At 42.1% G+C, this 129,244-nt stretch overlaps 7 protein-coding genes across 12 annotated transcripts; 4 read left to right on the forward strand and 3 right to left on the reverse strand.

The window, feature by feature from the left end:
- Window positions 1-8,636: 8,636 nt before the first annotated feature.
- rnf128a (ring finger protein 128a) lies at window positions 8,637-14,544 on the reverse strand. Of its 4 annotated transcripts, none has more exons than XM_069525833.1 (3): window positions 14,012-14,544; window positions 13,092-13,218; window positions 8,637-11,109 (listed from the first exon to the last, which is right to left on the reverse strand). In XM_069525833.1, the coding sequence occupies exons 2-3, from the start codon at window positions 13,128-13,130 to the stop codon at window positions 10,012-10,014; spliced, it is 1,137 nt and encodes a 378-aa protein (XP_069381934.1). In that variant the 5' UTR covers window positions 13,131-13,218; window positions 14,012-14,544; the 3' UTR covers window positions 8,637-10,011. The 4 variants fall into 4 exon arrangements, with proteins under 4 accessions (XP_069381934.1, XP_069381933.1, XP_069381935.1 ...); XM_069525832.1 differs by having other exon boundaries at window positions 8,637-11,112; XM_069525834.1 differs by lacking the exons at window positions 13,092-13,218; window positions 14,012-14,544 and adding an exon at window positions 11,303-11,608.
- Window positions 14,545-15,826: 1,282 nt separating this feature from the next.
- On the forward strand, window positions 15,827-21,376 carry slc24a5 (solute carrier family 24 member 5). Its single transcript, XM_069525835.1, has 9 exons — window positions 15,827-16,124; window positions 16,574-16,753; window positions 17,006-17,089; window positions 17,231-17,334; window positions 17,479-17,579; window positions 18,610-18,893; window positions 19,032-19,241; window positions 20,384-20,485; window positions 20,645-21,376. The coding sequence occupies exons 1-9, from the start codon at window positions 15,968-15,970 to the stop codon at window positions 20,965-20,967; spliced, it is 1,545 nt and encodes a 514-aa protein (XP_069381936.1). The 5' UTR covers window positions 15,827-15,967; the 3' UTR covers window positions 20,968-21,376.
- Window positions 21,377-21,922: 546 nt separating this feature from the next.
- myef2 (myelin expression factor 2) lies at window positions 21,923-31,329 on the reverse strand. Its single transcript, XM_020099548.2, has 17 exons — window positions 31,127-31,329; window positions 29,462-29,667; window positions 28,658-28,710; window positions 27,747-27,754; window positions 27,565-27,658; window positions 26,867-27,055; window positions 26,624-26,777; window positions 26,472-26,521; window positions 26,329-26,389; window positions 25,382-25,483; window positions 24,987-25,031; window positions 24,785-24,880; window positions 24,556-24,651; window positions 24,275-24,334; window positions 22,737-22,924; window positions 22,480-22,531; window positions 21,923-22,304 (listed from the first exon to the last, which is right to left on the reverse strand). Exons 1-17 carry the CDS (start codon window positions 31,261-31,263, stop codon window positions 22,141-22,143), a joined length of 1,755 nt encoding a protein of 584 aa, XP_019955107.1. The 5' UTR covers window positions 31,264-31,329; the 3' UTR covers window positions 21,923-22,140.
- Window positions 31,330-34,898: 3,569 nt separating this feature from the next.
- ctxn2 (cortexin 2) lies at window positions 34,899-36,472 on the forward strand. 2 transcript variants are annotated; one of them, XM_020099459.2, is made up of 2 exons: window positions 34,899-35,036; window positions 36,008-36,472. In XM_020099459.2, exon 2 carries the CDS (start codon window positions 36,077-36,079, stop codon window positions 36,320-36,322), a length of 246 nt encoding a protein of 81 aa, XP_019955018.1. In that variant the 5' UTR covers window positions 34,899-35,036; window positions 36,008-36,076; the 3' UTR covers window positions 36,323-36,472. The 2 variants fall into 2 exon arrangements, with proteins under 2 accessions (XP_019955018.1, XP_069381937.1); XM_069525836.1 differs by lacking the exon at window positions 34,899-35,036 and adding an exon at window positions 35,321-35,450.
- Window positions 36,473-41,013: 4,541 nt separating this feature from the next.
- Window positions 41,014-53,612, forward strand: slc12a1 (solute carrier family 12 member 1). The gene is made up of 26 exons (XM_020099529.2): window positions 41,014-41,552; window positions 42,866-43,006; window positions 43,269-43,344; window positions 44,368-44,463; window positions 44,807-44,946; window positions 45,034-45,144; window positions 45,251-45,362; window positions 45,477-45,604; window positions 46,075-46,159; window positions 46,352-46,509; window positions 46,594-46,701; window positions 46,833-46,956; window positions 47,054-47,155; window positions 47,440-47,595; window positions 47,687-47,786; window positions 47,876-47,987; window positions 48,283-48,423; window positions 49,018-49,124; window positions 49,215-49,297; window positions 50,015-50,140; window positions 50,753-50,881; window positions 51,471-51,582; window positions 51,865-51,951; window positions 52,095-52,230; window positions 52,310-52,377; window positions 52,473-53,612. The coding sequence occupies exons 1-26, from the start codon at window positions 41,295-41,297 to the stop codon at window positions 52,606-52,608; spliced, it is 3,132 nt and encodes a 1,043-aa protein (XP_019955088.1). The 5' UTR covers window positions 41,014-41,294; the 3' UTR covers window positions 52,609-53,612.
- Window positions 53,613-54,802: 1,190 nt separating this feature from the next.
- Window positions 54,803-57,225, forward strand: dut (deoxyuridine triphosphatase). Of its 2 annotated transcripts, none has more exons than XM_020099479.2 (7): window positions 54,803-55,039; window positions 55,632-55,788; window positions 56,157-56,248; window positions 56,374-56,418; window positions 56,508-56,582; window positions 56,890-56,960; window positions 57,099-57,225. In XM_020099479.2, exons 1-7 carry the CDS (start codon window positions 54,934-54,936, stop codon window positions 57,153-57,155), a joined length of 603 nt encoding a protein of 200 aa, XP_019955038.1. In that variant the 5' UTR covers window positions 54,803-54,933; the 3' UTR covers window positions 57,156-57,225. The 2 variants fall into 2 exon arrangements, with proteins under 2 accessions (XP_019955038.1, XP_019955040.1); XM_020099481.2 differs by having other exon boundaries at window positions 54,869-55,171.
- A 237-nt stretch (window positions 57,226-57,462) lies between these two features.
- Window positions 57,463-117,886, reverse strand: fbn1 (fibrillin 1). Its single transcript, XM_020099478.2, has 66 exons — window positions 117,548-117,886; window positions 117,020-117,320; window positions 115,367-115,449; window positions 113,905-114,003; window positions 112,554-112,649; window positions 111,710-111,805; window positions 105,777-105,974; window positions 104,508-104,633; window positions 103,293-103,418; window positions 101,694-101,846; window positions 101,327-101,599; window positions 100,527-100,679; window positions 100,338-100,457; window positions 100,125-100,250; window positions 98,958-99,080; window positions 97,542-97,664; window positions 96,061-96,213; window positions 95,518-95,571; window positions 95,261-95,386; window positions 95,042-95,167; window positions 94,804-94,923; window positions 94,405-94,542; window positions 94,267-94,317; window positions 94,030-94,155; window positions 93,707-93,934; window positions 93,499-93,624; window positions 92,338-92,466; window positions 90,979-91,104; window positions 88,830-88,955; window positions 88,607-88,729; window positions 87,081-87,206; window positions 86,379-86,504; window positions 81,771-81,893; window positions 81,225-81,347; window positions 81,002-81,127; window positions 79,705-79,827; window positions 79,372-79,494; window positions 79,099-79,266; window positions 78,002-78,070; window positions 77,756-77,881; window positions 76,666-76,788; window positions 76,416-76,574; window positions 76,262-76,333; window positions 76,047-76,172; window positions 75,784-75,906; window positions 72,855-72,980; window positions 72,621-72,737; window positions 72,398-72,523; window positions 72,186-72,305; window positions 71,353-71,478; window positions 68,566-68,718; window positions 68,379-68,441; window positions 68,167-68,286; window positions 67,903-68,022; window positions 67,691-67,813; window positions 67,119-67,250; window positions 66,413-66,538; window positions 65,271-65,477; window positions 64,324-64,449; window positions 63,962-64,084; window positions 63,313-63,429; window positions 61,638-61,766; window positions 61,430-61,549; window positions 60,037-60,265; window positions 59,770-59,953; window positions 57,463-59,161 (listed from the first exon to the last, which is right to left on the reverse strand). Exons 2-66 carry the CDS (start codon window positions 117,217-117,219, stop codon window positions 58,778-58,780), a joined length of 8,754 nt encoding a protein of 2,917 aa, XP_019955037.1. The 5' UTR covers window positions 117,220-117,320; window positions 117,548-117,886; the 3' UTR covers window positions 57,463-58,777.
- Between the last annotated feature and the right edge of the window lie 11,358 nt (window positions 117,887-129,244).

Here is a 129,244-nt window from a genome sequence, read left to right on the forward strand (position 1 = left end):
CTGAGGGGACGGCCTTCAAAGATGGCCCAGGACATATTTGTATTCACACAGGAAAAATAATATGGTTTGAGTGATCAGATCTCGGCACTGAGGACACATTATCAGACCTGTAATCAGCACTGAAAACTCAGGATGGACATAAATATCAGGTCTGAACAAGGTCATAGGGTCAGATTTCAGTTGTTGGTTCTTTCAAAAAATATGTTTTCAAAGAGTCATTATGGAGTATCGCTTGTAGAATGATTTTCAAAGAAATGGCACATAAAATAAAAAAATTAAGGACTGTGAATACTCTCTGAAGTCACTCTATATAATTTGTGTTAGAAAAGCGTGGCACTACTTCTGACACCAAGTGAAAGTTTAATTCCCTGGCGGTGTCCTAAAATTACCTCGACTGCAGATCCCAGCTCAGTCTAGACCACACAGGAAAACTCACAAAGAGCTGCGGTTGCAGTTTGGAGAAGGTGAACACAAACAAACTTTGTCAAGTGATTCCCTCTTTTTCTCTTATCTGCAGAACAATCCTCTTTCAGCCTGAGGCCAAGATTCTCTGTGTTTACACCCCAGCACATGGTGTTCTACACGACCCTACCTGAAGCCAGGGTTTCATATCTTTTTCTGAGCTCCGGCAACACATCCTTCCCCCTCCCGCCCGGGCCTCGGTTCAGCCACAGACCAGCTATGCCATTGCTTGGACAAAGGAAGCTTCACTGGGATGTAACTCATGCCTGCACATATAGAAAGTAAGGACAAAGCCTGCTATTCTCCTCCAGCGACAACACCTTTTGTGTTCTCTTACAATAGAAAATACACTGCATTCACCAGAGAGAAATAAAAGAGGCAAAAACAGCCTCAACATTTAGTTAAATTAGACACAAAGCATAAGAAATAAAACCCACAGGATGACAACCAGTAACTGAGTTGATTAGTTATTTAATTTGTGAGGCTGAGGGGGGAGCTGGAGATACTTGAACAAGCCAAGTCCCCCCCTCCCTCCTCTCAGCGCTCATGATATTGTAATATTTGTGTAAAAACAGTCCCTAGAACTGATACTGGCACTTTTGTGTTGTAATAGTTAGTGTTAAAATACACAACCTCACCAGATTCAACTTGCAATACTTAGAAATACTAAGAAAGTAAGAACTTAGTTTGTGCTATACATCAGGCAGATTCTGGTTTAACACACAAGTTTGTAACAGAAGAAAAGAAAAGAAGTCACTTTTACAATTTTACAATCAGGATCTTCAATTATTAACTTTCTTCCTTTTAAGTTTATCTGACTGTTATATGTTTGCTGGTCTGTGTAAAATGTTATTGCCCTGAATAAATGTTCATAAAAGGTCATCAGGAAACAGAAAGATGATTATGTTGGTGAGGAAAAACAATGAACGACATTGTGATTCTACCCGATTCACACATTTCAGCCAAGGCTACATCGGGTGTGTTTTCTGAAAATCAAACAGGACGTTTTGCAGATTTTCACTGACAGAAGACCTAAATAGGAAAATGGTCAAATGTGTAACAGTTAATTTAATTTTAATGCACAGCAGCTGATCCACTGTAATTTAACATATCTGGTTCTGTAGAAAGAAACAAAGGTTTTGGCTGGAGAATCTTTAAAAAACTTTGTATGAATACATGTCTGCCATGATATGGAGAAATACCAAATTTCACGTTCAACCCTGGATCTTTTCAGGACCGTTCAGGATTGTCCTATGCCTGAGGTTAACCCATATATCCTCTGCAGGGAGTTTGTGTTAGGCTCATCTGTTTTCTTAACATCTACATCTCTGTGCGGATTTGTTCTCTGGATTTAACCAGTTTGCATTCTCCCTCCAATTACTCCCCCATTACTGTACCCTGTAACCCCCCCCCCCCCCCCTCTGCCTTTTCCCATCCACTTTCTATTTTTTCACAATGTAAGAGCATCTGCTCTATATGCCAACTTAAGCCAGGGGGATATAATCCATCCATCCATTATCTCTACCTTATCCTTATATGCTTATCCTTTCCGGGTCGGGGGGTGGGGACTGGAGCCAATCCCAGCTGACATTGGGCGAGAGGTGAGGTACACCCTGGACAGGTCACTAGTTCCCCACAGGGCCGACATTCAAACACAATGATTAACTCAATGTTCAACATCACCAACGCACCTCTACTCTCAAATTAGCCCATTTACCCAGGTGACACTTTTCCATCACTTCCATTCAGAGCAGATTTAAACCTGTCTACTGCAGATCCATTTGACCCGGGAGCCAATTGGATCATTTCCCTTTGGATGCCAGATATTACGATTTGATAAAATTCACAATATTAGATGGATGAAAATACTGACAGGTCTTAATGTTCAAACTAAAAGATGAGTAACACTCTGAATTAAATATGTTCCAGTTTCTTTCATAATTAAACATGAAGTTGAGCCATGTCCTAGCGATGACCCCTGGTGTAGAAAATGAGGACAAACCTTGCAGTGACTTTTATTAGTAAACCAAATGGCAGCCACAGCTTGTGGACACACTGCGTAGGGAAGCCCAGGCAGGCCTGTGACAGATGGTCGGAGTGAACTGGTAACTGTTGACAATGTGTGCCCCGTTCAGGAAAGCACACTCAGCACAGTGACACAGAAAACAGACACAGAAGAACCTAAAGCTTCTGTTGTGTCAGTTTAGACACACACACACAGAGACATGCACAACAGGACAAATATATACAACTGCAGCAGGAAGGCGAGCAGGGACACGGCAGCCTGTACCCTATTTGCTGAAAACACCCTGGGACATCTGCAAAGAAATGTTTTCCTTTTTTTTCTCCACTCTGTCTTACCTGCTCTCTCCCTCACGTCTAAACCCTAACACAAACATCACCCCCCCCCCAAAACTCCAACGCAACTCCTCTGTTGCTTTTCTCTTTGTCCTATACTAGCGCTGTGCAATTAAGCAAATGGGTCATTAATTAATCGCCGCAGGCAACAGGTCACATGAGGAGCTAATCAGACAGGATGGATGGACTGCTGGGAAAGAGCCTGACACACAAACAAGGCAACACAATCACACACACAAACACATGGCCACTTTCACAAACGATTGACATTTGTGAAGCGCGAGCCTCCAGCAAGATGTGCATGAATAAAATTACAGAAAATGGCAGGAGTTGATGAAAAGCAGCTTGATCATTGATTCCCGTTGTCAGACTGTGCTGAGTGGCAGTTTCTTCTACGAGGAAACTTTGGTGCAACATCGCCTCAGGCCCATCAACATTCAGAGTGAGACAAGAGGATATTTTTCCTGCGTGTGACAGTACACAGCTCGGCCGCTGAGTCCAAACGCTGCTGACATGTTTTTTTTTGTGAGATATATACATATAAGACGATTGATGGTCAAACCACACAGGATTTGTGAAGTCTGGTTTCAGCCAAATGACGACCACAGGTCTGATGTCACTCAGGTGCTGAGACATCACTTTGACAGAGGAGGATTGTAAATGTGAAGATGTTGCTTTCTCAGACCTTTTGTATTTTACAGATTAATTTCTCTTGAGGTAAACAAAGCATCTCCTTCTCTCATTTGTTCTACAGAACATAAAGCTGGAGTAAAAACCCCTTTCACATTCTGAGTAGATTCTAAATATCACCAATAATTTAATAATAATGTTCAAACCATCCAAGGGAGACTTGATCCTGCGTTTAAAGAAAAATGTGCTTTATATTTGATGTCAAGAAGTGATGGACTACCCACAATCCTCAGGTGTAATAGCCAAAGCAGAGACTGGTGGAGCTCGTTGTTACCATGGAAATGTTTACCACAACCGTGAAAATCATGTTGGCTACGATTAGATTGTTCAACGTTACATTGACTTTACCACAGAGCGACCATGAAAAGAGTTTTGAGGGCAGAAAATCACAACAATAAGGATTAATTCAGAAAGAGGCCCTGGGAAGGGATCATTCGCAATGATTTATGGGATATGTAGTTCCTTCACTCTTAAATTAATGTATAGTACAATCATTTTTTTGCTCTGAATCAAATGTTTTATGACCTGGATTCATCTTGTCGGTGGTCGTCCTGGTTAAAGGGTTTAAAAACTCTTAGATAAAGGATTTTCTGACATTTCAAAATAAAATGAAGGGAGATTTGCCTCTAGATCCAGAGCCGTTCTTCACACTATTACACTCTATATAAATGTTGTGCTATAGTACTGAGCTGCACAAATGTTGGGAATGTTTGGAATCTGCAGCAGCAAATCAGAAAACCATGTGTGGCCCACACCAGACAGCAGAAAGAGGAAAATAAAACAGGAAAAAAGTATTATGTATTCATTACGATTAGAACGAAGCTGGGCTGCAACTTCTCATTTTGTTGATTAATCAGCTTGAAATATGGGTGAGAGTTGTCTGACAATAGTGAAAAACACTTTCACAATTTCACACAGTTCAAAGCTGCCAAGACAAAGAAGCAGCAAATCTAGAACCTGCAAAGTTCAGCATTTTTGGCTTAAATAAATTATCCATATGGTTAATCAATTTTTAAAATATTTAACAAATTGATTAACCAACCAGCTCATTTAAAAAATGTGTCTATAAATCATGGTGTGTTTAATTTCTATCAACCAGCTAATGCACCTTCTAAAAGTGTCCCAGAAATAAAAAATAAAGCACATCATTAATAAATAACTACCCTCCATTATATCACTTATCCTTTAAGATTATTTTAAATTATACTTGATATTTTAATTGGCAGTAACATGATGATTGACAAATTAAATATTAATCCATCAAATTAAAAGAGGTTTACAAAAGCCTCCCTTTGGGGAAAATAAGAAGCTCTCTGATTGGTTGGAGAGCCACACCCGCCATCTCTTCCAACACAAAAGAAAACCCTTTTTGCCAACATCAGTGTCTGACCCATCCAATGGTTGATTTGCATTATTGTTGTACCTCATTTTACCAGCACGTGTCCCAAAGTGTCGATAAAAGGCTGAAAGAAGAAGCTGAGTGACAAAACAAAACAAATCAAAAGCAAATATGAGAAGGAAAAGCAGCGTGGAAATGGAAATGCTAATTAGAAAGGAAATTGCCTCTTTAAATGCCTGATTAAAATCTGTATTCTTCATTCAATTTGTAAATCCAGATTTTTCATTCTCATTCAAATACCATTATTTATTTATGAATATTTTAACATATTTTTTATTGATATTCATATTGACTGTTGTTTTTGTAAATCTCTCTTTGAATTATCTATTGATGGATTAAATTCCATTCGTAAATTATTTTTAGAATTCCTCTTTTCAATATCAAACTAATTTGTAATTAAGTCTATTCATGTATGGATTAATAATGCTTTGTCAAAAATAAATAAATAAAAGGATTTCAGTCAATTTTTATTGTAACACATGTGCTCCTCCAATCTCTACCATCATGCAAATGTGGTGCAAAGGCACAGACACAGAAATCAAGACCTCACACAATTTCTCAAGATCATGAAATAGTTTCCCTTGATTTCTCAGATCCTCAACACAATGCTGTGTTCATATTTCTCCAGTAGATGGCAGAGTTTTAATCAGAGCAGCCCATTTAGCAGCTGAACAAAACCAGAATCAACACTTACAATGGAGGATACACAAAAACTAACAGAAGAAAGGAGTCGTGTTTAAGCGGTCTCCGACGGAACCATTGTGTGGGACGCTGATAACAATGACATCACTTCCTTCCCCTGCCTTTGAGCTTGAGGGGAAGAGCCTTTTCATCCTCGGACGTCTGCTCTTTCCTTTAACCTCACATGTCGGCCTGCATGGCCTTTAGCTGTCCGTCAGCAGGACGGAGAGAGCAATGGAGGGTGAGCCAGCGAGTGTGTCAAAGGACAGGGCAGTAACGACAATGACACAGGATGAGAGTTGTTTTGTCCATGTTGACTCAGCACTATCTGATCTGCCAGAAGGACAACGAGAGGAAGGAAGGGCTGACAACACCACACAGGGGCTGCAAGACTCTCACCTGGTCAAACCTGAAACACGGCTGCTGCTGTAACATGAAAGTAAATATATGCAGAACACGTGGAGCAGACTTTTCCTGATTAGATAATCATCGCAGCAAACATCCCTGTAGCACCGAAACTAAGCAGCCAGATATGAAGCAAAACGTCAACTAATCTTTAGAGAAGGACTTCAACGTGTTTGCCATAAACTCTGAAGGGAGAAAAGAAAGTGTATTCTCACTATTTGCACCTCATCAATGAGCTGATGAAATGTGGGCCGATGGGTTGCATATCTTTTTGTTTCATGCATACTAGGGCTGGTGATCTAATAGTGTGAGCAAGCATTCAGAGGACAAAATAAATGTACTTACAACATTGTCTGATGGATTCATTTGTGTCTCACTGCACTTTTATAATCAAATTCCCTCCCTTCATTAGGATAATTACTCAGAGTCTGGAGAACGAGAGTCTGGGAGACTGTAATTTAATTAGAGAGACAGAGGGAGAGGACGGATGCATGGACAGACGTTTGCCTGTGCATCTTGTTGTTTCTAAGGATGAGGCCTAACGCATCTCACCACAGTCCTCTGAGGTTCCTCAAAGAAAGAACTCTGGGCCACTAAAGTGCACGGCCAGTAAAGTACTGGGATTTATTACTCTGTATTTTCCAACTGACCAAGAAATCACCCTTGTTCGTGAAGATTAAAAATGTAAGAATGGAGCACACACTTCACATACATTGTAATAAGCAGGTTTCTCCACCAGGTGGCGTTGCAGGACTATCAGAAACATTAACTCATTTAAATGTCGCCTTGCTTGCTTTGCTATTTCTTTCTCATTCAGTCACAAGCCTCACGTCTGCAGGTTCATGCGCTGGAATAGTAAACACAAGATATTTGCTGTGATTAGACTGTGGAAGTGCAGATAAGCTCTCTGGCCACAGCAGCAGTTCATTCCACTGTTTGATTCCCATCTGAAACTGAAGGTCAAGTGTGGTATTAGAGAACAGCCACCAACTAGTACCCATTAAATGAAAACCTTCTGACTCAATTTTCTCTTTAACAACTGCAATAAATCAGAGGAGCACCACCGCTGAGCAGACTAGGCCTCAAACCCAGGGCTGGCCAGCTGTTCCCATCCCGGCCAGTTAGATCTCTATCGATTCTCTGTCTTGCTGTGAAACCACTATAACCATCTCACCCATATGAATGCTGAGGTCACAGCACCGGCCTGGGATCCAGTCTGGGTTCTGCCTCTGAGGCAAGATTTGTCTCACTAACTCTGGGCTCAGGAGCATGATGCTGCTGCTAAAAACGTCTTTTTACTTCCTGCTTCAGCCCCTGTAGCTTCACCTCTCCCCCTCCCCCCCTCGCCAAGACACATCACTAAAATCGACCACACCCCACCCCACCCCACCACACACACACACCCCACCACACACACCCACACACAAGATTTTGCATGACTGTAAAGAGCAGGATACTCTGGTGAAAATAGGGTTGGATGATACAACCAAAAATTATATCAAGATAAAAAACTTCATGTCAGTTGTTCAATAATTATAACAATAGATGTCACATTATTTATTTAACACTGATTTTTGCACCTGAGTGACGTTTGTAGTTTTAAATTCTTTATGGGCAGAGACAAACACTTGATAAAAAGCAAAAACATTTTACAGATCTGAGGTAGGACATTATGTGCTTTTGCTCCTCGCTGTGCACAGAGAAATATATCAATATATATTGAACCTTTGTTTTATTGATATAGATACAAATAATATGAAATATTCAATATGAGAAATTTCGTATCTAGTAGAGCAGTCAGACGCTGCATAGCTTCACCAAAACCCAACAGTCCTCTTATGAAACCACGTTTAAATTCAGGAGAAATGATTTTATTTGGATCTGTACCTAACTGACAGACAAAATGCAGATGAAAACATAACTTATTTGGCAGATATCAGATATATAGAGATAGATGAGATACGTGAGACAATCAGAGGAGAACACAGACGGTATTTCTGCTCTCTCATTATATGTCCACATCAAAGCCATAATCTCTCCCTTAGAGGACAAGCTCATTTAACACTTTATCAGCTGGCTATAATCACACAAGACCAAAGTCCTGACTGACGCTGGACACCTGACACCTGAGAAACATTTTTTCAAAAAATCCTGCAACTTCATTCCAGACTTTACTGTGGACGACTTCGGAAGCAAAGCAAAATGATAAAACAATGATTAATATTCACATTCCACTTCCACACAGCTGCACATCTCTGCTTGCTCAGTCAGGCCCTTCTACTTATGTGATATGATGAGTATCCAGCTCAGGCTCAGGGTGTGTGCGGATCTTCTCCCACCTGTGCAGAGGTAATTACAGTTTACAGGAACAAAACCATAACTCTGAGAGAGAGAGAGAGAGACACTGGTACCACACATAGACCTGCCGGATGTAGAGTAACACACCTGCGCACTGACGCACACTCATACTGTACCCCCCCTTCACACAAACACACACACACACACACACACACACACACACACACACACACACACACACACACACACACACACACACACACACACACACACACACACACACACACACACACACACACACACACACACACACATCCAGAAACATGAGTCTAACAAGCACAGATGCTCATAAAGTTGGCCTCATTTTGAGGGATTTATTGCATTCTAATAAGCATCAATGTGATTTAATACAACAAGTCATGTCAATTTTAAACAGAACAATTTAAGACTCCTGGAATCTGTTTAACACTCATGAAAATTATTCAGTATAGAAAAATATATTGAGTCATATGTTAAGTACCATAATCAATTTATCCCCATCAGCAAACAAAGAAATTAAATAACTCTCGTCATTAACAAAGTTACACAATCCATCTTAGAATCGCTAGAATCTTGTTTCAATTATATATGTATATATATATATATATATATATATATATATATTTGTGAGCTCAGAGGTAGACCACAGGGATTGAATAAAAATTTCCTTAAATTCCAAAAGGTACAACCTGGAAAACCTGTTCAAAAATAACCCTTGGAACTTTAAATGCAAATCATCTGTTTAGACGTGAAAACTGATAACAGATTTCTTATGTTTCCCTTTAAATTAACAGGTTGAACTTCATGATTGACGAATCAATCTCAATATACAGCAAGGTCCAAAACGTACAACCACTCCACCGAATATTATTTAAATAAGCAGAACACGTCACATTCACGCATTCTGAGGCAAATCATCTACAGTTCCCATGACATTTATTGCACTGCCACATTTCTGTTTCTCAAATGTAGCTATAAACCAGCCAGCAATCTGGAAGGGCTTGAAAAATGTTATTTCATATGTGGTAAACATGTTTTTGTAGATTTTGTTTTCCAAAGAAGGTCAGGCTCTCAGGCGATGTCTCTAACTCATCATAGTGCAATGTGTGTCATGCTGTTTTTCCAGTCAAGGGTGTGTTAAACAGGGTGTGTTTTGTGAATCACATTTGGTAAACTGACAGTAAAAAAAACTTATGGAAAACGAAGATCAAGAGGAAATTAAACTGTTCAATCAACTGAGATAAATGAATTATTCTGTCAACTGAAAAGACAATGGTTAGTTGTAAGAGGCTGAGAGAAGCTGACAGGGAAGAAAGTTTGGCCTTGATTTCAAACAGATATTGAAATACCTCCCTAACCGGTGTGCTTACTATGCAAAACAGTCATTTGACACCGGCATCAGTTTCCAGAATCTATTCTAACCATCTCTAGGTATCTTTATGAACAAACCCTATAATTACCAATAATCACAGACTTGTGCCGACGCAAAGAAAATGCAGTGGCATGCAAAGCTAATTAGACAATGTCCATGAACATTCAAAATCCTTGGAATGTTTTCTTTATCTTTTTTTAAACATGCATTAGGCTACAAGATGAACAGAGTTTCTCCTGTTGGAAGATTATAGTTCAATAATTCTGCTGGTTCAGCGTATCCATGGTTGCTGTTTTGTTTCTGTTGTTCATCCTCTCACAGCGACTGTTTCTTCCTCATAGGCCCTGTTGTCATAGCGATGCTGATGTCTCTCTGGTTCGGAGTTTGCTGGGTCAGTCAGTGGGACCTCGTAGAGGGTTTCTCCTCCTGTAACCGTGATCACAGTGACCTCTTCTGGGGAGTCATCAGAAATGCTCTCCTTCCCTTCCTCCTCAATCCCCAGTGCCTTCAGGATGTCACACTTGCACATGGGGCAGGTCCTCCTCTCCAGCAGCCAGGGCTCGATGCAGGCTTTATGGAAGATGTGGTCACATGTGAGCACTGTCACCACTTCGCCGGCCCGGTAGGATTCGATGCACACGGCACACATGTGGACATCAGACATAGTTTCCTCATCATCCCTCTTGAGTGTGCGCACTTGGAGGCGGCCAATCGCCTTCTTGGCCTCCGACTTCAGCCTCCTGTCATAGTGCTTCTGCTGTCTCATGTTGTAGAGACGACTTGCAGAGATAAACACAAAGTAGGCGATTGAGGCTGCTGTTACGATGAAGAAGGCGATGGACAGGAAGTAAAGCCAGTAGGTGTCCATCCAGGGTCCATGAGGGCTGCCCACTTTAATAGTCATTTGAACAACTGTCCCATTCTCCACCAACTTGACTACCTCCATGCCCTGAGAGTTGCCAATCATGATAGCCACGGTCTCACCTGTATCCGAGTGAGCCATATGAGTGGTGCTGTCGCCGCTGCCGTCCACATTATACACCACCACAGCAACTGCTCCGAGACGTCCAGCAGCATTGATCTTCTCGGTGAAGGTACAGTTGCCCCGTTTGACCAGGGCTATCCAGGCCGGTGAGCTGGTATTACGGTTGTAGACAAGATCTGGCCCACAGCCTATGGGGTCTCCCATGGGAAGCGTAACAATGCCTGCGACTGTCTTCAGGGGAGAGTTACGACCATACACCCCACACTCGCAGCTTTTGTTCACGGTCCTGTTGTCGATATTAGCATAGCTTATTTCCACCTCGGCTGTCCAAAACATTAAGGCGGCTGAACGGTGAACAAGCCCTGTCAGACACAGAAGAAGCAGCAGAGAGTGTTGTGTCGTCTCACCCATGGTAACGCTCTTCTGAAAAAAACAGGAAGCCCTGTGTTAGCTTCTTTAGCTTCTTTTTAAAATAGCCTTTGTTGCTCCCAGTTCCTGTTTTGTTCAATCCCCAGCGATCTGACAACAGCTATAGTTTCACCCAACCTGCCGTCCACAGTAATCTGATATGAGCCTCTGGTAACATAACACAAGCTCTGCGTCAGCCACTCACCTCTCGTTATCTTCCTGAACCTTGAACAGTGACCACTCCTCGCCGAGGGCAGGGTGCTGGTATTCAACAAGTTGAAGCGCACAAAAAAAACAGACCTGCAATGTTTCCAGAGCCAAGGAACAACGTACGAGGAGGCAAGACACGATAAGCCAGTGATATGGATGTGTGGGCATAGGCCAGCAACACTAAGCGAGACAGTAAAACTAAGAAAAGCTGCAGACTTCTCCTTGTGTAATGATGAATAGAGGAACTTGACTTGTTTTTCTGGTCTGACTGGTTTCCCTCCCCTTTTTGTCTGTGACTGACCTCACTGTCAAAAGCAAGTGACAAGTGTGAGTCCTCCACATGCTGCTGTTACACTCTAAAATACAAAATATAGGTTTTCACCTCGTACCTAGAGGCATATTCCACACAGCCAACATACCAGTGACAACTGAGCTGGGACAGACTGGTGTCAAGTTTCCATTGTATCTTCTTACTCTCAAGTGAAAGCACACACACACACACACAGACACACACAGACAAACACAGACACACACAGACACACACAAACAGAGAGACATAGAGAAGCTTCCACTGACAAATGAGATGGAAAAGTTTCTTGCCACACACCAAACCTCTATTGAATAATGTATTTTACTGGCACAAAAATCTGTAAATAAAAGAGAGCCTGGTATTTATTCTTAGTTCAGCTCACACACTGATAACAGGAACAATAGCGCTGCAATGACCCTTAAGTCCCTGAAACTTTAGTAATTACACACAGCAGAAAGTAAAGCTCCATGTGAGACCTACACCTGTACCAAATTATCTATAGATGGAAAATGTTGCGTTTTCCACCATAAAAATATTCCACCACGAGGACAGAAATTCATGGATCACATTTACAAGAGCTCAGACTTTGTGCTGCAATAAAAGTGTCTGCTGGTCAGCAGCAAGAATGAGTTAGTTACAAGAGACACTCAAAAATCAAGGCCTGAACTGTGAACACTGAATAATAATAGCAATGTTTTAAATATTTATACTATGAATAAAGTTCTTTTTGAATAAAACATTGACTATTTGTAAATTCAATAGTACTAAATCAAATTAAAAATACAACAAAATAAATACACAAGTAGCATGGAAACTCAGTATCAACTAAACAAAGAACTAAAACTAAATACAGATCACTATGTTATAGCCACAAAATTGTGAAATATTCAGATTTGTTTTTATTCACCTAAAAAGTAATGTGCTCAACTTTAAGTAACGAAAAGTGAAAATTATGAGGAGAAGTCGTCAATGGAGGGGGGGTGTTATTGCTTTTCCTGAGCAGAGTTTTAAAAATGTTACATTGCATTTTCTTGTATGACTGTGTCCATGTTATTATCTATTTCATTAAATCGTGTTTAGGTGGGAAGTTGTAGATAAAGCGCCGTGTGGTGGTCTGTTTTTGGTTTATTTAATATGGCTCACACTCACTACAAGATTATTATTAGTGAAAGAAAGACAAACTACAACAATATAATTAAACCACACGGGGGCGCCATGCACTAGCTGCTGTGTAATATTGTGTATTGCACAGTGAAAACTACAGTTTAACTTAGTGTATAGAAGCATGTGCAGCCTCATGTGTTGATGATGTACTGGACCAAAACATTTAAAACAACAAGATTCACTATCATCATCATACAAATCATGTTGGGTGTGTTTCATTCATGTTACCTTCTACTTTAATCTGCACATGCACTCTGCACTGTCCTGTAATGAAGGGTCATTGAATTAAAAAGTAAAATAAGGGACTCACCGTTTTGTCAGTGGACGTGTGACTGTCCCTCAGCTTCATGTGTCCTCAAGAAGAAGGTGACCTGAAGTGAGCACATGTCTGCTGCTCTGTGGGTTTGGGGGGCATGTTGGGGCATGTCCAAACTAGCCTGGTACCCCCCCCACACACACACACACACAGAGAGAGAGAGAGAAAGAGAGAGAGAGAGAGAGAGAGAGAGAGAGAGGGAGAGAGAGGAGAAGAAATTAAATGATTAACTTAAATTGATTACACTTTAAAATTTAACCTTAATCTAAACCTAAAACAATTCTTCCCCTCTAAATGTAATGATTTACATCCACACACACACACACACACACACACAAAAAGAGATAGAGAAAAGATTACATTAATTCTCCGGAGACACTAAACTCAACCATTGTTACTACTGACTACCCTAATCCTAACCTTAACCTAAAACTAAACCTGAACCAAACCTTAAAAACGTGTCTTCCCCTCAAAAGGTAGTGACTTACGTCCACACACACAGAGGACATTACGTTGACTTACATCAATTCCCTGGAGACTTATTCTACACTTAACCATTGTTATCACTAACCTAAACCTTAACCTAACCTTATATCCTAATTCTTTATGTTACAGGGACTTGCTTTGTGGCCCCACAAGGAAGACAAGTCTCCATAATGTGATTGTGTAACAGATTCAATGTCCCCACCACATAAATAATACTTGGACCACACATACAGGTTTGGACAGTTTTCCTTTCTATGACTTTTCCATTTCTTGTGAACAGCCCAACCACAATTTCACCCCCCGACTTAACCACGACCACAATTCACAGCTTGACCCTAAACTGAACTCGGACCCCGGAGGTGAGGTTTACTGGTCCAGACCAGGACAGTGGTGCTTATGCTGGAAAAAAAAGGCCTTATGACACTAACCTCTAATGAGATGACTCTCTTTGGCGAGGCGTCTGACGTCAGATGGCAGTGATGATGATGATGACGATGATGAGGATGATAGCTGGTTTAATGTAGGTAGTGCCATGCCTGACTTGTGAAATGGTTCCTCTCTGAAATCAAAGTCTGCAGTAACCCCCTGAACAAAGATGGCGTGGGAGGGTGTTTGTAATGTTTGTTCCATCACAGACCAGAGAGAATAACTACTTCAGTATCTTGTGTCATGTCAATAATCCTGTCTGTGGTTGTTCTCTGAGACAAACGGACCCTTTGTAAAACCTCCTCCTCCAACATCTTTCTCCTTGTGACTTCTTCAGGTGTGTTTCTCCAGGTTTCTCTTTGCTTCACGACAAACTCAACACTCAACACAAACTTTCAGCTCAGCGACAGTTTGTCTCGTTTCTTCAGGAAACATTTGGAAAACGCGACATCCGGCAGGTTGTTCCCGCCACAGTCGCCATGATGCGCGTCACAGATGACACGTCACAGCGCCGTGCGCTTCTGAACTGACAGGGTCACAGCCGGAAGTCAACGAACCCGAGGGTCTCCTCACTCCTCTGTTTTATCCGTCAGTCATCCCCCCGTCCATCCCTCCATCCATCCATCCGTCCATTCCTCCGTCCATCCATCCATCCATCCATCCGTCCATCCCCCCGACCATCCGTCCCTCCATCCCGCCATCCATCCATCCGACCATCCATCCATCCGTCCGTCCATCCCTCCGTCCATCCATCCATTCCTTCAGACCGCCACATCAACTGTTTTTAAAATAAATGAATAGATATAAATCACTTCATTAATTAATAAATACATTATTAGGATAGATAGATAGATAGATAGATAGATAGATAGATAGATAGATAGATAGATAGATAGATAGATAGATAGATGGGTCATTTTCTTTAAAACGTATTGTACAATCCATTCCCTAGTATATTTATATATATAGTTTATTATTATTATTATTATTATTAATTTATTTAGTTTGCTTTTTTTTAATATGTATTCTTTCATAAACGCACCACAGCAAATTACTTTTATGTGTTACTTGGCAATAAACACGGATTCCGATTCTAATGCTGGCATAGATAGATAGATAGATAGATAGATAGATAGATAGATAGATAGATAGATAGATAGATAGATAGATAGATAGATAGATAGAATGCATAAATTTAGTTGCACATCGCCCTTTGTTTGTTTTTGTGTTGTTTACGAATCCCATTAATTTATTTACCGTAGTCATTGTTGTTGCTAATATGATTCTTTTACTGTCCACAATTATCATGCCAATAAAGTTTATTGAATTGGATGTGGAGAGCGAGAGACCGAGAAAGAGAGACACACACACGCATAGAGAGAGAGAGAGAGAGAGAGAGAGAGACTCCCTTTTAACGAACTAAACTCATGAACACTATACACATGTGAGTTATTGATTTGATGAAGAATTATATTTAATGATAGATGTGAAACTTCCTGAGCTACAGAGCTTCAGGCTACTTGTGACTATTTACTGTCAAGTGTATTTGCGCATGTTCCACGTGAAGCTGAGGTACAGCTGTCGCGATGGGTGTGTGTGTGTGTGTGTGTGTGTGTGTGTGTGTGTGTGTGTGTGTGTGTGTGTGTGTGTGTGTGCCCTCAGGCTGCAGTGTGTGTGTGTGTGTGTGTGCCCTCAGGCTGCAGTGTGTGTGTGTGTGTGTGTGTGTGTGCAGGTCGACTGGAATGACTCACAACTCGTGATCCCCGACTCTGTGCAGCGCTCAGACCTTAAAAGATGCTTTCTCCCCAATAATCCCTCCTGTGTGCAGCTTGTAGTCGTAGTGTAGAGTTAGATGCTTCCAGCTTCCAGCCCACATCCACAGCAGAACACACACACACACACACACACACACATGACTCCTGGGAATAATCACTGACTTCCATTCTTTAACACCCAGAATGAATAAGGTGGCACCTCTGCAGAAAAAGAAGAGACAGGATTTTATACCTTACTTTCTGGGATTTGTGATATTTTTGTATTGCACCGTTCATCTTGTGTCATTCACAGCAAACACAGCTCAGGAAACTCACTCCTCCAGGGTGCGCCGGGCTCTAGGTAAGAAAAGTACAAACTCTTATTCCTGTCATTTTGTATGTCTTTATTATTCTAATGTGTGTATAGTGTCATTATAAATGTTAACGGATATAGATAGAGAGAGAGAGAGAGAGAGAGAGAGAGAGATAGATAGAGAGATAGACAGATAGATAGATAGATAGATAGAAGATATAGAGCATTAATTTAGTTTGTTTAGTCTCTAAATATGTTATAACTCTGATTTTATTCTAATGTGTGTAATTTTAAATGTTCTATTCTAATGTAATTTTTGTTATCAAAAAAGAAAAAGGAGAAATCAATTGTGGTTCAGTAACTGTGACTGTGTTTGCTCTTGAAGACACACACATCTTATTGGCATGAAATACCATGTAAGTGCCATGACGAGACGAACCTCGAGCCACAGGCTGTGCTGAGTGATGACCCCTGGGTGTGTGTGTGTGTGTTTTCAGAGAATGAGACAGAATGCATTTCACCACAGTCCTCAGAGTTTCCTCAAGGCTTCTTCACGGTGCAGGAGAGGAAGGACGGAGGCCTCGTCATTTACTTTATGCTCATCTTCTACATGCTGCTGGCTGTGGCTATTGTCTGCGACGATTACTTCCTGCCATCTTTAGAAGTGATCAGTGAGCGTGAGTGACATGAAACCTCTTGTGTACAATGTGTGTGCTCACTGTGATGAGATGTGGGGGCTACATCATTTCACCAACTTTACAATGGGAACCATGAGGATTTATATCCCCGGATTCTCTCTCATTTCAATATATTCTGTTAGCCCCTTTATACATGGGCTACAGTTTTATAGCAATTTACAGTTTTCTTGTTATTTTGTGTGCACCATGTAAACGATCTTGTAATGTCGGGGTCTCCTGCGTCTCTCTCAGGTTTGGGACTGTCTCAGGATGTCGCAGGAGCCACGTTCATGGCAGCTGGGAGTTCTGCACCAGAGCTGGTCACGGCCTTTCTGGGTAACCTGGCACTAGAACAATTATTACAGTCAGCGATGTTGATGACGATGTCAGGACTGTGATTAGGACATTATTCTGCTCAGTGTTACCTTTTTCAGCAGAGCTTCCACGTTGAACATTAGCTTCTTCCTGCATTTTTAGGTGTGTTTGTGACAAAGGGAGACATCGGGGTCAGCACCATCGTGGGGTCAGCAGTCTACAACCTGCTGGGGATCTGTGGCGCATGTGGACTCTTGGCCTCCATGGTACATCATCACAAAATTCAGACAATGATCACTCACCTATTTGTGCATAAGAGCGGAACATTTGCTGGGTCAAAGCCACAGAGTCATTGTGTACATTGTGATGTCCGAGTCATAAACCATTTATTTTTTCGTTTCTGTTATCAGGCAGGACGTCTCAGCTGTTGGCCACTGTTCAGGGACTGCCTGGCATATGGCATCAGTGTGGCTGCTGTTATTGCTATCATCTCTGATAACAAGGTCTACTGGTGAGTGTGTGTGTGTCTGAGTGTGAGTGTGTGTGTGTGTGTGTGTGTGTGTGTGTGTGTGTGTGTGTGTGTGTGTGTGTGTGTGTGTGTGTGTGTGTGTGTGTGTGTGTGTGTGTTTGTGTGTGTGCACTGGCTTGACATCGAGATACCACGAGATCATCACCTACATGTGCAGGGCGGCTGTAAAAGACAGAGTTACAGCTGTTTATTGCAGCTTGTGACACTGAGAACAACAATTGATCACAAAACAACTGTGCAGTGCATCAATGTGACTCACTGTCAGTACACAGCAGACCCTTAAATCAGATATCACATCATAAACACAGAAATTGCAGCAACAGTCCGTGTATATATAAGATCTTGCTGGAATTGTTGTTGTGTAAAAGCAGAAGTACACTTGATGTAAAATAAAAAAGAATCCAAATTAAACTAGAATAAATAAGAACCAAACATGACTAAATAGAAATACTGAATACCCTCAGCAGATTTTTTCCATATATCTCCAAAATTCTATAAGCAATATGCATCTGATTAGTTGCTGCCAGACCTTTTTACTACATTTCACAGCCTTTGGCCGCTTATGGAGTTTGCTCAGATGTTATCATGTGGCAGAGGTCGTGTACTAAGGTCACAGACTGACACCTGACACCTACTCCACTTACTGAACTAGGCCAAGGGACTTTATTCAAGAAGTTAGCAAGATTATGCAAAAACAACCAGACAGGTTATAAAACTTGGTGGAGGGATGCAGTATGGGTCATGGAAAAATTCATTACGGATTCCGATCAGGGGCAGATGTTTTTCTTCCTTTAACATTGTAAGATAGGATTTGTTTTCAACATTTTCATTTATAATTTAATCATGAGTTGAGCTGCAGATCCCAATAAAAATCAGCACCTATTGAATTTAACTGTGGATTTGTGAGGGGACTGTTGGGCCCTGCTGCTGAGTGTCATTCTAGCTCCCTGTTATATCCGTCCCCAAGGTCAGTAATGAATGGTGATGCTCAAACTGTGCGTTTGGTTCACAGGTACGACGCAGCCTCTCTGCTGCTGGTCTATGGCGTCTACATCGTGGTGCTGTGCTTCGACCTCCGTATCAGCGAGTTTGTCCTGAGGAAGCTGAGCCCCTGCTGCACCTGCCTGGGTAAAGGATCCAGGGAGAAGACAGAGACGCAGCCTCTGATGGGCTGGAGCGACAACACCAGCCTGCGCGTCCACGGTCGCTCCAGGACGGACAGCGGCATCTTCCAGGACGACTCAGGATACTCTCATCTGTCCCTCAGCCTGCACGGCCTCAACGAGATCCCTGAAGGTAAAACACACTTTTTTTTTTGTTTCATAAAGTTGTCCAGTGTTTTGAACATGATGTGACCATGACCCCTTGACCCCACCATGACCACTTGATGACATAAGAGCCTACACAATCACTCATAACCTGTTTTTATCCTAGTGGAGCATAAAGGTGTGTTTGCCGTGCCAGAGAGCGACCTGAAGCGCATCCTCTGGGTTCTGTCCCTGCCCATCATCGCTCTACTTTTCCTCACCGTGCCCGACTGCAGGAGGAGGTTCTGGAAGCGATGGTACATTGTAACCTTCATCATGTCGGCGGTGTGGATCTCAGGTTTCACGTACATACTGGTGTGGATGGTCACTGTGGTCGGTGAGAAACTCTACATTTCAGTCTTTGCAGTTAGTGTAAACCAGCACATCACTCACGGGCCTTTGTGGATCACAAGGAACTTGTGAGAAAAATTTTGGATTTGCAGAGTAGAATCACATGTTGGTCTGCTGGCTAATTCCTGAGATGCCATTGTCTTGGAAAGTTAAGAAGGGGGGGTAGTTATTGTAGCTCCAGTGGGCCATGTGCTTACCCAGGCAGCAGATTACAGCCTGCTTCACCCTTAAGGAAACAGTCATGTGAGCAGTGGGGTGTATGTGCAGAACTCCCCACAGGCACAGGTCCTGGGACAGCTTCCCCCTCCATCCACAACAGAGACGTAAACTCTACGACTGACCTCAAACCAGGCCCAAAGCACAACTTCATCATGTGACTGTGGTAGTTCTACTGAAGAATAATGAGGTTATTATCCTGTAGTCGTCAGATAGGCTCACATGGACGCAACGTTTAGTCTTATGAAAGAAAGAGCAGGCATGAGACCCACCAGGTACAACTCCAACATACAGTCTGTGTCTGTGGCTCTGAGCTGTACAGCACCAACTCTCCATCCCCACTCTGTGTGAATAAGAGACCACTCATTCAAAACACAGTGGAGCTTCACTGTGGCCTGACATTTCTAACTATGTGGAATGTTTTAGTGCAATGCAGTGGTGGAGGAAATACTCGTGCATCTACGTCAAAGGACAAATACATAAATAAAAATGTACCACTTTTCCACAGTACTTCATTCTTTGTAAGATCCCTCCACTGGTGCCATTACACCTGCTGGGTCAAGTTGACCTCATATTGATTTATGGATTATATTATATGTTAATACTTTTAGGCTAAATTTGAGAACATTTAGTTTAAGTCTCACACATGACAACAGCACAAGATGTGGGAGAAATATTTACTTTACATGTAATTGAACTGCAATGGTGAATAAAATACAACACTGATGAAGATTGTGTTAGGTGGGAAGTGTTCTGCTGGATAATTTTTTTATTTTTAAATCCTGGAAAGAGAATTCAGGAATAATGAATGAACCCTATCGTCACAGTAACAATAAGCAGCTTTTTTTATGCCTGGCTTGATGCTTCTGGATTCGGGGGAAACTGATTTGTATTTGTTTGGTTTTATCTCAGGTGAGACCCTCGGCATCCCTGACACAGTTATGGGACTCACTCTGCTCGCTGCTGGAACCAGTATCCCCGACACTGTGGCCAGTGTGATGGTGGCCAGAGAAGGTAAATGTCAATGAATAAAATTGAAGTGGTGAAGTGATTTTTTATATTTCATTGATTTAGAATTTATCCATCAGACATTTAAAATTAAAAAACAATCTTAAATAGTTCTGTGAATAAACACTTGTATCCAATGCTGTAAATATGTTTTCTTTTAAACAGGTAAAGCTGACATGGCCATGTCCAACATAGTGGGCTCTAATGTTTTCGACATGCTCTGTCTGGGGCTGCCTTGGTTCATCAAAACAGTCTTTGTGGACACCAACAACCCTGTAGAAGTCAACAGCACCGGACTCGTCTTTATTTCCTCCACACTCCTCCTTTCAATTGTATTCCTGTTTGTAGCTGTCCATGTGAATGGATGGAAACTGGACTGGAAGTTGGGAGTGGTTTCTCTCTTCTGCTACATCCTCTTTGCCACTCTGGCCATCCTGTATGAGCTGGGGATTATTGGGAATAATCCCATAAGACTGTGCAGTGACTGAGGTCTGACCTTCCCAGGACTCGAGCCATATTTACTGAGGCTCCATTCATCCAAAAAACACAACAAAAATGTTAAGCCTCTAAATCTTCAGATGTCAAAAGAAGGAGGCGTGGCTCCACTCACATAGTTACAGATACTGAGCCGTGGCAGACATGTGCTGGTCACATCTCAGGCAGAGGATGATCTCTGTAAGCAGTTTGTTTCACAAATGTACCAAAGATCATTTTCTTGTGTGTGCTTGCTCCAATCCAGAGCAGAATGTTATCATACGATGAAAACTTGTTATGAAGTTCTGAGATGTCTTCCGTCTGACTCAAGGCCCATAAATGAGAGATGTGCTATTTCAAGAAGTGACTGCCAGATTCAAAACTGTGAAGTCATTGTTAGCAAATAAAAAGGTGTCAACAGGACTCATTCGACCTTGTCCTACTTTTTAAGTGGGTGAGTGAATTACAGCAAAAGAGGCATCATCTACAATGTTCTGATAAGCTTTTATGAGCCTTGTCGCCTGCAAGGAAGAGTGGAGGAACGAGCAATAAATGGTAAAAAAACAAACAAAAAAACTTTCCGCTTGTCTTCGTTTACCTAAAGCAGAAACACTAACTTTTTATCAGTTGTTTATAATTAACTCTGTGAAGCTTACATGAACTTCAGACACTGACAATGATGCCAACGATAAAAGGTAACAATCCGTTCTGCCAGAAACAGAACTACTGCTAACCTTCAAGCTCTGGGAATTAAAATATCTGAGGAATTTTAACTTAGTGATGGATCTGATAATCAGTACACTCTGTTCCCACTGTATTCCAAGAAATGCTTTTGTAATGAATGTAGAATTTCCCAACTTTCTTAGGGGCCACTGTGTGGCAGTGTTGAGCAATAAGAGAGTTAACACCCTGGGCCTGTTTGACACTGTGAAGAACTTTGATCTCAGGAGATATAACAACGAACAGACATAAAAATTAAAAAGTTTATTCGTTCAAACAAACTGCCTGACAAATTAAAAAGGGTTTACAAAACAAAACTGCTATAGTGTATATATAAACAAAAAAAAAAACATTTGAAACAGTGGACAGCTGGAGATATGAAGTAATTGTGTTTTTAAAACAAAACAAAAGCTCATTGGCGAAAGGGCTGAATGTGGAAGTGTGTTAGAATGACTTCTACAAAAGCTCTAGGCGTTGCGATCGATACGCACATCAACCTCTCGGCCATTGATCTTGGTTCCATTCATCATTCTGCAGGCCTTGTCGGCGCTCTCTGCCGAGTCGAATCTCACCGTTCCACAGCCCTTTGACTTCCCGTTCTCCATCTTGATCTCAGCGAACATCACCTGGCCTGCACAACACAACAAAGAGCAATGAATTCATCTCGAAGACACAATATCTCACAAAGTGTAGATTAAAGGCCGACATCAATGTCAAAGGAAAATCTTCTGTTCGAGTGCTATAAGTAATATTTAAGTTTTTGCATCAGTAGTGAAAATGTGATTATTAGTGAGGAAAAGACTTACCACAGTGACTGAACTTCTCTTTCAGCTTTTGCCATGTAAGATCATAGGACAGCTGCAACAGAATTATATTTTTTGAATTCTGTAATTTACTTATTTTAATACAGGCAAAACATAAATTGTGTCAATGCACTAAAAAAATAAAATGTATCAATGACGTGGTCATTAAGCAGCAGAAGGGTTGTGGTTATTAACCACCTCTAGGACTCTCCACATTGTTTACTCCCTGTACTAACTAAGGTCTCACATGTCTAACTTACATTTCGCACAAAGATCTGACAGCCTGCTTTGGACCCAGAGCCTCTGTCAGACATGCCCCCTCCGCCCATGTGGCTCGGCCCCCCGCCTCCATAGCCACCAAAGCCACGGTTCATGTCCATTCCTGACATGCCCATACGGTCAAAGCCAGAGCCCATACGGTCCATTGACATGTTGCCCATTCCACCACCTGCAATCAGCACACGCACACACAATGAGAAACTAATGTTCAGCACATTCTAACAGAGCAGCATAAACAGGTTGCCGCACGGTTCTCGTGTAAAAGCTTATCTCACATTTATACATTTTTAAGACAAAACCTACAACAAACTGGCCCAGTTAAATATTATGATACCTTCAACCATTACATAGCTTTTCATTAATTATGTCCAATAACGTGACATTGAAGTGATGTTGCAAAACTGTGCTGACATTCCATTCCTTCAAAGCATTGGCTGTTACAGTGAGTACAATGACACCGTGACATTGTTTATACACGAGGTGCAAGACTTTGGACCAGTTTGTTCTATTAGTCACCAAACAAACTTCACATGAATGAAAGCGATTATACAAATTATCTTGATAACACAAAATGCAGTTTCACTTACATGTATTCCATTTTGTGTCAAACTGTGTAAATAATAAGGAATGATAATAAAATATGCAGAGAAGAAATTCAATAAAATAAAATGGGTGTTTTTTTTAGTTTCTGTACAATGATATATACTTTTTGTTCTTATGAATTTACTTAGTAAAGCCTTGTTATTGCTCTGCTGTATGTATGTGTGGGGGGACCCAAGATTAGTTTCACCAATTGAGTGTCCAACCAAATGTGAAATATCACCGTGACCTTGACAAATGAAAGTAAATCAATAGAGGTAAAACGTGCTCACTGTATATAATCAATACAAGATGCAAATGACTTTAGGGGTTTCCGGATTAATTAATCTTGGCCCAAACAACATGCACATTAAATGTATTTGCTCTGGTTGGGTGCCCAAGCTAATCAATATTATATAAAAGTGAAATGTTACATAACTTGTAAGTGGATACACTGGTGGTAATGGTTCAAAATTTTTCTGTTCTTCATAATTCAACAGCTGTTGATTTCATAAAATACGTCCTTGGTAAATAGTCCTTCAGTTGGCCACGATGTCAAACATAACCCAGAGCTCTCAATGTAGATCACTATTCAACAAGTCACACTGTGTGCTCACAGGCCTCATGTTTGGAAACACTTGAGCAAGGCCAGTACTTGTTCTGGGGTCATCTTATTGAAAGACAGTCTTTCTAAACACTACACTTCTTATTATGCATTGCCCATTCACAGCGCTGATGAAGTTTAACCACCTCATAGTAAACTAATGTTCATTCCTCCTTTAACATGATTTGTGGTGTAGCTGTCAAAGGACTATAAATGATACAGGCTAATAACTTTCAAATGTCAACAGTAGTAAAGAGGTCTGTGGCTCTGCTAGAGAACCTGTATATATGATATAAAACAGATTTAGAAAAACTATGGAGGGAGTATCTCATTTACCTAATCCAGTTCCCATGTGTCCCATGCCACCACTGCCCATGCCTCCTCCAAAACCTCCACCTTAAAGTGAGAACGCAAGTTGGTGCAGATAATATTTTAACGATAACACAACAATGTCACAAAATAAGAAGTCAACTGTAAAATAGAACGGCAAACAAAAACAAATCCTAACCCTAAAACACATCATTACTCAAACCAAACTGCACAGTGGAACTTGCATAACTTCCTTTGTTTAAGTTTGAAAGGAATTGAGGTGACTCTGTATTAAAAGCTTTACTTACCCATTCCTCCAAAAGAATCCCCAAACCCTCGATTCACTGGCATGTCACTGTGGCTGAAGTCTCGATCCATTCCACCCATCCCAGATCGGTACATATCTACAAAGAATCAAACAACAAAAAAATCAGCATTAGACAGAAAGTTACCACACCATAGTGCATCTCTGTGTCAACAGTGTAACCTCGGACTAAACCACGTCTGTGCCCAGCAGAAGCAAACACGTGGAGTTACCTCCCATCCTGCCAACTGGAGCCATGTCTCTCGCTCCAAAGCCGCCCATGTTGCCCATATTATCCATGCCCCCAAAGCCCCCGCCACCACTCATTCCTGAGAGAAGAAGCACCACGTTTCAACTTCACCCTCTCCGTCAATCCACAAAAACAAACACAGACCAGTCGTGCCAAGGAAAACTCATAATGGGCAATAGACTCACCTCCTCCGATTCTGTTCATCCCCCCATAACCTGAAGTGTCCATACCTATGACAGAAAAAGTCAGTCAGGACATACCAACATACGTTTATCCATTAACATCCTTTAGTTGTGTATGGAAATGTGCTGTGTGTAGTCTGATAATCAAACACTGTGCAGAGGTGCTTTTAGGCACAATGACAGTATCAGTCCTGGCTTTCAGCTCTGCTCATATCTCATTAACACAGATTGTCAATGCTGCAGGGTCAGAGGAAGGGCCACATAAATGTCAGTAAAGGGATGATGGTTCGTTTCAGATTGATGTTGTTGCGATATTCGGCAATGTGTGTGTAGACTTAATTTGCAGCCTGTAGTGTACATTTACCTAAACATAACTAAAAATACTTGAGGTCACTCACCTCCAGGCCCCATGGAGCCCATGCCTTCTCTGCCACTCATGCGGGTGGCATTTATTGGCTGCCCACCTGGCCCCAGTCCCATGCCAATACCACCTAGACCCCCTACACACAAAATACACAGTGAAAGGTTTGAGCTGTGTAATGTATGAGTGGATAGTAGAGTGGATTACATACTAGAGACATCTTTTGTGATATGCTGTTGAAAAATTCTGGGCACTTAAGACAAAACATGATTATTATCAGCAAGGCACTCACGAATGGAGGAAGTAAAGCTTACAGCATATTTTAAGCCGTCGGGTAGAACAGGTGTTATTTATTCACTCGTGTGGCATGCTATTAAATTTATGGGATATTTCCACATCTTATTTTGGTGTGCCGAGTTCATTTCAGTGCAGACATCAGACCTCCGGCCATTAACAAAGCTACAACTCAATCTGACTGGCAGGTCTATTATGAGCTTCCACGAGAAAACAACTATTACTACAGTTATTCATATTTTCTGATATCATTTTCTGTCTTTGTTGATTAAATAATGTCCGTAAAAACTGCTCAATCACTGTATGAAGCAACATTTTATACAATTATAAATAGCCCTATGAATATATAGTGTGGAGACTTGTCCCTCAAATAAGTTTGTTTAATATTTAACTGCAATTGCAACCATTTACTTTTATTATGTCTTTATGTGTCAAGCAGTAAGCAGATAACAGAGGGCAACAACAGGACAATAAGTGTAACCGACTTTGTTTTTAATTTTACTAGATTTCCGCTTCGAGACCAAACCTGTGTTTTTCGGATATGACTGAAACATCTATAAAATGTTATCAACATGTGTCATTTGTTTCCAGATTATGCCTCTTACACTGACAACATCAACGTTCAATTCACTGAGATTATTTCTAGGGATCTGATTCTGTAATCTGACAGTTTGACAGCAGATTACTCACTTGGTAATTGAGGTGATTTTTCGACTTGACAGAAATCATCAGGGGGGAGAGATTTTTCATCCTGTAGTAATCAAAGCAAATGTTTAGATTCTTTATATTTTCTGTACAAGTTATGAAAAGTTAAATAACAAAAAGTAACATACCATTTTGACATGCATCTGTCTATCAAAAAGCATCTGTCCATTGAACATGGCTGAGTTCAGAGTCAAGGAGAAGGTCACAGTGAAATTCTTAAGTATTTGTTTTGTGTGCTCTTTCTAGATTTAATCTCTTGGTGTTTGTTTTGAAAGGATACATATGGCCTGCACTGCCTCCAGTGATTGCTCAAAAGTCACTGTTCCCATCCCGCGGCTCTTTCCATCTTTATCCTCCTTTACATCTGCTCGTTTCACTACACCTGCCATGCAAAACACCTCCTTCAACTTCTTCCAGCCCACCTTGAAATCCAGCTGTGAAAAAAAAAAACAAAGACCATAAATTTCATTTAAGATGAAAAATCATGAGGTTATAGTTAAAAGTTGTCGATTAGCATCCTCACGTTGGCCACAAACACTGTGGTGCCCAGCCGCCCGGCCTGCAGCCCATGGATGACCTCAGGTGGGATGTTGGGGTTGTTGGCGATGGACGGTGGGACATTCATCCCACCGGGCCCCATGTCCTGTCCACGACTTCCCTGTTGACCTCCCATGCGTTGCAGCACACGCCGGGCATGTTCCCCATCAGGGTCCTATTAAGATAGAAAACAATAAAAGAAAAATGCAGCAATTTACATCTGATTTGAGATAATATGGCAAATGCCTGTGGTACATTCTGTGTAAGTACATTACTTTCAATTTAGTACTTTTGTACTATTGGGTTTGCACTACTCTGATCCCATCCACAATGTGCCTTTAGACTGCATACTATGTTTTAATATGTGTGTACTTATTTGTTCTGAATTATTGTGTTTTTTTCAGAAAGGAAAGGTATTTCAATCCTGTTTATGTCCTGTACACATGGCAGAAATGGCAATAAAGTTGACTTTGTAAAGGTTGTATAACTTATAATACACAATTGTATAATTATTTGGTGCTTCTACTGTCTCCAGTACTTTGTTACAAACTTAAATGAGGATCATCATCTGTCAGGAAGTATTTCAGTGTATAATAAGAGGAAAAAAAACAATGTGTTACAAAAATAATATATTGATCTCACTTTGAATTTTGCTATAATCATTCAACTTTGCTTTGCTCCCACCTCCTTGATGTTGAGTGGCCTTCCATTCAGGTCATGCTTATTCATAGTTAATATCGCCTTCTTCACAAACTCCTCATCTTTGAACTCCACCACACTGTTGAATCAGGAAAAAAATTAGTCCATGCAAAAACAAGATAAAATATTTATATATGTTTGTATGAGAAATACGGCCAGTTTCTTACCCACAACCCTAACCAGACAGCATCATAGGAGTCCAGGTAGCAAACCCATCCAAAGTTGAAGGAGTGAACAAATTACAGTTAAAATCAAGACAAAGCACCAGAACATCATATTTAATATATACAGCATGTGTATTTTCCTTTAGTGCATGTTGGCTAATTTCTCCCACTGACTTGAGCCAGCAGTTTTTGGTTGTGTTTGATTTACAAGCTAGAAACAGTAATGTTAACAATTGATATGGTCTTAATAATAAAGAAATGATAATAATTTCAATTTTATTAGTTTTGATAACAAATATCTGGCACTTACAGATATCTATGAACTGCAATTTACCTGAAATATTTTTTGAACTGGACACAAAAACAAGGAAGACAATTTAAAAAGCATTAACATAGTTAGGATTAACTAGTTTTACTACAGGAATAAAAAATTGTGTGGCCCAACTTTACATATATTATATATGTACAATTTTGGCATTTAATAAAAAAAAACACTACAGCATCACGACTGTTATGTTCCTCTGAAGCGAGAGCTGTGCCATAGAACAGAATTGTAAAAGTAAGATTTTGAGACATGAGGGTCAATCAATAAGACAAATCAAACAACCCACATTTCCCTTTGGAAAATGGCCAAACAGACAAACTTTTAAACCAATTGAAATGACAACAACAAAAGCAAAAGTGTACTCTTAAGGTGAGTTCATTAGGCTACTTTTCCAAAATCAACAGGACATCTCCCTTTCAAAGGAATATCAATCATTAGCCATCTATCAGGTTCTAAACACAACCTACAGTATCACCAGTTCAGTAACATAGTGAGACCCAAAGGATCAGAACCTAAAAGAACACTTGATTAATGAGAGCCTGCTGAGGGCATTTAAAACCTCGTGCAGCAAGTTGGCCACATCACTTACCCTTGACTTTCCTTCTGCATCCTTAAAGAGCTCCACGTATGTAACCTCACCAACTACATGAGACATACAAAGGAAAAATACCAAAAGAACAAAGGAATTTAAGTCACCAAGTCTTCAAGTCGCCGTTGGCCTTGGCAATGCCGCTACAGATGGAGATGTCCCATTAATGATCAACAGTCAGCCCAGACCAACATTCCACCAGACAACACCATGCCATTCTGGGCAGTGACTGAGACACCCAAAGGGCCAAGGCCAGAGAGAAACACAGCTACGTTAAACCTGGGAAATTCAAAAGACTTCAACATGATCAGTTTGTCAAAAGATTCCATTCATGGCAGTTGAAAGTTTTACAGCTGCCCTTTGACCTTTCAAGAGGCTTCTTGAAACCCTCATGATTCAGAAAGTAAAACATTGCAGTATATTCATTCATAGAAGATTCACCTTTCAAAAGTTACAACAAAAACATTCAACAATCAATTCTACGACTGGTTTGAGGTTACATTTTGGAGCTGACAATGCCATTTAACAAGTGACAATAGAACTATGTTCATCTCACAGACATATCAGCCCAGGCTAATTTAGAGTCCATCCAAAAGAATTAATTAAAACTCCAATGACCTAATATCACACTATGTTGGTTCCCTTCTTTCTGCACTTAATACATCCAGAGAAAAGCTACAAACTAATTGACTACAGCTACAAACAGAATGCTCTATCTGAAAACAAGCGAAAAGGGTGAAGAACTTCTACTCAGTTGAAGAGATAGAGAGAAGTGGAGACACATCCCATCACCATGGACTTTACCTTTCTCACGCATTAGATCTTTAATTGCCTGCCACTTCATATCATAGGGAATATTGCTGATGAACACCCGGTTCCTATGAGTACCCTTCTTTTCTCCACCACTATGTTTTTCTTTGTAGGGATGATAGCGGTTTCCTCTTCTGCTCCCAGAAGACTTCTCTTTACCATCCTGGTTTTCTTTGGGGGCCTTAGTTTCTTCCCCATCCCTGTTAACGACACAAAGCGGCACGTGAGTGAGCAGCCCATCTCAAAACCATATTTGAAAACCATGAACCATAGTATTTATTAGGCCAACTTATCGCAACACCAGTATTAACGATGGCAACGATACAAGAGAGGTGAAGCAGCAGGCAGCGACAGGAAGTAACGTATTAACTCCACTGTGGAAATCACATGAAATTCTTTACAACACACAGACAACAGCGTCTGCTCTTATCACCACAAACTCTCAAGACATATTCATCAATGTCATCAGCGTATATAGAACCGCTTTTCGCCGGCAGATTTTTTTCAGCTGGGGGAACCCCTGTGTTCTCACATCGGATTCTCCTTATATTCTACGACCTTTAAACTAGGAGGCCAGGCGGAGAAGGTCTGCAGATAATCCAGAGCCTCTCACTCTGACGTTTGGGTTCACACATGCACCTCCTTGGAGATAATACAGGGACTCTGCGGAATTCAGGGCATGTCTGAAAGCAACTCATGGTTCCTTCTGGCATTTGGTTTGAATACAGAATCTTGCTCAACGGCTGCTCTTCAAACTTTGACACCACATCCAATGTTATGTCCATCAACTCTATTCTTGTCATTCACTCGTGTGCTGTGACCCTGTTCCACTGCTGCACAGAGCAAATGCTGAGAGTTAAAAGTTGCAGCTTCTTCATAAGTATTATATTTGATGATATTGTTGTATTTGTTTAACATCCTTCCATACAAAATAAATGGATGTTATTAAGCAGCATAATAAAATCTAAACAGGACTACATTTGTAATCTGAACTTTGTTAGACACACACTGAGACACCTTCACATGAACTACAGACGGACATTACCTTATTCAGACATTGAATAAATCATCTATTGAGACTTTCTAACGTTTACCTAAGCTTTGTACTTTTAAAACATTGTAAAGTTAATTGCATTAAATCAGGACAACTGTCTGCTGTAAACAGAAGAGAAAGGTTTGTGTTCGCTAGCATAGCTTGTTAGGCATTTTCAACGAGCAGTGCGGGGTCAGCAGCTAAATTCACGTCAATGTCATCATAACACAAAGACACGAACAGCTGTGATGAAAACAAAAAGCAGTGCTAACGCTAGCTGTTGTGTGAAATCAAGTGCCACCGAGTTAAGATGTCTAACCAGCTAGTTAAAATCAGTCCAATCCGATGGTTTGAACAGACGCTAGCTAACCTTAGCTAAAGCAAAACACCACCGAGGTTAGCTCAGGAGAATCCTCCAGTGCTTCGTGTTTGTCGAGCAAGAAAGAACCCGCGACAGAAAACACACGGAGCTTTGAAATCACGCTCCTGGTGTCATGTTAGCTGCGAACCTGACGTCCACCACACTGTGGAGGCTTTCTGTCTGACAATAGCTAGCATGCCCCGGACTCCATTTTAGCTAACCCTGCTAACGGCTGCACACACGGGACTCCGCCGGGCTCACTCACGTCTTCACCCCGTTGGGAGTCTCTTCCTGGGACGTCTCGTCGGTTTCGGACGGGACGGACGCGGTGGACTCGTCTTGCTTCGGCTCCTCGTCAAGGGCTGGAACGTCTGCCATGTTGAGGGTTTGCTGGTCGCACATCGACGCAAGATGCCCCCGACGCTACGCAGTTCAAAATGTGCAGAGGAGATCTGCGCCGCTGTCGCGAGACTTGGGAGCTGTCGCTAGGCAGCCCGCGGGAACAGAGCGGAACGGGAACAACTCGACTTCCGGGCGGGATTCACGCGCCAATATAAAAACCGATATCAGGGAGTGAAACCATTCCAATACCGACACGTTGGCCGAGATATATTCAAAGATAATTCTCAATGGTTCCCAAGATGTTGTCAGAAAACCCTTAAAGACTTGTGATTAAGGCTTTTACAGTTACCGTTAATTCAGGATCTGCTCACCACGGTGTCGATGGAGGGGTGGGGGAAGTGTTTGAGTCCACGAAACACTTGTGGAGTTTCAGGGCTAAACAGCGTTGCAGCCAAATCCAATACAGTTGAAGTAACTGGTCACTAAAAAATAACAGGCCTCCATACTGCAGTGGTAACCAGGAGGAGGATATCAGAGGACAGGTTACAAACATGGTGTAAATCATTCCTGTTGTTTCTTTAAGTTTGAAGAAGCTTAATTTCAAAACCATCTCTTCGATTCCACGTAGGACCTGAAATCTAAAGGATGTGCATATGTGTATTTATATGACAAAGCAATACGAGGTGACTCACCCTCTTGTATATTATCAGAGATTATGTCGAGTCATTTACTTCAAAACAGTGTAAATAAATATATTTTAAAAAGTCATAGCTATGAATAAAAATAAAACACAAATACCCTAAATACAAAAAATCTAAACTATTGTTGCCCATAATGTTGCTGCACTGTTCAGTCAGATAAAAGTTTTCATATCTGCACCTTTCGGCAAATATAGACACTGATAGCGATGTGTCTGCAAGACTCACATTAACCGATATTATCGACCAACCGTGATATGAGTCAGGCTTTAGTTTAGTGAACAGTATGGTAATATTTGAAAAGATTGTGCACATAGCTTAGCAGTTGATTTCAGGGGTCAGTTAAGTGAATAAGAGAAGTGACTGTTACTGATTAATGCTTCTGATCGTTGAAAGCCACATCAACATCTCTCCAACGCAGGAAAACAGTTTGATCCATGAGCTCGACCGAACCTGAAGATTTCTACCAGCACCAGTGAGTCCCTGCATACTCTACAATGTTTTTAACCTAATGATTTACTGCAACAGCTATTGTAAAGTGTGTATTAGCTTTATCATTTTACAGTCTCGTTCAAGCAATACCAGTAATACATATAACCTACAATATTGTAGGCAGCAGACCCACAGTGTCAGACCGTAAAAGTCCTGCCTTATTGATTGTAATACAAAGCCAAGCCAGTTCATCATTCCTGAAAATATTGATTGATGCACTTTTACTCCACTGGAGGAATCATTTCATTTTCTTTACACAATACGCTTCAACATTTGTAGAGAACCTGCTCGTCTGTGCAGATGCTTCAACAAAAAGAAGATTACATTGACAAAATTTGAGGTATACAATAAATTGTAATTACATCATCATATGTAAAAAATGTGATTGTGTGCCACTTTGATATTGAGTTTCCACAATAAATTACACCTGAAATATGAATCTCAAGTTAACTTTGCAGCAGTCACAGTGAGGCAGTAAATTCTAAGCAGCAGACCACATTTGTAGCTTTTTATCTTTTTGTAGCTGCCAGACTCGGCCTTTGGATCTGATTACTCACCATCTGTGCCCAGAAGATGTCTTTGCTGTGACTTCCTTGGAAACACTCCAGACTCAAATATCATCTACTTGAGATATAAAATTGTGTTCACAACAAACCAAGCAACAACACTGGACAAAAAGTAACTGTGTCTTTTTTTCAAGCAACAACTAAGTCAAATTGCAAAACCCACAAGCGATGACGATAATAATTCAGTGTTTATTTATAGTGTGAATACAACAAAATAGCACAATTTAAACCTGGTAGTAAATTTGCGTGTGTGATATGGCTATTGCTATAGCTGTCTGAAGACCTTGAGTTTATCTCTGACCACATTAGGAAATGCATAATATGACACTGTGGTGTGATATGGAGTTCATTAACATTACAGGGTGTATTGTGATAGCAGTTCATGGAATTTTTTACAGTTTTACATATCAGTTTTACTTATTATCTGTTGTCTGACAGATAAAAGTCTAATAATCTTTATCCTTATGTACTAAGGACAATGTCAATCCTAATATTCTCTATGCAATACCTTCAGATTGTCTCAGGAGTCAAAGCAGTCCAAAGCATACGAGCACACCCTCACGCATAAGTAAAAACACATTTGCATGTGCCAACTATTGAAACGTGTTATAAAGTTGATTCAGCAAATGTTAATTTTCACATCTGACAGTCAATTCACTGTAATGGATTCAAAACATAATGAAATGCAATTCACACTGTCTGTAACTCGACCTCATCACTAATGGCCACACGCTTCTGTGCTATGACACGATAGTTTTCCATTTCGACCTTGTCTTTTAAATTGACGTGAGGGCAATGCCAGAAAGTGAAAACAATATCGTTTTCTATAGTATGTGCCATCTCCTCATCTAATTTAAGAACTGCCCTTGAACTACAAGTGAAATAAAACTGTATTTTTGAGTAGCTGGCACAGTTGTGCCAAATGACCTTAGGTATTTTACAATTCAGCAAGACACATGACACAGGAAAAAGGGACATTTAAAAAAATACGACATCACCTTGGAGTGAAAATAAATAAGAGGGAGATGATTCACCTTTGTGGAAAGTTTATCAGGAATGTCTCAGCTGTTAACAAGTGAAAAAGAGCCTTGAATTATTGCACATCCCACACCAGTGATGACCATCGCCCTCATGGCATGTTTTTCTATCCTGATCCGACTCACTGCACCACTCTGACAAAAAAAACATCGCTGAAGTAATTTGCACTCCAGAATATATGCCCAGAATCTTCACTGCTGCATTCTGTCACGGCCTGCAATCAGATGACTCTGATTGTTTTCCTGCACAATATTGCTTCTAATTCACTTCAGTCTAATCTATTTAAATATCTGTGTCTTCTCCTCCAGCCTGTGCAGGGCGCTTGCATCTGTAAGCCTGTAAACAGATGAGCTAATTCAATTTGACCACAGCAAACTGCACCAATTAAAAACACTACACCACCAAAAGCAGGAGGACAGTGCTGCGCTGGACCAAAAATACCTTTGCAGCAGCATTTACTGGCCGGGAGCAGTGAGAGGCAGCATTTCTCCTGCTGGCCAAGCCATGATATTCCTGTCACATTTGTGTGGAGTCATTTTGAGAAGAGCCAAATAAAGCCAGGGAGGGGGAGAATGAAGAGGGGAGGAAAAAGAAGAAGAGGGCGAATCGCTTATTTTTGCTGCTGCATCTGTCGTGGTGCTGCTGAGGGGGAATGTTATGAATGAGTGAGGCAGCAGAGCAGCTGAGTGAGACTAACAAGTGGTTGCCATGCAGCAGGAGCAAGCGTGCGTGCTTCTGGAGGGAGAGACAGAGAAACAGAATGATAATGAGTAGGAGGCAGCAAGTGAAGGGAGCATGAGGAGAGGAGATGTATCTCAGAGAAGGGAGACATATCATAGCTGGATCCAGCCTCTCCCTCGCTTCCCCAGTTCTCTCTCTTTATCTCGAGCTTCTTGTTTAGATAAGGGGTTAGCTGGACACGTCCGGTATGCAATGGCAATCGGTGAAATAATGGATATATGTCTGGGGGCTCCAAGACGGGGGAGTTGCTCGCAAGGAACAGCAGCAACAGGTCTGTAAGGATGGAACGATAATGACGGTGAGACGCTTGCATTTTCTGTCTCACACATCCATGCCAGGGAATCTGTCATTGCAGTCTCTCCTGTTTCTTTCACCCTATGTTACCCCCTCTCTCCCCTGTCTCTCTCTTCCTCTATCTCACCATGCACACTTTGTGCAGTGTCCTCCTCATCCTTCCACTTCCTTCTTCCTCATCTGACATCTCTCTGTTCAATCCCCAGTCTGTATGTGCCCCCCCCCCCCCTCCCTTCCTCTCACTTGAGCCACCTGCTGCTTGTGTTCATGTGAAGGATCTTGGGTGGATAAAGAATGACAGGGGCAGATCTCCACTTGTGTGACCGCACCAATTTTTTGATTATGTTTTGTCAATCTCCGTGGCTTTCTTGTGTAATGGAATTACACTGTCTGGCAGGCATCTGCTCACACGCAACAGGTAGAGATCCCTCTCCTCTAAAGCAAACATGCATCACATGTGTGTGAGGTGTGACGTTTTTCATTGATACCTGCTACTGCTTTGCCTTTGTTTAACAGCTGGCTATGCACTGCGACACAATGTAATTCCAAGCAGACTTAAAGGAATGCAGTCATGGCATCAGCTCGTATTCCTGAACCTGTTTTCCTGCAGTCTCTCTCACTCCTCTGCTCATGTTTTCTTTTTGTACATTTTTTTTTGCATCATTTTTCAGAGGGGGGGAGTGAGAGCGAGAGAGAGATAGATAGAGAGAGAGAGAGAGAGAGAGAGAGAGAGAGAGAGAGAGATCGAAGTCTCTGGACATCTGTTTGATACCACACTCAAAAGAGGCTATTTATAGATACCTGTAACCCTGCTTATTTAACTGTGTGTATTTCCTTTCACACATCCGCACCTTTATTTCTCTCAGCGTGTGCATGAAGTGTGATAATATTTACATGGGATGATTAGACGGATCCTCTCTGCACAAGAGACTAGATACAGCACTAATCTGAAGCCGTCATGTAATCTCTGCCCAGGTAACATGCAGGCTCCTAAACGCCTGACCCTAACGGAGGAAAGATGAGGCGTCTAGATGTTGGTTTACCATGTTTAGCGTCCACTACAACCACTCCCTTGCTGCCATGAGCGGAAACGACATGATGGCGCACTCCCTGACTCTGGAGCAGAAGACAGCGTTTGCCTTCGTGGGGATGCTCCTGGTGTTCCTGGGGCTGCTGATAGTCAGATGTTTCAGGATCCTGCTGGACCCCTACAGCAGCATGCCCTCCTCCAACTGGGCCGACGGCATCGAGGGGCTGGAGAAAGGGACGTTTGAGTACGCCCTCACTTAACACAGGGACACACATCCACAGATGTCCATCACGAACAGAAATGCCTATAGACACACATATGCATACGCGTGGACACAAATAGCGCTTGCTTGCACACATGCAAACACACATAAGCCGCAGCCCCACAAAACCTTCACTCCTGACACCGACGCACCATTAAGACATCTCTCTGTGACAGACTGAAGCTGTGTGTGTTGTTCAATGTGTGTGCGTTTGTTAGTTCAGAGCCTGTGTGTGAGTCTCTCGACTGTGTGTGGCTACATGTCTGTTGTGTGTGTGTCTGACCAAGTGTGCGACAGATGCTGTGACATATTCTCTGCCTTTCTGCCAGGGTGGTGTGCATTTCAGATCATGGATTTACACAGAAATGGCTGGAGGCCCCTTTAACCCATGCCCACAAGATGAATGTCTGTAGATCAGAGGTGGATGTGGAGGTGGATGTGGAGGTGGATGCTTGTGGGTGGGGATGGAGTGTCATGGGTGCAGTGGGATTATTCAGACACAGTGTGAAGACTCAGGGACATGTGAACTCATCATGGGAAGCAGAGCGGTTCCACCTCTGCACAGCAAAGCTCTTCTGCACAAGATTGTATACTGTACGGTTGGATACAGGGTATTATGTTCAATTTCCTGCTTTGTGGACTAATCAAATCCAATCTGTTGGTGATCCAAAGGGATGCTGATGCTGCTGTGTGTCTACAGATTGGTCCTTTCCGTGGTGTCTTGTTTTTTGAAGTAATGCAGCGAAAAGGCAACGGAACAAACTGTGATTTACGTTACGGCGTTACAGCGTCTAAATGATGCAAAAGCAACTCTGTTAGAGTTTGTACTGCTGCTGGTTTTGAATGATAAACTGTATGTTGCCAAAATTACATGTTTGAGTGAAAGAAAAAAATTGTTTACTCTTGACAGAACGTCCGCAAAGTTACATGATTACGATGCCGATTAACGGACTGTTGACATTTCCATCCATCAAGCGTTCTGTCTGAAGGTTGGCTGTTGGATGCGGTCAAGCCAAAGAACTTTCGAGGGAAATGAAGACCAGAGACTAGGAGGAACTCTCCCTCTCTTCCAGTGCTGCTAGTTTTCTAATGACAAGGAGAAACTCTCACTTCCTGTCCGCAGAGGAAAAAGGTCACACGGGAAACGGGTGGGATGTATGTCAGCGCCACACGTGGACACCTTCTTCCTCCTACTCTCAGCCATCCTCGCCCATTCACACCTGCTCTCTCCCCCCCACACACGAGGACAGGACTTAACAGAGATTCTGTGATGCAGCAGACTGGTCAAAGTCTTGAGTGTTCCTTTGCTAATTTTCTACAGTCTACGGTTTCTCCTTAGTGCTGTGACTCTGCCTTACTGTGACCTTCAATGGGTTTATGTGCCTTCATCTAGAAACATTAGAGCACCTGTTTATGTGAGTGTGAGTGTGTGTGTGTGTGTGTGCGCGAGCGTGGATGCGTGTGGCATATCATGATGACCGACAGTGCATCTTGTGACCTGTTGCTTGCTCAGCTGGTGGTAGAGATTCCTTGTTGATATAGATTTGATTCAATGATGTGAAATAAATAGAATTTCTTCACTTTAAAACATCGTTAGTTGAATTGTTGCCATTTGGGTCTTGTTGCAATGTGCGGAATATGTGAAGTAAAAAAAATAACATCCAACAAACGGAGAGGAAACCGGAGGGAGAAAAAGAGGTGAACAGACTTTTTAACAATATAGGGGTAGATTCTTATACAGTCTATGTTAATATGCAAGGAGAGAATTGGGCTAATGTTGCAGTAGTGAGAGATACACATCTACTGACAGTCTTGTGTGACAAAGCAGGTCTTGATCTGTAAAGCCTTCCACTCTCAGAGGCCAGGCCAGTGTGCACACCTCCCCACAACGCACATCACTCGTCAGGAATGCAATCATTATTGCACCATTATCTCTGTCACCTGGGTGACATCCTTATCTGAAATCTATTTTAGTGGGGGAAAAATGCTGCCCTTTTCCTCCTCTGCCTAAAGGCCCACTGACTAAAGAGGAAACAAACAACTCTGGGTTATAAATCTATCAAATTTTCACAAATCTTTCTGCTTTGCATTGTAATTTCATATGTCGCTGCAAAGTCATGTTGTTTGCTTTTTTAAAAAGTTTATTGAAAACACATAAAACACCAAGAGACAACGATTTTTGTCTTCGCAAACAAGAGAAAACATTTTTAAGGAAGATTTTCAAAAAGAGCCCATGCACATTTACAGTCACACTGATTATGTCCTTACAGTCTTCTGCATGTAACAGAAAAAATAATGTCCTTGAAAGAAAACAGGACCTGAGTGCTTAATGGATCATTAGAATAGGACTAATGAGTCAGCTAGTGAACCTTAGCTTTGATAATCAATCATTAGTTTATTACTTGTGGTCTTCGGACTTCACAGGCTATGTTCGTGATAAGATGAGAGATATAATAGCCTGTAACCAACACTGTCCTACTAACTCTAAAAGTGTTGTAATCTACAATTAATGCTACTTTCAGCAGAGTCTTTTAAACAAAAAAATTCTCGTGAGGCGATCGGGTCAGTGAAGTTTGGTCATTCTGCATGTTTTAATCATTTTTCTATTTGAGAGGATCTATTTTATGCTTTAGCCTTTATGTAACTTAATTTCTTTTTCATATCATCCACACACAGTTTACAGTGCTGGTGACAAAAGTCAGACCCCTCATGAAAAATCTGAAGCCCGAGCCGAGGCTGCGTTTGAATTTACAGTCGGACTTTACCGTGCTAAGAGGTCGAATTTACTGTGACAGATTTTAATGATTATAAATCTATTATGTTTAATCATTTACCCCTAATAGACTCAAACTTCACTTCACCATGATCTAATTTGCTCATTTCTCATTTCCTTTTTTTCTGTTGCTTAAATGCCGGTTAATATTTTTCAATATAAATTAATTAATTATTGTTATTATTATTATTATTATCATGATATTGATGAATTTTCAGGTCTGTAACAGTTCAGGCCACAGTTTATTTCTGCTTTACAATTAATGCAACTAGCAGGTCGACACTAACTGAACTGGACCAACAGCTGAGATGAGCTGTAGAATAACCCACCGTTTTATGTATTGCACCTTATAATATTTGCAATACTTTTTTTAGGTGTTATACTTTAGGTTTATTGTTATTTTTATATATTTTATTTCATTTTTTATTTTCTATTTATAATTGTATTTTTTCCTTGTGTGATTTCTAAGCATGGCTAAGGGGGAGCCTGGTACTCAAGCATTTAATTGCCAGCAAGTGCCAAATGTAATTGTTGTGCATATGACAATAAACCCTTGAATCTTGAATCTTGCACCTCTTAAAGATAAAGTGTCAGGGACCCTGCCGGCTGGTATCTGTTCTTTTGTACTTAATCGCCTTTTTTGTCTCACATTGAGGTGAGCAGAGCAAAGTTTGATAAACGCTGCAGAGGGATTTTTTTTCTACCTCCTTTGAGCCCTGTGGACATTAACTAGAGTGCCTTTGCTCTTGTTCTCTGATTGGAACATACACACACAGATCTCCGAGGAGCACCGCGTTCTCTGGTTTTACTCGAGCAGAGCAGACAAAAGTCGAGAAGCCCCAATAATAAGAAGGGATCACCTCAATGTCAAGTGTGAGGCAGTCAGGGTTTCTAATGCAATAAGAAAACTGCAACACAAGAGAAGACCTTCTAAATGTGACACCGAGCTAAGGCTTAGTATCACTGATACCAATTAAAATGACAGCGGAAGAGGAGCACTGCAGTGCAAGAGTCATTATATTCCACGAGGAAAATGTTCTCTCCTCACTATGACTCAGTCAGTTTCATTCCTACAGAAAACAATATGTTTCAACTACTGTTCGCTGAGTGTTGCGTCCTTTCAGTTGCACATAAAAACATGTGCTGGAGTATTTTCCTCAGCCTGCAACGCCGCCAAGGTCAGATTTCAAGTCATTAGTGACTTTCGCTGTGCGCATAAATCACTGTGGTGTATCAGTAATAAGGAAGTTTACCTGTTAAGAGGTCTTTTAGAGGCAATTTAAAAGTCATGTGGCTTTAGAGAAGTGCCTCCAGCGTGTTCCTGTAATTCATGGTCTCATATTAACTCCGATTTTCCTCATGAATATGATCGTTTCTTCTCCAGCCAGCTCCCCCACTTAACACTTTGTAGAGAAGAAACTGATGAGTGATAACATTTATTGAATCAGTTATATTACAGTTACTGGCCCAATATCTTGGTTGCTGTAAGATTTATTTCCATCTTGTTATCACACCACTTCTATTAATTATATCCTATTGCTCATATCTGTGATGGAATTATTAGCTTAGCCTCTTTTTGCGCCACACGTCTTTAAGGGTCTTTATGACATGGAACTTTTCCTGCTCAGTTATATGATCTTTTTGAGTGGGAACTTCCACATGGAAGTTTTCCAGTGATTCACCCAAAGGGACGATGGCTTCTGAGGGAATCCTTCCCACAACCCCCATAAACCATGCAACCTCAGAACAACATGTGCTGTTGCTCTGCACTTCAGACAATAATATTAGTAATCAATTCCTCAGAACTCCGGCAGTAAGCGCCTTTATCTCTCGTTCGGCGTTTATGACTTGGTTAATCGTTAAGCAATGCCTTTGTGTCCCCTAGGATAGAGCAAGGACATATCTAACACCCCTCGTCCACTTTTCTGAGGGTTGATCCAGGGAATTAGCCAATAGCTGACAGCCAGTGTATGATCCCTGGCATGCAAGGTATAAAGGTAAGGCATTCTGAGACACTGAGAATTTACTCAACAGGAGCTCAGAAGAGAAAAGGTCTAGCCTAGTTTATACAGAGATAAAGAAGGATAACCTCAGCCATTGATGCAGTGTTCTGCTCTTTTAAAACACTGCTGGTTGACTGAAAACTAAAGATCTACATTGCTGTTCTATCCTTAAATCTGTGAAACTCTGATCTCTGATGGAGAGGTTCAAGTCTAACGGAGGGGAGCATGTGAACCCCGCGTATGATTCCAACCTGGATGAGCCACCTGTCTATCAGGACCCCAACTTCTCCAACGGGGAACAACGGACGGTGCGGCCCTCGGTGGTCAGTGCCTTTGGTCACGACACTTTGGACCGAGTGCCCAACATTGACTTCTATCGCAATGCAGGCAGTGTCAGCGGTCACCGTGCCGTGCGGCCATCCCTGCAGGAGCTCCATGATGTGTTTCAGAAGGTGAGTGCATGTGTGTCTTTGAGTGAAGCTGGTAAACATGAAGGATACAGATTCTCCTCACCCATTGTCTCGTCTCAACCATTTGTCCCCTCTTCCAAATCGCGTGCAACCATTTTCTATTTCAGATATTAGTCCTTCGCCTCCACTGAACATATCTTACACCGGTTTCTCTCCCCGAGTGAACTCAACTCTGAAACTTTGTAACTTCTATTCTACTCTTGAGTTTCAGTCCATCACTCAGGTTCAAGGTTAAAAAAAACCACAAAGAAATTTTACAGTTGTTTAATCATTCAAGCATCATAACCTTCATTGTGTCCACAGTTCAGTCGTTACGTCTTTGCCTAGAATAACTGTTAAAGATCACCCAAAGAAAACTTGACACACTTAAGAGTCTTTAGTGCTTTTTATTAGGCTGCCGTTATACTGCCTTGTGTTGCAAAAGACGTGGGGTTATAGGTCATTTGGGTTTTATTGGATGAACTAGATTAGCATTTAAAACCTTTGTTTTTTAAAAGACAGATCTGTTAAGCAGTCGTCCATAGCGGGACACCATTCCAGTTCATGCCAGACTGCAAGATTAAGTATAAGATGTGAACATATATACCTAAAACTTTAAAATGCTACACAATGGACGAGAGCAAGAATCCCTAAAAAATACATTTATACATTTTCGTTTATTACTTTGCTTGATTCAAACGACAGTAATCGACTGTGGTACATTATAGAAATATTTGGGTACCAGCACTTTAAATTAATGAATTACACCTGACATGTTTTGAGCAGCTTTAGATTTGATCATTTTCTGAAATCACAAACTCCACCGCTGCTGAAAGGCTGACAGTTTGTTGCCAAGATCTCTTTCTGTCAGTGAAGGGACGCATCAGAGATGTCTCGATAAATCAGACGCGAGGGTGTAAGCGTCAGGAGATTCATTTAATATTTCACCTCCTTAGAAAGTTAAAAGGAGGTTTATCTTTTTCTCCCCTGTTTTTATTTCCTGAGTTTTCAAGGACAGAGACGCGGCAGCAGCACAATGTCTCTTCATCAATCTTCATCCAAATCAAATCACCAGAGTTTCCTCCCCCTTTCTAAATTCTCTCCTCTGTGTTACATAGACGAAGAAACACACACTCGAGGGTTCAGTCTGAGAACGCAACTTAATAGTAATGACGCTCATTTTTATGCAAATGAAAAATCCATCAACGCCAAAATGACTCAAAGCACAATCACGCTGAATAAATCTCCGACACATCTCTAAAGACCAATTGACATGTTTCCTTCCCCATATATTTCCCTTTGTATTTTCCCAACAGAATGGAGGGATCTCTGTTCCAGACACCGTGGAGGACGATGGCGAGGGAAGTGACGGGACACCCTCTGATGACCTGGAGTCTGCCGAACCCCCCAATGAAAACAAAGGAGGAGTAAAGTTTGGCTGGATAAGAGGCGTCCTGGTGAGTTATGTCGGGTCACGTCGGGCTCCTTCTTTAAAAAGAAGAAAGACGAGCCTCATTGTGTCTCAATAACGCAGCAAGGCCAAGTGTGGCTTTCAACAGTTTGTGTTTGCTCAAGAGCTGCTGGTTGATCCATTTGTGCTGCTGACATGATGATAACAAACTCTATAGTTGCAACATGTGTATGTTCCCATGTGCGTCTCACTTTACATGATAATAAATCACGACTCACACAGAATTCTATGGTTCTTCTCTTCCACAGGTGAGATGCATGCTGAACATCTGGGGTGTCATGTTGTTCATCCGTCTGTCCTGGGTTTTCGGTCAGGCAGGCTGGGGTGAGTGAGACAAGGAGACACGTCATTGGTCAGATATGAAACATGTGTTCACTTTACATGAGAAACAAAGACATAATTACAGAGTTGTAACTGAGAGTCATGAGAGAAATGTATTTCCTGCCACGTTTTGTGCAAGGTGTTTCCAATAAGATTTGAAGTTGAGTGATCGAAGCGGGATTAAAAGTGCAGGGCAGGTTAGTAACTGTTGCTAATGTAAGGCACATCACATCTTACATCATATCACTCCACCAATGTTAAATGTCACTCATATAACATGCATCTAAGGTGGGCCACATGATATAGTTCCTTTCATTATTTACATCACTTTTCTTTGAGGGTCGCAGGGGGGGCTGGAGCCAATCCCAGACAGAGTCAACTTAACCTCAATTCACATGTATTTGGAATTTTAGACGAAGCGGGAGTAGACAGACAACCTCCCTCCCCCAGACACCAAAAACCTTAATCATCAGTGATCCCAAAGATGTTTCACCCAGTGGACAGGACAACAACAACATCTGGAAGCTTCTACATGTGTTTGCTGTCTCTAATCATTACTGGGTCGATAGAGCAGTTAAAGAGCAGGAGGTGACTGAACTGGGGCAGATTCAACTTTAGCTGGTGTTTCTGGGCTTCCATAAAAATCTATTCCTACTGAAGTTCTTTTCTGAGAGGCAAACCTCAACCTTAAGAAAGAGAGAAAGGGGAAACCGTGCGAACGGCCAATGAGTGTGTCCATTGTTTAAGAAGCTCATCGATTGCCGAGCTGCTTTTGTGCAGGAGGCGTAACTAAATGGTTTTGAGAAGCCGAGAGAGCCACAGGCGGTTTGCAGAGCAGGTGGAGCAGATGGCTGTAACTTACAGCCTCTGGGGAGTTTGACTGTCACTGTGTTTAAAGGTGACTGTGGGGGGGGGGCTTCGTTTCACAGCCGTAATGTTTTATGACCGACCACCCAAATGTAACGGCTGAGCAATCTGCAGTTAAAAATAACCATTTTAAGCTGTTACATTATGTTTGCATTTCAGGCCTGGGAATCGTGGTCATCGCTCTCAGCTGCGTGGTCACCGTCATCACTGGCCTCTCCATGTCGGCCATTTGTACTAATGGTGTAGTCAGAGGAGGTGAGTCAATGCACCGTTAACACACATAGGACAGCTTCATATTCAGGAAAGCAGAATAACTAAATAAATTCAATAAGATTATTAATAATTTTTACAACCGGAGATAACACACACTCATCCTGACATAAAATCTTTTACAAAGAGAATGACCAGGAAGTTGTGTGTGTGTGTGTATAGATAAAGACACAAGGCTCAGAACTCAGAACTGCACCTGAATGTCACCTCTTGAAACCCATTCTCCGTTTTACAGCCTCCTAACTTGTCCAGACATTAAATCAATGAATCAGTGATGTGGCGATTAATCATCCACGACATGTTTGTGTGCCTCATTTTGTCATTTCAGGAGGCGCCTACTACTTGATATCTCGCAGTCTTGGGCCTGAGTTCGGCGGATCCATCGGCCTCATCTTCGCCTTCGCCAATGCTGTGGCCGTGGCCATGTACGTGGTGGGGTTTGCTGAGACCGTGGTCGACTTGCTGGAGGTGCGTGACGTTGTAATGATCAGGTGATGATGTCTCAGATCCTGACACTTGATCATTCAACTTATCTCTGCCCTCTGTCGCATTCAGGAGAACTCTGCCATCATGGTCGATGAAATAAACGACATCAGGATCGTCGGCTGTATCACGGTGGTGCTGCTGTTGGCCATATCGGTTGCTGGGATGGAATGGGAGGCCAAGGTGAGAGATGAACGTCACATTGGTCCCCGCCAATGTCTGCGGTCTTTATGGTAAAATTTCACAACTGTAACTTTAATCAATGAAATGATCCCCCCCCCCCACACAGGCGCAGATCGTGCTCCTCGTCATCCTGCTGGTTGCCATAGTGAACGTGTTTGTAGGAACTTTCATCCCTGCCACCGCTGAGAAGAAATCCAAAGGCTTCTTCAATTATGAAAGTACGACCCCGTCTCCAAATCATTTCAACAAGTTAAGATGTGACTCCTCCACCAAACACTGCTCAGCTCATCTTTCCTATTCATTTTCCTTTTTTTCTTTTTTTTTAATCGCAGTGAGAATCTTCCAAGAAAATTTTACTCCAAACTTCAGTGAGAATGAGTCGTTTTTCACGGTGTTTTCCATCTTTTTCCCGGCCGCCACGGGGATCCTGGCCGGAGCCAACATCTCCGGCGACTTGCGGGTAACCATGACACACAGAGGTCAATGCATGAGGGCCATGTACATAGAAAGCATGAGCGCATACATTTCTAAACAAAGGGTTCTGTGCTAGTTTTGGTCTGGTGTCGATAGTTCAATGGGAATGTAACGACAGAGACGTTCTTATTTGTGTAATTGAGACATAAAGTGTTTTAAAGAGTTGCATTTTCATAAAGACAAAAAAAAACACACCTTCTTTTTATTTCAAATAATGTGTATTGCTTGATATTAAATCAGTTTTACTATTATATCTTCACATTTACATTTTCAACTTGGTTTTCAAAGTAAAAAAACATCAATTTTTTGGGTTTACATATCAATTTTATGTGGCATATAGGGACAAGCATTAAAAACATTTGTATTATTTATTTATTTACTTAAAGTTGTAGAGGAATCTTTTCCTTCTATCCTTTATAATAAATTCTTCTAACAGAGATCTGTGGTATTTCACAGGATCCCCAAGCAGCCATACCTAAGGGAACCTTGCTTGCCATCGTGATCACTGGCATCACCTACTTGGCTGTGGCCCTTTCTGTCTGTAAGTCAAATAATGCACGAAAACTAAACTCCAATGTGTACTTCAACATGTGTTGTTGTAAAAACACTTGCTCGAGGGTTAACTTTACAGTCAGGGGACATAGTTAGATTGGCAGCATTTGTTTTCGTATTTGTTTGGTTGTCAGACATCGAAGTGTAACCAATGCATTTGTTCTCCTCTGTGATTGGCCAGCTGCCTCTGTTGTCCGAGATGCCACAGGAAACATAACTGACCTCTTAATTCCCGGGGGAAATTGTAGCCATTCTGCGTTTGTTAGTTGTGAGCTCGGCTATAATTTCTCCTCCTGCGCAGAGCAAACCTGTCGGTTTGGCTTGATGAACGACTTCCAGGTACGCAGCCTCCAGAATCTAATCTGCACCCGAGATGTGGTTTGATTCACCTCTAATCCCTTATCCCTCGTGTCTCATGTGCAGGTGATGACCATGGTGTCTGGGTTCGGTCCCCTCATCATTGCTGGAACTTTCTCGGCGACCCTCTCCTCTGCCCTTGCTTCCCTTGTCAGCGCTCCCAAAGTCTTCCAGGTCAGTGACTCGCCAGATTTTTGTAAAAACAGCAACGATTTAGATGAAAGCTCCTGAGATGCAACTACAGTATTACTCTTCCCTCCTGCAAATAAAAAATCTTTTCTCGCTTCACCTCTGTGTCTCCTCAGGCTCTGTGTAAAGACAACATTTACAAGGCTCTGCATTTCTTTGCCAAAGGACACGGCAAGAACAACGAGCCAATCCGAGGCTACATCCTCACATTCATTATTTCCGTGGCCTTCATTCTCATTGGTCAGTTCACTAACATCCTTTTTTAAGACATAATTTATATCTAAAGCATCAAAAGAAGAAGTAAAAGAATGATGTCCACCTCTTTTTTTCTACACAGGTAACCTCAACACCATCGCTCCAATAATTTCCAACTTCTTCCTGGCATCTTACGCTCTCATCAATTTCTCCTGCTTCCACGCATCCTACGCCAAGTCTCCAGGTGGGTCACTTCAGACAAAGCAGCCGAGGGAATAAAAAACTCTGCCAGTAAATTGTTTCTCTCCATCCTCTGATACTTCACGTCCTTTCAGAAATGACGTCTGAATATATTAAGACGAGACACAATCACAAAAAGCGGCTGATTTCAGAGACTAACCTGGACACACTGAGTTGCATTAGAAGATTAATTTTTTATTTGTTTCTGTGCAGTCGGTTTCCCATCACTGTTCCTCCAGCCTGCATTTAATGACTCTGCTCTTTCTTCTGTCATTCTCTCCCCTGCAGGCTGGAGACCTGGATATAAGTACTACAACATGTGGCTGTCCCTGGTGGGGGCAGTGCTCTGCTGCGCCGTCATGTTTGTCATCAACTGGTGGGCTGCTCTCCTCACGTACGCTATCGAGATCCTCCTCTACATTTACGTCACCGTCAAGAAGCCAGGTGAGCTAAGCGGACAGGTTGCAAGCACACGTATGATGTGCACGTATGATGTGTGCATGGCGGAGCTAACCTCTTATTTTCTCCACCCCAGATGTGAACTGGGGTTCGTCCACGCAGGCGGTGACGTTTGTGAGTGCGGTCAGCAACGCCCTGTCTCTGTCTGGTGTCGAGGATCACGTCAAGAACTTCAGGTAAAAGTCTGACATTGTGACACATAACAAACAAAAACCTTAACATCACGTAAAAGAGAATTTATAAGACATTCATGTTTCTTGCTCAGGCCTCAGATTTTGGCTCTGACCGGTTCAGCGCGGTCCAGACCGGCTCTCCTCGACCTGGCTCACTCCTTCTCCAAGAACTATGGTCTCTGCATCACCTGTGAAGTCTTTGAGGTGAGGTTATATTGTAAATCTTATCATTTGCAAACGACAGGATATCGAGGTGCTGCATATTGTCTCGTCCAAATCTACACTTAAAGGTTAATCATCGAGCAACTTTAAATTGTGCAGCCTTCACGTGCAGTGCATGATCAAGTGAATACCAAGCAGGGAAATGCCAACTGTCTGGAAGCCTGAGACTGAAGTTTACTGTCAGTTGTGGTCTTCTGAATATTACAAAGGTGTGTGTGGGATATTCTTGTCTCTTGCCCGCACTCACACAGCCGCTGTACGTTGTGATCTCCCTCAGGGTCCAAGATCAGAGGCTCTGGAGGAGATGAACGCCGGCATGGAGAAGAACCAGCTCTGGCTCAGGAAGAACAAACGCAAGGCGTTCTATGCAGCTGTGGCCTGTGAAAGCTTCAGGGAAGGAACAGAAAGCCTCCTGCAGGTCAGTGTGTTCGTGATTTATGTGATTTTAAACGTTTCTGCAGAAAGTCAAAAAGAACAAACAAACCAACTAACCCAGAAAAATCCATCAGATTAATGTGTAACCTGCTGGTTTTGATCTGAGGGATTCTGTTGCAGAAACTGGTTTTATTGACCCGTTTCCTCGTCACGACACAGAGTATCTATTGCTGTATTACGACACCGGCCTGGACCGGTCATGAGGATGTGGCCGGGCCGAGGAGAGAGTTAATGAGGAGCAGGATAACAGTCTTATGGCTCTGGCTATCACACCCTGGAGATAAGGCTTTGGGTTCATTGTCAGGATGCTTACTTCAAACAGGATGACAGATTAAAGGCTATAATTGATTAACGCTGCATTGGATGAGTCCCTGCAGACAAAGTGTGACCTGCTGAGTGATCTGGTCATAACTCGTGGCAGTAAAACTGTGTCACAGCTCGTCCAGGACACTTTGAAACTTTTTGGGGGAGATTTTTTTCTGTCCTAGACACAAGGTTGTTCAACACGGTGCATGTGTTGCTTCAGTAAACAGCTCAATCTGATCTTTGTACTATAAGAGAGCTTTTTTTCTTGCAGGCCTCTGGTCTCGGCCGCATGAAGCCCAACACACTGATGATCGGCTTCAAGAGAAACTGGAGGATGGCCGATGCAGAGTCAGTGCAGAGCTATGTGGGAATCCTGCAGTAAGTCACGACAAGAAACACACAGACAAAGATCACAGCTGACAGTGGACGTGTATGTTGAGCTCGTGTTCTCGTTCTGTTTCGTCACAGTGACGCGTTTGACTTTGAGTACGGGACATTGGTGCTGAGGATGAACCAGGGACTTGATGTGTCACACATTGTGGAAGCAGAAGGTCAGTGTGACTTCCTTTCTCAGGCCGAGTGCTTTAATCTACAGGAACTCCTGCATCAGCATCACAACAATCATGTTAGTTCCCTTCAGGCAGAGGGATAAAACATGATGACAAGGAAATAAATGGCCTGAAAACAGCTGCATGAAAAAAAGAAAGCAGCCAATAGCCCCCAAAAAAATACAAAACAAGGCTGTGTGATAATTTTTAATTGAATATCAATTTGAGGCAGTGTTCTTTTTTCTTTTTTTTTTTACACCTATTTCCATTCATTAATTATCATTTGTTCTATTTGCTTTCTGAACAGTGCTCTATAAATAAAGGTTATACTATTATTATTATTAAATTAACTTTTTTAATTTCTTAAAATCTATTTCTATTGTTGTAATCTATCAAAAGAATAATACACAAGTAATTATATAAATCCACCTGAGCCGCTGTAGGGGTGTAAATTTTTATTCTCACAACAACCCCCCATATTTTCTACATGACTACAATAAAATGACTCTGATAAGCCTGGACACTTTGTTCTGTAGATTGGACAGTATTAAAGGTTGAGTAGTTCACACGTGCACACGTGCACACACACACACACACACACACACACACACACACACACACACACACACGCACACAAGGTGTCTTTGAATTCATCCTTTCAACTGCAAAGAGAATCCTTCATATTGATTATAACATCAGTGTTATAATTCTGTCTTTCAGAGGAGATGCTGAAGGCAGCGAAGGAGCAACAGGCCCTGGAGGACGAAATGATGCCAAACGGAGGGAAATCAAAGGGACTGTTTAGGAAGTCCAGGAAATCGTCTCAACAAGTGCTCACAACCAGAGGTATCACATCTGTGCCGCCGCATTTCTGTCTGTGGAAATGTTTGAGCCGCTGCAGTCTGATGTTTAAACACGTGGATGAAGAAGTTCCACTGTTCCACTTCCACTGAGTCAGAGAATAAAATAACACACATTTAACAAATGAGACCAGTGACACACGTCTCTTTTGTAAACTTCTCCACACCCCCACTGAGAAATAATTGAATCAAGTGCTCCCGCTAAAGATATCTCCGGGGGTGTAATCCAATAACGTGGTCCCTTTCGTTCCACATGAGGAGCATCTCTGAGGAGCAGCCCTTTCACCCAGACAGCAGAGGGGGCTTCAACCTCTCACTCGATCTGTCTCTGTCTCTACATCACACACACACACACACACACAAATACACACACACACACAAACACACACACACACACACACCACTGAGCTCCATCTTTAGCCAGACAGCAACGGGCATTAGTAAACAATCTGCATCCTGCCCACTGGAACATCAGAGCTGAGAGAGACGGCTGCTCCTGCTGGTTTTCCCATCCAAGTGAAATGTCCAGGCTCTGTCAACAAATCACAGTCCTTCTCCCTCATCCCCCTTTCATTTCTCCTGTCTCTTTCTCCCTCAGTGTCGGTGTGCGGACCTCCACCCCCGCAGGTTGCCAGGATGAATGAGAGGCTGTTAGAGGCCAGTGCTCAATTCAAGAAGAAGCAGCCTAAAGGCACGATCGATGTGTGGTGGCTCTTCGACGATGGAGGTAGGTGTCGGTTCCCTACAGGCAGTTTTCTCGTATGCGCCTCGCCTATTGATTGTGATGGACACGTGCACTGAGACGCAGAGTCACCGCCTCAGAAAGATTCAAGAAATCTGACGAAAAGAAATCAAACCTGAATAATTCAATTAAAAGGGAGACAAAGATGGTAAACTAGAAGTCATCCATACAAACTTTAAACCATTTAAACACTTTCTTATCAGCCTTTCGAATATATCTTGCATTGTTAAAGAAAGTGAGAATCTGAATCTGAACTGTAGTTTTTGTATAAACCTGCTGAAAAACAAACCAACAGAGTAGAAAATGTAATCTCCTTGTGTTGATTATAATCTTCACTTCTGAAATCAAGAGCCTTGTGTCACCGGACAAAACTAATACAATAAGAGCAGAAATGTCCGATTAGGTCCAAAATCTGCTGAGTTGGTCCAGGCTTGATGAAGATACTTAGATCTTATCACGACCAACACATGAACATTCACATCTTGGCAAATTTTAACAAAACAAAGGTTATTAGTAATAAATCCCAGTGAAGTGACTGATATGTAAAAGAGAAAACCAATGTCTCCTCCCTCAGGCCTCACCCTGCTGCTCCCCTACATCCTCACCACCAGGAAGAAGTGGAAAGACTCTAAATTAAGGATCTTCATCGCAGGGCAGCCTGACCGCAGCGAGCTGGATAAACAGGAGTGAGTAGAAAAAGTTTTAATTACAGCTGAATAAGTGGAAGTTAGTTGGGGTAAGGGGGCGGCACGGTGGTGTAGTGGTTAACACAAGCACATCCTTTCTGAGTGGAGTTTGCATGTCCTCCAAGTGTCTGTGTGTTTTTTCTCCAGCAGTGTAATGGATGGATAGTTTGGGTAAATTAATTAAAACCAGATCTGATAATTCATCAGCTCATGAGATGTTATTTAGCATTAACTGAAACATTTATGTGAAAGTTAATCAGTGTGGGACGATGCATCTTGCAGGATGAAGTCTCTGCTGCAGAAATTCAGGATAAACTGCACTGACATCAAAGTCATTGATGACATCCACGTCAAACCCAGCTCCGCCAGGTAACTGCTGTTTCTCTCACTCCGCTGTAATCCTGACAGCAGACCAGATGGTGCAACAGAAACCGTAAAATGTAATCACCTCATAATATTTATTCCATATATTATGTGATCTAAAAAAAGAGAATATTTCTTCTGTCCTCCAGCCTGAAGCAGTTAGAGGACATGATCGAGCCTTTCCGTCTGCGTGAGGGCTCCAAAGACAAAATCCAAGCTGAAGCCATGCAGAGAGAGCAGCCCTGGAAAATCACTGACGAGGAGCTGAACAGCTTCGAGGAGAAGGTAAAATCATGACATAAAACAATTATTTCATTTAGTTTGAAAGTGGTGTTTTAAAAAAATGGCCGCTGCTGCTTTACAGACCAACCTCCAGGTGCGACTGAACGAGGTGCTCCAGGAGAACTCCAAATCAGCCAACCTGATCATCGTGTAAGTAAAAGCAACTGTCGGCTGAAAAACATGAAACTGTCCAAACAGGAAACAGTGTTCAACCCATCTCATGCCTGTGCCCCCTCCCCCTGCAGGAGCATGCCCATTGCTCGTAAGGAGTCCGTGTCTGACTTCCTCTACATGGCCTGGCTGGACATTCTAACCAAGGATCTTCCACCAACGCTGCTCATCAGAGGAAACCACAAGAGCGTTCTTACTTTCTACTCCTGAGCACCGCACAGACTAAATGGCTGAGCTCTAGTTAGCTAGAAAAAAAAGAGAAAGAAATGGCAGCACCATAATGATGAACCATGTTCATAAAGCGTAAGAACAAGAATGTTATTCAGACAAAACAGCGTTTTCACTTTACCCCCCATGAGACCGTTCATGCTCCAATTCTCATTGGAGCAGAGGAGAAATAGAACGATTAGGTGTTTGACAGCTGGTGTTCTCGATGTCATTAAGAGTCATCGTCACAGGAAACGCCTTATTTTACTACGAGCCTGTTTTTATAGCTTGGTCTGGAATATGAGCTGTTTCCTGGAAGCTTGTGGAAAAGAAGCTGCAACAAGCTTCTACACAAAAGTAAACTTTTTATGTCTTAAAGATATTTAAAAAAAAAAACTTTCTGATGCAGAGTTTAAATGTGGATTTTGGAGCACCAGCAAAGTTTAAGGTATTTTTCTATATTTTTGAAGTTTATTGCAACAATGAACACACACACACACACACACACACACGTTTGGAACAAAGCCAAATCTTCGTGGTGGGATCAGTCCAATGAGCGAAGGCAGCGACACAAGCAAAGGTTACTTCAGTGGTTTCACTGAGAGACGTGTGCTGCTGTTGTGACTGTAAAATAAATGTACATAGTAGATATCTGAATTCACTAGTCCTTATTTTTATTAGTAATAAAAAAACTTTTCGTCAATGATTAACTGCACAATTTCTTTACAATTACTTTCAGTTCTCTTAAAACTCAAAGTTTGATGATTTCTTTCAAACATTCTTGATATTCACTGAGTGTAAATTACACTGCTACTATAAAGCTGTTTCACATGGTACAGTTTCAATGTTTCAATGTTACCATCACACTTTTTGCGGGGGGAAATTTAGAAAAACAAAAAGATCATACATCCAATTCTTCTGTATATTTTAGCCTTTTGTCTGTCTTCCTATTTAAATACATGATTGTGATTCTCTGATTAAAGAATAAATAAAAATTAGGAGTGGTTCTTATTTTGTCTCTGTTATTTCTTTGGTTTTGAAACTTTATTTTTAACTATGTTTATTTGATATATCGAGCGATTATGTGCAAAACATGAAGTCTGTGAACTTCATCAGAAACTAAAGGGATTTATAAAGAGTTAGTGGTCACATATGCGGATCTTGGATATGAGCTTTTAATTTGAATTCATCCCGAATTGCAATTCTATTTTATCACCAACAGGAGACAGCTAATTGGATCCACTCAAATGATGATGAATATTAGAGGAGACAGTCATAAAACTCAAATGAACTCTGAATGCTATTAGTCCATAATGATTAAATTCATTACTTAGAAAATAATTTAAAAAGTATTTTGTGGTTTTGTTGAACCTACATTTATACCACAGTCTAAAAATAGAAAACTTTGTTTCAATCTACAGTCACTTAAGTCAAATAATATTAGTATGAGCAACAAAACATAAAGTACAAAAAGTAAATGATTTTAACTCATTAGCATGTAGCTTAATTATTATTGTGGTGTTAAAGTGTAAGGATCACTTTAATGGTCCAGGTAAAAGTAAAGTGGAGCTAATTCTACGTATGAATTTGCAAATAACTATAACTGTTGCTATCACATAAAAGTATTTGAGATAAGTATAACTCAGGTAAACAACTGCACACATTATTACTATCATTACACAGATGACATCACATACATATAAAGTACATATTTTGTATATAAATATAGGAAACAAACAAATAGAGACGGATATAAATAGCATAACCCCCCCTCACCCCATCCCAAAGTACAAACAATGTTTTAGCTGCTGCTAACAACGTGTAACAAGCAATATACTGTATCTCAGTCTTATTTTCACATTATAGGCTCTACCATATTTTCCTACTTTTTATTTATTCGAGAACAAATGAAAAGTTTCAGGAGAAGATTCACTTTTTCCAAATAGAAACATGCATTTCTTCACAAAGCACATCCTGGTATTGAATATATACTTTTCTATTTGGCACGATCTGAGTTTTAAAAGCTCAAACTCGTGAGGAGGAGAAATGTTTGAATCTAAAAACAAAGTAAACTCACACTGGACTGTTAGAGGAGGTGCTGCTGCTGCTGCAGGACACCAGCAGGAGGCGCTGCTGCTGCTGCTGCTGAAGAACACCAGCAGGAGGCGCTGCTGCTGCAGGACACCAGCAGGAGGCGCTGCTGCTGCTGCTGCTGCTGCTGCAGGACACCAGCAGGAGGCGCTGCTGACGGAGCTCAGCTGTCAGGACGTGTTGTCCCAGCTGTTAGCATGTAGTTGATGTTAGCATGTAGCTTACGCTGGCCTCAGCATGATGAAGCTCCGGGTTCTGCTGCTGCTTCGCTCCTCGCTCCCTGACGCTGCTCCTCGGTTCTCAGGACGAACATTTAAGTCTCAGACGCTTCGTCCGAACAAAGGCGAGCAACGACAATATGGATTCTGCTACTTCCCGTTAGCTTCGCTAGCCTAGCATTGTGTGACGTCCACTGACCGCTGGGGCTTTTGTGTTGTCGCTTTCTCCGCGTCTGTTTTTATTTCTGCTGAGATGCGTAAGTAACGTGACGGATAATATTCTCAAAACGTGTTTATTATATTTTAACATTTCTCTGCTCGTGAGTTCTCGCTTCTCGGCAACTATCGCGAGAACGTGTTCTTTGGCGCGTGCTAGTAAATTACGGTTGCCAAGGTAACAGACCAAACCATCTCCCTCGCAGATTGAACCTGCGAATTAAAACGATTCACATTGAACACGTGGTAAACAGAAGCTGAAGTTGGTTCATATAAGCTAATGTTAGCTAACGCTCACGCGCTGTCTCTTTAAGAACACGCAGCTTGCGTAATGTTGGGGAGGAGCCACCTCCGGCGCGGGAGATCCCTTCATTCAAACCGCCAAGAAAGATCAGTTTGAAACTGAGCAGGGATCAGCTGCAGCTCCGCGCTGGTTAACATTCACAGTGTGTTGAATCTGCTCCGTGTGAGGTCTGACTGTGAACAACATGCCCACTCTAGAGGGAAGAGACGCGTGTGAGGTTTCTCCATCAAAGAGGACGAGGACAGAGACGAAGCCTGCAGGAGACAGATCCGTCCTCAGGTTTGCGAAACTGTCCGAGCATGCGACGACCCCCACCAGAGGTTCCACCAAAGCTGCAGGATACGATCTCTACAGGTTAGTCTTAAAATCTAAGTATATATATCATTATGTGTGAACGTGAGCTACATGTGCACGGTTTAACTCGAGTCTCTTGATGGCAGTAATCCTTGATATAGAGTGAACACACCCGGATGAAGGCCTGTTTCATTTTTCAAACCACGTCGAGGAGCTGGATTCTTTATGCCATTATTTGAAGTGTTCCTCTAATTTTTTTTAGATATAAAGTCTTTGACTGAAATCATCTGTGAATGCAACTTTTTTTGTGGTAAACATTCAGCATATGTTCCTACAGAGGTTAAATCTACTTGATGCTGCCCTGTTCACACACATCTGTCATGTGCTCATGCAAATTAGCTAACCTAAACTCTGTGAATGTACCACAGCGCGTACGATTACACCATCGGTGCCATGGACAAGGCCATCGTGAAGACAGACATCCAGATCGCTGTTCCACACGGCTGCTATGGGAGAGTGGGTGAGTTTGACTTTCGGATGAAACCCTGCAGCTGTGTGCTGTTACACGGTTTTCCTGCTTGGTCTTTTGGTTTTCCTCAGTTCCAGAACAGGCCATAACTTTCTCTCGCTATTTTCCCTTCTCAGCACCGAGATCTGGTCTGGCAGCGAAGCACTTCATCGATGTTGGTGGTGAGTATTTTTCTTACATTTTTTTACTCAAGATTCAAACCTTTATATTCGAACCCCTGTCTCATCGCGTCTGTGGATGTTCTCCTCAGCTGGAGTCGTGGATGAAGACTACAGAGGAAATGTTGGAGTTGTGCTCTTCAACTTCAGCAAGGACAAGTTTGAGGGTGAGTCGTGGCACCAGTCGAATTAATAAGTCGTATTCACGTAACCGACAGTGAGTACGAATAATTCACGGCTTAACACGTGGGAAGTTTGAATCTGCAGAATTAAACAAAAACTACATACAAACAGAAACCGCCTCAATGTAAATTAATCTAATTTAGAACAAATAATTTACAGTAATCTGAAAATTATTGTTTCGACTCTCCACCACATTTCATTTTCACTCTGGTGGTGGCGGCGCTCAAGGCAACATTTTTAATGCCGTCCACATTCTGATGTCTCATGACCTTTCTCTCCCCCTCCCGCCAGTGAAAAAGGGCGACCGAGTAGCTCAGCTGGTGTGTGAGAGGATCTGTTACCCAGATCTGATCGAGCAGGAGGTAAGAAGCTGTACATGTAATACATTTAAAGTGTTGTATGTCTCTCAGGTCAAGCACGTGAATACTTGTTAGGTGTTAAATGGATGTTTGTCTTGACTAGGGTTCGTCAGTAATTGTAATCTGTGTGTTGTCTTTCAGGCGCTCGATGAGACGGAGCGTGGGGTTGGAGGCTTCGGATCAACTGGACGCAACTGACACACTGTGATGCAAATATACATATGTCTAAAATATACAAAGAAGGTGTCAATAAAGTTCTGTTTTTCTACGTTGGTGAGTTTAGTTGTGTTACTGCGAGTGTTGAGCACGTTTGAGCTAAAAAAAAAAAAAAAACAAGTCTCCACATGGGGGCAGTGCAGGACAAGACACCACTAGAGTGATGCAAGTCTCACTTTGTTCAGAGATCATGTTGCACAGGACAGAAGAAGCTCGCCGCTGCCTGTTGAACTTTTAAATAACCCAAATCAAATCTGGATGAAGGTGAAAACACAGCAGTAAATACATATACACCAAAAATATGTTTTTATTGTGAATTTACAACTAAACCCTCACTGATGTGAACAGGGAACACAGACTGGTGTCAGGCTGGTCCATGGCAATGCTGCACTGATTGTACTTGTGAGAGAATGTGTGGCCGCGCAGACCTCAGTGCATAATCATGAACGCCCAGGTTTGGCATCATCAATGTGTGTTTTTGTTTGTGTGTGTGTGCAGGCGTGTGTATGTATACACAGTTTACAAAGGAAGTAGTTGGTCATTATAAGCACCATTACAAACCCCTCTATTCCAGGGGCTTCCTCTAGTTTACAAATGCTTCATAGATTAAAAGTGGCATTGATTATTACAGTATAAACACAATTTACATGTAGTATAGAGGAGAGCGGACAGGCTATGAAGCGAGCTGTTAACGGTCGCAAAGACAGGAAACCTTCAGAATGGCCGACGGGATTGTATCTTGTTTACTACTGAGTTTTGTATAGTAGCACAGTGCATTCAGAAGTCTATGTGGGCGTGTTGCTAGCACCAGTAAATATGAATTATTCTAGTCAGTAGGAAAGATGGAAAAGCGTCGTTTAAATATGCAGTAGGAGTCATTCAAGCTCAGACATGGCTACATCTCAATAGTCCAGCGTAGGTTCCTTTCCTCTCCTGACCATTCTCAATCTTTTTCTTTTATCTCCGCTCTGTTAAGTTAATCTATGGGGATGGAGAAATGTGTTAACTTCCGTGTGTCCAGGTTGGTTCAGTCGTTGACCACGAGGGGAGGAAATTAATTTATTGCAGACTATTGGGACTCACCCTTTTCTTCCACCTAAGCTGAGTTCTAAACAAAAATAAAATAAAAATAAAAACTCAGCGTTTCAAGCTTCCTGCAGTCCACAAGCCCTTCGGACGGCACCTGATTCCACATATCATTATAGAACATTAAACCCCACAATTAAAAACCATTCACACTCTCAATAGTGCGTCACACATGTCTGTGCACGTGTGTCAGGGCGATGCGTTCTTCATTGGAATGAAAAGCGTCATACGGCCTCATTCAGCTGGTGTTTTCCACAGATATTGTATACGCATGATATGTAGAATCATCTTTGGCAATCAAATGACACGGTCCCCCCCATCCCCCCACCCCCCTTCTTGTCTCTTTGGTGGCGAGCTCTTCTCCCTGTCGGAGCAAGTAGAAGTTGCCCCTAAACCACTGACCCAGAGTCAGACATGTTTGGCCTTTTTTTTTTTTTTTTTTTTTTTCTCGGGGAGCGTGAGCCTGACCCTGGATTAGCAGCCACTGGCAACATCTGCCTGCCTCAGTCTCGTGATGGTTAATGGAGGATGAGCTGCACCCTCATCTTCAGTATGTCTCCCAGCTGTCCTGTGAGGTAGTCTTTATCGTGTTGGTCCTCCAGCTCAGCCAGATCCTTCTTCTTGTAGAGGGGCATGCTGCTAATCTGCAGGTCGTAAGCCCCTGGGGGAAGGGCCTTCTTCTTGCTCATATGCAGGTAGCTGACGCCCTCTTTCTGGTTGATCTTGAAGTAGCCATCGTCATTTCCATAGTCGATGCTGTAGCGCACGTGTTCGCTGAGGGTGGACAAGGCCGGGGTGAACTCGAGGATGTGGTCGCGGTTACTCAGGTCGCTGATGTTGAGGTGGAGCTGCAGGGTGTCCTCGATGTCCACACTGGCCAGACTTACCACCTCCTCAGTCAGCTACAGAAAAAACAGTCTGAATTTACTGATACAAGACCTACGGTGCCATTTCTTTAATAAAGAGAGACTGAGCCTGTTCAGACCTGATATTAACATCTGTCCCGAGGGATAAGACCACAAGTGATCAGCGCTAAGTTCAGGTCTGAACACACCCAAGCGCATCCTGAGATCTAATCATAAAAACCACATTGGGAGGTGGTCTGGGAAGCATGTGGCCACATTCTTTTTGCTGTGTGAATACAAATGCATCCTTGGCAAAATATGAAGGCTCAACGGCTCATCTGACGTCCTCTGACCTGCTGCACTGACACCACACGAGTTATATTCTATTCAAAAGGGTAAAATCTTTCTTTATAGTAGATCTATCAAATCATTCAGCTGGATCCACACTGCCAGGCTCAGAGATAATAAGTCGAACCTAAAGTTATTACATCAGCTAAGGAGGTTATGTCTTCACTGGTGTGTGTTTGTTTTTTTCAGGGGACTATTGAAGTTATGCGCTCTACTGAGTTTAATTATTTTCTTCAGAAACAGAATATTATACACATACTACTTTGTAAGTCCATTGTGGTCCAGTCAAAAACGGCAGCTAGAGACAGACAAATTACCTGGTTGTCTTCCATAGGATCCTCTTGTGTTGAGTTGGTGCTGCGACGTTTGCGTCCCTTCTTGGGATAACCATTGATCTTACATTCATAGCAGGCTTCAGGAGACAGGGAATTATCATCCGCCTCGCCTCCTTCTCCACCGCTGGAGCCACCGCTAGTAAAGCCAAGACCCGTCACGCAGTGTCTGAACCAAGAGACGAAACCATCAGTCAACTAGAAACATCTACAGACACCTTCCACACAGAGTCAGGCTCTAACAGAACGTACCCTTGTCCTGCACGGAAGTACCCATTGGGACATCCACAGAGGTAACCGCCGTCTGTGTTTGAGCAGCCGAACTTGCAGGGGTTCTGGCTGGTGGAGCACTCATTGATGTCCGCGCAGCCTCCGGCCTGCTCGTAGTTGAAGCCAGTGGGGCAGAGGCAGCGGAAGCTCCCCAGGGTGTTGTGGCACGACGCTCCCCCGCAGATCTGGCTGTTCAAGCACTCGTTCTCATCTGGGTCACAGAAATGTGACAGGAAGTAAACAAGCAAGAGGTCATTCCAGTTAAAGGACACAAACAATACTGATAAACTCTGATAACATAAAAAATAGAGGCCTAATCAACAGAAGCTTGTTATTTTGGAGCATAATGAGAAACACACACACACACAATTCCTGCCTGTGCCTAAACTATACAAATCATTCTAAGTACTAAAAGATTTTGATGTTGCACCATCCTCATTTGTTTTTCATCCCCACTTTCAAAAGACGTTGTGTCCTTTTCGAGTTAGATATTTTTCATAAGCCCATTCTCTCTTGTCAACACCATATTTCAGCATAATTAGACAATTAAAAACTGAGCTTTAATAATGGTCTTGTCACTTGGATAACAACACATTTTATTTGTGGATAAAGGCTAAACATACTTTTGTACAAAACTAAACTGTCATCACAAATAAAGCATAACTTGTTTTTAATTTAATTCTTCACAATAATCCCTCAGCAGCAGGAGGTGGAGAGTGGAAACGGCTGTTTATATCTTTCAACCTTTCCCCCCTCTCTCTCTCTCTCTCTCTCTCTCTCTCTCTCTCTTGTTGACCGTTTCCTTCACTTCCCTGTCGTTTCCCTTCTGTCTGTATTTACTACAATGGGGGGAAATAGAATTGGCGCCAATAGAATCTGTTTACAACCATGAGAAGCAGACAGGCTAATGAAGATAGTTATACATTTGGCTTAATTTTGCATTATGTACTAATTGACACTGAACTTTTCATGTTTGACTAATTAAATGAAAATTGTTAATTGTAAAACAGCAGAAAGAAGAACGACAACTTGCTCTGTTTTTAAAAGGTTGTTACAAACACTTCTTATAATCTTTTTCTTTTTCCGGTTCTTGTTTCAGAATAAGAAATCTAATAAGCTGATAATGAGCATTCAAACATAACATTTCCTTTTCTCAGGGAAGGGTTGAAATTCCAGAGGAACATATTTTGGACATATTCTTATTTTAACAGCGGCTGAAAAGAGGTGAAGGATGGAGATGTTGTTTTAAAAAGGTTCCAGGTCGGACTCCAGCCCAGAACATCCAGGCTGAATTTTACATACTTTCACCAGGATGCTCTGAAAGGAAAGAATTTTTATATTTGCAGATAAAAAGTGGTGCAGTGGTTTAACTCACCCACACACTGGTTCCACTGGTAGTGCTGCAGGTAGCCTTGAGGACAGCTGCACCTGTATCCACCCACCAGATTTTGACAGCCATGCTGACATCTGTGGTTTCCATCACACTCATCCATATCTGTCAGGGACAAACACACAAAACACGACTGTAACATCCTTTATTCTGTATCAGCTGATTCTGAGGTTGATGTCAGTCGCTTTCAGACCTTCACAGCTTTGTCCGTTGGGATCTAATGAGAATCCTCGCTGGCAGTCGCAGTTGAAGCTCCCCGGCGTGTTCTGGCAGGCGCCATTGGAGCCACACAAGCCAGGATCAGATGCACATTCGTTGTTGTCTACGCAGAGAGGAGGAAAAGGTTTTTTCGGATGTTTTATTTAGTCTGAAGAAGAGGTCGCCTTGGCTGCAACACTGTTTACCCCTGAGACTCCTAAAGTGTTTTGTGGACTCAAACCCTCACCCACCCCTCCATCGGCATAGTGGTGAGTAGATAAAGAGTGAAATTTCATTTATTGGACAACTATCCCTTTAATAATAAAATCTCTCACCTAACCGCAGACCAGAAGAGTTCTTATCTTAACGCTCACTCTTGACTTTGGGAATAATAGTCTGCCAAATATAATCTAAACCCAACATCTACTTGCTTTGCCTGGAAAAGTAGAAAGTGAGCGTTGAGTTAATTTTATTTTGTCAGACAAGACGAACAATTTGACAATTGTGTTTGGAATCGGTGCAAATCTGAACCTGATCACGTAGCTTTTTGGTTACTGAGATAAAAGCAGAGAAAAGATGTAATCTCTAAATGTCAATGGTTGCTTGCCTGATCCTGGATTTTCACAGTTAGTTTAGATTTTTAAAAGACTTTTAATTTGTTCCCAGCTTCAGATCTCTGTTTGGTGGAACGGACAACATGTGGCGAATAGGTCTCAAAACCATAGAGGTGAGCATCTACTTTCACTAAGCACTTGGTGCTTTAAAGTAACAATCATTATCAGAAAGTGTGACTGAAAAACAGAAACCTTAAACATCAGCAAACTGGACAAGGACACATTTTTTCTTTGCAGCAGCCGCTAGAAAGAGCAGATGTACTGGAAAGAATGAGGTTTTATAATCTTTACAATACTCCTGGAAAAGTGTTCAACAGTATTTTTGGACAGCAGTTACTGAGGTTCGTTGTGTTTTATGTCCAACCCATGTTTCTCCAACCTTTGTCATTGGCCTATCATCCAAACTGAGAGTTCCCTGTCACTGACTTAATGTGAGATCATAAGACCTGCTTTATGGTCCAGAAAAAAAAGGCTGCTGGTAGCCACGGCGATCAACTGCAATGTTCCATAACAAAGCATCGCTAAGCTGCCATGACTACAAACCCGTCCGGCCTAATTAGATCAGTGTGATATCACCCAGAGTCCATTAACTCTGAATGAGAGTCAGTAAAAGTTAGACAAGAGGGAGCTTCAGGGGGCTTTCATGAGCTGGGCTGGAAGGTACTGTAGAGCCATTTTCAGACATGAACTCCAGAGAATGTCCACACAATTGGGACTAGACTTTCTCAGGAGATTGACACAAGAAGAACGCAGCAGGAGATTCTCCGGTCAGACGTATTTACAACAAGAATCCTGTGGAGGACGTCCTGCTGTGTTCTCACCAGGCCTCACTCGGACATTATCCTGGAGTTCTTCCTAGGCAGCTTGCAGGAGAAACTCCAGAGAAAGTCCAGAGCCTCTCACATACAGCCCCAATGGAGAACGTCAGGAGATTATCCCGAGTTCGGTGCATGTCTGAAAGCAGCTCAAGTTTGCTCAGGTCATGTAGCACATAGATAATTGTATAAGTAGCATTCATGATTACTAAATATTTGACTGTGGAGTGTGTGTATTTACCGATGCAGGCAGAATGATGCTGGGTGAAGCCAGGGGGACATTTGCATGTAAACCCACCAATGGTGTTAACACATAGAAACTGACAGTTGTGCTGTTTGGTCGAACACTCGTCCAGATCTGGAATGGAAGAGAAATACAAGGAATGATTTAAAAGACAAGCTACATTTGTGTAGTAGTTTTAAAGTGTGTTTATGATCCTGTGGTTGGAACTGGGTCAGATCATTGCATGTACTACTGTATGGGGGCTGCTCCGAATCAAATTCCAGTCCTTCTACAGTCACTGACCTAATAATGAACTGCAAATGAACCAGACACCGGAAACACAGAGGGGTACAGCAGAGGGGGGGAGCTACAGCCACATTAAATAAAGATGAAAAAGAACCTGAAAATTAATGAGCAAACGTGTTCAGACTCACAAACAAGTCTGATAAACACTAACACACACAGATGCACAGGGTCAGTGGCTCGTACACGTTCATGAACAAACGTAGCGTCTCGAACAATGAGCAGAACACTGGCGCAGGTCCCGCCCCTCTCAGCACTACTGTAGCTTTAACTTTGAAGTTAAGTCAAGCGGGAAGAGTGCAAGTGAGCTTGACTGAGCCGAGCAGCCACAATATTTAGAAGTTGTGTATTTCATGGGTGTCACCTTTGCAGCTCTTTCCATCCTCCTGCAGGATGTAGCCACGGGGGCAGGAACAGAGGTAGCCTCCCTCCGTGTTCTTACAGATGAAGTTACAAGGCTTTGGTGCTTGTATGCACTCATCCACATCTAGAATGCAAGGGACAGGGTGAGACAGAGAGAGAGAGAGAGTCAGTTTGAGCCTGAAATTCCATAAGGGGAGATGATGAGACAGACAGACTCGGGCTGCATTTTTCAGAGGAGTGTGTGGGCAGTCCACCCACGTCGTTTCGGATCTTTACTAGACAGCAGGAATGAGAACAGGAGGCAGGCACTGTACGAAAAGAGTCCATAAAGTGTTAAGTGCTGGGGATCAAATCAAGCCTTACCCACACACTGCGTGCTGCTGATATCAGTGGTGTAGCCAGGTTTGCAGATGCAGTTGTAGGAGCCCAAAGCGTTGATACACTGACCGTTCTTGCACAAGTTCCCCATGACACGACATTCGTCAATATCTGGACAGAAACAAGAAGAGTCAGCTCCAGATGGATTTATTTCTGTGCATTTATCTGTGCATCAGTGTTGTGTCAAATATAAGAGCAAACCAATGCTGTGTAAGTTATTTCATCAGCCAACAGCAACTATGAATAAGTGGTTTCCTGTGCACTAGTTACAGCTGATAAATTTATGAGGCGTAACAGATGCTCTAGTATTCAGGCAGCACTTCTGGATATTCTCCAATCATTTTACTACACATAGAACATTAACCCAAAACTTGTTCAGATTATCCATCACGTTGGACTCTGCTTTATTTATTGTAAATTAAATGTGAGCAGGGACCATTTTGAAAGCACGTCCTGCTGCCCTGTGGGTATGACAGATGTCATTAAAATTCAATGCAGAAAAGTTTCTCTGACTGGGATTTTTTTTTTTTCCGAATGACGCAGCCTCAATTAAAAACCTGCTTTTAAAATGAAATCAGCTTCCAACAGCAAGTGAGTGTGTGGATACCAGGTTGGAGGACATCTAGGGCTCAATCATGTGAAACTACCAATATGTTTGTCTACCTAGTAACAATTCTAAAAATCTTTGTGGACTGAGTCCTGCAGCAGATCTTTACTCGGTGAGGCTCAATGACAGCAGGTCACCTTTACAGTTTCAGAAGGAAAGCTGCAACCAGCATCACCACAGGCCGAGCACATGGCCACTGCACTAGTTCTAACAGTTTTAGATGTAATATATTTAAAATCCTGTTTGCTCCATGAATGACAAAACCTTTTATCCAACAAGTTGCTGTGGATTTTTGATTTTTTCACAGTTATGTTTAATTTAACACCTCTGCCATCAGTGGTGTATCCAGGTCCCAGAGGACACATCCTCTTGTACTGGGTGGTCCCGGGCAGCGGGCACAGCTCACAGTTGGTGCCCCAGCCTCTGCCTCCATCACAGCAACACTCTGACTTGGTCACCATGTTCCTGTTGCTCGACGTCATCTGACACAGAGTGGTCAGGACCTCAGTGAAGCAGAAGCCTTCACGGTTATCTGGAGGGTGGGAGGGACACAGAGAGACACGAGTGTGACCATGAGACAAACTGACAAAAAGAAAGCAAAGCAAAACACCCAGACAGGACCTGGCCTCAGAAACCCAGACGTAAAAAGATTACCCACACCGCTCTATCACTGTTGTCTGTGAGGAGTGAGATAGCTATAGAACCGCAGACGCTTTTCTCACTGAGTTCAGCACATCATGTCTACCCAGTATATTTAGCATAGGGCCTTTGAGAGGATTTCCTTGCTCCTATCTTAACAGTAACAGACACATGGTTTTTAACAAGACTGTCATGGAATGGTTAAATTCCCACTGAGATTAAAATGACTGCTTCACCCAGTAAAACAAGACTCAACTGCAAAAAACATTTTAATAAATGTGTCTAAGAAAAACATATTTCTGGATACGTTAAACTCTTAGGGCTATTCAATTATTAAATTACTAAATAATATGGGAGATTGAATGAGAGGATATTTTTGATGTGTCCCAAGTACAGTGACTGCACAACAATTGTGTGTTATATATAATAATTTATTTTGGGCACCTAATTTGTATGTATCTTTATTGTCACTCTACAAGCACAATACATATATAAAGTAAAATAATGGAATTACCAGTGAAAGCTTAGACTAAGCTTAAGATTAAATAATATATATATATGCATAAACAAGGAATTCAAAATATAGAGATGATAAACAAGTACTGAGAAATCCTTTAATCAAGTGTCGATATCGAGTTGCACAGATAAAATTGAATAAATATTGCACTTGGGAGTGGTGGATAGTTGAGATGCCACTATATGAGGAGTTTAACTTTAAGATCATGTTTCCTAACTGGAATATGTCACATTAAAAAAGCAATGAACTCAACAGAGAAGAAAAACATACTGTGAGACCAAGATACATTGATAATCACATATTATACGCACCGATACATTCAGTCTGTGTGGGGTTCGCGACGAAACCTTGGTCACATCTGCAGCGGTAGCTTCCCACTGTGTTCTCACAGCGGCCGTTCTTACAGGTGCCTGGTTTGGCTGTACACTCGTTCAGATCTAACACACACAGTGTAAAGATAAAAATGAAATATTTGTTACACAGGATTATATAAAGTTAAAGTGGAAGTTTAACCAGGTGCAATATATCTGATGGCCCTTGATCGAGTGTTTGCAAACACCTCCGTACACATCTTTGTTTTATTTAGTTATATTCAAATCATTTGACAAATCTGTTCGATTATTTGCGCTCTGATAGTTACCCAAGCAAATCATCCTTTTAATTGTGTTTCCTGTATTTTAACCAACAGTTCCCAAGTAAATATCCCCCACTATGGGGTTTTATTGCTTTTGTGCACATATTCAGAGCTTACCATCTGATTTTCATGGCAATAATTAGAGAGATTCACTGCTTCACCACAATTATCTTATTGTGAGTTTCACAAAGTCTCTAATGACTCAAGACCATTGTGTTAACAACTCCTACAACTGGAGAAAATCCAGAATACACTCTGAGCTGTGTGCACACAAAAAGCAGATTAATATCAAATTAGATTTATTTTTATGCAGAGTTAAGCCAAGATTTGAACCAGAGTAATGGTGTATGATGTCATACATAGTGACAAAATAATAATCTTACCCATGCAACCCTCTCCGTTGGGCTGGCGTGTGAATCCAGGTGAACAGATGCACATGTATGTACCTATTAGATTCTTGCAGGTCATGCCCCTGCTGGCACAGTCATCTATACCATCCTCACACTCATTCTGATCTGGAAAAAAAACAGAATACAAAGAGTAAGAGGAAGTGTGGAGAAATCAGTGTGTACGCAGAGCAGTGATTTAACGCAGGCACTCGTACACGCAGCCGTTTTAATCTAACCACTCAATCCAATGCTGAGTGCTAACAGGCATGTAGTGGGAGAGTTGGTGGTCTGTTTGGAGATCTAATGTAAACAGTGACGCTATAGACATTGACGAGTTCCTCCTGTCTCAGAGCTTCCCTCCAAATACATCCGTTGCTATGGTGCGCGAGCTATCTGCAAGCGCGGAGGTGTAAATAGCGAGTTTCCAAAGAGACAGAGAACCCTTGAGGATTTTACAGAGATAGTGCGTTGTGTAACTTTGTGCATGGGACTGGCACATCTCCATTAAACTGACAATGACTACGAAAGCTGAGAGTGAGTATAAGTGAGTCATTTATATGTCGCACCTTTACACATCCTCCTGTCCTCGCGCAGAACGTAGCCAGTGGGACATTTGCACTCATATGAGCCAACCACGTTAACACAGCGGAAGGCGCACAGCAGAGGGTTCTGGGCACACTCATTGATGTCTGGAACACAAGGTGACAAGTTACAGTCATACCACAGACGTACAAAGACTGCATGATGCACGTGACAGCGCACACATGGTGTCACATACCTTCACAGGTCATCATTGGCCCAGGCTCAAAGCCGTCATCACACGCACATTCGAACCCACCGATCACATTGGTGCATGTGCCGTTGCGGCAAGGATTGCCGATTTTACACTCATCAGTGTCTGTGTTGACGACGGTTAGGAAAACCTCATTAATCATCTTAGTGCTGGATTCATATTTACCAAGTGAATAAAAATGTGTGGGAGAGTAAGAGAGACAACGAGAGGAGGAAGATGAGGAAGAGGAGACACTGACTGTGAACTGACCTTCACATCTGACTCCACTATTGTCCAGGTGGTATCCCAATGGACACTCACAGCGGAAAGAGCCGTCTGTGTTGATGCACTGGCCATTGACACAAGGGTCGTTGACACATTCATCAATATCTACAATGAGAAAAAGTTGATAACAAGGAAATTACACTCCAGAACTGTAACAGAGACACAGAACAGTGAAGGTTCAGTGATGAGACTCGTACCCTTTGGGTGGTCGTCTGTCCCCTGTTGATATCCCTCGTTTGGACAGAGAAGACGATACCCCTCTGGAACCATGAGATGAGAAGAGTCATAAACACCACGAAATAATGTTAATTATTTATTTGTATGCAGTAAAGTGTTTCCCTGCATATGTCGTGTGTGTGTATATGTGATACGAAGAGTACGCACCCTCTCCTTTGCTCGGGCAGATTTCACAGGGGTCTCCCCAGCCTTGACCTGGCATTCCAGTGCAGCAGCACGCTGCCTTGGAAGTGTTCTGAGGCTTTGGAGCCAGGCAGCGGCCATTATCAAACTTGGTATAGCAGTAGTTCACACGGATATCTAGAGGTTAAAACACACACAGTGAACATGACGAGTCAGAAGACAGAGTGACAGATGGAAGCAGCAGTAACACATCCTGTTATTTTGTTATTCCAGCACTTTTACATATTTTAATGAGTTCCATTATTTGTTTTCTTGCTGTAAGTTGAGATGAGATGAAAGACAAGGAAACTGATGCCATTTTATCCACGTCTACCCATTTAACATGTAGCTACAGCAAGTAGATTAGTGTTTACCTGTTTCTACTGTACATTGACCAAAGTAAAAAGTTTTTGTAGAGATACCAGAGGCTGGTTGACAATCATTGTTTGACAGTGTCTCTCTCTCTCTGTCTCTAGTTCTCTCTCGCTCTGGTTCCTCCTGGACTGGACAGGCACTTACTTGTAATAAGAAGCATATGGTCGTGCTCTCCTGCTAGCACTGGCCTTCACTGGATGCAACACAAATAAGCTTTCTGACCACCATAGATCACACATACACACACACGTGCGGGCACACATACACACACACACACACACAGACACGCACACAAACATACACACACACCTGGCTCAGAGGCCAGGATCACATGCATGGACACCTGGTGGTGCAGGGAGGATGTCAAAAAGTGTCATGTTACTTTCCTCCATGAAACTGATTTGTCAGCCTTTCCGCAAAAGAGATTTATGGTGCTTTGTGCACAGCTGGTAACCAAGTGTGTGTGAGCGTCAGCGTGTCAGCATCAGCACGTGCATATGTCATTCTCATTTTGTAGTTCGTATATGAACTGTATCATTAAAATGTTTAAATACTGTACTTTCTAGATGTGGTAACATAAAAGTTCGATGCTATATGATTTCTTTGAATCAGTGGCAGAATCTTATAAAACAGGAAAAATGGCATAAAAAGTCAAACATGTTATTGGAGAGATAACGTTTGAGATAAATCAGTGCTTCAAATCAGTACAGTGGGGACACAAATCTGATGGTGGAGAGGGTGGTGACAGATATTTAATGACAAACAGTCTCTGGTTATGACAATGGATATTTGCAAAACCACCATGACATTATAATTTGAACCATATCAATAATTGAGGAGTCCTGGCAGCCGAGCTGAGACCCACACAATGTGTTCTTATCACAATATTCTAAGTACGATTCAAACCAGGGACTGATGCACACCACCCCTCTCTGATGCTCCCCGTCTTTCTATATGATCCACATATACAAACTGTTGTCATGGCCAAATGTGACTTTGTCTTTTGTTTTCTTACAAAGTTAATGTTTCATTAATTCGTTCTTTCAGTCATTCATTCAGTCGTCACTCCACTTGCATCCTCCATGGATGTGCATGATGCAAACATTAAACTTTAATACAAAAGCAATAAAGACCAATTCCTGGTCAATAAACTTAAAGGCTTTTGCAGCTACTGTCTCACTTTGGTACGACCGGTAGCTTTAGTGATGTAACTGACTCAATCTGTATGTCAGGTGCTTTCAGCATTAATGCATTATTGTCACTTGCTGCCTCAGTGGCGTCTGTTCAACAAAAGCAACAGGACACAAGATTCCCTGACACACTGTGTTATGAGATTGGCTGTGGTTTACTATTCTTTTGGGAATATTACTTGAGTTGAGTCTAGAGCTCAGATCAATAAAGAATACGATATATAATCTATAATACTGCATTAATAGCCAGTTCATTGCACATAGCTCTCTTGTATGTCACAATTAACATAACAATTCATAATATCTTCTCTATTTTTGATTATATATGAACAGATTCAATCAAAAATGTAAAAAAATATATAGAGTAGATCTTTTGTACATGTACATTGTGAGTGTACCCAAAGTTACATATGATTTTCATCACTGTAGTCATAATGATTTTCTTCATTGTCTTCCCTCTATTACCATCTCTTACAAAAACAAGTCTTTTCTCAGTGGGACAGGGTCAACTTTGATCTCTTTTATTGCCCATATTGCTCACTCTCCACCCAACTCCTCCTTTTTATCCCCCGACCCTCGGTCGAGCCCGTCGGACACTGGGGAGAAATGTGAAATACAAACTGTAGACCACCTCAATGAACTGATGATGTCATCACTTCAGTGTTTGGAGGGGGAACACCCTAACGGAGGACTCAGTATGCACCCACCCAAGCCAGAAACACACAGATGTACGTAAACTCTCTCTCACACACACACACACACACACACACACACACACACACACACACACACACACACACACACACACACACACACACGTCAGGAATGGAAAAGTGATTTGTTCAGAGCCACCCTTGGCCTTGTTGAGGCAGCAGAAGCAGCCTGAACACAGTGTGCTATCATAAAGGAGCAGATAAAGTCGAACACCACTGACTGCTGAACACTCAGACACATCATGCAGATACACAAGAATTTAAACTCTGCACTTGATGCACACCCACTCAGTTTGTTATCTCTAACCTTAACCATGATCTTACCTCTTATCTGGACCTCAGAATGATGTTTTGCCTCATTAAGACCAGGCTTTGGTCCCCATGAGGTCTACTGGTCCTTACAAGGTCAGTGTTTATACTGGAGGAGGTCTTAAAGAGGCAACAAAACCAGTATACACACACACACACACTCACACTCACACACACAAAATTACCTAAACATCTACGTCCGGAGGCAGAGATCTGGAAGCCTTCAGGACACAAGCAGGTGAAGCTTCCTTCAGTGTTTGAGCAGGTTCCAAATGTACACATCTCAGGTGACTGGGAGCATTCGTCAATATCTGACACACAAAAAGAGGAACAACATCAGACACCTTCTCAAACTGACACATTTACAAATAAAATCTAAATCCATTTCTAATTTTGTAGCTTCAGAATTCCACCCTGCAGTCCTTCATTCGCATCTCATTTTTCCTTGAGCTGCTGTCATGGCTGCACGGATGAAGTCATACCTTGACTTCATGGTCTATCCAAATGTGATAAAAGTGAGCGTAATCTCACTAATGGGTGGTTGGATAAAGGCGTATTATCTGGATCAGCCTCCATGTCACATGTGCGCTCATCACAATGACAAGCTGCTGCTGTTACTGATGCTGAGAACTGAGTGCTGTTCCCCTCTGCTTCCAGGAACAGAGCACAAAGCAGGAATGTGTTGAAGTCTGCCGAAAATCTCTTCATCAGCCCCACTGTATAAACAACCCAAGTTTTCTGGCCTGAACCCACTCCCACATACAGACAGGGAGAAGATGGGTGTTCTGTAGGAGCAGGGCAATTGAAGGAAGGAAGAGTCAGAGTGGCAGTTTATTCTCTTCTCGCACTTCTCAGCAGTCAATCTAAAATTGTATATATATATCATATAATATATATCATATAATATATATTATATGATATATAGGTGAGATTTAATCAAACGTGCAGATACTGTTTTCTATTACTCTAGAAATTACTGTTTTTTAATTTTTCATGATACAGAACTCGCCGTCTGTACCTTCACAGGTTTCCTCATGCAGATAGTAGCCAGGTGGGCAGATACACCTGTAAGAGCCTTCCAGATTCAGACAAGTTCCTGCACCGCATGTGCCTGGATTCACTGCACACTCATTAATATCTGAGGGAAAAATGAAAATACAAGGAATGCACCATAAATGATACATATTATAATCACATACACATAAAAAATTCAAAGTGGCGTGTCTGTACCTGCACACAGTCTGCCGTCTAGAGTCAGCTCGTAGCCGTCATGGCACACGCAGAGGAAGGTGCCCACTGTGTTCACGCACTGGCCGTTCCGACACAAGCCCCTCTGCGTCATACACTCATCGACATCTAGTCAACACAAACACATCATCACCACAACATATCACATAAAGACTGTAGCGGTCTTGGTTTCGCTCTTTTGCAACACATCCACAGATGAACACACCTATGCAGTCACTGTTGTGTGAGTTCAGGAAGCCGGGGTAGCAGAGACAGTTGTAGGAGCCCACTGTATTCTTACAGGTCCCGTTACCACAGGGTTGTCTCTCACACTCGTCCACGTCTGGAACCAGAGAACATCATCACAGTTTAACCTTAGACTTTATTCACATTGCACACTACTCTGAGAAAGACAAGACCACAAAACAAGAGAGAGCGGATAGGAAGCAGCAAAGCTTACCGACACACATTGACCTGTCCGCCGTCGTTTTAAAGCCGTTGGAGCAGACGCAGCGATAGCTACCCAGCGTGTCGATGCACTGACCGGGGTTGCATATACCAGGGTTCTCAATGCATTCATTTCGGTCTGAATAAAGGAGAAAATAGATGTGTGAAAATCACAGTGAGTCAAAAATAATCATAGAATATAAAGTCCCAATAGTATCAGTTCTTCCAGTAAATCAGTCATTATACTGGCACAAGGCAGTTTCACCTGTCAATCTGTGATGGCTTAGTTTGGTGTATTTTTATTTCTTCCATTGGTGTATCATATACCAAATATAATCATACCAAAGAAAATGAAAATCCCATGTCATGCATACCAAACTCTCTCCAGTTCTATGGGGAAAACAAGAATGGCACTCAGTAGAGCACATACCTCCGCCAAATTTCACACACTCCTCCAAATGTGCTTGATTTCTTTCGTCAAGATCCATTAAATATTCTCTGAGAAAGGGACAAAAATTTTGATATATGCCCAATTTCTTGTAATGTAAAAGAAGGTGAAAAGGAAATCCTTATCCAGGTATGGACCAAAATTTAATGGGTTTTCCTCTGAGCAATACAATCCGTCCAACAAGTTTTGTGTAAATTAAAGTTATTTTTGTTGGTTGTGTGTCAAACTGTACGACATACCTAAAATTTGGAGCAAACAATGTCTCTCTGTGATACTGTATGAGATCTGATTTTCATTTTACTGATAACAAGAGTCGATGATAACTCGTGACTCTAATAACTTCAGAATTTAGATATCTGTTGTTTGCCACAAATAGGACTGTAACTGGTTATTATCTCTGTTGCACGATGACACAATAACTGCTCTGTATTTCTCAGACTTGTATGACACCAGAGTAACATCATTATTTAATTTTAGTGAAAACATGTCAAGTGGTAAATACTTCATTCGCATTATGTCTTCCAGCAAAGCTTATTTTTTTAATAAATGTTTATCACACGATTTAATTCATAATTCTCTCTCAGTACAGTTTCACTTCTCTCTCACTGGAGTCTGACCGTGAGAAGGAAGCAAAACAGGATGTTGATTTAACATTTACTTATCAGTGAGGATTCTCCAGACAGACAGCGACATGTTTCAGATATACTGCAGCACATGTTCAACAGTTCAACAGATGCTTCACATTTTCTCTTCTCTAATAACAAGCCCACCGTGAAGAATTCCCCCTCAGCCCGACTGTAACTGTGCTGCTTCTGTTCCCTTTGCAATATAAATGTCAAGAAAATCACTTGGATTTTACAGAAGCCACAATGAGCTATTTTTAAGTATTTCATTATTATATTTATCTAAACATTGAAAATCATTCAAATTATCAACGGTATGAGGTAAAAAAAACAAAAAAAACAGCTTGTCAAAGATGTCTATGCGTTGTTTTGTGTGCACACTAGCTTTACAACTGCTAATGTTTTATATTTCACATCTTGACCCAATTATTTGAAGTTATGGAATTAATTTCCAATGTTACGCAGATGATATTCAAATGTATGAGCCTTCAAAGGCTAATGACGGTTGATGTCTAAAAATAACCTCTCCGTTGATGAGAACATATCAGAAGATAGCAACAGAACAAAATTTAGTTTTTTCTATCCATGGCAGATGCTGAAATCTTCATTCAAGCCTTTGTTTCATCAATACTACATTATGTAACCTTTTGTTTTCTGGTCTGCCACATACTGGTGCTCTTCAAATGGTACAGAATGCTGTGGCGAGCATCTTAACTGAATCCAGAAAATGACCACAATAAATCAATTTCAGCTTCCCTTCATTGGCTCCATATCCATGTCAGATCAGACTTTAATGACATATAAAACTCTTAATGGGCTTGCCCCCTGATGCCTGTCTGATCTCCTTAAACCTTATATTCTATCCCATGCTTTGCATTCTCAGAATACAGGGCGCTTGTTTGTCCCAAGAGTTAAAAATGCTGGCTGCAGGCTGCAGTGCCTTTTTCTAATGGGCCCTAAATGGGAAAAGGCATCAGACCGTCTAATGATGAAGCCTTAAAATCCAAACAACACTTATCATTAAACGTTAACTTGCAGTTAGCAGTTTAATCTGCTTTGTACCTGTCACGATTCTACCACCTGTAGGTTTGTCTTAGTATCAATCAATCGGTTATAAGCAGTATATATAGTATTGTCCTTGTTGTCCTGCTAATGTAATGAGATTCTTTCTTTCTCTCTCTCCCCCTTTCCCTCTTTCTGTCTCCCAATCCATCCGATCAAGGCAGAGGGCAGCTCACCCTGAGCATGTTTGTGCTTGATGTTTCTGCTTCTCGAAAGTAAGTATGTTGTTATTATTGCTAATATTCCTACAAATACATACAATGACACGCTATATGAAAAGTGCACCGAGGTGCAGTATGAATAAATTGACTTGTTATCCGAAGTTAGCATGGTAAACTGCAAGTGCCCAGTTGTTTTCTAATACTGCTTTGCACCTTAAGAGGCATTACTGAGTCATTGCAGTGTCCAGTGTTTTGTCTATAGGGCAAGAAGCAATGTTAGGTCACTAAGAACAGAAGTGATAGAAACAAAGTAAACCAAGAGTTAAAATTGTTGCTTTCCACTGCTGGAGACAGATCTTGCTGAATAAGGGAATTAAGTTGTTGTTGGCTATGTAGTGATAGCAAATACTTATATTTGCACAGTTAAGGAGGCAAATGACAGGAAGATGTAGACAAGTCAGAATCATCCACATGGATGACTAATCTTTTTGGCTGCTTCCTCTAATCTTTTCTCTAATCCTGCTACATGTCTCCACCAATTCAGTATAATCCCCATTGAATTCACAAGGAATGGATGAAACAGCTGCAGGTTGAGTGACATGATGATCTGAGTGCTGCTGTGGCTGATCACCATCACCACAGTCTTACCTAGACATTGTCCAGTGGGAGTGAAACGATACCCAGGTTTACACTCGCAGCGGTAGCTTCCTGGCATGTTCAGACAGGCGGCGTTCTGCTGGCACACAGGTCCATTCTGACATTCGTCGATATCTAACAACAGGGACAGACGTGTTCAAAGACTTTAACAGGACGTATAAATGTAAAAGAGAGAAACCAGATCAAATGTAAAAAAATAAGAATCTCCTGCATGTAATGTTTTGTCAGCACCTTCAATTGAGCGCAAGCCTTACCTTCACAAATCAGCAGCTTGTCATTGTAGATGAAACCAATGGGGCACTCGCACCTGAAGCTGCCAATCATGTTGATGCAGACTCCATTCTCACAGACTCCTGGGATTTCCCTGCATTCATCGATATCTATCACACGAGGAAGAGACAGCAAGATAAGATATGAAGATAACATACTTTGCTTTTTCCAAATAAACCTTTTAATGGGGAAATCTTACCAATGACACGTCCAGTGGTGATGTCTATGTAATATCCTGGTCTCTCACTGCCGCACAGAATCGCAAAATCGTCTGAGTGGACATAAGACTCAGTTTTTATTTCTTGTACTTTCTTCACATATATGTTCTGGCATAACTGTGCATGAGAGCTCACCAGTGCTGGGCACAGGACACTGCTCACAGGGTTTATTCCATGCCCGGCCAATGTTGTAGGAGCAGCAGCACATCTTTTTGGTCATGTTGAAGGTCAGCTCTCCGTCACATGTCCTGTTGTCAGTATAAAAGTTTCTGTAGCAGTAGCTCTTCCTCATGTCTGTGTGTGTTTGTAAGAAAAAACATGAGAAGGTTAATGCTAGACTGTCTCTGCTTGACGTTTTTACTGAGCAAGCAGCATGCAGACGTACCCATGCAGTTGTTTCCACCGTTGACCTGCATATAGTCCACAGGACAGATACAGGTGTAGTTCCCGATGGTGTTATAGCACTGTCCTGGGCCACAGATACCTGGTCGTTCACACTCATTGACATCTGAACAGAGACACAAAGAAATGTGATTTCTTCCATCCATCTATCCATTATCTATAGTGCTTATCCTTTGAGGGTTGTGGGGGAGCATGAGCCAATCCTAGCTTACATTGGGCGAGAGGCAGCACACCCTGGACAGGTTGCCAGCTTATAACAGAGCCAACATAGGGAGAAAAACAACCAGGATTCGAAACCGGAACCCTCTTGCTGTGAGGTAACAGTGATAATCATGGCAACAGTCGCATACTGAACATCTCACAAGATAGTATTAGCTTTTATTTCCTCTACTATTGTTATAAATGTAACTTTTTGTACTAATGTTCCTTATTTCTCTATTTTAAATTGTTTCTCCACCAGCATTATTACCGCATAGCAAACACCTCAGTTCCTTCTGACCCGGCCAACAGCTGCCAGACACTCGCCTTTTGTTCTTCTAGCCAACAAACATGCTAATTAAAATGCCACCAGCCACATGTCATTGTCTAACCCTTTAGCCTCCTCCTCTCCTCCCTGTTTCTCTTTTCTAAACATCCTTCTCATTTATCTTCCCCCCGCCCATCCTTGGTCTTTCTCTCCCTCTGTCATCTCTGCCCCGTTGACAGGGGACTCAGCGTACTTCCCTAAGGAGAGGGCTGACCACATCATAGCCTCACTCCTCTGGACGCAGTTAGGCGTTCATCATCATCGTCAGTGTGCTTTGCTCGGGGAGCAACAGACACAAACTAGAGTAGACACATATTGAGCGAGAATGAACTGCAGAGATGTCAGTGGGACAATGGGGCTATTTCTTTGTCCCAGAGCTTTTTCCTCTCCTTCTCTCTCCATGTGTCCTCGCTGAAAGAAGGCCTGAACGGCTGGACTCAATTACCTTCCCACCGAAATGTCCCAGGGCAAGAACTGTAGAGGGATAGGTCACCTGTACGTTCATGTGTTTGTCGGGCTACAAAGAATACATGTGTGTGTCTGATACCTTCACAGACTCTGGTTTCTGTGTTGAGGGCGTAGCCTCTTGGACATTCGCACTGGAAGCTCCCGAAGGTGTTGATGCACTGTCCTCCCTGGCATAAGCCTGGCAACTCTTGGCACTCGTTGATGTCTGCCAGAGAGAGAAGGAAAACACTCAGTGGCATTGTGGGTAGGTGGGTGTTAAACATGAGGGTGTCTGCAAATGTGCACAACCGCACAGTAAACACATAATAGCATGTTGCTGTCTGACCTTCCAAGATGACAGTGATTGGGTTTGGTCTGAAGCCTTCTCCTCCAGGACAGAGTGTCTTGTACTCAGCTGTAACACACAACACAGCAACAAATCACATTAACCGGCAATAATGACACACGAGCCAGTCTGTGTTGTTTTCTTGCAGAATTTGACCGTAATGAGTGGCCGATGGTGAGACATTGAAGTGGTCAGGTGCCTGAAAAAGACATTTTAGCTCATTGACTCATGTCGTGTCGCTCTCTGTTCTGCTTCCTCAGATCTCAGAGTTATCCACAGAACCCAGTGGACCGGACATGGCTGCAGCTTCTCAGAGGCAAGCATTTCCTCGAGCTGAGTCATTCCCTGTAATGTTTTGAACCATCTGTTGGCAATTTCCAAGCAAGATGCACAAATGGTCTCATCTTTCCCAGCGACAACAACTGCAGCAAACTCATACTCATGGCATTACAAGAGGAGGCAGAACCTAATAACTCTATGTTAAAGCAGGTAACTTGGACCTCATCAGGACTGATTTATATTTTGGTGTTTTGGTTATGATTTCTTTTTCCTTGTTACTCCTGGTTGAGTTGGTAAGGGAAAAACTTAAACAAGTTCAATAGACTTAAGGGCAACATAATGACTGACCGATTGATTCATTCTTCCTAAAACCACTAATAGATGGATTTTATAGGGTTGTTGATTAAAGCCAGAGACCATTAGATCACTTTCAGCCTCTTAAAAGAACAAATTCTTTGACTCTACCACTCAAATTTGTATTAATTCAATGATGGAGAACAGGTGAACAGCTCTTTGTGCAGCAGTGGTGCTGACTAGACACGATGGTGAACTAACTACACATGTGTTATAACATGCAGTGATGAACATGAATAGCCACTAAATACAATTCTAATTCACAGGGTGTTAAGGCTGATGGGCCATCCTCAGCTGTACAACTTCACTATGGCTGCAGACCAGGAGGTGTATCATGTCACCTCAATCCTCCTACTTGGCTGTGCATCTCTGGCTAGAGGTCACAACTTTCACTATTGAGCTGAAACACAAAACATAACCATGGATGATGCACACAGAGTCTTAGTAACTATGGGATGACTCACTTGAGTTGACAAAGGGGCATGATTCACATGGATTTCCCCAGCCCTGGCCCAGGGAGCAGCAGCAGGACGCCTTCGAAACACCAACTCCTATCTCATTGGAGCAGTCCAAGCTTTCTGATGCATCTCCTCGGGAACGAACATCCAGGAAGCAGCTTCCAGAGCGAGTATCTGTCCACACACACAAACACAAACACAGTCCAGATATGGATGTGTATCTGGCCTTTGCTATGAAAAAATCCCAAAAATGTGCTGGGAGAGCTTGTTGAGTCTCACCTACACAGCCCACCCGAGTGGGGTTGAGTTCAAAGTCTGCAGGGCAGTTACAGTGGTAACTTCCGGGGATGTTGATACACATTCCATTGATGCAGATGGTCGGGTCTGCACATTCATTGATATCTGAAAAATGAAGACAAAGCAGTACTCAACAAAATGTCTTTATCTCAACAACAACTTATGTATCAAGAGTTTTTCATGTTTTGTCGCCTAAGTCACTGTTTTCTCCAAGAGCAGTGACCTTTCCTCTGTATCTGTCAAGTTGCCTAAGTTCACTGGGGCATAAAGAGGGCCTCAGTAGGGCTGCCACGGGCATGTGTTGACTGGTCTTACCTGTGCAGTTGCCTCCACTCCTGTCCAGTTCATAACCAAAGTTGCATTCACATCTGAAGAGTCCCGGCATATTCAGACATCGTCCATTGACACAGATGTCAGAAAAGGTACATTCGTCTATGTCTGTAAAAGAAGAGGGGGTCACAGGGGGGGACAGAGGGAAGGAAATGGAGGGGAAGAGAGAAAGAGAGAGAAGCCCAGCTGTGAGGGATTAGTGGATCATGGGATCATGGTGGAAAATTGGCAGCCAACAATAGGAAGTGAAGGCCACTCACCTCTGCTAAAGAATGACAGTTCTGGGGCAAAAAAATGCCCAGACATATCACAGCAGACACACACATATACACAAGCAGAGCAGCAGCCAAGGTTATGAAATTGTGCTCTTCCACATCATTAGACTCTGCACAAGTCATTACTGTCCAGTCCTGCCTGAGTGGGGAGAGGGAGGACCTGGACAGGTTATTTCAGGATGTTTGACACATCAGCACAATGAGGTCAGTCAGCTCATTCATTTGAATCCAGTGATGCCTTATCACTGGAAGCACGACTCACACTCGTCCGCCATCAGTCATAAACGTGTTCAGGAGACACAGCCCTGGATTTCCAACAAGATCCCTCTTCAACATGCTATTCTGTTCAATCAATTTAGCGAGCTCTCTTTTTCAACAAATGTTGCTGCGCACAATGTGTCTCAAACAAGTAGTTGAGAAGATAAAAGTTAGTTCCTAGATCAGTGTGCATGAGTCATTTTAGCATTTTAGTAAGATGTCTGGAATCAGTCGAAGATTCAGACTGAATTGCCTTTAGTTAATGTGTTAAATACTGAATAGTAACAGGATGAGAACTTGACTTCACTTTACGGAATTAATAATGTTTGTATCTAATAATAGTCACAGTCAATAGTTCTTGTGCATCAGGAAAAAGGTCCTTTCACATAGAACACGGTTTGCATCGCTGCTGGGTTCAGAACGAAAAAGGCACAGTTTTCAAACTTTTTTGTAGGAGCTACATCACTATGTTACCATGGCTACTCACAGCCATTTAACCCGCTTCTTTCTCTTTATCACAATGTGCATTCTATGTCTGGCTCTCTCTGTTTCTATAGGATGAGCAAGTTTTTGTCACAGTGCACAAAGTTTAACATTGTACTGTATACTTCCCATGTCCAAAACACTACATCTCGAGTTCCACTTGGATTGGTTGTTTTCCCCAAATTAACCAGAGCAACACCGGATGGGTTTGACTCACAGAGGTCTGAACCAGGATAGCCAGAAATGGTAGTGTTGTGTTGTCTTACCCTCGCAGGCTTTGCCATCAGTAGTGGGGAAGAAGCCCATGTCACATTCACAGCGGAAGCCTCCTGGCAGGTTCAGACAGTGGCCACTCTCACACAGGTTACCGTTCTCTGCGCACTCATCGCTGTCTGTATTGGTGATCGCACACACAGAGTCCGTAAACACAAAATGCATCAGTACATTATTTTATAGTTTGGTGTTTGACATTATTCTGTAATGTGGGACCTGAACAGTAGAATCCATCTCCAGAGAATCCTTCCTTGCATGCACAGCGATATGAGCCCATGGTGTTGAGACAGTCAGCGTTGTTGTTGCACATGTGTGTCCCATTGGAACACTCATCCAGGTCTGAAACACAACAAAAGTCCAGTTAAGTTCTTCATCCAGGAAAAGAAAAAACTATTATATTTGATGGTTTTCGTAGTCCTCAAAAAACTCAATGAAAGACTTCTCCATCTTATACAATGGGGTACAACAGTCTATGGCGATGGTACATATAAATAATGTGAGGGACTGTGAAATAAAATGAAGATACACAAGCAATACTAGTTAACAGGATCAAAGACCAACTTCAAGTAAAAAGCATCAGGAAAGAAATATTATCCTTTTGTCTGGTTACAGAATTACAGACATTCCTTTATTATGAATGTTGGCAACTGACCAAGCATTAGAGAAATTTCCATTTTATATATAGAGCTAATTATATATACTCTTTCAATGGTCCCATTCAGTGGCAGCATTTATCTCTGCACCCGAGGCCGTCAGCCGTACCTGTGCATTTGAGGCCGTCGCCGATCCACCCTGGAGCACAGCTGCATTTGAAGCTGCTGGCGGTGTTGGTGCAGGTAGCATGTCTGTCACAGTTATGGGCTCCAATCTCACACTCATTGATATCTGAGGAAGAGGAAACAAACACGATGCCATGTGAGGAAAAGAGAAAAAAAAAGACACCGCTCTGATGGTCTGATGATCTGAGTCTGCATTCTCCCCAGTGGGGCTCTTGGCACCGTGGAGCGAGTTGATGCTTGGTTTGAATTGAATAAAGGCAGCAGCATGAGATGACCGAACTTAGTGTTTCTGGCTCGCTGCTGTATCCGTGGAGAGCTGTATTTCAGAGCAATAGGCACAAAAGAGATTTTCATGATCTCTGATACTAATACCCTTCCTGCAATGGTTTAATAACCAGACCAAGACTCTATATTTTCATTGTGCAAGTGTGTCCAGAGAGCTATAAAAAGGCAAAGAGGGAGAATCATGTCCTAATGCTCAGGCCTTGTTCTGTCTGCTCTGGCTAAACTAACATTTCTGAGGTTAGGTTAGTCAAAGATCACAGCTGCACAGACACGGCACCTTGGACCTCCTTTAAATGCTCATGTTTGGTTTTCTCACCACCACAGCTGTCAAGTTGGGACACTTTAATCCTCCGAAATATAATTCATATAAAAATGTGACATTGTATTGTAACTCTGTAAATAAACATTACGTCATGTTACTGACTTGATTTCTTCCCCAGATTCCTTGTACTTTATCCTTGCAAATCTAGGATCGAGGCTGCGGCCACATCACAGATCACGATGGCAGCTTTTGTAACCAATAAGGATCTACATGAAGCTGATGTTGGCAATTAGACACTGTGAATGTGGCTTTGACTCTGCAGCTCTTGTTCCTCAAGTGGTTTCTGACATGATCAACTACATGGCACAATGGGAAAAAGTCTGTGTAGAACAACAACAATGAAGCGCCGCTAATCTGAACTAAAATAACTCTGTGGAACCTTGACCAACACAATACCTGGCCCTGAGCCTGAGGTCTGAATGTTGCAGCTCTGATAAAAAGGACTGTACCAGTGTGTGTTTGTGTGTCACTGTACATCAAGGGAAGCCATATGAACTCGATCAAGATGTAAGGACTTATAAACCAATGAGACACACTCCTCTCTGTGTGTCTGTCTTTGTGAGGGTAGTAATTCAAAACACTGTCAATTAAAGATTAGTGCTGCTGGTTTATAGTCTTCCTGAGGAGAGGGTACGGTATATTTATGCTACATTTGATGACCGGGTTAATATGAGGGCTGGAAGCAAACCGATCTCCCTGGATTAGATGGAATTAAAGATCATTTCCCCCGAGCCTTTGATGACAGAGCACAACAAACACACACATTCTCATGTGGTAATGTAGAATGCAAACAGGGGCTGTTGCACGCGAGAAATGTGTCAGTGGCCACAGCTGGTGTCAAAAGAAAAGGTTTGATTTGCCTCGGCTAATGTTTGACAGATGAGAGGCTAAAATGGATAGTGGAGAATAACACATCTGCCGTCAGAAGTGGGGAAATGTCAGTTTGCCTCTCAATTTGTATTCTTGCCTCTTTCTCTGTCTCTCATCTTTCTGTTAAACTGTCCTTCAGTCTGTCTTATTGCACTGTATGTCCAAATGTCCTCTAGTATGGCTGCCTCTCTGAACACCTGGATGTGCAGTAAAGGCTCATTTATGCTCAATGTTAGATATGCATACGGAAACGGACGGAGCCTTCTATCAGTACTCTGCGTGCATTTCGTCCGTATATGTGCATGTCTTCTGAAAGGTTACGGATACGGACAAAACAGAGTAGTACCACAGGAAATTGAGGCGGGGCAGTCTAGCCAATAGTTCAAGCGAGGCAACCATAGGACACGAGCAACGAGGAATCCCCATTTTGCCCAAGGACACTTCAGCATGTGGACTAGAGAAGCCGGGAACCAGGAAAGAAACCAGTTAGTGGACAACCCACTTAACCTCCTGAGACACAGCCGCCCAGGACTTAGATGAGAGTTATACCTGGGAAAGGATTCATAAGGATTGTAACCTGACTAATGTCAGTTACACTACAACATCTAAGTTGCTAATATTAGCGAACAGTAGCCAACATAAGTTGCTGGTCATTAGCATAGCAGGCATTTCTGGGGCCCTGTGCTGAGAGGGGGTCCCTGTTAACGGCACAGTACATCCACAGCAAAGACAGTTTTATTAGAACCCTAATGAATGATCGGCTATGTAGAGGAGACTGTAATGTGACCTGGGTTGGAAATGCCACTAGCTTTTTGCCAAAGGCTTTAGGCAGTTGTTTGATGCCAGGCCTCCCAGGTCTGTTTCGCCTGGGCCCCTTAAGTCCATTGAAACGCTCCTGACAATAAGTTAAACTGTGGTTATGCTTGATGGATTGGTCAATGCACGCAAACAGTGACATCAACACCTGACACCCTCCCTTTTATATTTGCACTTGAGGTGTGGGGACTCTCTCTCCATAAAGATAAGCGTTGCACTGAAAAAAATACAACGTTGGAAAGGGGCAAGAAGAAGACAGGAACAGTTTTGGCACCGGCTTGTCTCCTCCAGTGGAACTGCTTCACTGATTCCCTTATTAATGACATAAAAGCTGTAAAAGAAGTCCTATACACTCAAATAAACACCAGTACGACACAGTATGAGGCCGAGCATCTTCTGCTCCTGCAAATATTTCACAATACGCACAAACGCTAGAATGCCCTTATTTTAAAACGAGTACAGGAAGTTTTGCAGTTATTTATTTTTGTGACATATTCGACAGATAAACATTAACACTCAGGTGAAAGATCATTTTCTATTCTGCTGTGAACCAAGAGCAATGTTTATCTGTTGAACATGTCACAAACAAACATATCTTCAACACTTCCTCTTCCCATTTAAACGGAATCCATTCATTTGCTTTAACAGGGATTTGATTGTTGTCAGAAGACACAGCTTCATACCGTAGTGTCCTGAAATTTAGTTGAGTACATAAATAGACTTTTGTCCAAGGAAATACAGTAGATATACCAGAACCACAGCAGTACCCTCTGCCAGTGTGGACAACAGACAACAGCAGCCAGTGTGTCCCGAGTGTTAAGGGGATCGGACAATGAACACTTTCGAAATCGACCAGTAGATTGCAATCGACCTGTTGGTTACCTCTGACCTAGGCTGTGTTTAATGCTGTTCATTTGTAAGAAACAGATGCTATTTTTTATATTTCTGAAACTCACAGTCTTGCTTTAACTCACAATATTACACAGTCTTGTCATTTGGCTGAAAGATAATTAAATCAGTAGGTACAACCTCCTCCCCCTGATCCTCTCTTTAAAGTTAAGAGCCTTGTAAACTCCACCAGTGCAACTCCACCCAGTCCTTACTTTCCAATGTACACAGGGGCACACAACTACTTAAGTGTATGTATAAATCCTCACTCCCCTTCCCTGACTTCTTAGTGAAAAAAAATTCTTGTGGGAGCTTCATCAAGAGCTGGATCAGATCTGGGCTTGCGAGCACCACTCACACGCTCAACACGCACACACATGCGAGGAGACTGAGTCCACACATACCAACGTGGTGGCGTAAGGCAATTGGACAAAGAAAACCGATTTCTTATGCATTTTTCCTTGGACTATATTGGAGGGGGGATCTTTTCCAAAAAGAGTAGCAGGTTTTGTTCACTCGTCTATAACAAGACATCCTGCCTGCCTGAGAGGAATTAGCATCTTGATTCCCTGGTATTCTGGTGCTGAGACTCCAAACCTGTGAATCAGAACCAGCTGCTTTACTGCAACCCCAGGTTCCTCAAAACAAGCATAATACTAAATGGACACTTTAATGGGATTAGAATGAGCAAGTGTGTGTGTTTGTGTGTGTGCATGTGTTTGTGTGTGAGGAGGGAGGGTTTGAATCCCATACACACAAAGCTGTTTATTTGCATCTGAAGGAAGACATGCTCCTGCTGACTGTGTCAGACTCATTTCGATGACCGAGACACGGCCAGATAAGATCACTGTCTAAACTCTCGACTACACTTCAACCCCTAATTTTTAAGTGGCCTGATAAATCAAACTTAACTCCGGCTGGACGAGAAGTAAGTCCAGACTAGTGAAGGTCTCTAGTCGGATGGACTTTGTATTTATTCGTTTTGGAGCTGCTACAGGTGATGACGTGCTGCAGAACTCCTCCAACCATCACGTAATGTTTAACAGACCTTAATGAAAGAGCAACAAAGGAATAAACAAAGGTGCAATGTGATGCATAGATCTGACAGAAAGATAGTGATCTCACTGCTCCTGCTGTTGTTACTGCTGGTGCATGTGTGTGTGTGAATATATGTGTGTTTCTTATCAAGTCAGACAGGAGCTCTTGAATGAGGGTGAGCAATGTCAGAGCTGCTCCTGGTTGACCCGACATTTTCCCCGCATCCTCTCATTTCTCACCTCTTAGGCACACACGCGCACATATACACGCACACACAGGTTTGTGCAGCTATCCAGCTCATTGACCTGGCCGTGGTCCTCCACTGACAGGACATTTCTTGTGGGTAGGAACACTTGTGTTTGTTTCGTTCACCTGTGCAGCCTGTCGTTCCCTTGCGCACAGAGTATCCCAGGTCGCAGTGGCAGATGAACGATCCCTTAGTGTTCTCACAGTTCCCGCTCAGACAGATGTTTGGGTTCAGCTCACACTCGTCCACATCTAGACAGGGAGGGAAGAGACGAGTGAAACAGAGAAGGAGCAAGAATGTTAATGTGCTAAACACAGTTACACCAAAGGAAACGTTATAACAATGAATAAAACTGACTTCGCTCATTTGTTGATTTGGCCTGAAAACAGGTTTTATATATATATATTACTCACAATAGAATAACACCATGAACTATACCAAAGCTTAAAAGGTATTTACTTTTGTTAAATACAGCAATAAAAGATGATGTGTTCATGCAGACACATTCATTCTTGTTACTGTCAGGTTTTCTCCCTCAGTGGAACCAGACATCTAAATGTCACATCTTCCTCCTTAGCTTAGGCAAACTAACACAATGTTCACTGTCTTATAATTCAAAAACAACAACATTACTCTCAGTTCTCTCGGACTCAGGGATCTGACTCATTACGTGCTGTTCTCGTGACTCATATCTTGGATAACCATCAAGATGATCATTATGCTCTTTCAGTAAATCCTAGAGAACCCCCTGGATTTAATAAGAAGAGTGCCGCAGAGAGTGAAGCTACAGCGTTTTATTTTTGGGCATAAAAACGTGCTTCTCTTACCCAGACAGGTCTTCATATCCTCAGATGACATGAAGCCGTCGAAGCAGAGACACTGGTATGTCCCCGGGGTGTTTGTACACTGGCCTCCGTCACAGGTATCTGGGCTCTCCTCACACTCATCAATATCTGAAGATACAGAGGCAGACAGGAAAATCAAAAACGGGAACAGATCAATGTAGATGATAGGAAAAACAATTGTAAAAGTTAAAGTAATCCAGGTTTCAATGGTTGAAGCGTTACAATAGCGCATCAAGATTATAACATAAAACTACACTTCAGGGTCCCATACAGGCCAAGAGACTGAACCATACAAAGAATTCTGGTGTAGATTTCTTTTCTCACTCATAAATCACTGAGGTCACATCAGGACAGACCTTGCAAAATTACATAAACATTACGCTGAGTAACGATGAGGCAGTTCTTCTTCTGCAAAAATGATCCTTGATCTCTGTCTCAATACAGTATCGCTCTCTGGTAATTAGAGAGACACAGGAGAAGGTCTATGACCGACACAGGAAACCTGCTGTCATTTGCTGAAATGAACATCGTCTCGGCCAGAAATGCTGTTAAACTGACGGCTGTATTAATCATTAAGCAGCACTACTGTTATCTGATAATACTTTGAAGCTAATAATGAATGAGCAGTCCTTACGTTTGTCTCAGTGTATGTTTGCTTTGAATAAATGCCAGTCAAATTACAGCAGTGTCTCTCTTCTGTATAAATTAGGTTTCCTGATGTGCCATTTCACTCCTGCTCTTAAATCAGGTCTATCTAAACACAAGCTTTGAAGTATTGTTGTACCATATGTGTAATTTACAGGAACTAGAATTACCGCCCCATGGTTGTGTAACTCCGCCAACCAGTGCAGTCTCAGTCTACGTATTTTCTTATTTCCAGATTCATATGAGTCCAAGTAACGACCGGTGAAAATTTGAAGAAATTCCCTATAGTCAGTCTTCAGATTTTGTGTTTCAGAGGCCAAAAACATTGTTTTGTGAGGCCACTGCGACCTTGACCTTTGACCACCCAAATCTAATCAGTTCATCAGTGAGTCTTATTGAACACTTGTGCCAAATTAGATTCTCTCTATGCTTTCTTAATATAATCTGTTCACATGACGAAAAGGGGTTCGTAAGGCTACAGTGTCCTTAACAGTTTACCTTTGAGTGACAAGTTCTAATCACTTCCTCCGTGAGGCTGAGCAAACGTTTGTGCCAAATTTGAAGAGCTTCTTTCAAGGTGTTCTTGAGATATCACACTCACAAGGCAAAAATCTGCTCTCCACCAAAATCTAATAAGTTCATTCTCGAGTCAAAGTGAATGTCTGAACCAAATTTGAAGAAATTCCCTGGATGGGTTCTTAAGAACATCACAGGCGCGGAGGAATAAAAACCTAAACTGTAACACTCATCACTGAGAGGGAGTTTGCTGTAGTTACCATCTAAATCCCACTATCATGAGAACAGGACAAAATAATGATGATGTTATAAATGCCACGACAGACAGGACAAACAGATGTACTTACCAGTGCAGCTCCTTAGATCAGGCATCAGGGCGTATCCACTGTTGCAGCTGCACTCATAACTGCCCTCTGAGTTGGTGCAGAAAGTCTCACAGCCGCCAAACTCAATGGTGCACTCGTCAATGTCTGACAGGCAGAAAGACACACGCTGTCACATACTGGTGGCGTCTATTAAAACTAACCGTTGTGTATTTGTATTTGAAGCGGCCGTACGCGCTGTACCTACCAACACACTCCAGTCTGCTCTCAGTAGATTTGTATCCTGTGTCGCAGGTACACTGGTATCGGCCAATCATATTCACACACTGGCCGTTCCTGCACAGCCTGTCACTCAACTCGCATTCATTGATATCTGTGATAGAACAAAATAGTTATTGACATTCTACACAATCAATAAATACCTGTAGCTCGCATTATCAATTATTTTTTTATCATTAATGAGCAAGTTGATTGTTATGAGGGATAATTAGGGCCATATTGAAGAAAAACAGTTCTGAGATCACAAGAATAAAGTCCTCACTTAATAAGAAAAATACTATGAGGTATTTCATACTATGAGGATACAGACAAGAATATATCTTTTTTTTATCGTAATCTTACTTAGTTCATGTAATATTATTACTATTCTTGTAAACTTCTGATTTTAATTCTTGTAATATTATGGTATTCCATCATAGTTTGGAAACCAACAAAAAATAGACATGTTTAAATTCCTTGTTTAATCTGGCCAACAGTCCAAACCCCTCTAAACTTACATGTTTACATTTGAGATTTTTTGGCTTAAAAGATTTGTTTACGTACAAACTGTACAAGATGTTCAGGTTCAGAAGATAAGTTCCAATGAGGAATCTGACATCATTAAACACACTGTGTTAGACTCATTTCTACAAACTGTACTATACAACTGAAGTCTATGATCATCATTTTCAACGTGTTGCTTCAGCAGAGATAATGAACTCCATTGTGTCACAGGGGATGAGGTAGGCTTTTTCAGAAATGCTTAAATTGTTTTTATTGGTTTGGGTGGTAATAAAAAATAAATGAGCTTCAGGGGCAGTGATTGTTACATCATCGACTGAAACCTCCGTTCAGTGCATTAGGTCATCAGAATAACACCCGATGAATGAATGTTCAACTCAGTGCTATAAGCTTAAGTCTGTAGTTGTCCAGCTAAAAGAAGCACTTCAACTGTCAGGTCCTTGCTCTTGTAGAAAGATTGTGCTGTCACAACACGTCCAGTCAAGTTGGTGCTCAGGTACCAAAAATATGACAAATACTATTAAACTCGTTACTAAGTGACTGAATGAAAAAGTTGTTCAGTCAACATCAGCTGTTAGTTTTAGAAAGTGAAAACACTGCCTGTCTACACACACAACAAGATGGCTGATTCTTTGTCAATTACCCAATGAGAACTGGACACATAAAATGCCTCCCTCTGAATGATCTGTCTCTCTTAACGACTCAGTCTCGCTGTGAGGAGGATTTGGATCGCCGCCACTTCGCTGCCGCTGTTCAGTGTCTGATAACTCGTCCAATTGGATGATAATTAGGTCTATTGAGGGAGATTTTTCTCTCCACAGTCACCAAAGTGCTGCTCATAGTGGGACATGTTGGGTTTCAGGTTTTCATCAATTATTTTCAAGGTCCTGACCTTTTATGTAAAGTGCCTTTAGATAATGTATATTATGATTTGGTGCTGTACAAATAAAAATGTATTTAGTTTAATTCTGCATCCTCAAAAGATATTGAAATGTAAATGTAAAACAGTAAAATGCTGCCTAAAGTACAAGTTATTCCATACAAATTATCCCCAAACACATTTAAATTAATAAGGATAGTATTAAAAGTACAGTATTCAGAGCGTCGAAGAAAACATCATTTCCTGTAGCGATAGCCAGAGCTAGCTAGAGTATGAGAATTTCGGAAATATTTCCAAATTGGAGCCAATCTAAGAATAACTATGACCTAAATAAATATTAAGAAAAACAAATATTTTAAATTCTTAAGAGATCATTTTTTCCCCTCATCTTTACCGTATTGTCTCCTTCCACCTTAACACACATTCAGACACCCTCACTGATCGGGTGTTCATATCAGCCCATTTATTAAAGAATATACTGTGTATCCCACACATACACAGAGCTAACTCAAACACTCCCACCCACTCACAGAGCATCAGTGAGCCCACACACGGAGGCAGAAACAGCGGCAGACGGGGGGGGGGCGATCCAGAGCTCACTTGTCATTCAAACTGTCAGCTCTGTGACAACATCGTCTTTTTTTCTTACCCTTTTATCTCTGAGGAAACCACACTCATCCACATAGATCACCCACAGAAGAAAGGTTCAGAGAGGAAGCGTTTGCTCATAACTCACCCAGACAGGCCGACCCGTCTGGTGCGATCTCGTGTCCATCGGGGCACACGCACTGGAAGCTGCCCTCCGTGTTTACACACTCGCCCCCACGGCACAGCAGAGGGTTCCTCTCACACTCATCGATGTCTGAGGGGGAAAGATCACATGTACAACACACACACATGAGGAGGTATGCAGTGTTAGGGTTCAGTCACACTGGGACCGGCCTCTTCAAATATTTGTTTCACCTGTCGTCTATGGAGCCCATCGGATTGATGGATTCAAAGTTGTGCTTTTAGTTGTGATGTGAGCTGCGAGGGGCTTTGGCACATTTACAGGTAAAGCATAAGTTTGACCTGAACATTAGTGAGAGTCCAGTTTTAGAGAGACTTTGGGTCTGGGACGTCCTGATTCAGGAAGCAGCAGAAACGTTAAGAATGTAGATTGACAGAAAACAAAAATAGTTTGTTAAAATGTTATTTTTGTTAGCCTGCTATTACAGTCAGCACCAACAGCTCATGACTGATACCCTGCCCACTTTATATCCAGTCTCAGATCCTTTTTATTTTTTGCCACAGCGTGCAAGTAAACTTTGTTACGCCAATTTTTGTCTAATGGCGGCTTTGGGCCAACAAAAGTACTGAGACTCCTCCATTTTGTGTGTATACCATTCCTCCCAAGAATTGAATCAAGCGGCGTCGAAGGAGTCGACCACAACCGAAATAGAACGTTAAGTATTTTCACAGATGGCAGAACGTTATTACTTGTAGCTATATGTTAAAAAAAATCCTTATGCTGGGGAGCTGATTGTGTGTCGCTCACATGCTGGTCAAGTATCTAATAAAGGACAATTATCTAGGACTTTATGAAGCAGTTTATGAAGCAGGGCGATTGTGGCGACACTTGGCGTGCACACAGTTGTGCTCTTAACAGCAAGCAAGGGTTGAAACAAAGTCACTTTAACTCTCCTCTCTCACACACGTACATATATATACAACAGTACACAGCCTGGAAATTTCACATTACATCAGCTGTCTAAACAGCGAGTTCCAGGTCTGGCATGTTAGCCCAACCACCTCATCCAGAGCTTTGGCCCAAGCGGGAGCGTGGAGGAGATGACTGGGTTGTGACTGGGACGAGGGCTGTGGTGGGCCTCCCTGTACTTGGAGACCTTGGTCGGTTGGCAAAGAGCCGCACTCTCAGATACTTTAACCGGGTGTGAGAGAGAGATTTAATTTCTCAATCATATCCTCAGACTGAAGCATTTCATGTGGAGGTGCCGTCTCTGTATCTCACTGAACCAAAACACGTCGAGCTGAAGAGGTTGCGTGTGTTGTAACGTCTGCAGGTGTGGGCGGTGTTGGAGGATTCGTCACTTACCCATGCAGTTTTTCATCATCATGAAGCCGCTCTCGTAGCCTTCAAAGCACTCGCATTCAAAATCTCCCGGTGTGTTGACACACCTCCCCTGTCCACACAGGTCCGGAGAGATGCGGCACTCATCGATGTCTGCAGGAGGAGAGCAGAGTAAAGTTTTTCTTTCAAACTGCAGGCAGAGAAACAACTTGTAAAATATAAATAAATAAATAAAAAACACAATAAAAACATTTGTTTTACTTTTTTTATTCGGTGAAGCTAAAATATGAAATACAAATGAAAGGAAAATCAAGCACAAACTTTTTAACAAAAGGTAAAGCTATAAAAAATCTTATGGGTGAAATTAAGGTCATCAAGCAAATTCTGCCAAAGTCTAAATTCTAAAGGCCTGATCCCTTTTGATTTGAATCCACATTTTAAAACACTTAGACTGGGATATCACTCATACGGGGTTAAAAGGTCTCAGATATCATTTACTCACGAGGAGCCTATAAATTATTTCAAAAATAAAGTAATGACACTGATGTTTAAACCTTAAATGATTGTGCGCACATTTCAACAGAGCAGTAATGCAGCTAACCAGACGACAGGGACCGGCTCCAACACGTCCACAGCAGCCAGATTCCCATTAGAGTGCATGAAGTATGCGAATACAGGCGATGGCTTTACACCACTTTACTGTAATTGATGTTGGCAGAGGGATTCAGAGCAGGGGACTGATGGAAAATGGATTTTTGAGATGCAATGCAAATGCTACAGTGTTGTTGTAGCTGATGAAAACATGACAACCAAAAAAATAGAAACTGGGGATGTTTGTTAGCTCCAACAAGAGCCACAAAATCAAGATCTTTCCTAACTTGAATAACCGTTGTAAAGTTGATCAGCTGTTGCTTGTTGTTTAGTCAATAAAATGTTAGATAATAATGAAAGAAAACCATCTTCATTGCCCCAAATTTGTACAAATCCAAAGATATAAAATTTTCAACAATTACCAAGTTTTATTTTTATTGACTAATTGACCCCGCGGGTCGTCAATCACGTGGCCGTGATCATATCAGACATCCAACGTAAACACAGAGCCACATGGAGCATTGGTTTCAATTTGATTTTTCTGTTTGGTGTTGATAGGCCCAGTAAAAAGTTCCTTCCTTCAGAACTACTCACCAGTACAATTCCGCTCATCAGAGTCCAGGGCATAGCCGTTGTCACAGCGACAGCGGAAGCTGCCGATGGTGTTTCTGCACCTCCCATTCGAGCACAGGGTGTTTATCATCCTGCATTCATTTATATCTGAGGTATAGAGCAGAGGGACAGGTGAGACATAGTAGTTGAAACAACACAGAGTCCTCGAAGTCTCCGGACATGACACTACCTTTTAGGAAGGGTCGGCCGTTGATGAAGTCCCCCCTGTGTGAGAAGCCCGGGCCCCGAGGACAGAGCCGTGTATAGTCTGGACCGCCCTTTTCTGGACATTCGTCACAGTCGGGGCCCCAGGCCACGCCGACGGAGCAGCAGCAGGCATCCACACGGTGCTTCCCTGGGATGGGAGCCCCGCAGCGCTCATCCTCATGGGTGAGGTAACACTGCTCCGTACGCAGGTCTGAAAGACACAAACAGTCAATAGAAAAAAAGTTAAAAAGAATCGCACATAAAACCACAAACTGACTCATATATACATTTATATGTTATACCCACCAATACACGTCCTGCCACTGACATCAACAGTCATTCCTGGAGGGCACTGGCAGAAGAAGGAGCCTGGTGTGTTGATGCACTTGCCGTTGATACACACCCCAGGAAACACTTGACATTCATCCACATCTGACGGCAGATGACACACAGAGCAACGTCAACAACAGCTCCAACTGAGTTTCCTCCAATACAAAGAAGGTGTGAATGTCCAGAACTCTGTGGCATCGAGGAAGAACTCACCTTCACACACATTTCCTTTGACTCGAGAAAAACCTTTACCACAGATTGGATCTGAAAAAGGGGGGACACAGAATAGATGCATTTATAGAATGTGCTAAGTACTGAAATGTGTACAATGGTGCAAATTAATCATCTCACCTTTTTCACATTTGGCACAAGGGCTGTTCCAGGCCTCTCCCAGTGTGGCGCAGCAGTGGGACTTCAGTGTTGCCCCGTTGATGTTGACCTCACAGCGATTGTTGACTATTTTCAGCCAGCAGGTGCTTTTTGTTGTCTCTGTTTGAAAAGATAAACAATTATTAAATTAATAATTACTAGTATAATTTATTTAATTAATTTTGGCTTATCACAGTTTTCTCTATATGTCACAAAGTGTATTTCATTTTATTTTTCTGAAATTTAAAGAATATTTAACCCAATTTTCTCACATTGTTTAATGTAACAAGTAATTTTATATTGAATAAAACACATTTTGCCAGTTAAAGTACAGTATTTTGCTAATTATATCAAATCCAAAACAATACAATGTTCACTTACCTATACACTCCAGAGCAGTGCTGTCCAAAGAACTGCCCGTTGAACACAAACACACAAAGGACCCTTGGCTGTTCATACATTCCCCATTAATACAGGGGCTGGACTCACACTCATTCACATCTGTGGGAGACAAAAACAAACATAAACAGTTTTTTCTTTTCTCTCTTATCAGTCTGACATAACACAAACAGTTCTGAAGAGAGACTCTGCTGTGCAACAGAATGAACATGTCACTGACCCTCGCAGACATCCGTCTCCGAATTGAAGCGGTATCCTTTAGGACACTGACAGGTGAAACTTCCTGGTGTGTTCCTGCACAGCCCGTTGTCACAGAGCAGTCTGTTCATCACGCACTCATCAATGTCTGAAGAAACACACACACACAGATGACTTCCCACCCACTGTCATATGATATCAAGGCCTTTAACTTTAGAACATTAGAGAACACTTCACCTACCAACACAATTTTTGCCCGTCAGGTCAACTTCAAAACCTTCATTGCAGGTGCATTTGTACGTCCTCAGCATATTCTCGCAAATTCCATTCTGGCAGATTTCAGGGTCGAGGGCGCACTCGTTAATATCTGAGAAGGTAGAGATCAAGTCATTGAACATGAGGGAAAGACAAATTAAAAACGATTGCCTGTAATTCATGTGTCCCTGTTTTGTTTCTTCATAAAGAAACACACTAGCTTGAAAACCTTGTGGCCATTACCTCTTCCATCGCCGGTTATGCCGATGCTATTGGGGCAGAGTGCCAGGAACTCAGCTGCAACAAAACAGCACAAACAGCACAGTTGAATTGATAAAATAAGAAATAACAGCAATATCACATTTACCTAAATCTAAGAAATATCAAAGCAAGACATTTATACCATGTAATTACCCATTTCCATACTTTCTCATTACCCAAGATGTATATAAAACTTTCTGCTTAATGTGGTGCAGCTATGGCGTCTGTTGATACAGAAACTTTAATTGGCAGGACTAATGAGAAGTGACTGCATGAAGCGCGTCAGTGTTTGTGTGTACGTGTGTCAAGGAGGCTGTCAATGCCTCCAAATTGTGGGCGTTCCAGCCATGACAATGATACTGAAATCGATATATGTCAGAGAAGACTCAGCGTTTGATCTGGTCATTCTTTGAATTTATCGCAAGCTGTGTGTGTGTGTGTTTGTGTGTGTGTGTGTGTGTGTGTGTCAGGCAGTATGAGGTGGCTCCACATGTGTAAAGGGTGGAGTGATTACAATATCCATACCAGAGCTTTGTGGCGGGCAGGGCTGGCAGGGCTCCCCGTAGGCGTACTCTGTGCTGGCACAGCAGCACTCAGACTTGGTCACGGCTCCGAATAGAGGTCGTACACATTGTCCTCGCTTGTAGCCACCATAACATGAACTGCGCATATGTGTGTCTGTTTCAAACAAAACATGACAAGACAGTGGATGAGAAACATAGCGGAGGCAAGAGCTGTGGAGAGAGGCGAGAGCCTGCAGCTCTTATAAACAACAAGACTGGCAAAACAAATGGTTGTTCTCGCTCCATAATATCCAGGGATTTGAGGCATTCTAATGCGCTGATATCATCCTGATGAAAACTCAGCTAGGCCTAGTAACAGCATTTCAATACTTCCCACACAATACACAAAGAAATATCTTACGGGGGAAATGTGGGAATGTTGAAAATAAAGGCATAAACAGATCTGGATTGACTGCCAGTCCAGGGGGACTGAAGCAGGAGGAGGCAGGAAAACATTTATCAGTGTAATGCTCATCAAGGGTGGTGAGCATGTGGTTGCAACAGGAAACCAGATTTAATACGACATCATCATTCTAAGCTTCATTCAACCCTAAAGCTGTATACAGACTTGAACTCTGTTCAATGTCAAGAAAATGAGCCTTTCATCTATGATGAACACAGCAGGAGATTGTCCAGGTCAGAGAATTTAACAACAACAGGAAAATGTTCGGAACGTTCAGGCGAGGGCTGGCGTCTGGGTAGAGCATGCAGGGTACAGGAGGCAGGATGTAAGAGCTAAATTACACCGTGGTAAGCTAAGTGTTTTTGTTCACAGCAAAATGATGCCAGCGTTGGTCAAACCTTTTGGCAAAAGGTCTCGAAACTCGTTGTTTTTCCAAGATGACAAATTTGTCTTTTAGGTTTTTTCTGTTTTTGCATCTGCAGCATGTTAGAAACGTCATCAACTCGCTTAGAATGTTGCTGCTGTATTTTCAAAAGGATATATCCCAATATTTTCTGGACATTTTACTTGGGCACGAAAAAGCTCCAGAAAATGTTTGGCGACTGAATCAGACATTTGTTTCCTCACAAACAGCCCCTCCAGAAAATTTCAGGAAAATGAGGTCAGCTGTAGTGAGAATTCACTGGAGACGGAACCGTATGTGTTTGCAGGAGACTGCTGGAAGCACAGATTCTTTTTCGAAGCAGGCAAATGAATAAAACTGAAAGTAAATTTTTATCTTCTGTCTGCAGCAGCTGAACACTCTCAGAGATTCAGCCGCCAGACTGAAGCAGAGGGACAAACGCCAGACACAAAAATAAATGGTGTCTGTGTTGGCTTCAGTAACTTCTGAAGCTAAAATACATGGCCACCAAGCTACCTTCATCTAAAGAGTGTGTTGTTTTTGTGCTGAGATTGGTGTGAGATTTCTGTGTGCCACGGTATCCAAAACAAACACATGAGGCGTTCCTGGAAACAAAACTACAGCTCCATTTACTCACCGACACAGACCCGTCCATCCAGGCCAACCGCCATCCCAGCCATACACTCACAGCGGAAAGATCCCTCCGTGTTGACGCAGTGGCCGTTCATGCACATACCTGGAGTCTCACACTCATCGATGTCTAGAAACAGATGCAGCAAAATGATTTCTCCATACATTTCTCTTCACAGTATGAACAGTAAAAGGGAAGAATCCATTAAAACAAACCATTATCTTGCTAAAGTGGTGGTTGATCCTAAGGCACCTGATTCATTAAAAAGACTGCTGTACAGTCTTAATTTTATGACCTCAACTAAGGAAAACATTCTTCTCCCGCCCCTTAATCCCATCAGCGTATTATCATAATTATCATAATGAGCGTAAACAGTGATATGGCATGCACGCATAACTCTGTGTGTGTGTGTGTGTGTGTGTGTGTGTGTGTGTGTGTGTGTGTTCTGTCTGGGTGTGTGTTCCACAGACAGACTGTAGATAGAGACAATGAGGTCCCAGGGCCCCTTTAGACTACACATTTCATTAATGACTGCATACATCAGCACACTTCACCCACACCTGACTCTCGTGTTTATTTATTCTGCCGGGACTGAACCAGGTCAGTGTCTCTGAGATCAAACGTCTGTATCTGAAGTCATGTGGAGGAGAATCACTGTCGGTTACACACTGAAAACACTAGATGGAGATTAATGGTACCCATCTTCAACATTACATCAATGTAAACTGATGTTGCCTTTAATGTTCCATACATCTGAAAATGTCACGCGAGACACGAGAAGGGTGGTCGGAGAGCGCATACCACCGCCAAGGACAACACCCTTTTTCACCATGTTAGAAGTGAAAAATAATTCCTGGATCCACCTGTTTATCCAAATCTGCTCTAAAATGTATTGGGTGCTTCCCTGGGTTCTACCCCACTCTTCCACAAAGATTTATGAAAAAAATCAGGTCAGTAACTTTTGAGTTATCCTGCTGAAATCCAGACAAACAAACAAAAAAGCAATAAAAACACAATATGTGTAGTGGAGGAAAAGATCAACTCTAAAGTTTAAGTTATTATCAAACTGAAGCTGTTATTGCAACATGGTTTCCAGGAAAACGCTACTTTCCCTTTTCTTTTTGCATTGGACAAGTTTAGGAAAAGCTGCCTGCGAGAATTTTAGAATAGGCGGGCCCCAAATATCCACATGTCCAGCTGGCCTGCCAGGATGCTGAGGAATTTTTCCAAGGCTTTTAGGGGGATTTTTGCCCTGTGTGCAAAGACTCACATAACAGCACCACTAACATGCCAGAGAAGTAGCCACCTTTCAATTTAGCTGTAAATGTGGGCGAAAAGAACGACTGAAATGTAACATATATGCACTGATGATGTAACCAGGGAGCGTGACGATGTAGAGCTGTGCTGTTGTGACAAACACACCTACACACATGCGTCCACTGCTGTCAAGGAGGAATCCAGGTTTGCAGATGCACTTGAAGCTGCCGTCTTCGTTGATGCACAGTCCATTGAGACACATGTTCCTGATCAGACACTCGTCCTGGTCTGTGGATGAACAGAAACAAATTGATGGAACGGCACTAATGTACTGAGAAACAAATGCTGGTTAACACCCACAAACTGTGAGTTAACAAGACATTTCTCAAGCTTCATTCTGCCCCATACTATTGTCAAACATTCAGTGACACTCATGTATTTCAGAATTGATCGCTCACTATCAAATAATTACATGTGTGTTACGTGTGTAGTCAGAGAATTAATTCCATCAAACAAATACAAAGCTAAGATAGGAATCAGAAGTGCTGGACTAAAAATACTGCTGTTTGAACAGCCAACTCTATAAAACTAGATCTGATTCTTTTTATACACTCTCTGGCTAAACATTCATTCAGGTGTGAGTTATATAAGAGGCAAGAAAAATTGTAAGAGCAAGGGTTTTGCTGAATCAAAACTAGTTTGAACAATGACACTCAGAGTCTTGCAAAAAGTTGCATAACAGGTCAAAATACATTTATATAAATTCACGGATCTGAAAATTAAGAAAATGCGGACGTGCAGCTGGTGATAACTTCAGTATGTTTTTTGAGGTATCAGAAATCCAAGTGATTTTTAAAATCTAAATCAAATCATTTGTAGCCTTGTCAGCCGCAAAGATTTGTATTATTGTGAAAAACCTACGACACCACCTTTACCTCCCCTCAGATAACTGTCACAACTGACACTGAATCACACAATACATCAAATCTGATCACATTAGAGACAGAAATAGACGGTGGTGAAACTGTTGTTACCCAGTGACTTTGCTGTTTGTGAAAAGTGCTAAAGTGTATTAGGTTTTGATAGCTACACATGTGCAAACCAACTTCAGAAATGAAAAGTGTTTTATAAGCAGTTCCAAAATGACTCGATGGAAGGCAGAGTGAAAAGTCAAGCATTATTGAGGGAGTAAAGAATGACGAGATTAAATCACCACGTCCAACAGATCCAAGGAACATCTAACAAAAAATTTCTCATCCTGTGGTCGTGACAGACAAATACTCTTTAAATATATATCTGCAGCATTAATGCAAATGCCAGAAATGAACAAACCTTGACAGTTTTTGCCATCTGCTGTAATTTCAAATCCAGCATTGCAGACACAGTGGAAGCTGCCCTCAGTGTTCACACAGCGGCCATTGTTGCAGATACGACCGTTGGCCACACACTCATCCAGATCTGGCACAGACAAACAGAAAGCACAGTAAACACGTGCATCATCTTAAATTGTGTGTGAGTATGTGTGTGTGTCTGTGTCTGTGTGACCTCGGCACTCTGTCCTGGTGGCAGTGGTCTGGAATCCAACGGGACACTGACAGATGTAAGACCCAGGCGTGTTCACACACTCTCCATGTGCACATGGGTTTCTCTCACACTCATCGTCATCTGGAGCGAAAACATGATGCTCAAACACCTATTAAGAGTTAACTTGATTCTCATTCTGTTCAAACTTACCGACACACTCTCCCCTTCCATCCAACCTGAACCCCATGTTGCACTCACAGCGATACCCAATGCCCGGCATGGGGATGCACCTGCCATTCAGGCAGAGGTTGCGGTAGGCCTGGCACATGTTGGTGATGTTCTGGGTTTGGATGATAACAGGACCTGATGAAAAACATGAGACAATAAAATCATATGAAGAAAAATCCAAAGCATCTGCCTTCATTGGATCATTCAGCATCATGCTTATCATAGGACATTTAGTTAGACATCTTCAATTGAAAGAATATGTAGACGCATTTACTGCAAATGTACAATCAGTAGCTCAAGCTGAGTAATATTGGGAATGGAAAACATGTCACTGTAAAAGCTGAGATTTAGCAGAATCTTCTATCATTCTCATAGAGATTAAAGGTTAGAAGATGTTTGACTTCTCTCCTAAAAGCCCAAACTCTGCAAAATCCTACTTACTTTTTAAATTTCATCATGAAAAATTTCACACACTAACCCTAAACCACATTTAATATCTCCACAGCCACACCCCAATGAAACAAGCAGTATCGTGTAAGAGCGCAATGTTTTCCATCATTAACATGCAGCTCATTAACTGGAGTATGTTGGTTGTTGTTGCTCAAAACTGAGATTTTGAACATAGCAAAACAAGTTGAGTGGGAGGTGGAGCATTGCACATCCAGTGACTCAGACATTAAATCATCACCAGTACTAGTTGCATGTTATTGTGGCACATGAACACTTTGTCTTTTCAAGAGTGTGAACAAGTGAAACAAACACAGGCTGAAGCAGAAGCATACCTGGAGGTAATTGTCCTGGAAATTGTCCTGGATATTGTCCTGGATATTGTCCTGGATATTGTCCTGGAATTTGTCCTGGAATCTGACCCGGGATCTGGCCTGGAACCTGGATGGGAATTTGACCAGGGATCACTCCAGGAATCTGGCCAGGGGTTTGACCAGGATATGGAAGTGGGTAGATGCCAGGTAGGTCGGGACTCCCTGGGACACGACCGGGTATGGGCACTCCACCGTTCCCGTCAGGTATCTGGAAACACAGTTTCTGGTACTCTTCTAAAATGAGAACAATGGAAAAACAACAGAATGTTGAGCCTGTGTTGACACATGAGACACAGAGTTGAGGCCATGTGATGGTGAGAGATTCCACCTGTTGCACGAATGGGGCACATCTCAGGCGTGGACCCGTCAGACCAGCAGCGTCCACTATCACAGCAGCACTGCATTTTGGTCAACAGCTGTGAGTTTTGATTGGCGCAGCGCCCGTTCAGCAGACTAGCATAGCAGTAGCCACCACGAGCATCTGTGGGAAACAACACAGCATGCGGTCAGTTTAACTAACTGTACTGTATGGAACACTGCATGTGTTGTCTGCTTATTGAGCAAACTGGCAAGAGTACAATCAAAAGGTCATTGTTGCTTCAGATTTTCCATCATTTGGAAACTGGAAGCCATTTCCAAGTCATTGCTTCCTATTTTGTAAGAACCTTTCCTATATCCTGCAGTTTCTGGCACGGTGCACCAGCATGACTGATACTCAGGTTCCTATTAATATAAATACATCATGTTTTGTTGCACACCCAGCCCATCCAGCGCATTCACACGGACAAGCTGACATGCTACACTACTGACTGCTCGCTTGAGTTTGACAACATGTCAGAAAAGCATAGAGCTGGTTGGAGGAGAAACAGTTGGCCCCTTTAAGGGTTCGAAGTTGATGTTAAGCCTGAGTGTTGCTGCATGGGAAAGAAACTAAAATGTTTGGCGAAACAGTTTTCTGGAACTAGACGCTCAGACATTCCTTCCTCACAAACATCCTCTCCTGAGGGGGTAATGATGTGAGCTTGTGTTTGCATGCATATGTGTGTGTATGTGTGTGTGTGTGTGTGTGTGTGTGTCTTTGCATGTGAGTGTACATCTAATGAACTATGCTGACCAAAATTCCTCCCTGCTCTGTTTGGGTCAGATTGAACTGACTGTGTGTGTGTGTGTGTGTGTGTGTGTGTGTGTGTGTGTGTGTGTGTGTGTGTGTGTGTGTGTGTGTGTGTGTGTGTGTGTGTGTGTGTGTGTGTGTGTGGCAAAAAAGCAAGTCCTCATAGTGTAAATTATTACACTTTGAAGTTCAGACATGTTCTAAGGGTAGTTAAAGGTTAGGTTTGGGTGAAGGTTAGGCAAGTAGTCACTATGGTTAAGGTTGGAATAAGTCTCCAGGAAATCAATGTAAGGCAATGTAATGTCCTCTGAAGTCATGGAGACACAAGTGTGTGTGTGTGTGTGTGTGTGTGTGTGTGTGCGTGTGTGTTCACACATACGACACACATACACACACTGTTCCCACAAACTGAAAGAAGGAAGTAGCCATGATCTAAAAATCAAAGTCACCTGAGCTCAAGAGGATTTTTCCTCTCTCCTCATTCGTCATGTGCCCTCCTCAGTGTGAGGAGAATATATCTCATTGTTGTGGAACTAGAAACAAGCAAGTGACTACTGACCTAAATTCTACCAGCTGGAATGTTGGACAGCTTTCTGTTCTTTCTGCCTTCAGAGGCAGCCATGAAGGGAGAAGAACCAAAATGGGGTGGAAAAAGGAAAGAGAATGAGGCAGCACTTTCTTTTTTTTTTTTTTTCCTGAGCTGCTTTGTCTCATATTTTACCTATCCAAGGAACAATGAACCAAAGCAAAAAGAATGCAGTTGTTATTCCTTTTGGAGAGGTGTGACCCAGAGGATGACTGAGGAGGAGGACTCACCTATACACCTGGATCCGTCCAAAGAGGAGTGATACCCCTGGGGACACTTGCAGAAGAAGCTACCGGCAGTATTAGAGCATTCACCTACACCGCATAGACCTGGAATGTTTGAACACTCGTCCAGATCTGAGGAGAGGAGAGGAACGGTCTATGTCAAAAAAAGCAAATTAACAAAAAAATAACTTGAAATGAGAAAGGGTGACTAAAGCACATGTTGGCAGTGACAATGGAAATTAAGCATTGTCACAGGATATTAGAGCCAGGGGTCTCTGTGGCTGCTCTTCTCTTAGCACGTTAACCAGGTTCCCATGCGAAAAAAAAACGGTTTTAAAATGTCTTTTACACAGTATTGACGTTTTCCGGCAATTACGTCTGGGCATAAAATAGAACATATTTCGCTGTGCATGTGAGTGCCACAAAAACCCTGCTCAGTGTGTTCTCACCACAGTTAAACTTGGTCTGGAAGTTGTCAAATTCATATCCTAATGAGACAATATTTTTCGCAGGCTAAGTGCGAGTTTTCATTTCTGGAAAAACAAAAGTGCTGCAGAGAGACGGATTTTATTAAACCATTTTGAGTCAGAAACATTAAAAAACATTCAGTGGCCATAATTATAAAGCAAGAAATCTCTTCAAAACTACAACTCTCTTGATTTATATTGTGCATGGATATACCTGGCTAACAAGCAGTTTTCACCTTTTTTTAAATGCCTGACTAATGTAACAGTGGTTAAAGTGGAGAAGAGTTAAAAACCAGCGAGGTCAAACCAGGCAAGTTATGGTCGTAGCAGCAAAACAAGCAGTGGTGCAATTAATAACTCAAAGATGTGTTATTTCTTCTTTAAAAGTTACTCAGTCTTGTGTTGACACATGAACAGAGAAGAAAAACAAGTGAAAACAGCATTTCTTCCAAACCTCACAATTAAGTATTGTAGAGAATTACTGGGAGAAAGCTGAGTGCTACTTCGTTTTTAATTAAACTTATTTCCAGGGACGGGCAAAGTGGCTTATGTGTGGTCTTTCCCCACAAAGTAATAATTAAAACACCACGACTGAGGTGAAGTTAACCACAGCCAATCCGGTTGTGGCTTTAAACTCTACTTTCATATATGTCACTTAGGAAATTTTTAAATAAAGTTATGAGGTCTGCTCTGTCATCTAGACCGACACTGAAAGTTCGACTCTTCACAGTTATAATACGAGTGAGATTCTTACCTTCACATTTCTGTGAGACCTCGTGGAACTTGTGCCCAGCGGGACATTTACATTCAAAGGATCCCACTGTGTTGATACAGTTTCCTCCCTGACAGATGCCAGGGATGGCCTGGCACTCATCCACATCTGTAAATACGGAGCATACAATCAATGAACAGCCCCTAACACACATTAACACACTGATTCCTTTCATATAGAAAAGAAGAGAAAAGGACATTTAGATGAAATAGACTCAGACACTAATATAAACACACAAATCTTGCACATGCATTGCTTTAAATTAGCTCTGTTTGGCGGTGGCTGTGTCTCAGGAGGTAGAGCGGGTATCACACTAACTAAAGGGTCAGTGGTTCAATTCCAGTCTCCCCTGTTCCGCCTGCAGAAGTGTCCTTGGGGACACATTCGTACATCACTCACCAGTAGTGTGTGAGTGATGTAAGATAAAGAATCTCTAGATAAATACAGACTATTTATGTTTTAACAGTTTGCTTGTGACTTTCCTGCGATCAACAGAATCATGAGTGAAAAGAGAAAGAGTGAGAATAATGTCTTTTGCAGGAGGAACAGAAATTAAAGGCTATGTCGACCAAGGAAGAGAGAGAGGAAAACACTGAAATGACTATAGTCAAAGACTGGTTAGTAGTTTCGCAGCATATGAATATTATACATACAGAGGGAAAGTATAACATCATTACAGAGTGGCTCAAGCACACTGGATTTGTCAGACAATCCATCTCCCCAACAGCTTTTACAGGAAAAACCTTGACTGTGACTTTGTGAGTTACATTAATGATTACTTTGAAATGCATTTAATGATTTGACAGAATAAAACGTAGGTCTCAAGCTTGAAAACTCCATGTTCCTTGGGGTCCTGGCTCAGGTCTGCCTCCCCTGCAGAGGTTCTGATGTTGTTGGGTCTGGAGCGCGCAGGCAGAGGGCCGCCTTACCAGAAATGAGCTCTCCCACGTGGCACCGCCACTGACCCGTGTTACTGACTCTGACAGTCGCACCGCAGCGGGTGTCCGTGGGCATTCCATACACATGTGGGAGGCACTGCCACCCACCCCAATTTAACCCAATTAGAACTAATCCTCTGGAGAGTGGATGGTGGGTAGAGATGAGGGGATGACAGAGCGGTGAATTCAGACAATGAGGGAGAAGGAGTTAAAATGGGCAGAGAGAATAGAAATTGTACTTTACTTAACAATGGGAGGTGGTAATGACAGAGAGACAAAGAAAGAGATGAAAACACTGAGGGACAGACTTTACCTTGGCACGCCCCAGTGCGATGGTTTGGTATGAACCCTCTTCTGCAGGGGTGAGGCTGGGCTGGACACATCTCACAGGGGTGACCCCATGCCCGTCCCACTGTAGCACAGCACAACGTCTTTGTGCACACGATGCCTGAGATTTGGCCTTGACACATCTGGTTATTCACGGAGGCAAAACACGGCCCAGTGCGATAGTCTGCAGAGGGAGAGCAGGGATTATTTTGTGTGCAAACATTATATTATTTCTTTATTACCAGTACAAACGAAAAGCAAATAAGTAAAGTTTGGTAGCCACTTGAACACATGCAGAGAACAGAAACAGAAAACTTCTTGAACTAAAAGATTTAGAAAGTTTAAGCCAATGCTCAAAAACCTAGAAACCAACAAAAAAACCGCCACTAACACACAAACAGTACGTTGAAAAATAGGATCCTCAGCATGACATCGAAAACACACATATGTTGTGTGTCGTTAAAGTGCTGTAGAGACGACGGTAACACACTCCATAAAGAATGCATTGTCTGTTCCTGGCATTTTAATCTGTCTGGCTCTCAGGTGCATTGTAAGTGTGTGTGTGTATGTGTGTGTGCGTGCGTGTGCGTGTGTGTGACAGAGAAAAGCAGAGATAGGGAAGAGGTCTGGAAAACCTTTTAAAGTTGTGTGGGCGGCTGCAGAGAGTAAAAGACACGAGCAAAAGTAAGCAAGGACAAGCAGACGATGAAAAATCAGTCTGGTGCACATATATGATCATCAGTTCTTCAGTTACCAGTATTGTGTTTTGAGGTTAAATGACACATTTGTTAAACGAATTTTCTACTAATGCACAAAGTGGGGAATAACTCCTGAGTGACAGGGCATGTCTCCTCACAGTAGGTGTTTTCCACACTCGCTACAGCAGTGTAGAATTAAAACTAAATACCTTCGCATAAATATGAGCTCAAGAGTGGGAAGAAACTCCCTCGACCAAATTCTTAATCTCTCCTCCCTTTCAAACTGGTTTAAACCTTCTTCCCTCGATCCCTCTGCTTACATCTATGCATCTATCCCCTCACTTCATCCTCTATCCAAACACCACACCTTAGTCGCAGCCTCCCTGCGGATTCAACAAAATCACAGAATCTTATCAGGTGAAGGTACTGGAAGATGGCGAAACAGAGATAGGGACAGAGAGAAAAAGGCGAGAGGGGAAAACTCATCCCTCCCAAAAGAATCTGGCCGAGATCCAGAGGCAAAAATCATTTCCACATTTCACGGCAGATAACAGACAGCAAGAGGAAAGAGGGAGACTAGTTCCAACAGTGCAGTCGTTTAAAACAAATGAGACATTGTGCGTTTCCCGTGTGGACCGAGGCCCAGCCCAAACCCGTCACGTGCACCAAAGCCTCCACGGTCGCTCTGTCTCCAGCGCTGTGTGAAACAGAACTGGGTCATCTCTCATTCCCTCTCCCTCCTGCTCAGGCTCCACTGGAGACTGAATACTTCTACAACTTCTACACCAGGACTTAAGAGGGAATTGTTGCCTACTTCTTAATCCACTACATCAATTTGAGAACTACCCAGTCAAAATTGCAGGATAAACACATTTACATTTACAAATTTTAGATCATGTGACGCATTGACACAAAGTAGTAAAACAACTTTAACAGACCAGCAGCTGGAGCGGCTTCAACATTTAAGAAATATTTTGGGAAATACAATAAATTAAGATTAGCTCCAGCAGCCAGATAGATAAGCACACAGTAGCAGACTAGAACGTGGCTCAGTCTAAAAGTCAGTCTGTCCTAAACAGCCCTGAACAAAAGGTCATTTTCCTTCAAATTAAACAAACAAGATATAATGTGCTAACTTTTACAGAGCCAGGCTAAATCTTACCTCCTGCTTCGAGGCAGATGTTCAACTATGCTCCACCTCGAGTGATGTCGTTCTTTTTATCGAACTATACGTAAGAAAGTTGACAAACCAATTTTAAAAGTATAATTTTTTACACTCTCAAGAATAACCACTTTTCTTTTGATACTCAAGTACAACTCTATTTACAAATCTTTAAATATTTGTATTTTCTGCTCAATCTTTTTTGCTCTAAATTTTTTAAGCAGGATTTTTTAATAATTCTTCTTCCACAACTTTCAGTAATGTTCAACTTTGGCACAACAAACCCAAACCAGTTGCCATTGTTCTGTATCTATTTTAAGACTGCATTTTTCTGCTTAACCTACAGCTACAAAGAAATACATCCAACATAGGGAAAATCAATTGCAGGTGTTATGGAAACTTTTTACATGGCGCCCATATTATCTACAGACTGTGTAAAGACCTCAAGGTTCTCTTTTCATCAGATTAAGCTGGATGCATTATTGCTGTCAGACTGCCACAGGAAATCCACCTGACATAATACCTGCTTATTACAGCTCTTAGTGGAGGAGAGCAAGCACAAAAAACACAAAGATCTGAGCGTGAAATAATGCAAATACAAGCACAGCACTTAAACAGTCAGCTGAGGTAAACAGGGAGAGGCGGACAGCTGTAGGGTGAAAGTGGTGTCATTTCATCCGTCATCTCCCTGTCTCTCTGTGAACTGCGTACAGCTGGGGGATCCACCCATGTCCTGTACATCTGGGAGCAATCGCACACGTTCTCACACACGCACGCAAACACACACACATGCACATGCACACACACACAGACACACACACAGACACACACACACACAATCTCCACCAACGTCCCAACCCCTCATCAACAGTCTAGCCAGAGATGATCACAAAACAGACAGAAACTTCTAACCTAAAAATGTTACCCTTGTTTTTGTGTTCCTGCTCCACTTTTGCAAACCCACTAATCATATTATCGTAGATGCAGCAGTAAAAAATGCATCTTAGCATGGGAACGTATTGTCGGTTTTTACTCTCATATGCAAGTGATTTCATGTCAGTGAAGTTACTTTTGGAACATATTAGAAATGTTGGCTTCCTCAACGACCGGTGAGTTTATGCACAACAACAGCCTTGGTGTGAACAGGAGGGAAGCCCATCGGGAAGTGGGTCAGAAGAGTTTCCTGGATTACCTCCAAAAATGTTTGTACACACACAGAAAAAATCCTTCCACCTTTTTCCATATCCGCCCTTAGTCAGGCTTCGCCTCACATATGGCGCTAGCAGCATCCTCACATACCTTAACAAATGGATTATTTGCACTCATGCATCCGTGCATGTTCGTGTGTGTTTTCATGCATGTGTTATGGCTCTTATATCTGGGTGGGGCTTTCCCTACTGGCCTGTCAACAGAATTTTCCATTCTCCCAAGACTAAAAAGTTAAGTGCACAATCAAACACAAACACACACACTTGGTTATCTTTCTACTGAGGTTTGCACTGGGCTAGAACAGAGCCTGATAGGGGGGAGTCAGTGAGGCATTAAGGGGCAAGGGAGCCCCTCAGCTGACTGACCACCATCCCTGTTGTGCTCTGGCTGCTGACTTTCTGACTGTGAAGCTCATGTTTTTTCATGTTTCAGGCCAGTCCCTCACCATCATCCTGAGTGAACTCAGTGGCGTCATACTGAAAACTCGTCTTGACGGCTAAACGACTCTGCAGCAGGAGCAGGAGCCCTGCCTGCAATCAGCAGCGGCGTGGCTGGATCTCACCAATCCCACATTCCAACTTAAATCACATTTGTAACCAACAAAGAACACGTTGATATTAGGCCGCATTTTTACTGCAGTCAGCTGTGCCTGGTGGTGGGACCACTGGTCAGCAGATCATCAGTCACTTTGGCAGCCAGCAGCTCAAAGTCACAGAACTCTGTAGAAGTGATGTGTTCATGTTGAGCCGTGATTGCGCCAGCATATTTCCCCATCCAAGAAAAGCTCTGGGTCCCAAGTGCAGCTACTTCTCCCCTGATCACATCACGTGTTTGTGAAAAAAAAACTTGTGTTCTTGCTAATGTGATAAGATCAACTCATAATGGGACACAGTTCTGTAAACTGCATTAAAATCAGTGTGTGGTTGTGCATGTGCACATGAATGTGTGTGCACATGTACTTGATGCATGTGGTTGTGTTTGTATGGAAGCACAATGGCTTTCCCCTGGGAGGTGATGGATCCCAGCCGAGGAAATTCCACTGAAAGTAACTGAACCCAAAATGCCACTGTATCCATTGGTCTACTTTCTCTGCCTCTCTTGGTTTAACCAAAAGCCAGTTGATCAGATCAGTCTGTTGATAAAAGTCAATGAAATGCAGTGATAACGTAAGTCAACAAAATTTGCCAAAATAAATAAATAGTGCCCATCAGTCAGAGCCAAGCATGACATCTTTACAGTTTGTTTGAGCCATAAATTAAATAAAACCCAAAGAGTTTTTAATTAAGATCAGCACCTACAACCAGAGAATATTTGAAGTTTTTTTGCTGCAGCTTATTTATAAATTGGTGAAAAACAGCCAATATGAGCTTTTCACAGACATATTGGTATCTGCATTCATGTTTGCCAATGTGAATATCTTAATTTTACAGAATAAGCAATGACTTTATGTTTATTTATTTTACTTGATTCAAATTCTTTATATTTGGTTGTATTTCTGTTTTCTGTTCATGTATAATGATTTATTGTAAAGTTTATATTTAAAATGTCAATCTTTAATTACATTTATTTGACATAGGGTAATAATAAAGATATCTTAGTTATCATTGCCAAATGTTCTTTTTAATTTATCACCCCATGTATCTGTATCAGAAATGTTTTACTCCCTGATAACAGTATCATCCATATCTTAATTTTATATATACATATATATATATATATGTATATATAAATATAGAGAGAGAGATAGATAGAGAGATAGATAGATAGATAGATAGATAGATAGATAGATAGATAGATAGATAGATAGATAAGATAGATAGATAGAAAAATCACTAGGAGAGAGAAGAAACTACAGTGAGTTTGCAGTGCTTGTCACCCTACACAGCGAATCAGCGTTAAAAACAGATCTGGTGAAATTCGTTGTCCATATCAGTTATTCCTCAGGGATCATTACAGAAAACGCAGAAGCAGATTGTTTATGAGGTTCCCCGTGTTCCCTGGAAAGTAGGAACATCTAGAAGATAGTGTGTGCTGATCAAAAATGCTTTGAATATGAATTCCTCAACAGTCTCACAAACCCTTTAGCCAAGCTTCCACAGGAAAGACTGGAAACCAAAGTCACAACATTTCCAGGACTGCTTCAGAAGATAAGGCTGATGTTAACCCAGCAGGCAACCAGATAGTGTCCTATTAGTTGTAGTGTTAAAAATACAAAAGTATACCAAACAAATAATCAGCCAGACCGCACTGACAAGCCTCAAGCCTCGTTAAAGCGGATGCAACTAATTAGGAGCTCTGCTGTCAATCCAAATATTAGCTTTAAAAGGTCACCCCCTTTGACCTCTGTGGTCATCACTGCACAGCACATACACAAAACACAGGCCTGTATACATGCACACTTGACTCACAAACAGTGCAGGCCACTCAGTTTGCGTGTGCTTGTATATTTTGGAGCCTTTGCTCACATGTGCCAAAGAGCAACCACAGGAGGTTGGGAGGTCTTCGCCTGACAAACAGTGCATATTTAGAAAGACATTACATTCCCCAGAGCGTAGTTTGAGAGCAGATGTGGAAAATAATGGTCACTCCTGAGCTCAAGCTTCACTTGCATGTGTTCCACAACAAACCACATTCCTGGAGCCGGTGGCATGACTAAGCAGGAATTGTCCTCAAGTCACAAAAATAACAACCGCCATTCAACATCGAGTCACGTTTTCACACGAGCGGCACGTGTGGCTTTGAAAACCCACACTTTAGCAGTGGTGAGTCGTGAATGTAGAGCACAGAGAGAGAGAGTGATGTAAGATGAGTCAGAGAAAGTGCTGAGTCCTGCAGTGGGGCGCTTGTTACCTCTTTCGCACTGAGCCCCGGTGAAGCCATAGGTGCAGACACATCTGTTGGGAGCCACGCACCTTCCTCCATTAAGGCAGCCATTTTCACAAACCGCTGTGCATCAAGAGAAAATCAAAGAATTGTATGAGGACAATTTTGTGACTCAATACATTTTTACTGTAAAACCTGGGTCTTATGTTTCTAGTTTTACCATAATTTATGTTGGTTATGAGAACATTACTGCCACTAAGGTAGATAGAGAGATCATGGGAGGACGATGACGTCGCAAAAAAAATGACATGAAGACAAAAATACTATGTAGAACTTTTCTTATCTCTAGTGTGTTATGTAGGATTTTATGTATGTAAAAGGTCCGCAAAGTTAAGTCCAAAGTCCGCAGTACCGTGGGGATCGTGATGTCAAGTCACAAGTGACCCAGCATTTGCCTGATGCCAGACTAGTCTGGCACGCCCCCTGACAAAGCCAGGTAAAGCGAGAGTTCCTTCATGCGCCGGAAGCCGTTTGCTGGCCAATCAGAGCAGACTGCGCTTTATTGGGTCAAATCGTTGTAAGATGGTTAAAGTTAATATTATTATTAAAAAGATTGAGCAAAAACTACAACCTCACTAATCGTCCGTGACAGCAGCTCTGTGGGGCTTTGTGCAACATGCTAACGCTAGCATGGGAACACACATACAAGTGATAATGTTAACATGCTAATGTTTATGTTCATGTCCACCATTTTGTAGTTTTTTTTTTAGCATTTGCAAATTAGTATTCTAAAAGGAAAAATGTTGGAGGTTTTACAGGATATATTTGTCATAAATAAATCTAATATAATGACTTTCAGGATGATCCTTACGTTGACCGCAGTGGTTTCCCACGTAGCCTTTCTGGCACTGGCAGTTATCCTCAGCACATGTTCCCCCGTTCATACAACGAATATTACAGTGCTGGACTGTGGGCAAAACATCACAAACACAGACACACACAGAGCAATAAAGTGTTAAATTCAGTGTGCACACACATACGCTGCAGATTAAGTTTCCAACATAAACAAAATGTCTTTCTTTAAAGTTTTGCTAAGATAAAATTTCCTAAAAATTCATGGATTGCAAACAGATGAGCACATTAGGCTGAAGGGCTGCGAGCTCCGAGAGAACATGGAGATGTTGACTGTGGACGTCTTCCAAAGCATACACACACCCAATCGACTCATAAACACACACACACACACACACACACACACACACACACACACACACACACACACACACACACACACACACACACAAACACACACACACACACACACACACACACACACACACACACACACACACACACACCAACCCTCAAGACTGAAAGCTATCTGCCAGATCATGATTGCAACATATATTAATTGTTGCAATCTTGAGGACATTTTCAGGGATGATTTCAGGAGATTCTTTGGCTTTGGTGTCTCATATTTTTGTACCATGCTGTTTGGTGCTCGGTACTCATTATGAAGAAAAGAAAAAAATACATTCAAATGGCTCTGAAAACATCTGAACCAATACAATATCTTTAACTTCTATCCTATGGAAGAGAAGATGTGACAAGGCTGCATATTTCCTGCCCTCTATCATCTGTCACTCTCTGCCATTATTGTCACTGCATGATGAAATGTTTGTCTTGAGATTAGAGCTCCGTAATTTAAACTACGGTTCAATGCCTCCGGCAACCAGTGCAAGTTTCCATGTACATATTTCTAGATGCTTTTTTTCCAGATTTATATAAGGTCACTGTGACCTTTGACCACTGAAACATAATCACTTGATCTGAAAGTTTTAGTCCAAGTAACTGATAAAAAGTTGAAGAAGCAGCATTCGCAAGGCAAAAAAAGGGCTTTGTGAGGTCACAGTGAGCTCGACCTTTGACCACCTAAATGTAATCACTTCATCTTTGAGTCTAAGTGAATGTTTGCACCAAATGAAGTCGTCCCTTCAAGCTGATCTTAGGATGTCATGCTCAAGATAAGCAGACATTCTTTGTGAGACCACCATGACCTTGACCTTGACCTGACAGGGGTGTGGTGAAAAAGAGTTTGTACATAAATCAAGCCATAAAATTGTTTATCTCTTGGCTATCTTCCCCGATCTATGTTCACTACATAAACCCACTCTCCCATTCAGCAGATGACAGCAAGATTCAATGGGGAGAGGCTGAACGACCTGACTTGGATCCACAGGATGCTGCGATCTGGCCGTTGGGACAGGTGCACATGTTGGGTCTGGAGCAGAAACCATCTCCACATGAACTCCGGCAGATCGCTGCAAAGAGGAACATGACACTCGATCAAACAACATAAAAACGTCCTCCGTCAGATACAAGATGAAATAACACTCCACTGCTCGCTTCATGGCCCCAGGACCTGTCTTAAATGTACGTGAGAGAAAACTAATGTTATGTATCTGGTGCTTTTGAGCCTGTCCCCTGCAGGGTTTGGATTTCATGTTAGAATTACATCTTGTGGAATTTAGGTCATGATATGGACCTCATACTGACTTCTCATTTCAAGACTCGGTCCAAACATGGCCAAATCTTCCCTTTAACCATCATCATGATTAAGTTACAGAGACCCACTTGGCAATGATGCGGAGCTATTTTCTTCTTTGAGTTCTGTTGCCATAAATGCACAGCAGTTGATGTTTTTAGTCGGTGTTTTAATCGCTCCATTTTTCTCTTTCCCACAGAATGTTGTTGGCATGGTCCCCCGTCCCCAGCTCCAATCAGGTAGAGTCCAGCTACTGACCCCTACTCCCCGAACCCCACTGCTCAACAATGTCATTAGAGCTGCGACAGGCATCCTGCCAGCCGAACAGCCAGACTGCAGTCACACAATTCTACAGCCTCTCAGACCTTCCTGTCTACTGAGGGTAAGAGAAAGAGTGAGGGGGCGATGGGGGGCACCAACCGAATACCAGAGTAAATGGACCAAAATTCCCCACTTCTTTTAATTCATGTCATTGGCTCATCACCACCATTAGCTGCACTAACCCACTGCTAAGGTACAATTACTGGGTGATCAAACACCTTTTGCAAACTCCATCAAATGAGTCTCATTATCAGACATCAATATGGGCATTAAAAATATTTTGCACTCTGATTCAGCAGAAAACAACCAGAGAACGTTAAATACTTTTTTTTTTTTTAAATGTTTTTGCCATGTTGAACACATCTACTCGTTACCTCCACCAAGAGAAGTTATATTTTCATCCACATGCGTTTGTCTATCAGAGAGTTAGCAGGATTTTTTTTTTAAACTTCTCGATGGATTACCATGAAACTTGGCAGAGGGATGTGATATGGGTCAGGGAGGAACCATTACATTTTAGTGCGGATCTGGATCAGGGGGCGGATCAACGATTTTTTTTTCACTTTCTTTAACATTGTGAGTTTTTCAACATTTTCACTGACCTCTCGTAAAATAATCCAGGAGGTTTGTAAAAACATTTAGCAATTATCAAAATAGCCGCATTTTTTTTTCTTTCACTCAACTAATTGAGTAATCTACTGATAATTTCATCCCAGATTGATAACACTCTAACAGTGACTTTAAATGTTCTATCTAACGTGATTTTACAAGCTATTGCAGACAGAGCAGTGGTGGAATAATGATGAGATGATACTCACGAACAATACACTGGTTTCCTCCCGTCAGAGTCTTCCAACCCGGGCAGCAGTAGGCGTTGTTCCTCGAGCCACACACATTTGGTCTGTGGAAGAGATGCAGCATCAGAAGGTCAAATAATATATTTCACACAGACCAGATCACTCTCAAGACGAGTTCAGTTTGTAGCTTCTCTACGGAATCATCCATAAGAGGTATTAGAAAAAAATAGGGGACACTTGCTCAAGGTAGATTTACCCTGTGACCCACTGTGGGAATCCCAACAGCCATGATGGTGACCACCTGTCTATTATTGGCTAATGCTTAGTGTGTAACATTCATAACTTCTCAGTACAAACTAAAATGGCATTCTTAAGAGCTCATACCTCCGCCAAAACCCAACAGTCAAATTTCAGTCAAGCTGTACCAAATTTCACACACTCAAAGATATCAGTTTCCACAACGTGACTGATAATTTTCATCGAGCTCCATGAATTATTCCGTTGGGAAAATGGTGAAAAGTGTCTCGTCACCTACGGTTCTACATATGTCAACTCCTAATCACCTGCTGGTTGAGCATTGACCCAGACGTCAGAGCATATGTTGTATAGTGTAACTCCAGATAGATCCAAGAGGTGAATAATGAAGCCTTCTTGGACGCGTGAAACATTTTACAGCCGTAAATCAGGGTGACACAGTGTGCAGCCTGTATGCACTTCCTGCCTCTGAACCCAGATGTTCTGATAAATTAACTTAGAGCATGTCAAATAAAAATGCCTGCAGAGAATGCTCGTCGAACTGTCAACTGTGTGACCTTCATCAGCTGTTTGCTGTCATCACTGGACACAGACATTCTTTCTTTTATTTTATTTTCTTCCTTGCTTTCCTCTCGTCTGTCTCCCCCCCCCACCCCTCTCTCACTCCTCCACTCCTCTCTCTTCTTCACATATGCACATGCACAGACACAACCTCTCCAGCAGTGACCCACTGTGTACAGCTGCAGATGTGATTTATCCACAACTGGGGTGTGGTGTTTTTTGGCCAGAAAGAGGATTAGGCTGTTAGTCTGTCTCTCTCTCTCTCTCTCTCGCTTTCGCTCTCTCTCTCTCTCTCCCTCTCTCGCGCTTTCTTTCTCTGTCACAGCCACACACACACACACACACACACACACACACACACACACACACACACACACACACACACACGACCAATGGCCCCCTTTGTTTGGATGTAATTTATTATTGCAGTCAGCAGGAATGTGATATTCTTGCCAGTATTTAATTACTAAACTTTGCTCCAAACTTCCCATCACAGACAATGTCATTCATGGGTCCTCAGTCTGCCTTATTAAACACACACACACACACACACACACACATGTGTTATGTGACCTCCAGTGATCATGCAGGATCAGCAAGTTAAACGTGAGAACAGACACCTGCTCTGAGCCAAAAATAAAAATAAATGAATGAATGAATAAATAACTAAATAGATTAACGACTCATGCACAAAGATGTTCATTTGAGAGGGTTAGGGTGAAAATGACAGGTCAAGAGTGGAGGAAAATGGAAGCACATGAAATAAAATAATAGAAAAAAGAAAAAGAGAAAAAAAGAAAAAGAAAAGAAGAATATGTTCCCAGATTGGACTAACGGGGATTATCATGGTCACATTACCCTCTGAGGACGTCTGAGCCTCCTCTCCTCTTGGCCCTGCTCTGGGTCTGCTTGGTAACCAGCTCGCTGTCCCCGGTGTCCCCGGTGTCCACCACCACCACCTCAGCAGCGTCCCTCAGCTCGGCGCACAGCGACAACAAGGCCACCAGGGCCACGGCCAACTGCTGCAGCCGTGCTCCTCCACACTTACTGTCCGGCATATCCACTCTGAAGTGCAGCCTGGAAAACTCCACTGCTCGGTGCAATAAAAGTCTCTCTCACTCGTTCCCCAGCCGCGTCGACCTCTGCAGTGGAGTCAAAGCTGCAAAACAATACAAATATGAAAACTTATTTAGGGAAAAGACGCAGGAGATGCTGCGCGTAAAAAGAAAAAAGCAACTTTGCTGCACAGTTGAGAAGAAGCTGGCGTGTTATGACTTCAATAATTGTTGTTTAAGGGAATCACTGAGCTCAGAGTTGCAGAAGCAGACAGGGTAAAAAATTGCAGTAACTTGCAAAATTGCGCACGACTGCGTGGTTATACTTTACCTCGTCTCCCGTGCAGGAGATTCGCCTCAGACCCGACAGAGGAGCGCTTCACTTTCACTGGCAGGTAATGCTGGATAAACGTTTAGCAGAAAAGTGCGAGGAGGAAGAAACAGTCACTGAAAAACCTTCAACTCAGACCTGAGCTGCTATAAATAAATGCGCATGGTAGCTTTGTGGAGAATGCTCGCCAGTGCGCATCCAGCGGTGCGTTGGTTTTTGCGCAGATAAAGTCAGAGGAGCTGACGCATTCCAGAGGATGAGGACGGCAACACTCTCTCACTGCGTCTCTCCCTCACACAAGAGCTTTTTCCTCATCCCTGCTCTAATGCTCAACTTTCCCCAAAACTTTTTTTCTTCTCCCCCTCTTTCTCCCTCTGTTCTCGCGATACAAAAGCTTGAGCGCAAAAAAAAAAAATTACAAGTCAAACTCTGGACAGTCAGCTTGGACTTTTAACTCTTAAAACAATACATAAAGTAAATCCAGAAAAGCTCAGAGGAAGGAGACAGGAGTTAACAAAGCACAAAAACCTCTGTGACATTTGGATACTGAGATATTTTTGTACATTTTTGAATAAAAATGCACCTGTTCTCTCTTTACTATGAAATGTGGCACATACACAGCCACTTCACTGAAGTCCTCAAATCTCCATTTAACCATTTCATCCCTCTTCACTTTGTATTGAATTATGTCTTATAAATATTTACACAGTGTGAGCTGTATGATTTCAGGAATTTCGTCCAGCGCAGTGATAGTTTTCACACACACACTGATTCATGTCTGCAGCCCCACCCAGCAAACACAGAGTCAGCCTGGCTCCTCACTCCAGTATGCTATCGCTCCAAAACCAAAAAGAAACCCCCCGACACTGTATACTCCACTACACTGGTTTCCATGATTTCTCCCTTCTTTTTCCCTCTTTGTCATTATGCTCATTCTGCTCTCGCACATGTCCAAACACAGCCTCCGCCTGCATTTATTCATACATTATGTGTTGGCTTCGCACATTAGATTTCACAGGCTAGTTTTGATCAAGACAGTTTCATGAAATCTGATCACAGCAGCAATTTGCCAGCACAAGATTGAGACAAAACATTGAATTTTTCATTTTTGTTGACCACAGCGTTGCACCCAATGCAACTCTCAGCCTATTTCCTGCACAAAAAAAATGGTGGCGACATGCCTGAGCTGTTCCAACAGGCTTCTCCCTTTATGCAGTATTTCATCTCGTGTCCAGGATAGTATATATATCATTAGCCCGACTTCCATAACTTTTTTTTCCATCTTCAGACACTCAGGTTGAGGCACACATCTCCACGGGCCTTGCTGACATCGCCAGTTGGATGTCTGCCCACCACCTCAAACCTAGTCTCAACAATACTGCAGTGCTTCTTTTCCCCTGGAAAGTCCTGCCCTCTGCAAGGCCTCTCCATCACTGCTGACAAGACCACGTTTACTCCAGGACACACTGCCAAGAGTCTGCGTCTGCCTCAAGACAACCAACTGTCAGACAGCACCCAGAGTGGAATCACAGTGCAGTCCTACAGGTTCGCTCCTAATAACCGTCATTCAGTTTAACTTTTTTGAATCAGTGTCTGTTACAAAACTTTTTTTAACATGAATTTATTTCTATTGTGTTTGGGCTCCTGCAGCCCAACCACTCCAGAAAGATATTGGAGGCTTCCTCATTTTAAGTTTCATAAGTTTCTCCATTTTACTCGGCTTATAAATCCCACTTCTTGCCTGTCCATGAACTTTTGTCTGACATCTTAAATGCTTATGATTCCGTCCAACAGTTTCAAGACATCTTCACCGCCACTTCACCGAGTCCCAGCTCATCTTTCTGTTTGCTGCATCGTGAGGGGAATTTAAATTTTTTCCTTTTGTATGTTTCTGAACTCAATTTTGAACATAAGGTTTTATTTCCTGATGACACTTTGCTGCTGAGATTAGTTAAAGTTAAATAAGATCATGTAATTTATAGAACACTCCCTCCTGACCTGTGCCATTAGTTGAAACATTGTGTTATTAATGTAAGAAATATGTTATTGCTGTTTGTTTTTACTGTCTTTACCAAGTTTCATTCCATACTGTTGCTCAGACATCAACATGTACAAAGTTCACACAGTTTTTCTGAGTCTTTATTAACTCAAGCCCATTGGTATAATTAATAATCACAGTTACAGCCTGATAACATTTGCTTCTTTCATTAATATATCTCGATCCATTGGCAATACTGCTCAGTGTCATGGAAAGGCTGAAGCCAATCCCAGCTGATATTGGGTGGGAGTAGGGGTACACTGTCATGTTGCTGATGCATAAAGACAAACAACCATTAACAACCATTGCTGAAGCATTTGGTCACCATATAACTTAATCTGCATGTTTTTGTACTGTGGGAGGAAACCTAAACAAACCCAAACCCACACAGAAAGACCCTGCCCAAAATCCATTCCCCTTCTTTTGCTCTCTTACATTATTATTATCTTGTCACTGAAATATTATTTGGACTTACACGCAGTTGCTCCATAATGATGGAGGTAAGATGTTTTGTGAAATGAGCACTGAAACCGATCTTACTGTTGGATAAGAACACCCATTACTGTAAAATGGTGCGTGAGATGTTGGCAGAAGAGACAAAGGTCCAGAAGAGGGTAAAAGGTTTAATGTTGATGAATCAGAGAGTGAGGGGGAGAGGCAGAGGTGGGCACTGTAGATTGGAGTGTGTTGTTTTGACAGTGATAGTTTCTCCATGGTCAACTCTCTCTCTTTAAGATTAGCGAGGCCAGGGTGTGAGGACCTGAGAAGATTTGTGTTGACTGGGTATCAACTTGATTTTTTTGCTGCAGATGCACATGCCACAGTTTAGGAAAACATCTGGCTTGGGTCAGGTGTGGGTCAGGCTCAGGCTACAAATGGTGCCATCTTGCACATTTGAAGCCAGACTCTACACAGTCGTAATCGGGGGATGGAGCCGTTATCGCCAGGTCCCACTGATACATGCGTTTCACTTTGATTTTATAGTATCAAATAACAAATTAATGTACATTTGAACACATCATCATCGTGTGATTAGAATTACTTTAAATGACAGAAAAGATCTCTGAGAAAAGTTTAACTGATGTGTACTGTGACCTTCTAGTCCATGTCCCGTCCATCAACATTAAAGAGGCAGGATTTATAACCTACGCTGACGCAAGCTGCTTCACTTTCGGGGTTGCTGTCATGTCGTCCATCCTACAGTCTTTAATCTGGAGATACAGGCGATGGAGAGTAAGACAAAAATTCAGCTGGATAAATCAACAGTTATTGTGATCCAAATTAAATCTTATAAACAAGGCATCAGCTCATCTGCGGGTTTCTTTAAAGGAATAGTTCCACATTTTGAGAAATGCGAACATTGGACAAGAAGATTGATATCATGCTCACACCTGTTCATTAAATGTGAAGCCACAGCTAGAAACCATCTGCTGGCTGTAAGTTCATATTTACAGAACAGACATCAAAGTGCTCTCAGCATTCTCATCTAACTCTAGACAATAAAGCGAATGTAAGTGTATGCCCAAAAAGGATGAACTACTCCTATAATTATAGTATTTTTATTTTATGCAACATATTCCTCCACTACATCTGACAGCTGCAGAAACCACCACTTAAGTAAAGCATACCGGTACATGTGTCATCACAAACACACGCTCACACACCACTATTAGAGCGACATCAGAGCTGAGCGTACTGCGGAATAGTTTCTCGAGAAACTTCATGTCATGGTTCCCATCAATGAGACATGGAGTGGGAGAAGGCTGATGCCAAGCAGAGCGGTGTTGCCCTCTGCTCTTCCTCGATACAGAGGTGGTGTCATTTACAGTAAGACGCCACCCCCTAACACACCCCAGCACACCCACCCATCTCTGTATCGCACCCCATCCTCTTCTCAGTTAATCTCCCCACTGTTAGTAACTGAGCGTGGGTTTCATTTTAGGGAATGTTTACTCCTCGAGCCTGAAATGGCTGAGCTAAAATGCCTGAAATAGCACAACTAAACCAGAGGTTGGACGAACATTTTTCACAGTATAGTCTGATTGTTTCTGTGGAGTTCAATACAAAAGAAAAATGCCACAGTCAATAAAGTTGTTGTCTAATAACAACATAACTCGTGTCCTTTGATTTACTTGCTTTAATCTTCACTGTGACGACTTTTTTTTGCATCACAAATGTGTTTCGCCAGCTCATTTTCATGTGTTTCATATATGTATCCCAGGGCAGCTGATTGAGATTGTCTCTCACTGCGCTGCGAGCAGTAACTGTAGCGAGACTTTCTCACACTGTGTGTTGTCTTTGGCTCCAGCAGCCACGGTTCATTTCCTTTTGTCTTCTGCAGCACAACTGCTGCCAATATTCATGTGAAATATTTCAAGAAAATGAGCTGCAGCAGAAATGAGTCTCCCCCCTTCTCTCGCTCACTCTTAATGTGTGTGTGTGTGTGTGTGTGTAATAAGTTTACATGAGTCTGGGGTTTGGCCTCCACTGGTTTTTTTGTCATGAGGATAATGTAATGATGGAATTATATCAACTGTTTGGGCTTGGCCGTCTATTATCACATATGGTCTCCTTCACTGAAACACACTACACATATACAGTGCACTGCTGCAGCACGAGATCAAACACAACCACAAAATAACTAGGAGGAATCCCTTTCTTCCTCCAAATGGATCGTTTTCCTCGTGCGTACCTAGGCGCTGCATGAACTCATTTCCCTCAAACTGTTTATGCAGTGGAACAGAATAGAAATGTACGGGTCATATTAAGTTGTAATAGCTCCTTTTCATGGTGAGGATGCCTCCTTATAAGCCACGAGGAGGAGGAGCACAGGGTTGACAGGATGAGTCATCTCTTCAGTGTCTTGAGTTTAATAGCAGGTATATTCACTTTGCCTCGGGCGTCACTCAAGATACAGAGTGAGGGGACGTTGCATCAGAAGCCCCCTCCCCCATGAATGAAGGAAAGTAGTGAGAAAGCCCATCACATTCCAGATCTTAAATATGATCCTTCTTGAGAGCAAGTTTAATGGAAGTAATAACCATGATTGATTCTGCTGGTAGAGACACCCAGTGTATTCACCAGAGGTTTGGGTGTGTGGTGCGAATATCACTCTCATGTGCTTCTATAATTTGTATCACTTTCTTTCTTTTCTGTTTTATGCATTTTTTAATTTGATTTCTTTTCCTTTTAAATGTTCTTACGACACATTTTACATTTTAACATGTTTTTATTTTTATCTGTATTGTATGTGAAGCACTTAGAGCTGCATTTCTTGTATTAAAGGTGCTTTACAAATGAAGTTCGTCATTATTATTATTATATTACTCACTGTTATACGACAATTGCAGTTTTAACAGTTGATTGAAATCTATAAAACGTAGCTGTAGCATCCTGCCTAGTGATGAATTTAAATTCCCACCTGTTGCTGTTCTTATCTGTTCACTTTGAGCCGCTCCGTATCCTTGGCTAAGTAGCTAGTGAGAGAAAAAACTAATATTTAGCCTTTCCAAATGGAGCGAGCAAGCTAGCATAGCAACACACATACACAATTCCAATGTGACGTTTATCTAATGATGTTACACGGACACCGTGAAGCTACAAACAAAGTGTCGTCAAATTAACGTTGCTAAAACATTTTGAGCGTAGTTACCTTCCTGAAGTGAAAAGCTGAAGATGGGGTGGAGAAAAGCCGGCGTCCGTCAGTGTAACGAGATGCTGGCGTTCGTCTCTGTCTCTGTAACGACAAACAGAACAAAATGTCTGAGTTTGAAATAATAGACCCTTTTGACGGCAGCCATTTTGATGTGAAACAGTAAATACAAGTGTCATCACATCACTTAAGGTTGTGCTCTGTTTAGATTCAACCTCGTGTGATGTGTGTTCACCAAATATTTCATGTCAAAATGGCTGCCATGAAAAAGATGTATTGTGCTGTTAGCAAAGAGAAATGTGTGTTTCTGCTTCGTATCATTTTATAAAGAGAGTCTTAAAACATTCCTGCTTAAAATTCCTGCATTTTGATTCACAGGAAAATTGATTAAAGTTATTATTTCAATTGACCTTGTGTAGTTGATAATATATTGCCATGCACGTGAATTTGATTAAACTGTATGGCAATCTCTAGCTGTAGTTTTAATACAAAGTATGCCTATTATGTTGTCCACATCCTGTGTCTGAATATACTGAGTCTTATTCCAGGTTCTGTCCCCTGTGGGGCACGCTGGATAGTATTTTTGGCCTGAGCCATTCATGCAGGCTGGTCTAGCCACCCACTCCCCTCCACATGTGATTTATGCAGAGTCATTGTCCCTACACACAAATCTGACCATCTTAGGGATGGAAAACATTCCCTGTTGAGTTTTTTCCCTCCGGGGGTTTGCTGCCACCATCTGTAAAAGAGACACTCAGCACAAATGTGAAGAACCATAAACACACTGAATGCAAATAGACCCTTACAGTATATAATACAGGTTACACGTTAATTTGGGATTAATGTGATTCCTCTATACGGCATCATGTCTTTCTTTGCTAAAGGGAGAACAGAGGTTGACAGAGAAAGGGATTGCCAACAGAGACAGAGAAGATGAATGGGAACGTAAACGTAACAAATTTGATGCTAATCCACCTGATGATTAGAAATCGACGGGTGGCTCTGCATGAAAAGTCAAGGCTGAGTGGAGGTCAGTCGGAGTCATCCTTTGGGAACCATGAATGTTTATTCAAAATTATATTGAGAAATGTAATTGTTGAGATGTTTTCAGACAAAATCACAAAACTGTGATACTTGTAGCTTATCTGAAGACGACAAAGTACAGAAAATTCTATGAGGCAAAGTTCTGAATGAACAAATATATTCCATTTGTTTGCTGAAAAGCGATAAACTGAATTATCTCTATTTGGTTGTATGCCTCCGCCTCTGTGCAGTTGTACTCTAAATACTTTTTCCCCACCCCCTTTGTTTACATTGACAACCGAAATCTAATCAGTTTATATTTGAGGTGAAAATCAAGGCACTCTTGAGACACCAAGTTCCATAGACCTAAAAGTTGTGTGAGGCCACTTTGACCTTGACCTTCATGTTCATCTGCGAGTTTCTGTCAACATTTGCGCCAAATTTAAATGGATTCTCCTGAAGCAAAAGAGCTCTTTGACCGCCCAATTTGAATCAGTTGAAGTGAACATTTGTACCAAATTTTAAAAAAGTCCCTTAATGGGTTCCTGAGAAATTGTGTTCATGTGAATACATAACTCTTGCTGTCACTGCAAAGGCATAACAAATGTATAGTACGTTATTCTGCATCGAGTTGTGTGGGGTCAGTTTGAGCGCAGAGGAATCAAACTTCCACAGTAAAACAGTCCAAATAGACTTCATGCATAAAAAGCACAGTTAACACTGATCAGAGATATGGAGCATATCAGCTGGTGTTTCTGAGAGCTCAAAGAGATAAAATACATGATCTTCTGTAGCTTTTGAAAGTTGTCATCAAAGTTGAAATCATGTTCATGAGCAATTTTAATAAAGTTGGGAGAAGTCAAGAATTATCAAGGTGATAAAAACAGTATTTAGTGGGTTTTGTGAGCAGCTGAAGAGGCCCAGCGTTTCCAGGACCACAAAGAGAAAGTCCAGCATGACAAAGATCCACTGAATCATCCCTCCTGGTGTTTGTTCGAATCCAAGTTTTGATCTCAGCCTCAGCTTGAAATCCTGGGGAGACGTGTGAGTTGTTGGCCAAAGCATGAGGGAACGGCAGAGGAATGGGGAACGAGAGGAGACCAACACTGGAGGAAAAGTCGCCTTTTGATGTTGGCGAGCAGAAAAGTTTTGATTCCAGTCTCCCACATCTGTCTGCTGCTGCCTCGTGCTAGAATCCTGGAATCCCCCACCCCCTGATCAACGCCGTGACACACACACACATACGCACGCACACACGGGCGCGCGCGCACGCACACACACACACACACACACACAGTCTTGCTTCCAATCCACTGACAGAGAGCATGAAAACAAACATTTTCAAGGAAGTTCTTAAGCCAAGTGGCAGATAAGCATGGCTGCTGCTAACTGAACATGAAACACACACACACACACACACACACACACACACACACACACACAAACACACGTTCCTAAAGTCATACACTTGGAGCAGAAGCTAATGGCATGAACTGACACTGACCTAGTTTCCAAAGAGGCGATGATAAAGAGTGAGTGGAAAGACCAAGTTTTGGATGAGGTAAAGAAACTCCAGGGTATGTTGTGCTCGAGGACACAGTGTATTGTGTGAGCGTGTGTCTTTGTGTGTCTGTGTGTGTGTTTCCACTCAAAAAGGCCTGCAAACAGCCAAGAGTCCACACACCCATCAGAGCTTCAGAGACAGGCCATCGTGCTAAGCTGGGGTGAAGGGCTGAGGCCTGAGAGCAGAGGGAGGTAAAAGCTCAAGCAAAGGGGTGAGGCGATCACTGTGGGGGTTACACACACACACACACACACACACACACACACACACACACACACACACACACACTATTCTATTTCGTCTATTCTGCCCCGTCGTTGGCCAACAGCGACTCTGCACTGCATTCTCTACTTCAACAGAAACCCTTGGCTCCCTCCTCTCTGCAGCAGGCCCTCGCTGGTTCCTGAGTTGTGGAAACAGGAAACAGAACCAGGCACAAAAGGCACTTGGTCTTTTTGTTTGTGCGCATTTGTTTGCCAGTCTAACTTGACTCACGCGACTCCTCCCCTGCGCTGTCTCTGGAGGAACATACGTGTAGATTTTGGCATGTTGGTAACTGCTGCAACATGGATCAGTCAGTGGCCAAGTCTTGTTTTGTTTCCTCCCAGATCTGAACTCTGTGTGACTCTGATAACATTGAAAATGAGGGACAATTTCATGCTCTTGCTCTCTTGGAGCTTTTTAAGACTTTAATTGTTCCATTAAGGCCCGTCAGGGTCTGGGACTGCTCTGTCATACGTGCAATTTGTCTGTGCATGTACAGTACATCCGTGTGTGTGTGTGTGAGGGTGTGTGTTTGAAGTGAATGCCCTCAGGTTCATCAGCACTCAACTTTATTCGATAAAGGAATTCAAAGAGTTCAATCTTTTAAATTCTCTGGATCTGGACCAAAGCCACAGAACCTGAGGATTAGACTGAGTGTTTATTATTTCCTGTTTCAGGGGTTGTCATGTCACAGGCTGGGTTTGAAGAATGCACACGCACGCACTAACAAATGCTTTCACCCAACACGTGGATGCAGACATTAAGTATCTGCTATAGTTTTAGCACCAGACTTTAAATTATATAGAGACTCTGACAGTTAACCTCCTGAAAAGTTAAAACCTCTCAGTGTTTTATTGTGAAGTGGTTCGGGGAACTTGGTTTTATTTAGATCATCATTAAATTAGTTAACAGCTGGATACAGTTATGTTTTTGGTTTGTCAGTGAGTTTAATCATCGGATTATATGTTTCCAAAAGTGGTTCTAGATGTTATAAGTATGGCTGCAAGTAATTATTGTTCATTATTAACTCCAACAAGAAGGTTGTGTTTCACTCGTTTGTTCATTTTTTCAGCAGGATTACACAAAAACTAATGAACAGATTTACACAAAACTCAAGGTCAAGGGTCAAGAAAGAATCATGATATTTATGAGTGAGTACATTTTGCTGCAGATACAAATAAAAATGTGGATCTAGTTTAAATGTTTCATCGGGTCTAGGCTTCTTTCAGCCACTGTATTGTAAACTACAGGGCGACAAACCGTTATCAGTGTGTAGCTGGGATAACCTCATGTGGCCTTCGGCTAAAAGGGGACTGTTGGGCCTTGGAATAGGTATGTGCTCTACTGAGAAACAGTAGGTTGATTGATCCACTGATTATTTTCAGGATTAATCAATTCATTTTAGAAGTCTCTAGAAAGGGTACTGATTGGAAAGTGGCACATGCTGAAAACAAGATTTCACCATATTTCTTTAGCCAGGTTTATGCAATTTGTGACCTGTCACATATTGTTTTTGTTAAAAAATGTATGAAGGTTTATGTCGATGTTGAAGGTAAATGTCAGATTCAAACTTAAATGTTAAATAAAAACATTTTTTTGGGTAAATTCAGAATTTTTTAAGCTAAATATTGTGAGATGTTTTATCAGCGCATCATAAATTCATCAAATTATTCCTCAAAGTCAAGTTGGTGCCTTCAGATTTATGTATTTACCTGACCAGTCCATTTCATCAGTCACTATATTGTGCCCACTATGGACAAACAGTTCAGGTACTCAGCTTATATTATCACAAAAATAATATAATTTAATGACTTAACAGTTAAAGGAGCCTTTGCAATGAACATATACCTTATTGACAACTTTAGGAATAAATTCACATTAAACCAGATGAAACATGCTTTTTATGCTGAATAACGAAGGTTATCCGACCAGTGACGAGGAGAATCACTCAATATTGACCCAGTTTACGTTCGTCCCATAACACACAGGCTGCCAGATGCTGCGCAGACATTAATGATGGGTCAGAGGTCAAACGGTGAGCTCACAGGTTTGACAGCATGTGATCATCAGCAGGCCTCACAAATGTGCAAGAATGGCATCACACACTAGGTCATTGTTGTTCTTGGTGAGTTGTTTCGGGCGAGGTCCCTGTGACTCAGAAAAAATCCAGAGGGACGTAATCGAAGCAGGAAAATAACTTCGCTGGGCTGAAAAATGGCTTCATTTCACAGCTATGATAGCTTTCATCTTAAGAGATGATGGTTTTATCTGATTTTTAGTCGGGGGAGAAACACTTTCTGTCTGTTTGTTTACTGACGCAATCAGAGAAGAGAGTGTAGGAAAGCGCAGAGATAACATTTGAAGTGTGTTCATTTCCTGTTCATTGTCACACGACGGAGAAGCCTTCTTTTTGACACCCCAGAAGCTCGTTCTGTGATCACAGCTGACAGGATTATCTGAACAGAAAGGCTTCAAGTGTTGTTTTTCTTCAGATGCCCTCTCAGTGTTTATCTCTTTTTGTGTCAGAGCTGCTTCTCTGCACATCAGCTGCCAGTGGTTCCCTGATCTCAGCTTAACTAGCTGCGCCGAGGGTGATTAATGTGGGCGAGACCCTCCGAGCCTCTCTCAGAGGATGACGAGGGCCACAGCCCGAAAAACAGTCGACCGCATACTTTCAGCACAGAGTCATCTCTTACTTCAGCAAAATGTGCGTGTGACGGGCTGCTGAAAACTGAGAGAGAAGTGTCGCAGGGATTATTAATGTATTGTAACATATATATATCGTGGTCATTTTTACTGCTCTTTCAATAACCAGGGACATGAAGGACGTCACTGTAGCGTAAATCAAAGGTTTGAACACGTGTGTTGGCCATGTTGCATCATCAAAACATGTTACATATAAGATTAATGAGAAACGTAACGACCTCATAAACAAATGGAGAACTTCAGAAGTTGAGCTCATGAGTGTTTGACCAATCAAGAGATGGTATTTTGATACACGCCAAAGGGGAACAAGCCCTTGTAAAGACAGATAGCACCATCTTCTGGTGTAGCTAAGAAAGTTTAATATGAAAGATCTTAGGGCTGTTAATAACTAATGAGTAATTGAATGAAAAACAAATGCATTTGAAAGTTCTTCACAATAACATGGACATC

Source organism: Paralichthys olivaceus, chromosome 1 (assembly GCF_024713975.1).
Source record: "Paralichthys olivaceus isolate ysfri-2021 chromosome 1, ASM2471397v2, whole genome shotgun sequence".
NCBI lineage: Eukaryota > Metazoa > Chordata > Actinopteri > Pleuronectiformes > Paralichthyidae > Paralichthys > Paralichthys olivaceus.

Excerpts from the sequence above, each read along its gene's own strand:
- dut (XM_020099479.2), top strand. The coding sequence starts at position 54,934 with ATGATGAAGCTCCGGGTTCTGCTGCTGCTTCGCTCCTCGCTCCCTGAC. Across the intron at positions 55,040-55,631 it reads GACGCTTCGTCCGAACAAAG|AGGGAAGAGACGCGTGTGAG; the intron begins GCGAGCAACGAC and ends TGCCCACTCTAG. Across the intron at positions 55,789-56,156 it reads GCAGGATACGATCTCTACAG|CGCGTACGATTACACCATCG; the intron begins GTTAGTCTTAAA and ends AATGTACCACAG.
- myef2 (XM_020099548.2), bottom strand. The coding sequence starts at position 31,263 with ATGTGCGACCAGCAAACCCTCAACATGGCAGACGTTCCAGCCCTTGAC. Across the intron at positions 26,522-26,623 it reads GGAGGCAGTGCAGGCCATAT|CCATGTTCAATGGACAGATG; the intron begins GTATCCTTTCAA and ends CTCTGAACTCAG. Across the intron at positions 22,532-22,736 it reads GTCAGATCTTTGTGCGAAAT|CTGTCCTATGATCTTACATG; the intron begins GTAAGTTAGACA and ends ATTCTGTTGCAG.
- slc24a5 (XM_069525835.1), top strand. The coding sequence starts at position 15,968 with ATGAATAAGGTGGCACCTCTGCAGAAAAAGAAGAGACAGGATTTTATA. Across the intron at positions 17,580-18,609 it reads TCTGATAACAAGGTCTACTG|GTACGACGCAGCCTCTCTGC; the intron begins GTGAGTGTGTGT and ends TTTGGTTCACAG. Across the intron at positions 18,894-19,031 it reads CCTCAACGAGATCCCTGAAG|TGGAGCATAAAGGTGTGTTT; the intron begins GTAAAACACACT and ends TTTTTATCCTAG.
- slc12a1 (XM_020099529.2), top strand. The coding sequence starts at position 41,295 with ATGGAGAGGTTCAAGTCTAACGGAGGGGAGCATGTGAACCCCGCGTAT. Across the intron at positions 47,596-47,686 it reads CGTCACCGTCAAGAAGCCAG|ATGTGAACTGGGGTTCGTCC; the intron begins GTGAGCTAAGCG and ends TCTCCACCCCAG. Across the intron at positions 49,125-49,214 it reads AGCTATGTGGGAATCCTGCA|TGACGCGTTTGACTTTGAGT; the intron begins GTAAGTCACGAC and ends GTTTCGTCACAG.
- rnf128a (XM_069525832.1), bottom strand. The coding sequence starts at position 13,130 with ATGAAGCTGAGGGACAGTCACACGTCCACTGACAAAACG. Across the intron at positions 11,113-13,091 it reads ACACGTCCACTGACAAAACG|AAGAGCGTTACCATGGGTGA; the intron begins GTGAGTCCCTTA and ends TGTTTTTTTCAG.
- fbn1 (XM_020099478.2), bottom strand. The coding sequence starts at position 117,219 with ATGCCGGACAGTAAGTGTGGAGGAGCACGGCTGCAGCAGTTGGCCGTG. Across the intron at positions 76,789-77,755 it reads AGAAACCAGAGTCTGTGAAG|ATGTCAATGAGTGTGAACGA; the intron begins GTATCAGACACA and ends GTCTCTGTTCAG. Across the intron at positions 76,173-76,261 it reads CACCACTGGACGTGTCATTG|ATATCGATGAATGCAGGGAA; the intron begins GTAAGATTTCCC and ends CTCGTGTGATAG.
- ctxn2 (XM_020099459.2), top strand. The coding sequence starts at position 36,077 with ATGTTTAGCGTCCACTACAACCACTCCCTTGCTGCCATGAGCGGAAAC.